General features: G+C 48.7%; 3 protein-coding genes and 1 non-coding gene across 8 annotated transcripts; 2 read left to right on the top strand and 2 right to left on the bottom strand.

Annotated features, from left to right (window-relative positions):
• Positions 1–14,622: 14,622 nt before the first annotated feature.
• LOC129081723 (U6atac minor spliceosomal RNA) lies at positions 14,623–14,742 on the top strand. The gene has a single exon (XR_008530331.1). It is a non-coding gene; the product is annotated as a U6atac minor spliceosomal RNA (small nuclear RNA).
• Positions 14,743–16,664: 1,922 nt separating this feature from the next.
• On the bottom strand, positions 16,665–34,252 carry MOB3A (MOB kinase activator 3A). 2 transcript variants are annotated; one of them, XM_054587118.1, is made up of 4 exons: positions 34,133–34,252; positions 22,785–23,325; positions 18,713–18,915; positions 16,665–18,081 (listed from the first exon to the last, which is right to left on the bottom strand). In XM_054587118.1, the coding sequence occupies exons 2-4, from the start codon at positions 23,203–23,205 to the stop codon at positions 18,052–18,054; spliced, it is 654 nt and encodes a 217-aa protein (XP_054443093.1). In that variant the 5' UTR covers positions 23,206–23,325; positions 34,133–34,252; the 3' UTR covers positions 16,665–18,051. The 2 variants fall into 2 exon arrangements, with proteins under 2 accessions (XP_054443093.1, XP_054443084.1); XM_054587109.1 differs by having other exon boundaries at positions 34,167–34,246.
• On the top strand, positions 24,455–36,778 carry IZUMO4 (IZUMO family member 4). Its single transcript, XM_054586791.1, is given in 6 exon segments — positions 24,455–24,557; positions 34,849–34,992; positions 35,084–35,117; positions 35,119–35,158; positions 35,622–35,698; positions 36,631–36,778. Coding segments are annotated over 6 exon segments (546 nt in total).
• Positions 36,779–38,350: 1,572 nt separating this feature from the next.
• AP3D1 (adaptor related protein complex 3 subunit delta 1) lies at positions 38,351–103,573 on the bottom strand. 4 transcript variants are annotated; one of them, XM_054587074.1, is made up of 32 exons: positions 103,553–103,573; positions 66,899–66,994; positions 65,996–66,076; positions 64,443–64,523; positions 62,083–62,190; positions 60,177–60,306; positions 59,057–59,196; positions 58,808–58,881; positions 57,104–57,153; positions 55,467–55,516; positions 54,658–54,706; positions 53,553–53,698; positions 53,324–53,472; positions 53,016–53,246; positions 52,296–52,527; positions 51,652–51,797; positions 51,073–51,214; positions 50,247–50,318; positions 49,408–49,483; positions 48,943–49,139; positions 48,480–48,553; positions 48,068–48,242; positions 47,759–47,824; positions 47,023–47,157; positions 45,879–46,019; positions 45,443–45,490; positions 44,831–45,020; positions 44,530–44,618; positions 44,048–44,133; positions 43,207–43,328; positions 43,018–43,097; positions 38,351–39,608 (listed from the first exon to the last, which is right to left on the bottom strand). In XM_054587074.1, the coding sequence occupies exons 3-32, from the start codon at positions 66,068–66,070 to the stop codon at positions 39,513–39,515; spliced, it is 3,450 nt and encodes a 1,149-aa protein (XP_054443049.1). In that variant the 5' UTR covers positions 66,071–66,076; positions 66,899–66,994; positions 103,553–103,573; the 3' UTR covers positions 38,351–39,512. The 4 variants fall into 4 exon arrangements, with proteins under 4 accessions (XP_054443049.1, XP_054443059.1, XP_054443070.1 ...); XM_054587084.1 differs by having other exon boundaries at positions 66,903–66,994; positions 103,553–103,571; XM_054587095.1 differs by lacking the exon at positions 103,553–103,573 and adding an exon at positions 78,249–78,553.
• Between the last annotated feature and the right edge of the window lie 392 nt (positions 103,574–103,965).

The raw sequence follows: 103,965 nt of genomic DNA, 5'->3' as shown, positions 1-103,965 counted from the left end.
CCTGGTGGTGCCAGCCATCCTTGGAGTCCATGGACTTGTAGATGCATGAGGGCTAAGTACTGGGACTGGCTTGGTTGTAGCTATCTGTGCTGGCAGCCAGGCATAGCCCAAGCCCAGCCTGCACTGGGGGCAAGGGGGGCCTGTTAGTGGGAGCCAGAGAAGGGACAGGACCTCTGTGCCCTGCCTGCTGGCTCTCAGGCCTCTGCCCTGTCCTGATGCAGGCTGGCCACCAGCCCCAGACAGCCAATACCTGCCATCTTCCTGGAGGATGGCTCTCTTTACGGGCCCAGCTCCCACAGGTGCTGGGTTCCCAGGGTCTGGGAAGGGAGGGAGGGTTAGAAGGTACACCTGGGGGCACAGCTGGTCCTTCCCACTCTGTCTACTTTTCTGGGGGCCCCAGGAGTCTCCCCTGCTTCCGAGAGGTAGATCCAACCTGCCCCTGGAGGGAAGGGACCTGCCAGCCAGGTGAGGCAGGAAGCCTGGCTCCTAGTTCTCAAGTCTTCTGGCTTTTGGGCAGCAGATTTCCTCCATCCAAGCTGGGGCAGTGATGGTCAGCAAGAGGCATATCCAGACTGATAGGCAGGACAGGAAGGACCCAGGACAAAGCTACTTCCCACCAGAGGATCCCAGGGAAAACGGACAGCCTGGGAGGGGGACTCAGGATTGCCCTCGGGGGCCAGGGTTCAGCCTGAGGCTCCCAGAGCAGGAAGAAGTTCCTGGGAGGTGATGGCCAGAAAAAGGAGAAACTGGCAGTAAATGCCTTCCCCCACCCCTGCCCCCCTCCCCCAGTCATAGAGGGGACTTGGCAAACCTTGAGCCAAAGGTGTAGGGAGCTGGATCTCTAGGAGGTACTCTGTCCACCTCCGGTCAGCCCTTGAGAAGACCCTCACTTCTGCGGGGTGACTCTCAGCCTATGTCACACGTAGGATCATCCCAAAATCCCAGAGGAGACTCAAGGCGAGTCCTGATTGCCAGCCCTGGGGCCTCTGCTTCCCCTTGCCTCCTCTGAGCCAGGAAGAGACGGGATGGCTGGGAGGTGTCTGCTTTGACCTAGTCAGGTGGCTGGAGCCCTGGCATCCTGGGGGCTCAGTCGGTGCAGAGTTCATCTCCTGGGTATTGTCCAGGGAACCCTAGGGCAGCTCAGTGCCTCTACAACCAGCAGGTGGGGGTCCCAGAGTTAGCACATAAAAACAGAGCATACCAGTAAAATTTGAATTTCAGATAAACAATGAATAACTTTTCAGTATGAGTCTCATGCACAAATATGTCTCAAGCAATTATTCATTGTTTATCTGAAATTCAAATTTAACTGGCACCCTGTATTTTTTCTGGCAACCCTACCAGGGAGTGACAGTAAAGACCTTCGACCCCAACAATAAAAAAAATGGTACCAGTTTGATGTGTGCGCAAGTGTGAGCAGGCTGGGGTGTGTGTGTGTGTCTGTGCATGTTCATAGAGGCACTGAGCCTGTGCATCTATGAGAGTGGAATGGACGTGTGGGGAACGTGCATGCACCTGCTTGGTGTGCACATACATGAGAGCAGGGAGTGCCCATGCATGGGGCTGGGTGCTATGGGGCTGGTATTGGGACCATTGCAGTGGTCCTCACAAGCCTGTGTCATTGAGGGGATGGTCACTCTCTCTTCTGCTCAGAGCCAGAATCCTGAGGCTCAGAGGGTCACAGGGCTGGCCCTTAAGCACTGAGCTGCCATGGTAAGAGCAAGGAGCCCAGATTCCAGCCCAGCTTCTAAGCTAGAATCAGGGTCAGCACTAGAGTCTGGAGTGGCTATGGGTATGCAGGGCAGGTGGAGTCAGAGTCTTGGGCTGGCACCCAGCCCAGCCTGCATCCCCTCTCCATGTTCTCACCTGTCTGACCGCCCCACCCCAGGGACAGGAACTACAAGCCCCAGGAGATCCCCAGATAAGTGAGGGTCATGGACCAGGGCCTCTGGCAACGGGACCACGAGGCAGAAACATCTGATGCAAGTGGCTGTAAGTGTCTCTTCCTGCTGGCTGACTCACAGCTCACTCCATTCCAGTGGCTCAGCAGTCCTGGGGACTGAGCCAGGGCCCCGGTCCTCCTTGAGGGTGTAGGGGGTAGGGCAGGGAGCAAGGAAAGCAGGGGCGGGTGTGGCCAGGAGCTCCAGGCTGTGCAGCCTGCCAGACTGTGGCTGTCTCTGCAGGCTTGGGGCCCACCCCACAGTGAAAGGGGATAGCACTACCCAAGTCCTGCCACCCAGGGGCCAGTCACTAGAAGTCCCAAGGGCCAGGGGGTGGTCAGCAATGGTTCAGCAGATGGCCGAGGGCCACCATCCTGCCCAGTGACTGAGGATGGGGCACTTGGCTTGTCATCACTTCTCCACCATGTCCAAGGCATTGGGCACCCAGGTCTTTCGAGGCAGCCAGGTTTCCTGTTCCCAGCCAACCTGCTCCCTGACAGTGACCTGGAGCATCGTGTTTTGAGGAGAGAAGAGGCTATCACGACTGGTGTTCAGGCCCTAGAAGGCACACAACCAGAGGAAGACAGAGAGAAGGGCCAGAGTGTGGCTGGATGGGTGTTGGCCAGGAGAAAAAGGCAGGCGAACGTGGAGGAAGCCCTGTGCCTGGCCAAGCCACACCACTCAACTCACCTGCTCCCAAATCGTATTATCTCACAGCCAAGGGCCTCTCCCTGCTGGCTGACTTGAGGTGTGGTTCAGGGGCCATCTCCTTCCTCCTTCCGTCAGCTCTCTGCCAGGCCAGGCACTAGGCCTGGAGTGCCTCTGAGTTCTACTTGTGCTAATGACACTCCACTTAGGGCCAGGCAGAGGGCAGAGCTGGCTCCATGCTTCAGGAAGCTCAGTCATGCCCTGCGATTAGCAGAATAACATCCTCCAAAACATCCCCTTTTCAGCCTCTGTACCTGTGGATGCGAGATAGAGGGACTTAAGTAGTTGGCATTAAGTCAAGGACCCTAAGATGTGGATGACCCTGGATTCCCTGGGAGCCCAGTGTCTTTACGGGGTTCTCATCAGAGGGAGGCAGGAGGCTCAGAGTCAGAGGTGGAAGAAGTGGTGCTGCTGACTGTGAAGACAGAGGAAGGGGCCATGAGCCTGGGATGCAGCACCTCTAGAAGCTGGAAAAGGCCTGAAATGGTTCTCCCTGGAGCTCCAGGAAAGATCAGCCCTGCCCACACTTGGGTTTAGCCCCGTGAGGCCCATTTTGTATTTCTGGCCTCCAGAACTGAATAAATGTCAAAGAAAGTCCCTAGCCCTGGCAGGACAGCTTAGTTGATTGGCATGTCATCCCTTACACCAAAAGGTCAAAAGGTTATGGGTTTCATTCCCATTTGATCCAGGCACATACCTATGTTGCGGGTTCAATCCCTGGTCAGGGCACATATTGGAAGCAACCGATCAGTGATATTCTTTCTCTCTCTCTCTCTCTCTCTCTCTCTCTCTCTCTCTCTCTCCAATAAACATACCCTTGAGTGAAGATTTAAAAAAAAAAAAGAAGAAGAAAAGAAAGTTGCTAAATCTGTGATAATTTGTTACAGTTGTCCTAGAAGGCTCAGACTGGCACTAACTCCAGCGCACCCCAGAATTGTCACTTTGCAGATGAGCAAAATGAGGCGAGTCCGTCCAGGCCTGGAAGCAAACCTGGCTTCATGGCCAGGGTCCCTTGATGGGATAGAAGACAAGGGTACGGTGTCTAAGGGACAGGAGAGGCTTGGAAGCCTGGACTGCTGGACCTGCCAAGGGCCACGGAGACCCCTTTGAGCGTAGGCGGCAGGTTCCTCCTGACCACTGCCAGTGAAGGAACCAGCCTCCAGGAATGTCCTCCCCCGGGGTTGAATTTGCTTGTGCTGCTAAAAGCTAGAACCGATCTGCTGTCCTGCATGTGACCCGGCACCTCTGAACCCTCCCCGCCCTCTGCAGTGCCCTCCACAGCCTGTTCCCACGCCGTGACCCTCTCCAGGCACGCCATCCCCAAGGCGCCCCCTCTTTACCCGCGTAGCGGGGTCTCTTGTCTGGCTACCCTCGGGTAACAGGGGACGAGGGGCGCCAGGTGGGTCACCGTGGACTCCGCGGTCCGGGCTACTAGCCCTACGGACCCCTAGCGGCCGAGCTTGCGACCCTACTCTGGCGCTGGGCCAACTCTGTGCAGCAAGAGCGGTTGCTGGGGCAACGTGTTTGCGTCAACGAATGTGGCGCCGGGCCCAGGCTCCCGGGAGTGGGAGGAGGGACCGGCCCTAGACCAATGGGATTCCAGGGACTGGGCAAAAGCAGCCTCGCTTTGGTCTGCGCTCTAGCCAATGGGATTGTTATTGCTTGGGCGTTGCGCGTAGGGCCGCGCCCCTTTTAAAGGAGCCGCGCAGACTTTTTGCGCTCTGATTGCTCCCTGGTTCAGTGCGGAAGGCGCTGCCCAGGGTTGGGAGTAAGCGTGCCGGTCCATAGCTCTCTCTGAGACTCAGTTTCCCCAGGTGCCCATAGCAGGGGCGTGGGGACGGTGTATTCAGAGCCCGCGGCTTCCCCGAAGGGTGCCTCTGTGTTAATGAGGCTCCACAGTGTGCAACTGGACCCCTTGCAGCGCCCTCCATCCCCTGGGGATCACCACGCCCCGCCCCTTTAGCACGAGCGCGCATCTCAGAAGGCGTCATGGCAGGTGGGGGTCCGGATTTGTTTCCAGGCCTGGACCCCGGCGCTCACCCCTTTTCCCCCGCGCCAGGAAATACCCTTTACAAGGATCCTTACCCACCTGGAGGGGTGGGGAGTTTGGGTCTATGGGGTCTCAGGTTTCAATGCCCGGCACTATTCCCAAGGGCTTTCTGTCCTGACAGTGGAAAGGGGTAGTGGTAATGAGGACCTTGTGGATTCCAGGGGGCAGTGGCCATAGCCACAACATCCCCCACTATGGACCCGTCTTCTTCTCTGCTCTTTTCCACCCTCCATGTTCCAAGTCTGGACTGTCTCTCAGGGTGTGGTCTGTAGAGAATGGACGGTTCCAGAGTCTGAGACCCCTGCCAAGGCTGGCCTCAAGGAATAGGGCTGGCATCTGGAGGGTTGGCAAGGCCCAGAGATTTGGGGAAGAGGGGAGCAATTAGCCGGGTAGCGTTCCTGGTCCATAGCAGGCTTTAGAATGAGGAACTGCTGACCAGAGAGACCTGGTTCTTGCTGATGCATGTAAAGAATTACATATCAGCAAATCTATTAGCATGCAATCAGAGTTTATTAGTCATCTGCTCCCATGGAAGAGAATGGGCCTAGCTGAGATGGGTGGGGGGCGGGTGAAAGGCAGAGGTTCGGGCAAAGCAGAGTGGCAAAACTAAGAATAGCTGAAGGCCGAGGTGGCAAGCCCCGGGGAGGCCTGAGGCGGGGTGGCCAGCATGCCAAGAGCTCCCAGTGCACCAAGAACACGGAGAGCACTAAGAGAGCAAGTCCTTTGTTCTGAGGACTTACATAGTTGGTGGAATGGGAGTAAAATGTTACATATTGATTCATGGGTAAGTGTGGTGCCAACTTTCCTGAGGAGATGTGACTACCCAAATTTAGGTATGTGTGGGGGTCTGTCAGCCCGAATCCTTATCTTGCTCCAGACTCCACTTGTTCATGTTGTTGTAAAACAGATACCTGACAAGGGGCAGTTAATTAAAGTTGGGGGCGTTACCCAAAGTTATTTATGGGCCTGTGGACCCTCTCCTGCCTTTCAGGCCTTGGGATGAAAGCACAGTTTCAAGGCCTTCTTTCCCAGATAGTGGAAACGCTGCATAGAATTTCAAGGACTTCCCTCCTCCCTTGCTTACATAGTGTTTCTTGTGATATTGGAACACCTGGCAATATTATTGGACCAGGCTCAGGACAGCTGAGTTAGTGGGTGAGACATGTCTTCCTCCTCCTCCCTGCCTTGGTTTACTATTCATTCTACATAAGTGATAAAAGGTGTTTCCTGGAACCAGGATGCCGGACGCTGGCCAGTAACAGCAGTGCAGTCTCAGAGTCCTTCCTATGCTGTCTCCTGCCTCAGAACCAGCTTCCCTCTTGTGGTCCTCCTTCCTGACCCTTCATCGACACCCACCCCAGTAACCTTTGACTCCACTAACCTGGGGTGTCCTGCTTTGATCCTTGTGTCTTATATCCATGATGTAAGACGTTAGCTTTAGGGAAACTGGGTGGGGGTATACAGGAACCCTCAGTATAATTTTGCAACTTTTCTGTAAGCCTAAAACTAGTTCAAAATAAAGTGAAAGAGAAAGCACACCATTAATGTTATTTCTCCACGCCTGCTGACCCACAAAAGATGACCTTCGTCACAGCCCTGCAATGCACACAGCTGGCCATACCTCCGAGGTGCCATGGCCTCCAGCTGTTCTAGAAGCAGTCCTTCTGCTTCCCAGCAGGTATACTGGGAAGGGCTGGCTTTGGGCTGGGTAGGCTGCGGGCCGTGAGTAGTCTTCTCGCTTCCCTGGGGCCCAGGGCCAGTGAGAAGCTTGCCCACATGTCCAGGATTCTCTGGGGTTTGTGGAGATACCACTGGGATGGACTGTAAAGATGGAGGAAGGGGCTACTTCCTCTTCTAGAGGCACCTCTAGAAGCTGGAACAGGCAGGAAATGGATTCTCCCCTGGAACTTCCAGAAACAACCAGCCCTGCCCACACCTGGATGTTAGCCCTGTGAGGACACCTGGCCTCCAGATATGAAGTGATAAATATGTGTGGTTTTAAGCCACTACATTTTGGTGATTTGTAACAACAGCCCCAGGAAAACACCGTGTCATCTCTCCAGGGTGATTCTAAGGGATGAGGGTGCATAGGTATTCTGTTGCTGCTATGACATATAGGCATGGCTCCTTGGCAGCTTTTGGAAACTGGACAGGTGGACAAGGATGGTCATTTGATAGAGGGTGAAATGGGTTCATTTGCTCTGCACCTTTCCTGCAGGACTCCTAGTGGGATGCTTGTCCTTCCTAGGCCTGGCTGTGTGGTCAGAACTCATGATGGGCCCCAGAGCTGAGCCAGAGGAACAGGTCGAAAGATCTGCTCAAACACGTGGGTCATATGGAGGGAGAAGGACAGAAGAACCAAGAGATGCAGGGTGTCTGCAGGAACCCTGGGCTCGGGGCCACCTTCCTACAACATGACTGACCAGGGACCTTGCTGTGGGGTCCCAGCCAGTCTCGGAGCCCATCTGTCACTGAGGGCGAGACGGGCCAAGAGAAGAAGTTCCCAGCAACGTTGTCAGTAGGCACTGGAAGGTTGGGCTGGAGGCTCAGGAGTGAGTATGCCTGACTCCATCACCCTTTTCCAACTAAGTTGGTGCAGGGGGCCCAGTGCCACCAGTGTGAAACTCAGGTCAATGCTGCCATCTGATAGAGACGCAGACCCCCGAGGCCTGGCAACAAAGTGACAGTGACCTGCTGGCCTGGGTGTGGGGACCTCATCTTGGGGTGGACATAGCTGTTTCTGGCTATTTTCCAGTACGGTAGGCCTTCCTGGGAGCAGAGTCCCCACCCAGTTGGGCGGGGTAGAGTGTGGCAGCTGATTTTGTTTTTCTTCTGCTTTCTGTGGTTTGGAAAGAAGGGCACACAACTCCAGAGGTATCTAGGATCACACCCCTCCTCCCCAGGTGGTGACTGGTGGTAGCATCAGAAGGTGAACAGAAGTGCCCTGTAAACAGAGGCTGCAAAAGACAGCAGCTCTGGGCACAAAGACACAAAACTCTGCATTGCCAGAGGTGGCGATGGGCTATCAGGTGAATGGACGAACACAATGGGACCATCCACACGCTGGAATGTTGCTCAGCCATGAACAGTGAAGCTCTGACATTCGCTACAACGTGGGTGGACCTTGAACCCAGGATGCTCAGTGAGAGAAACCAGACAGAAAAGGCCCCGCAGTGTGTGATTCCGTTTATGTGAAATGTCCAGAACAGGAGAACCCACGGAGACAAGAAGCGGGTTCGTGGTTGTCAGGTTGTCAGGTGCTTGGAGGGGGGCGACTACTGATAGGAACAGGTCTTCTTTTAGGGTGATGAGAACATTCTGGAACTAGGTGGAGGTGATGGTCACACAACACCGAATGCACCAGATGTCGCTGCATTGTGTACTGTAAATGGATGGACTGTGTAGCTTGTCAGTGATATCTCAACAAGATCTTTAATGAAAGTCCAGCACAGTGGAGGCTCATGATTGTGCGTGGTGTTGGAGGAGCTTACTGGTGCCGCGGGGGCACAAGGAGAGACTTCTGTCCTGTTGACCAAAACTGGACACAAAGCAAATAGCCACACCCTACAGGACATGGCACATTTCCGGGTCTGGACAGGCTATGAAGGAGAGCATCTCTGTGTGGATAAACAGGGATTGGGGTTCACTAAGAGTCTGCAAGTTGCAGACCAAAAGCTGCATGCCAAGGCTGTGCATGCTGAGACTGCACTTTCAAGAAAGACCAACACCAGGAAACAAGGAATTTAAAGAAACGCCTGCTCCTTACTCACAAGAAGTTTCAGGAGAATGATCTGTGCATGACAGAACATGTGCTCACAGGCAGCCCAAACTCCTCCCAGTGGCAAATTAGCAAGGTACCAAGCTCCTGTGCTAGGAATAGACCCGGAGCCTTTGCACCTGGAGACATGTCTGGTGACGTCTGTGACTATCACACTGGGATAACTCCTGGAACTGAGTGGGTTGGTCCAGGGATGCTGCTCAGCACCCTGTGGTACCCAGAACAGCCCCGCAGAGAGTCAGCCGGCCCCTGGCAGCAGGGCCCAGGGCAGGAACTGGTCTAGACAGGCTTTCCTGAAGCAGGGCGGGAGGAGTCATCAAGGACGTTCCAGCGGCACAGTCTCCAGAGCTGAATAACTCCAACCACCTTCACGTCTTCAAATAGCCACCAATAGGTATTCCTGTCACTTAATGGAGCTGAATGTGCGATTCAGGGAGTGTCAGTTCCACTTAGTGAGAAAAAGCTGGACAGCTCTCAGGTGACTGCCGTGACTCGCCTCCTGGTGGTCATGTCCTTTTGCAGTCTCCTCCCTCGACTCGCTCCTGACCAATGAGTGGGTCAAAGGTCACATCAGCTTGTGATGCCCCTCTGGCTTATTCTCTGTTGCTGGCTCTGATGAAGCATCTGGCCATATTTTGGCGGTTCGTGTACCAGCCGACAAGAAACTGAGGCCCTCAGTCCTGCACCTGCAGGGAGCTGAATTCTGCCAACAACGTCAAGGGCTTGCAGGTGGACCCGTCTCTAGTTGAGCCTCTGGGTGAGACCCCAGCACTGCTGATGCCTTTACTGCAGCCTGAGCAGGGGGTTCCTGGCCCACGGAAACTGTGAGATAGCGGAAGTGTGTTGTCTCAGCCCCGCCGGCAGGATCTCTGGCTGGACAATACCCTGGGTGATGGCATCTTTGATTTTTTTCTGTTCAGCTCACTGATGACCTTGTTGAATTGTTGTTGTCCACCTGGATGCCCATGCTGTCCAGGATCTTCTTGATGTATTTGGCACTGGGGGAGGAATTGCCCTTGAGAGTGGCCAGCAGGTAGAAGGCAACTTATGCCACCTTGGTGGCAGCGGCCAGTGTGTTGCCGTAAGTATTGACCACGGCATCATTGTCTGCGGTCATTTGTTACATAACAGTAACCCATGAATATAGCTGCTTCCTAATTAATAACTGACGTAGTTAATACAGCTTCTCTTCAAGTCACAGATGTGCAACCTCCGTGTTACACACAGGAAGCTGATGTTCAGAGTTTACTTTTCTTGTTAGGTTTTCTGACCCCCCTGCCAGGACTCTTCCCGGGCTGTTTTCTCTCTCCAGAGGGATTCAGGAGAAGGCTTTGAACATGCCATGGCCAAGAGTTATTTAACCCCGGCTGTGGATGTCTAGTTGTCCTTCATTCTGCTTAGAGGCAATGACCTGTACAACGTTGGTTTAATGTTTTTTTTTTAGTTTGATGTTTTGACATGGAGCCGAATATACAATCAATTAAAAAAGGAAACCTTTTTTCCTTTTTCCTGGCTGGTGTGGCTCAATGGATTGAGTGCCGGCTTGTGAACCAAAAAGTCTCAAGTTCGATTCCCAGTCAGGGCACATGTCTGGGTTGTGGGTTAGGTCCTCAGCTGGAGGCGTGTGACAGGCAACGGCACACTGATGCTTCTCTCCCTCTTTCTCCCTGACTTCCTCTCTCTCTAAAAATAAGTAAAATCTTTTAAAAATATATTTAGAAAAAGAAAACCAATTTTCACAAATGTTTTTATGGTAAAGAAGGTCCTAAGTTGTTGAATAAGAAATTTTTTAAATAGCCAGTAAATAAACTTTAATGAATTACTTATATATAAAAATTATTTTAATTTTAATTACATATTAAAGTAATATATACATGAATTACATGATATAAATTGATATACTAATAAATCTATAAAGAACTTTATAATTAACAATCAATAAACTTAGATATTAATATATTAGTATATTAATATATATTTTTAACCTCCCTGAAGTTACTTTAAATGTTTATGAAATAATTTTACCATGTTTTCCTTGTCTTTGTATCTCATTAATATATTTTAGTACCACGGTTTTCTGACTAATTTTTTTCCCTACAGATATATTAATTAGGAAACTTTACATAAGTGTACTCTGTCCCATCTATATTAACCTTGAGATTCCTCCTTTCTCATGGTTGGTTTGGCATTGATATAACTTTGCCTGCTCAACGTTGAACTCCTTAAGCCTTTTTCATAACATCTTTGTCAGCATATATTGCATTTATAACGCACATGTAAGATTCTCCTATTGGAAGTATGCAGCTCAGGGGTTTTAGCAGAGTTGTGCGCCTATCACCACGATCCTTGTCTATTGGAAAAAAATAAAGTGTTAAGATTTTGTTTTTTCTTCTTTGTGAGGCCCTCACATTTTGAGGAGTATCAACCACTACTTCTGTAACAGGGGTGGCAAATTTTTTTTTCCTGTAAAGGTGGGATAGTGGCTATTTCAGCTGTGAGGGGTGGGGCTGGAGCCTTTGCCAGCTGCTCAGCTCTGCTTTGTAGAGCAAGTGCCATAGATAATATGCAAATGAGAGAGCAAGGCCATATGCCAATAAAATTTTATTGACAAAAGCAGGCGGGTACGCTGCCTTTAGCCATCCTTGATCCACAACTGCTGTGTTTGGTTTTGCTTGAGCCGGTCTTGTGTCATGCTTTATAATAATCACCCTTAAAAAAAAAATTCATCCGTGCTGTTTTCTGGGCTTTCTATCTCTTGCAGGTGTTGTTTTCCTGTCCTGGTCTCTCCAGTTAATCTAAAAGTATACAGGCATACAGACTGTTTGACATTTTACTAGTGGTTATGTGTGTGTGTGTGTGTGTGTGTGTGTGTGATATATATTATACATGTATTTTGCCGTGTATAATGCGCATTTTTTTGCCCAAATTTTTGATGGAGAAATAAGAATGTACATTATACATGGATAGTACTAATTCCATATCTATATATAAATGTTTTTAATTCTTTTATTTATGCTTATGCATTAAAAGTTTAACTCTAGGAAGCAATAATGATATCCGTATGCAAAATAACACCCTGGAATACAATAATTGGTTTTGCTTCTAAATATAAATAAATAATTGGATTAAAAAATAAAACAAAAGATTTTTTCCCTGAAAGTTATACACAGCAAAATATGATAGAGAGAGAGTGATTCTTTTAAAAAACATATTGATCTTAATTTTGCCAATTATCATCATCTATGAAACTGCATCTAACACTGACTGGTGTGGGTCAGAGGACTGAGTCCCGGCCTGTGAACCCAAAGTTTGCCAGTTCAGTTCCCAGTCAGGGCACATCCCTGGGTTGTGGGCAGATCCCCAGCTGGGGGTGTGTGAGAGGCAACTGATTGATGTATCTCTCACACATCAGATGTTTCTCTCCCTCTCTTTCTCCCTCCTTTCCCCTCTCTCTAAAAATAAATAAATAAAAGCTTAAAAAAAATAAACAGTACCTATTGATTCTGGCAATAAAAGTTGAACATACTGAATTAATGTCACCTGCAGGGGTGAGTCTCAGCCTCGACAATGCAGGAAGGGCAACTTAAATTTCAGAAAAGAAGCCAGTTACAAAATCCATGGTGAAATCAAGAGATTTCCTGTATGTTCCAGACATAATCATCTAGAAAATTTAATGGAAAAAAAGGCATCATGGTCACAACCAAAAATAACTAAAAATTAATTTTAAAAGAAATGTGCAGATATGAAATGTCCAGAAGAGGCAAGTCCTCAGAGACAGGAATGATTCCCTGTTGCCAGAGGGAGGGAGTAGAAAGTGACTATTGATGGGGACTGGGCTTTTTTGGGGGAACTGAAAATGTTCTAGAATTTGATGGTGATGGTTGCACAACTCAGGCAATGTCCTAAAATTCACTCAGTTGTGCACTTTATGTATGTATGTATGTATGTATGTATGTATGTATTTGTAGAGAGAGAGAGAGAAAGGAAGGCAGAGAAAGAGATAAAAGACCGGTTGTATTGTTCTACTTATTAATACATTCACTGGTTGATTCTTGTATGTGCCCTGACCAGGGATTGAACCCACAATCTATGTCCAGAAAATGCTCTAACCAACTTAGCTACCTGGCCAGGGCCTCAATTGTGCACTTTAAAATGGTGAATTTTATGGCATCTGATTTATAGCTCAATTTAAAAAAATTATATGAGCAAGAAAAAGAAAGAAAAACAAAATGTGCAGAACCCCGCAGGATGGAAACGGCAAAAGCATACGCACAGCTGGAATAAATGGAGAGGTACGTGAGGCTCCTGGGGACAAATCTATGTCCCAGAGTGAGAACCTGGGCCTATATTATTTCCCAAATTTACTATTTTCACCAAAAGTCCAGAGGCAATTTTTTCATTTTTAAAAAATTTTATGTATTTTTAGAGAGAGGGGAAGGGAGGTAGAAAGGGGAAACATCGATGTGTGGTTGCCTCTCATGCGCCCCCTACTGGGGAGCTAGCCTGCAACCCAGCCATGTGCCCTGACTGGACATTGAACTGGTGACTCTTTGGTTCTCAGACCAGCACTCAGTCCCCTGAGTCACACCAGCCAGGGCCTAGAGGCGATTTTTAAAAACCTTAAAGTAACTCTAAATTTCACTTGGACTATGAATAAGATGCTATTCTAAGTATAATAATATTATTACAATCCCATGTACAATATTACTATGCCAATTATTTAAAATAGTTGAGAAAATATAAAAACAATAATAATAATGAGGAACTTATATTGCCAGATATTAAAATTAACTCTGTAAGGTACATTAAAACTGGAGGTGGGATAGGCATACTCCTACAAAACCCAGAAACAGACGTCTGTGTAAATAAGTAGCCTTCTGATCTCTGTAGAAACATCGCATGGTGCTGAAATGGGGATTCACTTGTTACTGAACAAATAAAGATTTCTAGAGAGTCTTCCCCCAAACCATACATGGAAATTAAACTCTCTAATTTAACCAGTGTTTAATGTAAATAGAAATAAAACCATGGAGAACCAGAAGAAAATGGAGGTGAATATATTTACATTAAGGGCTTCCCCAACCCAAGTCTATAAATTTATCACCAAGGGTAGAAACCATTAAGGAAAAGAGTGACCAAATATAAGAATGTAAAAAAAAAAAAAAAAAATGGAGGAGAGAGTATGTCCAAGTGATTATAAACAAAGTTAAAGACAAACAAGAAACCAGGAGAAGTTTGTGTAACGTATATGATAAATTATATATAGAAAAGATTTTATAAGTAAGTATATAAAAATATAAGCCCTTATGTAAAGAATTTTGATAAACGAATAAGAAAAAAACACACCCCAATGGAAAATTACAAAGGATGTGAATTGGCAATGTAAGAGATCAACAACGCATTATTATAGTGAGGATTTGTCCTATCAAACTGATAAATGACACAAGGCCTAATGTCCAGCATTGGGAGGAAGATGCGGGAAAATAGAAACCAAGAAACATGTTGATAGAGGTGTAAATTGGTACCACTTAGGTGGAGGGTCCTGTACAATCTATCAAAAACACCCTCTAAGGTAATTCCTCTGGACACCAATTTTGGTGGTTTATCTCTGGCAATAATTAGGGATATTTATAAAGATTTGACTGGAGGAATATTTATTTTCTCTAACATAATGGCTACAATTGAGAGAGGATTCGTGCCCTGGCAGGTGTGACTCAGGTGGTTGGAGCACTGTTCCTTACACCGAAATGTTGCAGGTTCGATTCTTGGGCAGGGCGCATACCTTAGGTTGTGGGTTTGGTCCCAGTTAGGGCGTGTGTGCAAGGCAATCGATCGATGTTTCTCTCATATGGATGTTTCTCTCATATGGATGTTTCTCTCTCTCCCTTCCTCTCTCAGTTAATATATCCTTGGGTGAGGATTTAAAAAATATATTAAAAGAGAGAGAGAGAGAGAAAGGAAATTCATTAAGCTATGGGGCACCCATAAAATGCATGGTTCTCAACAGAGAGGCAAGTGTATGTGTACCCGGGCGTGTCCAAATGGCCTAGGCTTCCCCAGTGCTGACTGGCCCATGTCACCCAAGTTTGCCCCCCTTTCATTCTATGCTCCCTTTCTTGTTGGAAGTCATGATGAGGACCTGCCTAGTGTTATATGAAAGAAGTTTAGCCCTTCCCTTGACGAGGATGGAAGAGGTGCTCTGGACTTAAAAAAGAAAAAAAGAAAAAAAAAAAAGAGGAACCAGTCTCTACCTTGACTTTCATTGTGACTCAGGAACTGCTTTTAGAAGCTTTGCTGAGGTAAAAGTTTCCTGCCGTGGTGGAAATGGGAGACTATCAAGACCCACTGATGGGCTGAACAGACACATGTAACCGGTGGCTGCCCTATTGAACACCGTGGTTCCAGGACAATGCCTGCCCCAGTGTGGAAACTTCCAGTAACAGGGGGTACCTGATCTTCTAGGATGCCCCCACTGAGTTCTTGAGTTTCTGGAAGAACATCTCTGTCACATACATCAGAGGTTGCCCTCTGCCTGGTTCTACCTTTCTTTGTCCCATTTATTGGCTGTGATGCTCCAAACCCATAGCCACTCCTAAATGACAGCCCCTTGGGGACTGGCCAGGTGGGACGATGGCCAGCTAGTCTTGTCCAAGCTGAACACTACTGGTCCTTCTATCAACACCTGTCTGACTAGATGTCTAGGAACCAGTACCTGCCCCTCATTACCTCTCCTGGTAGGACAAATTTTGGGGTGAACTGTCCTGTTAGGATGAGTGACTCTCAGGGAGGAGTCTTTCAGAAGCTCACCTCTAATTCTTGTGTTCCAGGAGCCCCAGTTAATGGGTCCCAGGGTGTTCTGTGTGCAAAGCATTTCTTTCTAAAGGGTGTATGGCTTCCCTATGGCTGCTGTAACCAATGACCACAAATTTAGTGGCTTAAACAATATAAGTGTATTTCCTTAGAGTTCTAGGGTCAGGAGTCCGACGTGGGTCTCATGGGGCTAACCCAGGTGTGGGCAGGGCTGGTCCTTCCTACAGCTCCAGGGAGGACCATTTCCAGACTTTTCCAGCTTCTACAGGGGCCGCATCCCTGGCCCGTGGCCCCTTCCTCCATCGTCACAGCCAGCAGCGCAGCCTCTTTCATCTCTGACTCGGACCCTCCTGCCTCCCTCTTGTGAGGCCCCTGTGAGGACATTCTCCCACCTCTCTCCTGGCAATTCCAGCGTCATCTTCACCTCAGGGGCTTTACTCAACTTAATCTGTAAAGTCACTTTACCATGGGGGGGTGACATGTCCACGGGTCCCCAGACTAGGATGAGGACATCTTTGGGGGATGTTATTCCAAATGACAATAACAGCTCCCCAGTTCTTAAACTGGTCCTGGAAATCATTGTGATATATTTGCAAATCAAAGGGTAAGGAGACAATGGCTTCTTTAGAAAGTATTTCCAAGTTAACGGGGAATTAATTCACTTTGAAGAAAGGCCTCTCCCTTCCCACGGAGTCAGCACGCCCCCTGGGGGCCAGAAGCCACACTGGGCTCACAGGTTCCTGGCCGTCCGTTCACCCTGCAGCTCCCTGTGGCCCTTGGCTTCCAGCAGGCGCCTCTTCCTCACCTGCTCCTGTGCCAGAAGCATGGCCTGTAACCCGCCTTCGTGAAAGACCAGATCCGGCTGGCTCTGGAACAGTGACATTTTACAAATGAAAGGAGCCCCTGAGAGTAAGGTGTCTGCTCCCATTTTTCACATGAAAGCAAAGTTTGAGGGTCACTTTGTCTTGTGTTCCAGGTTGCAGGGCTAATTAGTAAGGGCTGGAACAGAAACACTCCTCTGTTCCCTCTCAATTAATTCTTCTGTATTCAGTCCAATATCTTCTGGAAACTTCTCTCATGTGGCAAAAAGGCAAAGACAATGGGAGAGTGAAGTCTACCTTTTCTGTGGTGTTTCTTGACCTATTTTTGACACTTTTGACCTAATTGTCCCCACCCGGCACCCCATGAAATTCTAACTCACCCCCATTCTGCATATCTGATTATCGATTGGGGGTGCTCTGGCGGACTACGAGCCATTGTGACATCTATTTCCTCACCATTTGGGCGTGGATGACAGCACCCCAGTGACAATGACAGTGATGTGTCCTGACACCAGGCCCTCCTGCTAGAAGACAAATGACAGCCAGCAGCAGCGGGTACAAAAATGGCACAATTTATTCTGATGTTCACATGCGAACACCTGCAGGCACATGAGGGGAGGGAGGGGCCCTTCTCGCCCTACAGTCCCCGCCACCTTCCCCAACCTGGCCTGGCTGAGGGAAAAGAGCTGGTGGTGACCGGGGTGGGAATATAGTGGTTTTGGTGTTTGGCTGTGGTTTTGTATTTAAAAGGAGGAGCTATATTTGATCGGACGGTTTTCTGTAGTCCTGTGGGGTCTGTGTGCCCAGGGATCTGAGGGCTGGACCTGGTGGTGTCCGCTGCACTCCTTGGTGTTGGGTGATGGAGCCCCTCTATTCTGCGGGAATCCCAGGCGCCGAGGTCCTCAGAGGCAGGTGGGTAGGAAGAGCTGCCAGTCTGGTGCCCCAAGGGCAGGGGGCCTGGAGCAGCATGTGGCTTCCTCATGTCACTTCCATGCAGCCGCATGTGGGTTCCTGGTCATATGCCCCAATGTTTTGTGGAAAGACAGTGCTAGGACTCTGGTCCCCTGGCCACAGAGGGTCACATCAAGGGTTTCATGTAAATTGGGCAGGCACATTAAGAAAGGCCAGGTTCAAAGACCCCAAACCCGAGAGACGCTCTATGGGAGGGTCATCCTGGGTTATTCATCATGGAGGGGTATTTGTCTAGAGGGGAGGTGAGTTCACTATTTACAGATAAAAAGCTGTTTTCTCTTAACATCTCAAGGTGGTTGTCAGTGAAATTGTATAAAAACTCAATCATTATGATATGTGAAGGGGCCCCAGGAAATCTGGGGTGCAGATGTGGAGTCTGGGAAACCCTGACAGATGAGCCGAGTATCTTGGAGGAACTGAAGGAACAGAAGGAGACTGAGGAAGGGAGGAGGGAGGGGAAGGGAGTCAGGGCTACGTTGTACCTCTTATGACACGGACATGGGGCTACAGGAAGCAGGCTGTGGGGAAACTGAGGCTTGAAGGCACAGCAGAGGCGGGCTCCTGTCTTGCTGACCCAGAGCCTGTGTAGTCTGTTCTCTCCCAGGCCAAGCACGCTGGGGGCATTATGGGACAGGCTCATGAAGGGAAGGTAGAGCTCCAGCCTCCAGGCAGACCCAAGTGCTTTATAGATAAAGTGGATTTTCCTAGTTGTTTGCAGCGCACAGAATCAGAGTTCAAGTTCAATCTTCCCCTGTGGGACTCTCGGAGGCTGGGCCTGCTGTCACCTCAGAATCAGAAAAAGGGCTCAACCCCAGTGTCCAGTGCAGCATTGGGGGCACAGAGGTTACCATCTGACCACTGCGGAGGTCAATGACCTGCTGGGGCAGAAACACAGTCCACGTTCCAGGGAGGTGGCCCTCAAGTCAGAGTGTCCCCTGGGACTGCCTTGGTGACAGTGAGGCCAAGGGGCTCTCAGTGGCACATCCGTGCAGTCATTTCTTTCTGTTAAAAACAAGCAGGATATCAGATATTGACACAAAAGGTGAAGAAATACCCCCCAACCCCCCAAAAAAACAACAGGAGATGCAATCTCAATAGATTCACGGACCTCATTTAAGGCCAAACATTACAGTAAAGGGAACAAGGCCCTGGCTGGTGTGGCTCAGTAGATTGAGCGCCAGCCTGCTAACTTAAAGGTTGCTGGTTCAAATCTCAGTCAGGACATATGCCTGAGATGTGGGCTAAGTCTGCAATTGGGGGTGTGCAAGAGGCAACCAACCTATCGATGTTTCTTTTGAACATCAATGTTTCTCTCACTCTCTCCCTCCCTCCACCTTGCTCTAAAAATAAATAAATAAAATAAAATAAAATAAAAAAAAAAAGGAAATAGCAGCACACCTAGGGCTGGGGTGACAAGCTCTGTGAAGGGCCTGAGAGGTCACTTTCTCAGCTCTGGAAGCCAGAATGGTGTCTGTCTGGCTGCTCAACTCTGCCCTGAGGCTGAAAGCAGCACCAGCAGTAAGTGAACAGCTGAGTATGCTAATGAAACTATTCACCAAACCAGTTTTTTGGCCCCGTCTTTGGGTGCCCCAGTGGCCTGCTCTCTGGCCCCCTCAGTCCTTGCCCCACTCACCAGCGGCTCCAGCTCCTTGGTGTCTATGAGGCCAAACTCCTTGACAAAATAGTAGAAGTGCTTGTAGCAGGTGTTGACGTGCGCCTCGGAGCCCATCTGCGCGATGCGGTCAAAGTGGTGGATGTAGACATGCACAAACACGCGGAACAGCCGGGACAGGATCTTCTTCACCACCTGCAAGAAGTTCTTGGGGAACGGCGTGCCTGTGAACAGTGAGAGGGGCCAGGGTAGTCAGGATGCAGCCTCAGGGGTCCAGCTTGGCCCTGACACCACACTGACCTTGGACTGCCAGTGTACTAGACTGTGAACTAGTGAGGCTCAGAGAGGCTGAGACGCCTGCCCAAATTCACACAGCCCATATCCTGGTTTCCTCCTGCAGCCAAGTGTGGACTGACTGGGCGGGAGGTGTCTATCCCTGTGACGGAGCCCTTTTCTTCATGATCCGTAGCCTCCTGACCCCCACCCAGGTCTCTCATCTCCAGGGAGCCCAATGAAATGCTGTGAGAAACCCACTGCTATGATTCTTAACAACGCCCAGGGAAGGGATGAAGACAGGCCTGCGGGTAAGGCCCGCCCTCAGGGCACTGGACATCGGCCACTCTGGCCCTGCTGGTTCAGCCCTCGCTGGGAAAGTGCTGGGAGTCACACGTTCCCTCTGCCTTTGCCCAGTTCCCTTCACAGAACCCAGAACATTCCCAACCCATATCTGCCAGCTGTGGATCTGCTATGTCTACTTTGGGATCTGGCCATGTGTGTATAATTCTAGTAATATTTATTTTTCTTAACAGGATGGGAAAACCCCCAAAAACATTTCTAAAGTTTATTGATTTTTAAAAATAGTTTATTTATTTTTTAGAGAGACAGGAAGGGAGGGAGAAAAAGAAGGAGAGAAACATCAATGTGTAAGAGATGCATCTATCAGTTGCCTCTCTCAGCCCCCAAGCAGGGACCTGGCCCGCAACCAAGGCATGTGCCCTGACCGGGAACCTAACCAGTGACCTTTCGGTCCACAGGCCGGTGCTCAATCCACTGAGCCACATCAGCCAGGGCTAAATTTATTTATTTAAAAATAAATTTAAAATATTATTTTTATAATATTAAATTTGATGTATTTGTCAGAGCTTCATTGAATGCACACGCTACGTTGCACTTTCTTTTCCCGTTAACATATTTTTTAACTTTTTAAAATTGTGGTAAAATACACCCACAATGAGATTCCTTATCTGAGCCATTTTAGGCGATAGTTTGGTGGCATTAGGCTTATTCACATTGCTGTTAGCCCCCATGGGCTTCTTCCTGCTTTCCCAACCAAGACTTCGAGTCCCCTTCAACCCACAGGCAAGACAGAAGCCATGTGTTAACGAGATCCAACCAGGGCTACCAGGTAGGTGCCTGGGACCAGGACTGACAAACTAGGCCATCATTGAAGGGGGGGTGCTCAAGGGGCTGATGGATCAGGGGAGGGCACATAGATGTCGCTAACAGTGGGAAAGCCACAATGCACCAGGCACACATTCTCAGGAGATGGGACCTCAGCAGCTGGATAGCTCTGTGCTTATAAGGCCTGTGGTTGGCTGAGTAGTGGCCCAAAGAGGTCCAGGTGATCCATGTGCAGAGGCTCAAGATGTGGCATCTGCAGCAAGACCTGGACCCGTGGCCCTGACACAGGGAGCTGACAAGGCTGCTCACCACTGAGAAAGGTCCCAGATGTGTCCAGTTAAAAGGCAACTGGGAAAAGAACAGACTCTCTGTGCATGACAGGTTCAGCCTGGCCCTGCTCCCTCCTCCATATCTGGGCCCAGATGCCCCACAATATGAGAACTGATGGCTCTTTTATTCCTTCGGCTGTATTTTCTGGCAAAGGGGGTACTGGGGATCAGTAAGGGTGATGCTCGGAAAAGGGAGTGCTTTAGAGCGGCACAGCCTAGAGAAGGGCTTAGAAATGGAATCTCCAGGACTGCACTGCCCATGGTTGCAATGGTTTTCTCATGCAGGGGTTGAAATTGGGCCCACCATCTGCTTTTGTAAATAAAGTTATATTAGAATACAGACTCACCTGTTTGTTTATATAGTGTCTATGGCAGCTTTTGGGCTACATGACCGGTTTGAGTAGTTTCGAGACAAAGACCTTCTGGCTCATAAAGCCGGAAAGATATACTCTGCAGTCCTTTTTTCTTTTCCCTTAGAATTTTGTAGTTTTATTAACACAAATAGTGTGTACACAATCTGTCTATTCATTTTCTTTGCTACACAGATTGGGCCTGGGATTGGTGACTCTGCTGGCCAGCTGGGCTGCTCTTTCCACAATGACTTTGTGGTTCTTTGGGGAGACACTGTGAGCAGTCTCAGCACAGTAAGGTTTGTTGTACATCAGCCGCACTTCAAGCTCCTTGATATTGTCCGCCAGGAACTTCCAAAAGCCACCAGGCAGCATGTGCTTTCTTTTCATGTTGCTCCCATAACCAATGTTGGGCATCAAGATCTGGCCCTTGACTCTTCTGTGCACCCTGTTATCAGCGCCTCTGGGTTTCCACCAGTTGCGTTTAATTTTGACATATCAGTCTGACTGGTGCCGGATAAACTTTAACAAAATATTTTTTTTTATCCTCACCCAAGCACATTTTTTCCCCATTGTTTTTTCACAGACAGAGAGGAATGGAGAGAGAGAAACATCTATGCGAGAGAGAGAGAAGCATCGACTGGTTGCTTCCTGTATGTGCCTGGACCAGGGATTGTATGCATATTCAGACCAGAGGATAGAAACTGCAACCTAGGTATGTGCTCTGACCAGGAACCGAACACTCAGTTACCAGTTACAGGACATCACTCCAACTGAGCGACAAGGGCTAGGGTCAGATGAACTTCTTGGTCCTCTTCTTCACAATCTTGCGTCCATCTTTAAGCACATGTGGGAGTGCTTAACAACAACTCCCACGTCTTCCCTCACAGTCCTGGAGGCCAGAAGACCCATGTCAGTTTCATGGGGCTGTGGGCAGGGCTGCTTCCTTCTAGAGGGTCCAGGGAAGATCCATTTCCTGCTTTTTCTGGAAGTTGTTGGCATTCCTGGGCTATGGTCCCTCCTTCTTTCTTCTGTTGTCACATCACCTTCTCGTGTATGTGTCGAATGTCCCTCTGCCTCCCTTTTACAAAGACTCTTCTGATGAAATTTGGGGCCAACCTGGATAATCCAGAATAATCTCGCCATTTTAAGGACCTTAACATGAAGGTCCTTAACACACTGGAATACTACTTAGTCATTCACACACTGGAATACTACTTAGCCATGAAAAGGAGCGAAGCTTTGATCCTTGGTACGTGGATGAACTTTGAACACATGTGGCCAGAAACAGAAGGCCACAGACTGTGATTCCATTTATGTGAAATGTCCAGGCAAATCCAAAGGTACAGGAAGTGAATAAGGGGTTATCAGGGGCTGGGGAGGGGGATGGGGGTGACTGCTGATGGTGATAGGGATCTTTTGAGGGTACTAAAATGTTCTGGAATTAGAGGAGATGGTTATATAACCCTGGGGATCCACTAAATGCCACTAAACTTACAATTTAAATGGGTGGATTTCACAGTTTGTGAATTCTATTTCAGTATAGCTGTTATTAAAAACATGACCACTGCCCTGGCTGGTGTGGCTGGGTGGATTGAGTGCCAGCCTGTGAACCAAATGTTCGCCGGTTTGATTCCCAGTCAGGGCACATGCCTGGGTTGGGGCCAGGTCCCCAGTTGGGGGCGTATGAGAGGCAACCACACATTGATGTTTCTCTCCCGCTCTTTCTCCCTCCCTTCCCCTCTCTCTAAAAATAAATAAATAAAATCTTTAAAAACATGACCATCACCCCTAGCACACCCACGCCCCTTCCCTCCCCCTGTCCTTCCCCCGAGATGGGTTACCTCACCTTTCTCTCTCCTAAACTCCAAGGGCCCTTCTTTCGCTTCTGTAACTTGTTTCCTGAGCCCGTTCCTTTTATAGTTCACTTCTACCTCTGTTACTTTCTAAGTAAACTTTCTCTTACAGTTTGAAAAAAAGAAACATGCCCCAGCCCCAGGCTGCCCGACTCACCAACGTTGGTGGGGAAGACGTCTTCATTGTTGATCTGCACCTCGATCCAATCCATGAGCAGGTCCATGTACTGTGGGGCCGACAGTGCTGTGGGCTTGCGGAACTTGTGCTCATCCTGCCAGCGGTACTCGTACTTGGGGCCGCCTGACATGACAGGGCAAGACTGCTCAGTGCAGTCATCGCTGATGGTGCCGTAGATGAGGTTGACGCGATTGAAGAAGTCCACCACGTGCACGGCCACCCAGTCGTTGAGCTCCTCACCGGCAGGCAGCTGCACGGCCAGCTTCAGGTCCAGCCCTGCATTCAATGATGCCTGTGCCTTCTTGTGTAGCTCAAACCGCTGGGTGCCTGGCTCAAACTTGCGCTTGGGGCGGAAGGTCTTGTCCTTGTTGAAGACCTGCTTCAGGAAGGGGTTGGACATCGTGGTCCTCACTGCACGCTCCTTGATGAGGCTTTCGTGGATGGGGCTGGGCAGGACACTGGTGTCGGCCACCAACCCAGGCGACCAGAAATTCACTGGCCCCCAGGTCTTCCCTGAGATCTGGAATACAGAAAGAGGGAGAATTGTCACCCACTTCCAGAGGCCCTCTTCTGGAAGCAAGAATGGGCCACACTGGGGGGTTTTCCTAGGACTTCTGGTTTTGAGTTTTATCAAAAGGGTGCCAGCTCCTCAGTAAAAAAAACTGCCCCGAGGCATGTCCCGACTGCCTCAGAGCAGGACCCTGAGTCAGGACCTGCAAGCCCAGGCCTGCCAGCATCCTACGCCTGCCTCCAGTGCCTGGAGGCTTTCCATAAATCGGGAGAGAGTGTGCTAAAATATGCACGGTGGCTCAGGGTGACTGCTGCGGGCCACGTAGCGGCCTCCGTACAGAGATACCCCCATCCCTAGGACATGTGAATGGACCTGACTTGGAAGAAGGGTCTTCGCAGATGTGATTAAGGATCAGGGGACGCGCTTGTCCTGGAGGATCTGGGTGGGCTGTAGATGATGACGGCCCTTATAAGAGGGAACACACACAGACACACGGGGAAGGTCCCTGCGACAAAGCAGACAGAGATGGGGTGACATGTCTACAGGCCAAGGGACGGCAGTAATCAGCAACACCGCCAGAGCCAGGAGAGGGGCCTGGAACAGTTGCCCCCAATGAGCCTCAGAGGGGACCAGGCTTGCTGACAGCCCCCAGGGCTGGGAGGGAAGAAGTTCCTTCTGCTTCTTTGTCTGTCTAAATCTCATTATTTGATTAGGTCCCGCCTTAATACAGTGGGACCTCATTGTATCATTTTGATGACATCTGCAAAGACCCCATTTCCAAAGGGTGGACAAGAATTTGGGGAGACACTAATCCCCAGAACACTTGCTAAAAAGCTTGGATGAGCTTGTCCAGGTCTTATCTGCATCTACATGGGAACGTGCCAGACACCCACCCGTTCCAGGGCCGAGGCCTTGATGTGGGGGCTGCAGCCGCCGTTCCCTGCCGTGAAGACCCCAGTCTCCCTCCCACTCCACCTTCTCCTGCCCAGGCTCAGTCTCCTCCTCTTACGATGGGAGACCAACAAGCTCCATCGCAAAGGCGAGAGGATGAAATGAACACACGAAGCCACAAGCCCTGCTCACACGCAGGCTGCAGTCACTCCATCGACCCCAACATCACTGTCACTCTGCCACGATGATGGCGCCCGCCGACCTCCAGCCTCCGTGTCTCCATCTGCAGGCCCAGACCAATGCACCCTCCTGGGAGTGTGCTCGCTGTGGAAACAGGGAGGGCGGGGCTGGTGGGGCAGGGGCCTCTTGGGACTTCACCAGAAAGAGGAAGCGGAAGAAGTGCCTCTGTTTCACCCCAGGCCCAGCTCCACAACACACACCCATGGGTTATAAATAACCATTTACGATATTATAGTAAATTTCCCTCTTCTTTTTCCTTTGCTTCAACTGTGGTGTGAACAAAAAAGGCGCAGAAGAGTAGACCTGACAAACTCCAGGGCCACATGGCAGGCCTGGTAAGCTCAGTGACCAAGAGTAACCACACTGGATAATGCGATCACCTCCCAGGACAGGCTGTGGAGAGCAGTCACATCCCAGGCCTAAGGCTTCCTTAGCAAAAGGTCAGTCTTTACCTTAAGCGAGCCCTACCCACTGTTTTTGTGCATCTAGGTTAACACTTGAAATGTCAGAGCGATCTTCTTTTCCAGACCCCTCGGAGGGTAAACTCCTCACTAGCTAGCGCACGCCCCAGTTTTATCTGGTTGCCCACACCATCCCTGTTTACGGCAAATGCTAAATGTTAACTACCCTGCACCTCCAATGTAAAAAAAGTATGTATCTCTCCATTTTACTTTTTACCCAATCCTAGGATTTCCTACTTTCCTTTCTCCTTAACCTCCCACCAATAACCTTCCTTATTGTCTCTCCTTTGATTCCAAATTCATAAAAAGAACTTCAAACTGCCATTCTGGAGCATTTTCTCTATCCCCTGAGAGCTAGCTTCTAGGCATGTCCTCAGTTTGGCTAAAAAAAATCCCACCTAATATATTCTTATAAGATCTTTCTATAGGTTTAGATGTATTTTTGTCAAAAGTGGGAGCTTGTTTCCATGATGTGCGGCCAGCTGGGCTTATCTGGTGGCCCACCCTCCAGACTCAGCACACCATATAGCAAAGGACCACAAACTAAGGGGACTGCGCCTCAGATCTTCTGCAGAGATGCCACCCAACCCCCAAGGCCCAGGGCAACCCTGGCGGAGTAAGGTCCACTGAAGCCAGCACTGCCAAGGCCAGGCTCAGACAAAGGGAAGCACACGTCCACTCTGACCACAGCACCCAGCTCAGTGCAGCGGGTGTAGGCCAGGGTCAAGTCTAGTCCTTCTTGGGCCCAGAGAGTGAGCCATCACATACACACTGTGTCCTGGGGCCAAGGTGAAGTGACTCAGAAGACAAGATGGCCTGAGGGTGCTGAGGATTTCAGCAGTTTTAGAAAAAGCTTAGTCATCACTTGGGCCACATCCTAGAGCCCAAGAGCCTCCTTCTGGGTTGGCCCTGCCCATCTCTGGGCACAGGAAGAGTCTCCGAGCGTGGAGGGCTCCCGGGCCTTGGTCTTTTAGGTTCCTCTAGAACCATGGCCACCTTCAGTCTCATTGCTGGGGTCAGAGGGAACATGGCAGAGTCTGCCCGTGCCATCCTTGTGTACTCAACGAAGACTTCATGGCTGAAGACCAGTCTCTGTCTTCCAGAAGCCTTCGGTTTAACTCCAGAGACTAGATACATAATAAAAAAATGTCTAAACCAGTGTTCTCACTGGGGTGATCCTGCCCCTAGGGGACTCTTGGCAATATCTGGGGACACCTGCAGTTGTCACAACTAGGGGTGCTCCTGGCATCAAGTGGGTGGTGGCCAAGGGTGCTGCTCAACACCCCCACAGTGCCCAGGTATCCCCCAACAGACAGTGATCTGGCCCCAGTGTCAGCAGTGCGGGGTGGCAGTGGGGAGCAGTAGGGGTAGGAGACCCTGATTTAATAAGTCATTTCACACAACTGATGAAATCGGGCAGAGGTGCTCTTCCATGAGGCCTAAACCACGTAAAACACAGAAACTGAGCCTGGGGATCGAGGAGTCAACCAAAGATAACCAATCCAGAGGACGAGAGAAACTCCTGTGCCAAGGGCAGCAAGCTGCCCCCCTACACGAGGAGGGCTGTGGTCAAAAAGGACAACCAGCGGTGCTGGCAAGGACCAGGAAAAGGAGGACGCTTGTGCCCAGCTGGTGAAAATGCGAAAGGGGTCAGCACTGTGGCAAATGGTCTGGCAGACAAGCAAGCAGAGTTACCATCTGACCCAGCAACCCACTCCTAGGTATCCACTCGAGAGAAGCAACAACACGTGTCCACGCAAGGCCTGTACCCAGACATCCACAATTCATAATAATCACTGAAGGGTGGGAACAACCCAAGTGTCCACCCACAGGTGATGGACAAACAGAACACGGTCTATCCATACACACTGGAATGTTACTCAGCCAGGAAAAGGAGTGAAGCTCTGACACTCGCTATAATGTGGGTGGACCTTGAACACATAGTGCTCAGTGAGGGAAGCCAGACACAAGAGGCCACAGAATGTGTGATTCCATCCCTGTGAAATGTCCAGAACAGGCACATCCACAGGGACAGACTGGGGGAGGAGATGGGGGTAACTGATGACAGGGACGGTTTCTTTTTGGGGAAGTGAGAATATTTTGGAACTAGATAGAGGTGGTGGTTGCACAACTCTGAATGCACCAGATGCCAGTGCACGTGCACTTTAATGGGTGGAGTGGGCAGTATGAGAATGACAGCTAACAACGCTGTTACTTTTTAATAGAACTTTTATACTCATAAATACATAATTTAAAAGCTGTTATTTTTTAAAGGTGGGTGAGGAACAAGCAGAGTACGTGCTGGCTGAGACTGCCCCAGGGACCTTGAAGAACTCAAGATGCTCCCACCTGTAAATTTTATAGGTGCTGCCTTTAAATTGTTTAATGCTGTGAGATGTAACACAACTACAGAAAACTATCCAAACTATAAGGTGCAGTGAGTGACCTGCCCCAGGGTGAACAAGGCCTGTGTAAAGAATGACCACTCAGTGATGCCGCTTGAGGGAACCTGTGCTCTGCAGCAAAAAGGACCTGGTGCCACCTGCCAGACCAGAAGCGCCTTCATTTCCTTCCCCAGGTCAGCACTGGGGCCCTGGCTGCTGTCATCACTTTCTGCCACCTTGGTTACCCCCCAGCTAGGCACTTCACAGTAATCTGAGAGGGAAACGGCATCCCACGTTACATATGGGTAGGGTTAGGCCCAGCCTGGTCCCCCCCACCCCCCATAGCAGTGCTGACACTGGGGCTAGGTCACCCTCTGTGGGGGGCTGTCTTGGGCACTGTGGGGTGGCCCCCCATCCACTTAAAGACAGGAGCACCCAGCTGTGACAACCACAGATGTCCCCAGACATCACCCAACCCAGGTGAGAACCACTGGGTCAGATACTGACTCAGTACTGAATAATTACTGATTACTGAGTCAGTGTTTCAGGCCATGCAGCTGGTAGAAGGAGGAGGCTGAACTCAAACCCTGAACCATGAGGGTGAAGCCTGCACTTCTTTCAGCTAGGCCGCTCACCACCTGTCCATTATTCCAGCATTCACCTGTTTTATTCCAAACCCAGTGCCAGGTGCCCTCCAGGCTGGTCTCTTCCCCACCAGAAATGTCTGCAATGCCAGCACAGAGTCTGGACCAGTGCCCTTCCCTGGCTTTGGTGAGTGGGCATAGCCCTGGGCGCCCGTGGCCTGTGCAGTGGGGAGGGGGTGTCTCCAAGAAGGGAAAGGGGCAGCCACAAATGCTCCACCTACCCGCTTCTCTCCTCCCTGCAAGGGGCGTGTGCACAGGACATAATGGGTGGGGACTGCAGCCCCATCTGTGACTGCTGACTGTCCAAGTGGCCCATACACCTGCCCAGGTGATGAATCTGCAAACTTAGCTGTTCTCATGCTAATCTGGGGGCAGGTCAAGGGACAGAAACCCATGAGGGCCAAAAAAGCCAGGCACCTTCCCCGTGCCCCTTGCCAGCTGGCACCATGGAGATATTTTCTCATCCTTGGTCTTATTTCAGCCTCCAAACACCCTTCACATGAGGCGAGGGCAGCCCCACTTGGCAATGAGAAGGCGAAGCGGGGGCACTACATCGCTCGTCCTGCAGGGAGGGGCCGGCCGGCAGGGCCACAGAGCCCCACGGTTGCCTCTATTCCAGATTCCTATTTGTCCTGTAGCAAAACTTCTACCCTAATAACACAAAGAAATCTGCACCCACCAGCACCTGGCTGCTGCATTCTATTTCTTTTGGGGCTTCTCTGGTGATGGCTTTGGGAGTTTAACCTCTGGCAGCATCAACTGGGGACAGGAGACCTAGGAAGACAGAAGCCTCAAAGGCAGTGACAGGGCCCTTGGAAGGAGCCCTTGCCTGGCCAAGCCTCAGGGAGGCGGTGGCCCCACTTCCGCCCCCCCCCCCACCCCGGGGCAGGCTACCTTATCTTTGTCCACATCCTCTCCTGTCGTTGCTGCTGCGATGGTTCTGGAAGATGGGACAGGGCAGCAGAAGGGGCTTGCAAGGCTTCTGCTTGCCTTTCTGATTCTTCTCCGAAGGTGGGAGATTTTTTTTTTAAGCAGAAGCAATGATTTTCTTAAAAACTTCCTGGAGGGGCAGAGTTCCCGTCAAAGGCAAACAACTTTGTATCAGAAACACGCACACACCCCATGGCTGAAGGGTGGCCAGCTATGACCCAGGTCATATGGTTGCCCCATTACTGCCTCCAGGGGCCTTTCCCCTTGATATTCTTAAAATGCCTCCCAGGGCACCAGCGTGGGCAAGGGCTGGGACAGCCGTGCGGCGACTCAGTGCTAAGGACTCTCCTGGCTCCCTGGCTTTTTTTTTTTTTTTTAATACTTTATTTTTTATTGTATTTTTATTCCATTACCATTTACCCCCATATACTCTCTTCTACCTCCCCCCATGCACCTCCCTGGTTCTTTCCACAGATGAGATATGTGTGGCACCTAGGAGCTTCTACAGCGACAAAAGATAGGATGACAAAATTCCCAACCCAATAGATGCCCACCCTTCCTTTTTTCCCTGAAAACAAAACAAAACAAAACATAGTTCCTTTAAGCAATGGCAGCAGCAAAGCCCAGCCCATCACCACTTCCTTCCGGTGCTTTCACATCCTGCCTCTTGCTGCTAACACAGCCACTACCTTGGGGACACTGCCCCAACCTGGTGGTGGGGGTGGGGCTGGAGGGGCAGGCCCCAATCTGTGAGATCAGTCCCTGGATTAGGACAGCAACCCCAGTGTTTGGCTGGAAGGTGCCCACGGCCGAGGGCCTGTCCTAATATTCATTTTTATTTATTTATTTTTAGGGAGGGAGGAAGAGAGGGAGAGAAACATCAATGTGAGAAACATCAGTTGGTTGCCTCTCCTAAGCGCCTTGACCAGGGACTGAATCTGCAACCCAGGCATGTGGTCTGACCGAAAATCGAACTGGCGACCTTTTACTTTGCGGGATGACGCCCAACCAAATGAGCCACACCAGTCGGGGCCATAATGTTCATTTTAAAATTTCATTGCAGTTCCCCGTACAGGAAAGCCCCACCATTCTGCAGGCTACTCGTGAGGTTGGCTTTGGGCCTTCCCCTGATTAGGATGGGGATTTGCATTTAGTTGGCCTTTTGCACTCACATCTTGGTTTTGTGGCTGATATTCTCCAACATGTGTTGTACAAAGGCAGGGAGAAAGGTTTGTAGGGGCTGCTCCAGGCCAGGTGCTACTGAGGGGTTCCATAGACTCCAGCCCAAATGATAAATTCATATCCTGTAAATTCCACCCTTTTAAAGTGTACCCCAATTCCACAGCGTTCCCATCACCCCAAAAGACACTGTGCCCATCAGCAGTCACTCCCCTCCCTCCCGTTAAGGGTTGACTAGTGTCCCCCAGAAAGATATGTTCAAATCCTGGCCCCCCAGTAACTGTGAATGAAACCTTGTTTGGAAATGGGGCTTGTTAAAGTGAGGTCACACTGGAGTAGGGAGGCCCTAATGCAAGCACACATGTTCTTCTAACAGGATGATTTGGACACAGCCAAACAGAGAAGATGGTCATGTGACAATAGAGGCAGACAAGCATGGAGACACCAAGAACTGTCAGTAAGTCACCAGCAGCTGGGAGAGGCAGAAAGGACCCTACCCAGGGCTGAGAGCAAAGAGCTCATAGCACATGGAGGAGTGTGGGGATCCAAACTGGGTGTCCCCACATATCCCCGCCTCTGTTCCACTAAAGCAGAGAGGAGTGCAGGGTGTGCATGGACCAGCGTGAGGATCCTGTACCTGATAAAGAACTCTCTTTGTCTCAGTCTCCCAGAGAGGCAAATACAGATATTATTCTTTGGCAAAACTGTGTCATCTGGGGGTCAGAGAGGAACGTGTGAGAGGTCATGGGTTGTTGATGTGTCTACTCAGAAGCCATGCCTCCTTCTTCTGAGGCCACAGCCCAGGGTTTCAGGAGATGCCACCGCATCTTCACTGACCAGAGGCATGTCAGGAGGGGCAGGATACATGAAATAGTGCCTTCTGAACTCCCATCCAAACATATACCCCTCGCTGGCTGCCCATGCTTCCTTTTCACATTGGGAACCTTGGATATGAACTTGACTGTGCACTGACCTTGGAAGCAGGGGATAATGGAGGAAAGGAGTCACAATGAGCCATCCACTGAGGGCCAGGCCCATCCACTCAAAGGCTACATTCTTTCCTGGGTGATGTGAAGAACTCTCAGCAAATCAGCTACATCTGTGGGTCTCATCTTGGGGTGGTCCTACCCCTAGGGGATCCAGGCGATGTCTGGGGACATGTGTGTTTGTCACACCATGGCTGTTTCTGGCATCAAGTGGGTGGAAGCCTTGTCCTTCCCAGAATCCAGTTTCTTAAGTCAGATTCCCCTTTTCTGCTTAAGATATCTGAACTTCAAAATTCCAGGAAATCAGAAATACAGCTCACCAGCTGGGGCACGTCTGGAACTTCCCAGAGTGAAAACCCAACTTCTCGGCCAATGCTGGGGGATTTTGTTAAACCTCCATTTTATGAGGCTCTGATGATGTGAGAACAACTCCCAAAGATGATTAATGGCTGACTTTTCCATGAACTTAATTTAAGAGCTCAGCCTCGGAGCACTTCCCCATTAGAAAGAGCTTGCCCTAAACTTGCTAGAATATGAATCATCTAAAGAGTTCAGAAACTGGGCCCTGGCTGGAGAGCTCAGTTGGTTGGAGTATTGACACAATACGCCAAGGTTATAGGTTCGATTCCCAGTCAGGATGCATACAAGAATCAACTAATGATTGCATAATTAAATGGAACAACGAATTGATGTTTCTCTCTTCTCTCTCTAAAAATCAATAAAAATTTAAAAAATAATAATAAAGTAAAAAGTTCAGGAACGGAATTAGCTTCCCAAGAACCCCTGAGGAACTAAAATACTGCTTTTGCTGAGAAGGGGGAAGGGGAGAAGAGGGGGACTGGAGAGAGACAAAGAGAGGACTTAGACTTGAGCACACGGAGAACACCGAGCTCAGCTTTGTAGGAGATGCAAAGATGATAATGACACACTTTCTCCTGTAGGGATGTTCCAATAAAGAGTAAGCTGTCAGCCATGAAAAGTCAGGAGGAACTATAAATGCATACATCTAAGAGAAAGAAGTCAGTATGAGAAGGTTGCACTGTGATTCCAACTCTAGAATATTTTGGAAAAGGCGGAACAATGCAGACATTAAAAGGTTCAGTGGGTGCCGGGGGTTGGGGAGGGAGGGATGAATAGGCAGAGTGCAGAGGATTTTTAGGGCAGTGACACTACTCTGCATGACACTGTCATGGTGGATACATGTCACTACACATTTGTCCCAACCCATAAAACGCACAACACAAAGAGTGTCAACCGTGGACCTGAGGTAATAGTGATGTGTCAGCGTAGGTTCATTCTTGTAACAAATGTCCTGCTCTGGTTGGTGAGGTGGACAGTGGGAGAGGCTGTGCGTATGGGGAGGGAGGAGGGAAGGTAGAGAGTAATGGGAAATCTCTATGCCTTCTGTTCAGTCATGCAATGAGCCTGAAACTACTTTAAAAAATAAAGTCTATTAAAAAAATTATAGCTAACACTAATTCACCAATTATGACACATCAAGCATTTGGCTAAAACCTTGAAGTAGTTCAACCTTTTGAAGAAATTACTAAAGCCACAAACAGGAAGCAGAACACCATGAAGCCTAGCAGAACAAGAACTGAACATATATTTGCAGAAAGAATAAATACCATGGCAGGCACTAGAAATATAATGTGCACCCAAACTTAATTTCAAATTGTCCAGTGGCTCCACTGAAAACTAAGAAAATGAAAAGAAACAGGTGAAATCAATATTCATAACACATTCTACTTAACCCAAGGGCAAGGAAATATCATTTCAACAACTAAGGAATATAGAATATTAAGGAGATAGTCTGCCTTTTTTAAACCTATGAGTCTCTGTGATCTGGAGTGCATTTTGCATGTACAGTAGGTCCTAATTTAACTCAGCTATATTTCAAGGGCTCATTAGCCACGTGTGGCAGGTAGCTGCAGCCCTGGACAGCTCAGCCACAGAGGGGAAAACCCACCTGTCAGAAAAGAGGAGCAATGGGACAGGTGTTGTGTGAGGTGGGTGTACATTTGGACCCCAGGGAGAAGAAAGCAAGCCATCAGAGCAGGATCTGGGGTGAAGAAACAAAGGATGCCTTCTGGGATGGAGCAGGGGTGGGGAGGGGGCAGGGCAGCCAGGACTTTCACTTGCTGTCTTCTCACTCCACACTCAGTACATTCCTTCAGTGTTCTGATAACAGACTGGCACAGGCTACAGACAAACACGTGGGGCAAAAAGTCACTCATTCCTTAAGACATCAAGCAGGAAGCGGGGCTCAGTGGGGCTCAGGGCTTCCGGGAGTCAGCAGCACCCTGGCATCACTCAGCACTGAGAGGTAAAATGGGCTAAGAGCCCCCTTTATGTTGGATGAAGGGAGGGAAGAGAAAGCAATTGCCTAGAGGCCACGTGTGTGTAACACGAGCTAGTCCAAAACCAGATAGTAGGGGCAGGCCCCTGGACTGTGAAATATGCAAAAGTACACATGCATAATATTCAAAATTTACCCGACTATGTGCTTTGAATAGGTGCAGTGAATTGAATGCCAATTAAACCTCTATAAAAGTTTGGAAAACCGAAGACTCTTACCCCAAAATTAACACTGGCTCTCTGGGTGGTAGGTCACCCAAGATTTATTTTCTGCTTTGTGACTTTCCAACCAGCCCCCTTCCTCTTTCAGTGACATTTTATAAAATACATGGTCATTTAAAACCAATGCCAGCCCATCAGCCTCAGAGATTGAGTTGCGAAGTCCTCCCAATGGGCAGTGCGGACACCACCAACACCTCGCGCCCAGCCCTTGTCCAGTGTTCAGTTGACTCTGGGGACATAGGAAGCAAGAAGCAAGCTCCTAAAACGCCGATTCCCCGTTTGGGAGCCCTGAAATCCTGCGGACTTGATTCAAACCAGAGATGAAGGCCTAGCGATAGTTAGTGACAGAGCCCGGGGTTGATCCAAAAGTGACATTTATAGCTACGAATTCGATCGAGAGTCCACAACTCCCTTCCCGCCGCCCGCGTTCGCTCCTGAAGACCAAAACCCCCGCCGCCCGCGTTTTCCCCTCCGAGGCTTTCGGCCGCCAGCGGCCCGCGTTCGCCCATCCAAGGACCCACCTGCTGCTTCACGCAGACGGCCGGCCACTCTCACCTCCGTTCTCCGTCTACCGTCTCCGGCCCACCGTCCCAGTCCCGCTGATTTCCGCTGATTTCCGCTGATGTCCGCTGATCTCCGCTACTCCAAGCCTCTCCTCCCGCCGCGGAGGAACACCGCACAGGGCCCGCCCCGGCCCCGCCCGGCCGGATCTACTTTCGCTACAGGCTGTGGCCTCCTCAAAGCGGAGCTAGAGGGAGGAGGTCTAAACCGACTAGGGGAGCTTCCGTAACTTGCGCTCTGAGTTGCTTGGCAACCGGGGACGGGCCGTGATGCCATTGGTTAGTGGACGGAGCTTCCTCTTTGCTGGGAATGTGGGGCGGGGCTTCGAGCAGGGGCCGGCCTGGAAGGAGGGGCTTGCGCGGGCCTTAGGGCACGCAAGGGGCGGGTCGTGGGCGGAGTCTGGAGGCTGAGCGTGGAGGCTGAGCCTGCTACTACCTCTGTCTGTTGCGGGGCGGGCCCTGAACCTGGGGTGGGTCTGCGCTGGACGCGATAGTGGGGCGTGGCCTGGGGCCGGAAGAGCGCCGTTGGTTGGTGCGCTGTGGAGAGGTGTGGCGCGGGAGGTGCCTTAGATTGACGGGTGGTGCTCTTGCAGGCGACTGGCGGGGACGTGCCAGGACCCTGCGGACTGCCTCTGCCTGACGAGCGCGCTGGTCCGCTGCTTGCGTGCGTTGCCAAGGCATTTTCTCAGAGTTCTCCTTCCACTCCCATCACGTGAACCCCAAGCCTGGTGGGTAGCGCGACATCCTCGTGTCGAGCACGCTGCTCACAGACTGGAGCCAGAACACGATGAAGGAGCTGCACCTGGCCATCCCCGCGGAGATGAGTGAGTACGGGGGCCTCGCCTGGGCGCTTTCTTGGTCCAACCAGAAGACCACGGCGCAGGCTGCTTACTCGCCTTCTCCTCCTGCCCCTAACCCGGGAAAAGCTGGACCAAGTGGCAAACGCCGTACCAGAAGATGGATCAGCTGTACCAGTGGAAGATGTATCCAGGACACCCCCATCCACCCACCTCTTGAACCTGCTTTCCTCCTGCCTCCCCCATCAGAATATTTCCCTAATGGGTTTCGAGCCATCTTCCAATAAGAGACCATTTCCTGCAGCAACTGCGAGTAGGGCTCAGGCTTGGCGATGTGCTTGGTGTGCGTATACGTGGGTGTGCTGCAGCTTATGTCCTGAAACCATGGACCGTTATGCCCCCTTAGGAGAGAACGGCCCCGGGAACAAGGATTTCAATCAAATGCTATCGGTATATCCCGTACCATTGACATTATGTGCTGCTTCCTCATTATGTAGGCAGGGGCCCGCTGTGCATGGGGTCCAATACTCTTCCCAAGGGGCCCCTCCTTCACCTCATTCCTGCTTTTCACCACCTGGGTAGGATGGGGTGTTCATGGCTGGCCCTTCTCTGAACTTGGGGCCACACCGCCTCCACCCCCTGTGTCTCTGCAGGTCATGTGTACAGAGGAAGATAGCTGTGTAAGGCCTCCTGCTTTACATGTAAGTCTTTGTAGAAATAATTGGCACAAGTACCTTCTCCCCAAACCCAACGTGAGTTTTATCAAAGGTTGTAAATTGAGTATGTGTGGGGACAGCCACTAGAAGGCAGGACTTGGTGCCTGTACTCAGGGCCCCAGCCCCTTTCCCTAAAGGGTCTCTGAGTTCAGCTGGCACAAAGCGGGCAGATCATCATAATTAAAGGGTTCCTCCCCGACAGAGTCTGGTCTGACTCCTGCCCCAAGTGGGTGTCAGGGCTGTGGTTAGAACCTAGGAAGGGTACCCTACAATGGATGTGTCCCAGTGGAGTGGCCTGGGCAGCCACAGACACTGCCTAGGCACCAAAATTGGGGCTAACCAGGGCCCTCTTGTGTCTTTCAGACAGAATATCAACACGAGCTGAATGAAGCCCACCCCCCTCCTCTCCATAGCCCTGGCCTGGCAGTGGAGTGGGGGGAAACAATAGGTTGGTGTGGGGTCCTCCAGGTCAATGGTGGCAGATGAATGAGGATGTTGGACAGGGCAGGCACAGCCAGGCGGGGCTCTCTGCAGCTGGGATATGCCAGCATCACCTGTGCAACCACATCCATATAATCACTTCATGAACATGTCCTCCTCACCGTTTGGATGCACAAAACCACTCCAGCCTTCTGAATTATCTAGAAGGAAGAATCTGCATGGACAGGGAGCTGGGGAAGGTGGCCCAGGCAGCAGCACAACCTAAAGCACAGATCAAGACCCAGAAGCTCATTTACCACAGACTCACCCAGGAACTTTGCAGCCCACTTTGGGACTTGGGTGAGGACAAGAAAACAGGGCCTCCCGAATTCAGCTTTGAATATCTGTTTGCAACGCCGTCACATGCCCCAGCTGGGAGAAGAGGCACAGGCCCCTAGCAAATACTCACCAGTTAGATGGAAGCTAGGAGGGGAGAGGAGATACTGAGGCACCTGTGTCTCTGCAGCCTGGTATCACCAACCTTCACATGTCTAGAGCCCAATCACCTGGCCAGCCTGACCCTGGAAAATGCTTCTGAGTGCCTGAGCAGCACCGATGGCTGCCAGCCCATGGAACCCGCCCCAGCTGCAACGTGGAGCCAGGTCTCAGTTTGACTGTCCCAGCCTGACCCTGTGGAGCAGGCTTGTTGCTCTTGGGGGTCCCTGCACCCGCATCAGAGCCCAGGCAGGGCCAGGGCTAGGAGGAGGGTATGGAATGGGTTGTATATAGCAGATGCCAGGTGGGATTTCAGAGCTATATGAAGAATGATTGAATGTCCCTAACATTTCTCATGATGGAGCACTCCCTGTGAAGGCAGGGAGGATGGTGTGAGGGAATGGACTGAGCCCCCAAGGCAAGGCACATCTGGTCACGGGTCCAGGGTCCAGGCATTTCCATGTTGATATGACTGCGTGCAATTTGCCTGAGTGTACCTGGTTGGGCCCACCTGGAAGCAAGCCTGGAAGCAAGTGAGTTCCCCTGATGACGCAAAGTGAGGCTAGAGTCTGGTAAAACAAGGCCATCTTCAGTGTGTCCTAGGGCTCAGGTCACCAGGTCACATAGGGCTGAACCTCAGCCCAAGAAAACCTACAGCACTGCTTCTGAAAACACTACATGGGTTCTGATTCAGGCTGGACAGCTGTTCAAGGCAAGAGGGAGGCTTGGGAGTGCTCTCAGTCACTCCTTTCTCAGTCTGAGTCTGGCACTCCTCTCTCAGCCTGGGTGCACCTCCCCTGACTTCTCCAGCTCCCTCTTGCTCTTGCATGGGGCTGGGTATGTGTGTTTGGGGAGGCGGGGCAGTGAATTACAGGACAGCTGATGAACCCCGCAGGGCTGATTTCCTACTGAGGTTTCACTGACCTAGTGTTTATTTGGCAGGGTTTAGACAAAACAGCAGGAGAAAGATTCAGGGGACATTTGGATAAACTAACACAGTAGTCATGAAGTCTGCAACAAGCACCTTTCACAGGGGTCTGTGCTGGAAGCAGGGCTGGCTGCTCACCAGAATCCTGGTCACTGTCTTTGTTCCTGCCACCTCGGCCTCTGCCTTTTCCAGCCTGAGTGGCTGGCAAGCAGTTTGTCTTGCATGAACCACCTTTTCCCACTGAGAACAGGGGAATACGCCTGCTGGCAAATGGTGGTAGTTGGCAGGGCTGCTTTTCTCCCTATTGGTGCCCCAAGCAGGGTTTAGTGGAGCTGGTTTGTGCCTGTGCTCCTCACCCTCCCACACTTGGGGTTTCAAGGTGGAGTTGATTTGGGCTTTCTACTGACCCAGACTGACCAGGTTTGAACTATCCCTGTGCATGCAATGTCAAAAAAGGCAGTGGAAATGTGATGAATTAACATCACCAGCAGGGCCCTCCCTCCAGCATCTGTTCCCACAACCCCCTCACCAGTGCAGTTCTCAGGGATGGGATGGCCAGTGTGTGGGGGCCTCATTATTCATTCTATGAGCCTAGGAACCTAGATGGCATGTGGGCATCGTTATCACCTCCAAGAGGACGCTGAACGGGCAGTGGGGGGACAGGGCTTTCCAGCACACTGCAACCTCCATGAGGGCTGCCCCATCTGACCCCAAGTAGCTCAGGGATGTCCAGAGACATCAGCTGTGTGGTCACCCCACCTTGGGCTATGGTGTAATGCCCCTGGCCAGGATGCACACTGCCACTGGCAGGAGACCCGACAGGTAAATGTGTTTTGCAAGTTTATTGGATCATCTTGACACAAAATCATGACAGCAGCGTGATATGTCTCTCCTTTACACGGGAATGTTGATAGCAAATTCTTATATAACACATCATACAATTTTGAGATTCTAGAATCACTGCACAGGATTCTGTAATAGATTACATGCTAAAGTGACAGTTTTCATCAAAAGGAAAGTTAAAACATCATTGAGGACCATCATTTCTGAGGAAAATTTCACTGGGGTGGGCTGAAGTCCCCTTGCCCTGCCCATGAGACACATTAAGGGACCTGGCCTCCCCAAGACACATGTGCTTCACCACCAGGGCCATGGGACTCAGGACCGGGCCCTGCCAGCAGCTGCGGGCATGCTGTGAGGACAAGCCCTGTGGAGCTCTCAGTGATGAGAGAGAACCTGGAACCCTCGCACTCCACCACTCACCTCAAACGTCAACTGAGACGTACACTACCGAACAGAAAACCGAGAACACCAGCAAGGTCCAGCCTCTGCTCTGTTGGGCTCCTGAATGAATCCCCTCCCTTGCTGTAGCCCCCTACCCCTGAGCCTTGGAGTCTACCACCATTCTCCACCTGGCACACAAACATGGCAATGGGACACAGAATCCAATGGACAATGGCCTGCACAACCCTTTTCCCACCATGTGTCCTGGAGAGAACTGACTGTGGCTGTGAAGGGTAAAGGGAACGTTACTGTGGTGAGCAGGCAGCCTGTTTCTCACCCCTCAGGTACCAGTGTGCAGGGGACTTGGGGACTTGTGGGACTGGATGACTTCACAGAAGCAGGACACGCCCCCTCGTCTTGTCCACTGAACGCCCCCCACCTGGGCCCACAGGTCCTGGCCTGGATGGTGGTCATGCCCACTTCTTGGGCAGCTCCTGCAGCCATGTGCTGTTGGCCCTCGCTACAGGAGTCACTGATGGTTTGGGGACTGGAATGGGTTTCTCCCCAAAGAGAGACGGAAGAGTCAAAGTAAAAAATATGACAAGAGAAATTAATGAACATATGACCTCAATGTCTAACCGGTGACGACAGCGGACTTAAATTAACGCCAGGTTGGATAAGTACATGCGACAGAGGAGAAACTAGCACTTGGAATCCGTCTCTCCTTCATGTCCTCTCTGTGGTGGCCTCAGCGATAACACTCAGCACTTTGCCAGCGTCGCCTTCACCTCCTCTAGCAGGTTGCTGAGCAGAGTGGCGTTGTTGCACTTCCCATCTACTGATACAGACTTCTCACCCTGAAAAAGGGAAACCACTGCTCAGTATGTTGAAAACTACAAGAAGATCTTGCCTTACAACTACACATCTTGTACTTTTGGTTTTCCAAATACTATCCAATATGTGGGTGCTTTCAAAATCGGAACAAAGGAGGGGGTCCCAGGTTGATGGCAAAATGAATGTGGACTGAGGCCAGCAGTGGTGGCTGGGGGCGAGGACTGGAATTAGAAGAATCTAGAAGTGGCTGGAAGAGCTTGACAGAGCGGGATGATCACTTTATGGCTGGGAACCCCAGGAGGAACACAGAGTCTGAATGATTCTGGGGAGGAGCTCAGGCAAAGCGATCTGAAATACTGTTCATGAACCAAGGGTCTGACTGGAGCTGAGCACCCAGGGCCCTTGCCCTCAAGAGCCAGTGTACCAGATGCTGAGGACAGAGTACTGCCCAGTCCTGGCCCCACATGTGGGGCACTCTGTGGAACAAAGACTATGAAAAGTGATGAACATTGGAAGTACGAATCCTGAAGGTGGGGCCTATGCATTAACATTCTTCCCATGAGTAAAACAAGGCCCAGAGTCTTAGCATATTCAAAATACCCAGAATACAGTCCCAAGTTACTCAGCAAAAAAGGCCAGGGCATCTCAGCTGCCCGGGAAAGACAATCAATAAACATCCATGCTCATATAAGGCAGATAGCAGACTGATGTGACAAAGACAATGAAGCAGCTGTTATGACAATCTCTCAGAAGCTATCACAACACTCTTGAAAAAGAAAAAACAGATCATCTCAGCAAACAAATGAAAGCTTTAAAGAAACACCTAATGAAAACTTAAGACCAAAATAGGATAATCAAAATAAAAGGCCCACTGAATGGGCTCAACAGCAGAATGGACACAACAAAGGAAAGAAGTCAGTGAACTTGACGGCAGGTTATAAGAAATACTTCTCCAGTCTGAGCAGACAGCACAAGGGGCTGGGGGGAGGGGATCGATGGGGTGGGCAGAGCCTCAGAGACTTGAAGAACAGCAACAGAAGTTCTGGGTTCAGGTCCTCAGGCTCCCAGAACAGGATAAAGAATGCAGTGCTGAAAGAGTAGTTAATAATAGTTGAAATGCACCAAATTTTGCAAAAGTAGTACATGTAAAGATTCACCAAATTCACCACACTTCAAATAGATAAACCTAAAAATGTCCATGCCCAGAAACAACATAAACTGCTGGAGACTGGAGACAAAGAAAAACCCGGAGAAGAGCCAGAGAAAAAGTTGCACTCCCTATCCAAAGAATAAGCAAAGGTGCAGAGGAGTGCAGATGTCTCATCAGAAACCATGGATGCCAAGTGGAAATGGCATATTTTTAAAGTACAGCCCATCTCTGACTTAGGATTTTTGGACTTTAAGATGGTGCATAAGCAATTTGCATGCAGTAGAAACTGAACTCCGAATTCTGAATTGGGATCTTTTCCTAGCTAGTGATATGCAGTACAACCTCTCTCGTGATGCTGGGCTCCTGTAAGCCTGTTGATCACAATGGTGAACACCATATAATCCACAGTGTGCTATGCTGTGCTGGTTGTAGTGTTTTCTCGATCTTATGTTTTGTGCACCTTTAAGGCAGGCTGGGAGAAGTTCTGATGTTTGGTGGGTTAAGTGTATCAAAAACATTTTTTATTTATAATGGCTTTTCTAGGATGTAAATCATTATAAATCAAGAAACACTGTACTAAGAAAAAAAAGACTATCAAAGCCAGAATTGTAAATACAGCCAAAGTAGCCCTGAGGAATGATGAAATAAAGATTAACTTTGCCCCAGCTGGTGTGGCTCAGTGGATTGAGTGCCAGCCTGCAAACCAAAGGGTTGCCAGTTTGATTCCCAGGCAGAGCATATGCTTGGGTTGCAGGCCAGGTCCCCAGTGGGGCGCACACTAGGGGCAACCACACATTGATGCTTCTCTCCTTTCTCCCTCCCTTCTCCCCTAAAAAAAATAAATGGAAAAACAAAACCTTTAAAAAAAATGAGATGAAGGACAATGGAAACAACCTGTAGCCAACAGACGTGTCATAAAAGAATTACTAAATAAAGTTCTTCAAACAGAAGGGACTGAGCCAGATGATGTGAATATTAGGAATAAAAAAACAACAGAAATAGTAGATGTAGGCGAGCACAACAGATACTCTGCTCTTGAGTTCCCTGAAATTTGTTGAGGATTAAAAACAAAGTGTTAACGATGATGTGATGGCATCTTTGATGTTTTTAAGTACACTACAAAACTGCTCATACAAGAGGGAGGGTCAAGGGATTGACAGGGTGGTGAGCTGTCCGTGTTCCACCTGAAATTTTTTTTAAAAAAGATTTTCTTTATTTTTAGCCCTGGCTGGTGTGGCTCAGTGGACTGAGTGTTGGCCTGCGAACCAAAAGGGTCACCAGCTGGATTCCCTTTAGTGCACAAGCCTGGGTGGCGAGCCAGGTCCCCAGTAGGGGGCGCGCGAGAGGCAACCACACATTGATATTTTCCCCCTTCCCCCTCTCTAAAAATAAATAAAATCTTAGAAAAAGATGAAAATTCTCAATATTTCTAAATATTAAAAAAGTTTTTACTTTTAGAGGAAAAGGGAGGGAGGAAGAGAGGGAGAGAAACACCAATGTGTGAGAGATATATCAATTGATTGCCCCTCGCATGACCCCACAACCCAGCCATGTGCCCTTGCTGGGAATCGAATCAGCGACTGTTGGGTTCACAGGCTGGCACTCAAGCCACTGAGCCACACCAACCAGGGCCCACCCAAAATTTTTAAATTATTCTTTCAGAAGATTAATAAAATTGATAAACTCTAGGATAACCAAGAAAAATGAGAAAAGACACAAACTACTAACATCAGGAATGATGGTAGGTTACCATTACTGACCACTTAAACATCCCAAGAACAAGAGAAACACAAATAACTCTGCCACATCAATTATTTCAGTAACTTGAGTGAAACAAACTAATTCTTTGAAAACCACGAACTACCAACACTCTCCTGAGGGGAAACAGAGAAATCGAGGATCCTAACTATTAAAGAAAGTGAACTTGTACGTAAAAACTTCTCAAAAAGAAACCATAAGGCCTGGACAGTTTCCCTGGTAGAGTACGCAAAACATAAGGAACAAATAAATGAATTACACAGACGCTCTCCCAGGAAATGCAGGAGGTGGGGAATAGCCCCCTGCCTTATGTGATGAAGCAATGAGTGCCCTGATGCCCAAACCAGACAGAAAATCCAAGGCTGATCGTTCTCACAAACGTGGCCTCCACGGACCTCAGTATGGTACTCACAGACTGAACTCAGCCATACAGTACACAGGAGAACCTCCAAGGACAGAGGGAGGAGACACAGTGCAAGGGGCATGGTGGCAGAGGGCGAGAAGGATGCCTTCATGCGGCTCACCTTCTTCACCAGGAGGCAGATGTGGTGGCCCTGGATGGATCGGCTGTACAAGGAGGCGCAGGAGTCCACTCGCTCCACAACTGCAACAAAGCAGGCAGGGGTGAGGCCCATGTGGCCCCAAAGAGAGCAGAGGGAGAACCAAGTGTGACCAAAGGCTATGCTGCCAACCAGTCCCATCAAATCCCTTACCAGAAAAATGGTGATAAAAACAGATCTTTGTCAGAAGGTTCTGGAAGGACATATTAATGCCATCAACCTTGATTGAACTCATGCTTAGGTCCCCAGACTCCAGCAACTCGGCAAAGGCATCGCTGTAGGAAAGACACAGGTCAGGGAGGCTGATAACAAGGCAGGCTCCCAAGCATCACGGCAGACAAAGTCCCCAGTCCTGGGGGTAGGATCCATCCTGTGTGCCTGCAACCTGGGATGTCTCCAAGGGTCTTTTAAGATGTCACAGGCTGAACTCTGCCCCCCCACCCAAATTCCTATGTTGAAGCCCTGAACCGAAGTACCTCAGAATATGACTGTATTGGGAGATGGGGGTCTTTAAAGCAGTGGTTAAGTTAAAAGAAGTCAGTAGAATGAACCCTGATCCAACATGACTGGGTCCTAATAAAAGGAGATCAGGTCTGAGGGACATATAGAACAATGACCATGGGAGGACACGGAGGAGTGTGTGTCTACATGCCAAGGACAGGTTTCAGGAGAAACCAGCCCTGCCAACACCATGATCTCAAGATTCCAGCCCCCAAGGCTGTGAGGGAGAACCAGTATCTGTTGATTGAGCTGCTTGCCTGTGTTGTTTGCTATGTGGCCTGAGCTGCCAACATGGCAGAGAAGCTGGACTTTCTACACCACCTATAAGCTAGTCACCCAACACTTGTGCCCTTTCACACCTTAGGTCAGAGGACTTCCTAAAATGACGGCACAGAGCACCTCACACAGCGGTAAAGTAGGGGAGGCCCACTGTGGCTTCCCCAGGGAACCCAGGAGGCAAAGGCGGAAAGGGAAGGCAGGCGAGCTTGTGCACCTGTAGCATGGAGTCGTGATCAAGTATGAGGTGCAGCTGAAGTGCAGCTTGAAGTCCAGCTTCTCATGGGTGGAGCCCTCGTCGTTCTGTGGAAGTAGGGGTACAGGGTGAGTGGGAGGAGGGGCTGGACCTTGAGCTTGGGCACACAATGAGTTGGGATGGGGTCCAGGCCTGTGAACGTGGGCACAGGGTGAGGGAGTGCGGGAAGCAGGCCTGAGGGCTCTGAAGTAGAGTGACTGGGGAGCACGGCCGTGCCTTGAGCTTGGGTCCATGATGAGTGAAAAGTGGGGGGTCGAACCTCGAGCTTAGAAGCAGGGTTGACTGGGGTTTGGGGCAGGGTGCATCCAGGTGCTCTGGGAGCAGCTCCCATCCAGGGCCCCACTAGCTCTCTGGACACCCAGCCCTGGGTTTTGGGTATGCTCAGAGAGGCGGGGCGGTGGAGGTTAGTGCAGGTCCCTCCAACTGCCTCAGGCCCCACATACCTTAGCAATAAAGGACAGGGTCCCCTTGAGTTTCTGGGCCATGACAATGCTCCGAATGGTGAACACAAACTGAGCTTCATTGGAGATGCCTAGTGAGGGGAGGAGAGAGTGGGAGAGGGAAAGAGAGGGCAGGCTGGCCTGAGAAGCAGCACGAAGCAGGCCAAGACGGGGCCCAGCCTGCCTCCTGAAAGCAGGCAAGTGGGCACCCCTATGACTGAAAGAAAGAGGTGTGACAAGAAGGAACTCAAACCAGAGGAAATGCCGGGGCTCCACTGAGCCCTGGACATCAGCTGCTACTCACCTGGGGGCAGCTGGAAAGGCACAGGGACACCATCATGGACAGAGGAGCCCTCTGGCCGGGCCAGTTTGGTGTTGAGTGAGTCCAGCACGTTGAGCTCCATGCTCTTCAGGAAACTGCTGCTCTGGTTTTCCAGTACAATAAACACGGTGACCTGGCTGTCCTTCTGCAGGCTGCCCTGGATATCATACGTCTGCAGGCAAGGTCTGGGTCAGTGGTCATGGTAGGAGCCCGTGGGACCCATTCTGGGCCAGCACAGGCGCCCAAGGGAGCACAACAATCATTTTGAAAGCATAGAAAAGTGTGAAGAAACGAATGCTTCCCTGTCCTCCTTGAAAACCTTGCCTCCCTTTTCTCTGCAGTATTTAACTCTTCTTCCTGTCCTTTCTCGAAAATATGCTGTCTGTCAACCCATCTGCCCTTGGCCTTGCTCACAGTGAGTAGGCCTTGCTGTCATACATGTGGTTTAGGGGTCTTTCCCAGAGAGGCTGCTGACAGGGGACGCATAGTCAGAGCCGCTCATATCGCCATGGAGTAGCCACTACCCTCTTCCATACACAGGGACACCAAGCCGCCCACCAGCACCTCTGCAACACCTGCTTTTTTTTTGCTCACCATTTTAACATAGGAATTCTCAGCCAGGAGGCAGTAGCTGGACATGGGCTGGGAACAGAGAAAAAAGATTTAGCTTTTAGTTGTGAGAGCCTCAGAGCACCTGCTCACAGGTCTGTCTGAAGCTGCCAAGTGCTCCGAGTTGAAATACTGAGGCTAGGGGGTTGGGGTGCGGGCAGGGGCGCGGGCAACAAGGAGTCCCCCCAACAACTCAAGTTTACACTCAGGGGCTTCTAACACCAGCATGGCCAGAGAGATGCCCTCTCCCTGAAACATACAGTAAAGACCCAGAGGCCACCAGCCTACCACCCAAGGCCCCACAGCCTGCCACAGCTAGCTCTTAGACTGCTTGGTATCCCCTACAGCTGGCCCCTAGACTTGGCTCAGTCTTCCCACGTCGAGACCATGGCCAACGGGAGGCAAGTGAAGTACCCCTCACCGGGAGAGGCTCCTCATTGACTGCGCCGTTCTCCAGGGGCTCCTCTATCCCATCATTCACAGGCGGCTTCTTCTTGGATTTCTTCTTGTCTTTCAGTTTCTCCTCCTTCTTATGCTTCTTTTTCTTATGCTTGGCAGGTTTCTGAAGGAAGAGAAGTTAGGGTCAACTCCAGACTTCCCTGGTGATGTCTCCCCACCACACACATGTATCCTGTGACTGAAGACACAGGGACTGGGTACACCCAGGTTAAGGGTCATACATTAGGGTTGACAGGCCAGCAGTCCCCCAGGGCCCACGGGGAATGGACAAGGACCAGTCTGGCTAAGATAGGAACCTTGGAACTCAGTGATGGTCAGTTGCTGCTGACTTGGGTAAAAATACTCAGGGGAACAGAATGAGAATTCACACATGATGGCCCAGCAAACGGGAAATTCCTCAGAACACATCTGAGAGATGAAAACCTATGTCCACAAAGAAACCTGCATACACCTGTTCACAGAAGCAGGATTCACAACAGCCAAGAAGTGGTGGCAACCCAGAAGTTAATTTAGCAGATGAAAGGATAAACCAATGTGACCCATCCACATGCTGGACTACTGTTACCCAGCCACGAAAAGGAGTGAAGCACTGACACTCACAATGTGGGTGGACCTTGAAAACATAGTGCCCATGAGAAAAGCCAGATACAAAAGGCCACACAGTGTGTGATTCCATTTACATCCAGAACAGGCAAATCCAGAGACAGGAGGTGGATTTGTGGCAGTCAGGAGTTGGGGGGCAGGGGTGACTGCTGAGTGAAAACAGTTTTGGGTTTTCCCCCAGCCCTTGGAGGGGGGTGGGGAAATGATGAAATCTTCCAGAATTAGTCAGATGGTTGCACAACTCTGGGAATGTACTACCAATGAGTGAGCCTTAAAAGGGTAAACTTTGTGGTATAAATTATAACTCAATAAAGCTGTCATAAAAACTAGAACCCCATAAGCACAGTGACAGGAGACCACCATCAGGAAGTCGAGAGTCCCCCACTGGAGGGATTTGGGCAGTGGGTAACCATCCTCCTCCCTGGACCTGGGCTCCCTCCCCATAGACCTCACTGTATGTACTCAGCCCACCCCTACGATGATGACCAGGCGGGATCCCTCACCTTCTCGGGGTCTCGCTCCTCCTGCTCCTCCTGCTCCTCCTGTTCTTGCCTCTTGGGTTCCTCATGCTCTTCCTCAGGAGCAGTAACGACTGCATCCACCCTTGGCTCTTCCTGCAGGGAACCCAGTGGTGGAGGCTCCAGAAGGTGAAAGGACGGGGGTAAGGGTATAGCCAGAGCCCGGAACAGAGTGTTCTCCACCCTGGTGCCCTGATCTGCCCTTGTGCTGGCATACGCTGCAAGTGACAAACTCTGGGCCTCCTCCTGCATGCCAGATGTTCTGTCAAGCACACAGGTGTGTGGCCACCAGGAAGTGCAAGTGGCTGACAGCTGGAAGAGGAGGACTGGTCGGAGACCAGCTGGCACTGACTAAGGTCACTGCACAAGACACCAGAGCTGCCAGGTCTCATCTACTTTCACAAACTGCTCAAGGCTGCTTCTTGGCTCTGTGTGGAGGACTAGATGCCCAGCCACCCCCATATTGCAAGGGCCAGTGCCTGGGCAAGACATGGGGCATGGGAGCTGACCCAAATCTGGCTCACCTGTGTGAGGGCCCCCACTGGGGCCTCAGTGGTCAGGAGGGTCCAATGGGTGACAGAGGGGAAGGGTTGGTGTGGGCCTAGAAGGGGTGTCCCTGCGCTTCTTGGGGAGACAGCTCTGCCACTGCCAGGGCCATGAAATGCACCCGATCAGCTGGGGATCTTGTGGGGTTAGCACGGTGCACCCGTCAGGGCCTTACCATGGATGGGGCTGGGGCAGCAGCAGGTGGCGGTGTGGTGGACAGCCAGAAATCTAAGTCCTCACTCTGAAACCACAGGAAAACAAGTTTTGGGCCAAAGCAGCAGGATGGGCCCCACCAGGCACACGGCCATAGAGAGAAACAGACACAACCACAAAAATGTCTTGAGTGTTCCACCTATGACAGCTAGCAAGAGTTCACTTTCCCCTAAATCGTGACAGGCTGTGACAAGTCTCAGTGCTGTCAAATGCTCGGGTGCCTGCCCTGAGGGAGAGAGGAAGGGGGACGAGATCTGCAGGCAAGCCTCACCTTCCGCTCTTTCTCCTTCCTTTTCTCCCGGTCTCTTTCTTTGTGTTTCTTCTCTTTCTTTCTGGGTTTCTTGCTTTTCTTTTCTGTGACAGGCACGTCCTCTTTCTCAGGAGACTTCGAAGTCTCAGCATTTCTATGTTTCTGAACAGGCAGCTTCTCGCTGTCAGCTAAGGGTCTGGTTGTGCCAGGACGGGGGGAGGTCACAGGAGGTGCCAGGCCTGTCCTCCCACACTTGACACCTGCCACCAGGCATACTCGTGGCCTGGAGGATGAACCCTCTGCCTCCCCTTTTGCCCACACATTATATAAAAAAAGGCAAAGGATGGAGAGGAACAGATAAACGCCAGGAAAACCTAGGCCTGAGTCCAGCCTTGCAGGGCAGTTACCCGACCCCAGCCCCAGCCGCACTTACTTATCCAAGTCGATGTCTAGGGCTCTATAAGGATCATTGGGATCTTTGTCGTCCTCATCACTGGGCAGAGCATTCTGAAGGAAGACAGAAACTCGGTGTCCAGTTCACCCAGCCTGTGAGACCCTAAGCTTGAGCCTAAGAGGAGCCCTCCAAGCCCTTTCTCAGAAATGAATGCCCAGTCCACACCCATGAGTGTATCTGATCGGCGTGAAAGGTCGGGATGTGCCAGCGCCTCTAGGCCACAGGGAACAGAGTGGAAGTTCCAGGATGGGAAGGTGAAAGAGATGACACACATGTCCACTCACGCCCTAACATTCCCTGGCCCGCTGACTTGGTCATGACAGCAATGGCTTTCAGCCTTCCCAGACCAGAGTGGCAATGACAAATCCCACTCAAGTGTGGCCCTCTTATCAGCTGGGTCACACGGAGAAGGAAGAGAGCCATGTCGGGCGAAAAGACTGACCTCGGGCATCTCCTCAGTGATGATGTCCACCTGCTGGGCGGGGGCAATGTCCTCATCGCTCTCTGTGTGCAGTGAGCTATGGCGCCGTGGCTTGCCCTTCTTCTCCTTCCTCTTCTTCTTCCGCCTGTCCTTCTCCAGCCTCTGCTGGTGCCGCCGCTCCTCCTCCAGCTTCACATACTGCTCTGAGGTGGGCAGCCCTGCAGGCATGGACAAAACACGCAGCCCTACCTGACTCTGGCCCCAAAGCCATGCGCAGGCAGCCTGGGGATCCAGGGGACAACACTCTACACCCCACTTACACTAGAGGATAAAGGGACACATGGCACTGCCCCTTGAACCACCTAGCCGAGCGTGAGGGCTTTCTGAATGATGGTCAGGGACTGGGCTCCGGGTTTCCTCGCCACCCGTCACCAAGGGACTCCCTGTCCCTATGCCACCTACTGTCCCTAAATTGCAGACACTTGCCTGGCACCTTTAGGGGCACTGAGAGGTCAATCTGTACCACAGGTATGTGCTCCACACCTGGTGCATCCTGGTACCGCTGCAGAAGCAAATAGCAAACCATTATTGAGCAAGATATACAGTAACACCTGAAGAGGGGGCACTGCCCAGCAATAAGGCGTGTTGACACCACAGGGGAGCAAGGATCCTCCTGGGAGATAGTCTTTAGCATGAACAAGTATAGAACAAGACACAAAACTTCCATTAACTTATCCCCTCTGAATTTTTTTTTTTCAAGTCAGAAAAGTAAAGTAGGTTAGAAACCTCAGTGACATGGCAGACATGTCCCTGAAGGCAGATCAAAAAGGCAGACACCACAAGTGCCTGGTGGGGAAGGGTCTCTGGGTCCCTCAGGAAGCCAACCAGTCACCAAGAGACCCAGCAATCCCAAGGGATGCACTCAAGTGTCTGCCACATCTCCTGTGGGATGTCCTAAGTGTCCTCTGTCAGGGGTCCACTGGGTGAAGGCTGCCACCAATGAGGGTGGGGAGCACCACCCCAAACTAAGTTGCAGAATGTTCTTGCCAGGTGGAGCGTTCCCCCATGTGCAGTCCCCACCTGCCTAGAGATGCCACCTTTGCAGCTTCTCTGCCTGTTGGTCAGAGTAGCCTGACTTACAGTATCATGTGTGTGACTTTCTTCCAGGTCCCAGTGCTTGGAAACCCCCCCAGTCCTGCCACATGGCTCTATGAAGATAGCCCATTGGTGTCCTGCAGATGATGGCTCCTGGTCCAACCGAAAATGGACTGGATCCCTGCAGGGCTGGTAGGATATCCCTGTAGGATGTTCCGGGCAGGCCTCACCTTTTGGGGGGATGGGGAACTTTTGATGTAGAAGGGGTTGTTGGCCTGTTCCTGCTTCCGGGCTTCTCGACGCTATAGGGACAAAACTCAAGGTCAGTGAACATGTGGAGTATAAGCCCTCATTCCTTTCCAGGTGTAGGCCACCTCCATGCTCTAAGCCCCATGAAGAGGCTGGGGCTTCCCAGTATTTTCACTATGGGCATTTGACTGGCAGGAATACTGAGGTGGGCAGTGGGAAACAGCAGGTGTGGGGCTAGGCACACGGTGACAACAATCCCAGGAGGCAGGGACCAACTTCTCCACTTCAAGGATGGGGTCTCACGGGAGGCACAGCCAAGACAAAAGCCAGTTCACACTACCCGAAGTCTTGGCCTGGAAGATCCAGGACAGTCCAAAAGTGCGGTAGAGAAGCTCCCGGGGCGAAGGAGCATCCCTAACCTCGGAAAGAGAAGCCAGACATGGTGGGGTGGGAAGCCAACGGAATAAAGCATCTCTGTACTTTTCAGGGCTGTGTACACCCTACATGTTGTTATAAAGTCCTGTCCCCTGGAGACCATGGAGCTGCTAGAAGTGTGCGGAGTGCACCTACAGGGTTCTGGGCGCCAGATCAGCCCCATATGGGTCTCTCCAGGGAGTTCAGAGGTCAAGAGAAGCTTCTCCTCATTTCAACAAAATTCAACTCTGGTGTCAAGGACTGCTGACCCAGCACTTCATGGAGGTCAGTGGGACTCAGCCTGAATCCAGCAGGACCATGCACAGCTTCCATTAGCTCAAGGTTCAGAGCCTACTCTGAATGGACCAACTGCCCTGGAGCTGTGGTGCTCACCCGGGCCAGCTCCTCCTCATCAGCCTTGGGCGGCGGCTGCTTGGCGTGGCGTTGATCCTCGTCATGGAAGATGGCCTTGGGTATCTCATCCTCAGATTCGCTGTCTGACGGTGGCTCGTTGATCCAGGCGTCCAGATCCAGGCTGCAAGGCACAGCAAGGTCACATAGTGGCTCCAGACTATGTGCCCAATGCTGGAACACTTTAAAGCAGGAGTCATAGAAGATGAGGCAAACTCCAAGGGTCCCTGGGGTCTGGGCTACCCCTTATGGCCCTTCCCATATTCTGGGGCCCCCACGCAGGCTCTCATTGCTCCCGAGGTTTGTTGGTGAGGGGTGCCATCAGACCCACTTCCTGGGAGTGGCACCAAAGATGGGGTCAACAAGGCCCCACAAGAACTGGTGAGCACCCGGTATGGTCTATGTGATGGGGGTCCATCCAGCCCATGGGGGGCTCAGGCACAGGAGACCCTTCCTCCTTCCCAGACTCAGGTCTAGGGTGCAGTACTGCTCCCACCGCCCCTCTTGGGGCCACAAACCCTATCCCTGGCTCTGTGTCCTCTGATGGGCTGCATGGCTCACCCTTCGGGGACTGGAACCTTCTTCTGGGCCTTGGGAGCCACTGGGTTCAGCTCCCCAGCAAAGAGGGCGCTCACTTCTTCTGCTACTGGCACATCCTTGGCCTGAAGCTTTTGGATGTGCTTAACCAGCTGTAAGATGCAGGATGCCTGTGGGGGCCGTGGAGGAGCCATAAATGAGTCAAGGACCACAGGGTTCTGAAGGCCACCTGGCAACCGCAAGGCATCACTCAGACCCCCCGGGAACCCAGCCCAGGGAAGGACACTCCACTGATTTTTGGCTAGAGTCCTGCAGAGGACATCTGCAAGGCTTTACAAGCCTTTGGCTGTGGAGGGACCCAGCCAGAGAGGAACTAGCCCTGGCTCCCAACTCCTCCAGCAGAGAGAAGCAGGAGACAAAAACAGGCCCACAAGCAAGATACAAGGGTCATGACGAGAGCACCATCCCCCAAGACAACTGCGCAGAGGAGGCTGTGCCCAGCAGCACTGTGTGTTTCAGACTCAGGGTTCAGAAGTACAGCCCACTGACCCCACATCTGCTGATCATACACTTAAATCTGCTTCTATTTGTCTACAAGCTCCTCACAGCCCTCGCTGGGCTTCAGCTGTGCACTCCCACCCCCAAAGGTTCTGCTGGCTGGTGCATACCCGTTCCTGGACCTCCAAATCTGCACTCTGCACAAACTGTGGCAGCCGCTCGACCATGAACCGGGTGAGCTCTTGGGCTGCCTCAGCATCTGAGTCCCGCTCCTTCTGCTGCAGGATGGATGCATACAGCTTCACCACATTCTGCACATACACAGCCTGGATGTGACCAGGCAGGGTGGTAACTTTGGGCCGCAGCATGGCCTCCAGGGTCTGGTGGGGCTCCTGTAGGTGCCTAAAGTAAGGAAGCCCAGTGAGCCAAGGAGAGGGGTCTTGCACTCAGCCAAAGAGGCAGGCCACTCCCAACCCCACCCAGGATCAGGGGTTGGGAGAGGGGATTTAAGGGGAAAAAACATGGCAACAACGTGACTATCACAGAGTAGCTGAATGGAAAAGATCTGAGGACAGAAAAGGGAAGGACAGAGTTTAGTAAGAATCTGATGGACCACTTGTAATGAACAAGGACAGGAAGGAAATCTGGGAAAAGACCCTGTGCCTGTGACGGGTGGTACATGGGTCACAGGACTTAAAAGGGTATTTCCCAGTGAGAAAGCAGCAGATACTGCCAGTCCAGAGCTGGAGTGCTCTGTGATGGGGAAACTGTGTTCTCAGAACAGGCTTTAGTATAGCGGGTGTCAGGGAGGGGACAAGTCTGCCAAGCACACTCCCTCATCCTTTTCTCTTGGAAGCACAGGCCCCGGGAACCCCTTTGAGCCTACTCACTCAGAGAACTCCCCACAGATCCAGGCAGCAGCGTAGAGCACCTCGCAGATCCCATTGCGCTGGGTGCTACTGGCCACAAGGTGAGCGCTGTCCAGCAGCACAGACATCTGCGACACAGCGAACCTGCGGATGGCCTTTACTCGGATGGCCACGTCCAGCATCTGTGCAGCAATGAGGTGTCCATGGCGGGTGCCTTCCAGCCGGGTCAGCTCCACCAGGATGCTGATATACCTGTGGGAGGGAGCCACTGAGATGTGCCCACCATGAAGCTGGTCCCTGAGTCCCCTGGGCTAAGCGTGGGGACGCACCACTCAAAGTTGGTGATGTGTTGGTAGTTGGACTGGCTACAGATGTCAATGATCTTTGTGAGCAGCTCATCCCGGTAAGTCGTGCCTTCAGCTTTATCCACGTGGGTCATCAGCTTCTTGACAATCTCCATCAGGTTCTTCTTGGACACCTATGGGAGGGCCTGATGTGAGAGGGTCCAGGCGTGGGAACTGGGGACAGTGACAGACACGACCCAGAAAGGGCACACACCATTCCATACAGGAGGTCGAGGGCTCGCAGCCGGATGGACTCGTCCTTGTCATCCAGACACTGAAGAACAAGGTCTTTGTGGGCCTGCACAGACTTGGGGTGCGTTCTCAGGATCTTGGACATGGCCAGCAGCCCCAGGTACTTCACTAAGGAGACAGCGAAACATGGTTCAACTCACACACATCATAAAAGGCTTTGGGCCCAACACAGAGAAAGAGGCTCAATCTGAAGACAACCTGCAGCCTGGCCCTGACCACCTAGGCACCCTGGCAATGTGTCTCACTGCTGGCCTTCATTCTGGATGGCACTATAGACTCCAAGGGTGCTCTGAAGGGTGCAGTGGAAGAGCCAGGACTCAAGACAGGACAGCAAGAAGGTAGGTCTCCCCACCCACTAAATACTGTTAGCCTCTGGAAGAGCCAGGACTCAAGACAGGACAGCAAGAAGGAAGGTCTCCCCACCCACTAAATACTGTTAGTCTCTGCTGTCATCCAAAGTGGTCACCAACACTTTGTAAGAGTGGCAACGAGCATGACACCCACCTTCTTGCCCAGCCCATACCAAGCGGTGACAGAGAATTCCCAGGCTCCAAAGGCCCGGCGAAGACCTCACACATACCAAGGATCACAGTACACCCCTGAGGCAGCCCCAGTACAAGACCCTCCAAACCAGGCATGGCCCCTAGTCCGTGTCCAGTCCAAAGCCTGTTCTGTAAATGAGGTTTAACTAGCACATGGCCATGCCTGTTACTTACACGTCGACTAGCTGGCTTTCAAGCTACACAGCAGAAACTATGTGACCGCACACCTTAAGACTTAATGGCTAGTCCTGCTCTAAAAAAAAAACCTGAACTGAAAATGAGCAGTCAGGCCTTAGAAGCTCTGGCCCACTGCAGTCTGGCACCAGGTGGTGTTACTGACTGGAACCTCTGAACAGGACACATTTACAACAGAAGAGTGTGTATAGGCATGTAAGACCAGCAGGGTTGCTCTATGCCCGTCGATAAAGACATCAAGGAGCCTTGAGCTACCCTGATTACTGACAAGAAAGTCCTATGCATCTCAGTAGGAACATGTGCACAGCTCTACGGAGGGGAGTGACTTACAGTTTTGGTCGGAGTCTTCTATTAATATTCTTAACTTCTGAACACAGAGCTGCAAACAAGATGACATTGGTTACATCTCTTAAAGCAATGGTGAATGCAGTGACCTTCTCACGAACGGGGCGAACCTGTGTCACCAGGGCTTCCATGCTGTGGAACACTCAATGCTCAGGAGGGCTGTCTTTAAGTGCCACTGAGGACAAACACCTGCCACAGATGCATGAGAAGCACCCACAGGAACATTCACGTGACAACCTGGAGCTTTTCATGGGTGCCCACATGTGTGAGAACACAAGACAGCATGGTAGCATCTTCTCGGGAGAGACTGAGATCTGAGGACTTACTTTTATGTTACTTATGTAATAAAAATAAACGCAAACCCCCAGAATAATAGTGACAATTCCAATGATTCCCAGGCCACTTAGGGAACCCATAGGGCTTCAGGATGGACACAGCATTTACAGAGATCACAGACAAAGAGGCTAAAGATCCAAGATGGTGGGGGACCCTGACAGAGGGAATAAGACACAGACACAGACTCAAGCTGCAGGGGAAGACAGGAGCTGCTGGAGAACTCAGAGCTGTACCATGGCAGTCTAAGAGATGCGGTAGAGCCACTGGTTTGCTCCCTCCCAGGCATAGTGCAGGGCACAGGGCACAGGACATGAATGATGGGGGCCTATGAGGAGTGGGCCAGTATCTCTAACATTACAAGGGCAAAAGGCTTACAGGTCGGGGACACTGACAGGAGAAGAGGCCCAGCCTGTTGGCAGAGCCTCTGGACCCTGTGCCATGTCTGGCCCAGGACATACCTGGATGCTGGCACTGTGGTTAGGCATGCCCGAGGACAGCGAGATGAGAACTGAAACAGACAACCTTGCGTTAGACAGATGTCCACTCAACATGTCCAGTGTGTGCCCGGTGGGAGGGACCCAAGATTGAAATTGTACCACATTGGGAACTGCCTGGCCAAACTGACATTTGTGCAGGAAAGGTTTAACATAGCAGCCTGACCACTCTTCCTGGGAAGGCAGACTTGCAAGGCTATGAAGGCTGGCCCTCAGAAAAAGAGTCCAGGAGCTGAACTGGTGGCGGGGGCTCCCTGTCCCTAAACTGTACAAACATGTAATGTACGCAGACCTACTCTTCTTGCGGAGTCTGGAATCTTGCACATGCTGGGCAGAGGCACCTGCATGACCGGCCCCCAGTCAGAACTCTGGATGCTGGGTTCCCATGTCAAAAGAGCAAATCAAATGCCCAAGAATACCAGGTGTCTCTGTCCAGGGCAATTCCAAAGAGTGCAGGCCACACTGTCCTGCCCAGCAGGAGACCTGCTGCCCCTGCAGTATGCCACCCCCTGGACAGCCTCACCCAGGCTCACTGCCCTCTGCTGCATCCCCAACTGTTCTACCCATCTCGAAGGCAATCTCTGATCCTGCCATGCCCCAGTCCTCCCCATCAACTTTTCAAATGTAGAAGCCTATTCTCTGGGATCTGCGGCCACTACCTCCAGGCAGTGGCCTGTCCCAAATGCCCACCCTTTCTTCTTTACTGTCATTCATCAATCCTCAGAGACACTCATGGCCCAGGCCATTCAACTACAGGCATGGAGCACAGACCTTAGGCCAGTTTCCTGTGGGTCACTGAATTTAAGGCCTCCTATGGGTCCATGAAACTGCTTCCCAACAGCTTTGGCAAGGGATGGGCGAAGGGACAAGCAGGGACAGGCAGACAGCTAGTAGTTGAGCCCCTTGAGCCTCCAGTTCTCACTGCTAGTAAGACACCCAGCTGTAGGGACACATGGCCCAGACAGCAAACCAGGAGACAGCCAGCCAGTCAGGCCCAGAAGCAACAACTTGAATTCCATCAGACACAGTGGGGAGAGACTACAATTCCTCAATGGTGTGGACATGCATTATCAGCATTCTATGTGGGCCTGGGCCAAATCCTGACCGCAAGAAAGGCCTGTCAGAAGAGCTATTGAGGAGCACCTATGATTTCATCTCCTAAGACTGTGTTGTGGATTCCTACACCTAAGTGCCTACAAGGGAAATGGTTTGCTTTAACATACTCAGGGAAAACAAGGGTCTGTTGACAGGCATGATGGATGGGACAATGGAATTTGACACTGGAGGCCAGTGGTCTCTGGCTGTGATAGCTCCCACAAGGCTGGGAGTGGCTGAGAGATGGAAATGCTCAGAGACAGAAATAAACATCCAGCACTGAAGGCAGGTGGGAATTTGGTGGAGAAGGCTGGGAACCTGATTCCAGGTGACCTTGCACCACACTGGCAGGGCCTAGGAATAGCCATCAGGGACAACCTGTCGCAGGCCCTGCCACCAGGACAAGCACCCTCTTGTTCCCACCTGAGATCCTCCGCCAAGGTGGGAGCAGGGGAGGGCCTCCCACTGACAGCCACCTGTTTCAGAACGAGGTAACTGGTTCTCACCTGCGATGACAGTGTTCACACATTCGTAGAGAAGGGACATGGCAGACGTGCTAGAAAAGGAAAACAGAGATGTGAGGACTGCGATGTGCTGCTCTGAGAGACACAAAAAGACCCAAGTGCACTGTGTCTGAAAAAACATGTTCGTGTCAGTAATTGGTCTATGACATTTAACATCTGCAAAGCCACCTTGGGGATGTTCTCACCCATTGACCTGGCCCCTCTACTACCCCGATCTAACGTGGGACAAGGGTTGGCATCCTGGCTCCTGCTCGTGCTCCAGGCATCCAGTATTTCTGCTTGGTCAGTGAGGCCCAGAGGCTGCTGTCTCACCTGAGTCTTCAGAATGCTCTGAAGGGCAAGAGCAGCCCATCTACTCACCACATGCAACCTGAAACACTCCCTTCCTTAGAAGCCTATTCCCTTAACCTTTTAATTGTGTGACACTCATGAGGAAAAGCCAAATTCTCCACTTACTTTGGCAGCATTAAGACGATTTTACCAGCCCCAAACACCACTGCCAGATTCTATTCCACTGGGGAAGCCAGACATGGCCACATACAGGCAGGCAGATCACAGAAGTCTGTGGCCCTAATACCCTCGCAGGGCATCTAGGGGTCATGGGGAGCACAGCCCAGGCTGACAACCAAGGTGGGAATGCTCTTGAGCCCAATCACCCGAACCCCGGAGTGTGGAGGCTGTATGTTCCAGAAAGCAGGGGCAGTCAGAGCCAGTCCATGTCCCTGGCCACACAACCGACAGCCTCTTGTTAATCTTCTCTGAAAACCGTAACTACAATGTAAACTCTGTGACCTGCTACTTATATAAAACCTAAAATGTCCCATGCTCAGACACCTGTTGTACCTAATAACCCTGTAACATCTAACTGGTTTATGAGCCAGGAGCTTGAAGCTCAGGAGACAGTGGAAACCTGTCTAAGGCATGGATTTCACGTGGAGGAGTACGTGGCTCTGATGAGCACGGGGACCCTGACAGCTACCAACTGGACCCCGGTGAGATCAGGGGTACTCATCAATAAGGGGTGGGGGATTATAACAAGCAATAAAAGGGGTCCTCATCATGCTGGCTATTCCATGTGCAGCACCCCTGCTTGTGCCTGCCACTGTGTCCATCACCTGTGGGCACAGCTCAAACCCCCAACTGCTTGGGGCCCTGACCACTACTGCTCCCTAAAGATGGCCTCATGGCTTCAGTCCCTCCTGTTGTCTGTGTCTGCACCACGAGGGGACTCTGGGAGTAGATCTACTAAACCACCTGCCACTCAGCCTCCATGAGTCAACTGTAGGCATCTTAAATGGCATGTCAGCTCTTAGAGCCTCCCAGAACTAACAACACATTCATCTAAGGTCTTCACTGGGACAACTGAAGTCTGCTGGGTGCCTTTCTTTCTTTTGTTTGTGGTGTTTCAAAAACTGAATGAAGAAAAGCCAGCCCAGCCCATGTCCCAGGAGGGCCAGCAGGTGCCAAGGCACAGCTTCTCATCTGCAGCAAAGTAAAAAAGCGTGTGTTTGCTTCTCTATCCCAAGAGACTTTCCTTGGGCTCACCCCTCCCATACACAAGCAGCCTCCCAGGAAGCACAGGCCTGTCCACGGCGGGCATGCCAAGGACTGCTGTTGTGTGGCACATGCGCATGCATGTGCACTTGTGTGTATGGCACTGGAGACAGAGAGGGCCCTGAGACTCACCTGTGAATCAGGTTGGTGAGAGGCTCAATCAGCTTCTTGCCCAACCTTGGCTCCAGGGGGGTCAGAGCACCAAACTAGGGGACAAGAAGCCCGGGTCACAGCCAGCAGGAGCAGGACAGCACATCTGGAGTTCCTCATGACCACGCCGACCAACTCCAATCCCCACTCCCTCCTAGCACTGAGAGTTCCCAGGATGCCCCCATGGCCTTTCCACACATGAAAAGGAGAAGGAAGGTTGGGGACACTCGCCAATTTGATGATTTTAATGAGGACCCAGTTGTTGGTTGAGGAGGTCATCAGCTTGAAGAACAGTGGGGCCAGAGACAGGTAGTTTTTGGGGTTGCGCCTGGCCAGCTCACAGATGACATTGACTGCCGCCGACTGTACACCTGTGAAATCGGAGAGGTCCTTATCAATAAGCAAGGGTGGCATCCTGATCAGTAAGAAGGGGGTCCCTCAGTAGGCTGCCTATTCTGTGTGCAGGGACCCTGCTTGTGCCTAGCACTATACCCATTACCTTTAGGCACAGCTCAAACCCTCAACCCTTTGGGGTCCTGACCCCAATCACTCTCCAGAGAAGATGGCTTCATGATTCCGGCTCCTCCCACTGTCCACATCCACCTCACCACAGAAGAGGACCCAAGGCTATGAGGCAGGTCCCTGAAGGATCAAAGTAACCCCAGAAGCATGATGCCCCCCACATGAAGTGACTGCACCCCTCTCCACCCAGGATGGCAACCACTCCCACCCCTAGCTCACCACATCTGCTGCCTCGGCTGTTACTTTTCCAGCCAGGACTATGTGCACCCTGTACTTCTCTGTGACCCATAGCAGAGTTCCTGAGACACATCGAAACTTGCAGTAGATTTAGAGAAGCTAGTGTACACCTGCTCAGCCCAGGTTTCCACAGAGGAGAAAGGAGTGACAGAAAATGACGGGCAAATGGAGGGCTGGAATGAGCCCTGTGGTGTGGGATGGCAGTTGAAGCATCAGAAGAAACTCGTGACTGCTAAGTTGCAGGCAGGCAGACACCGCCCTCCCCAGGGTATGGGCATGTGCTGAGGGCCTAGAAGATCACCACTGCAGCAGCATGAGCACACCCAGTGCCCCAGTGTCGGTTTCTAAATCCCGCATCAATATAGGAGACCAGCACTGCTTAGAGAAATGGCAGGTCCCAGGGCTGAACCTGCTTCCTGTGGTGCAAGGAAGTAAAGAGGTGCAAAGAAGGGAGCAGTCTGTACCCAAAGAAGGTAGGGGTCCTGGGCGTAGTGCCCTCAACGCCTTCCTCACAACACCCTCTACCACGTTCTAGATGCTGGTGGAGCCCTGCAGCCCAGCATGATCCCCATCTTAACTCAAATTAACAAACCGGGGTCAGGGTCCTCCAGCTTCTCTTTCAGGCGGGGAAAGGCGGGACGAAGCGACTCGGGGTACTTCAGGAACACCTTGTACATGATCAGCACGGCCTTCTTCCGGATGTACGGTTTCGTGTGTGACATCTATGGGAAGAGAAGACCATCAGGCTTCCTTCAGCACTGCACTCCATGCACCTACCTTACGCGCCTGCATGCTCACCTTCCACACCACCTCCATGTCTGACCTGCGCTGCCCACCTGCTGTGCATACCTTCATCCTCACCCTCCTACACTGCCCTCCTCAACTCCTACACCTGCCCGTGTCTCACCATCATTTCCCAGAGAAAAACCCTCTTTCCAGCTTTCAGTCCCACATGCATATCTGCTGTGCAGCCCCACCAAGCCCAGGTTATCATACAACAGTGTCTTGGGCAGGGTCGACACCTGCCTCCCTGTGCCCAGGACACTAGGCTTGTCCTCCAGAGGCCAAGACCCTCCTCCTGGGCTCACTAGGGTGCACCAAGGGGCGGCGAGGGATGGTGAAAAGAAGTTCACAATAGAAAGAGAACCTCTGCCTATCAACGTTAGCTGCAGGTTGTCCAGGCTGCCAAGGCCTGTACCTAACCCAGTATGCTGAAGGGTATCCCAGACTCCCCTCACCTGGGCCTCGGTCTGCTCTGCACCTCCACACTGCACAGCTCCAGAGCTGTCCTCCTGGGACTGTGCTCCATTGCTGAAGGCTTCTCACCCCCAGATTGGGCACACTCTTTACCTGTCAGAGGCCCAGGGAGCTGCCCCCTAAGAAAGCTGTCCCAGACCCCTGTGACCTGGCACCAACACACACGGTGAGCAAGTCTCTCATGCCCCGCTGTGGACTCATACTGCTGTCAACTAGTCCGTGTCTGCACACTCTCTTTTAAAATTGATTTGAGAGAGAGAAAAAAAACATTGATTTGTTGTTCCACTTACTTATGCATTCACTGGTTGCTTCTTGTATGTGCCTTGACCAGAGACCTTGGTGTAATAGGACGAGCTCTAACCACCTGAGCTATCTGGCCAGGGCCTCAGCACACTTTCTGAAAGCACCTGATGGTCAATATTTTTGGCCTGATGGGCCATAAGGTCTCTGTCCAAATACCTGGCACTGCCTTTGAGCTCTGAAGCCACCAGAGACATCAAGTGAACAAATGGATTTACAACAGATGGCTGTGGTGTGCTGGCCCTTGACCTAGAAGCTGATTGCACTGACAGTCCTTAAGGCCATGGGCTGACTGGTAAGGACAGGAGCACCCTCCACATGACTTCAATATGACCAACCAGGAAAGCAGCACCTCCTTCATCCCACTGTAAAAAGGCTGAAGACCTGGCACACGGTCATCATCTTCAATAGCCATGATTTCTAGAAGGATGTCTGTATTTAGAATGACATTCCAGAACTGGCTGGGGTTATGCCTTTCACATCAACTGGATTGTGAGAAGTCAAATTGTGACCAGACATAAATAAATGGCATCAGGAATGCAGAAGACAAAAGATCACCCTAATGACACTGCCTGTTGAGACAACTGAAACTGTCACCTAAACCTCAGTAAGAGAGTAACTGATGACAGGTCACATGCCTAACCTCAAGGGTGATTGCCCTCAGCCAGACCGTATCTGCCAGGGAAACACGCCCCTTCCCCAAGCGGGACTATTTCAAAGGAGGTGAAGAATTGGAGAATGACAATGGCCTGAGGTCAGGTCCTACAGGTGATGGAGAGGAAAACAGTCCCCCCTGCCTCCAATCCCAGGGATCACGGCCCATTTCTGAATGCCTGAGTGTTCTTGGCGTGAAGTTTTAGCCTCGGTTTCCCGGGCACCCATGCATTCCAAATCACTCATAGAGCAAAGGCCCAGTGGTGGCAGCACGCTCACAAACTCACCAGTGTCATGATATCATTGGCCAAGTCTCTGGCAAGATCTGGGGTAACAAAACAGGACAGTCCAGTCAGTGCAACACCAGTGTCGTACTGGCTGGGGCTGCTCAGGTCCTGGAAAAAGAGGGAGAAGGGTTAGGGGGCAGGCGGCAACCGTGCATTGCCCAGGTCCCTGATGTGCCCCTGCTGGCCTGAGGGCAGCCAGTTCCTCACTGTCACCGAGAGAAGAGCCAGGGTGGGTATAAGAGGAGGGCTGCACCTCAGTCCCAGCAGAGCCCATGTCCCAGGCATGTGACTGCGGCTGACCTCTATGCCTGTAAACCCAGGGCTGAGGAGACAGTGTGGCCAGGGAGCCCCACCGCAAAGCGGGAGACCTGACACCTCTAACTCTATTGGGATGTCTCCCTTACAAGAGCCAGGGACCACTCCTCTGGGCCCCTCCTCAAAGCAAAAAGACAGACCTACGCCTTATCCTCCAGGTGAACAGGAAAACCAGCTATGAGGAGGGGCACACGCCTGCCTCTGCATGCCCCCCATCAAAGTCACTCACCTGCAGCCCTCAATGTCTAGTTCTAACACCAACCACAGGAGCACCTCATCTTAAAACTAAGAAAGTATTTGTTTTATATCACAAACTTGTTTTTATGGAGACATTTTCTGAGGAACCTCCTAAAACTTTTTATATGTGAGTGTATGGTAAAAACAAAAACAAAACAAAAAAACCCCTAAAAACCCTGATGTATAGTAACAGTTAAGCTTCTAGATTATGCTAGTAATATTGAAAATGTTGGCTTTTAAAATCCACTCCAGCCAAGGCTGAGAAGACAAAAACACATCAGAACCCACAGCATAGAACTCGGTCCCTGACCGGCAAACTTTCCACCTCCAAGTGATTCGTAAAGGCCTGAGCAAAACATGACCATCACGGGGAGCTGCAATGGGGGCTTCTCAGAAATGGTGGTGCGTGGAGAGGACGCTCAGTCATCATCAAGAGGGAGAGCCCCAGCCCTGGTGGGGATGTCTGTGGCAGCTGTGTTCCTTTAGTCTCAGGTTCATTTAAAATGGCACACACAGGGACTGCCAACACTGGGGATGTGAATGGAAAGGAATGGCAGAGGCACACAGGGCCGTGGCCGTGAGTGAGGCTGAGATGGACACAGGTGAGGCAGCAACAGAGGTCCAAGTCCCCTGCCTAGATCTTCCTATAATAGGGTGTATTGTTGGCTTATTATGAGGACATTCTCAGGTTTGGGTCATCTCCCCAGCAGAACAGATCTAAGTGACCCGACTCTAACACATCTCAATCTAAACCGGTGACAAATCTCTGTCTAAACCAAGGGGATAATGCTGTGCAGAGATAGCCAGCAGGAAAAGCAAAGCTGGGCTTCAGCAGGCAGGCTGGAGTCTGGGTACCAAGGTGGCCAGAGCCCCTCCACCCGTCCCCTCCCATTTACTGCTCACCCTACAGTGCTTGCCCAGTCCTCCCCCTCCTCCTCTCCAAGGCCACTGTTGGTCAAGCTCTCCCCCTGCGGCCCCATGGCATCTATAACACCCTGCAATACTGCGCAACCTGGCCTCCTACCCCCAACCCAAACTGTGAACATGGCAGAGTTAAGTTCGCAGACCCACATCTTGCCCCATGCCAGCAACAGTACCTGGCCAACGCCAGCACAGTCAGCCTGCCTGACCACAGTGTCCACCCAAGAGCTCATTCCCAGATCACTATATGGGGTGACCAGAGCTCATTGAGATCTGGCCCTGGCACCCATCCACTGAGAACCTGGGGCTACTGCCTCCAACATGTGGTATGGGGTCAGGAAAGGGTGGGTCTCTGATTCTCGCTGACACCCTCTCCGACCACAGGAAACAAAAAGATGCTCAGAGTACTGGGGCCAAGAAAGAAATTTATTACTCAGCAGTCTTCAAAGCCCACTTTAAAACATAAACTTACACATAACTGAAATATACATGTGGTATGATGGAAGACCCAGTGGGCAAAAAACCGGCACACTGGGAAGGGTATGTAACGTCAACAGGCACTCCTTTAAGAGGGGCAGGACTAGAGAGGACCCATGCAGGCAGCTCTCCAATGCCAAGAAATGAAAAGGAGAAGAGGGCAGGTTCAGTGAGCCTCCACTTCTCCCACCTACCCAGGCAAAAGGGAGACCTGCTTTCCACATGAGGGTGTGTCTTGGGAATGACGTGACCAAGAGCAGAAGACTGCTCAGTAAGAGAATTGTGATAGTAAGATCTTGTTGGCCTTAGTGCTTTCTATTCATACACGAGCAACAGAAAAGCCAGTGGGAAGAACAGATATTCACATGGGGGCCTAGGAGACTGCAGGGCCTATGGGAAACGTAGCTTACCTTGCGAATCTGGTTTGTTGTCAGCATGATGACATCAGTCCCTTCATGAAAGCACTGGGAAGCAGCGAGGTAGCCAATGCGCTGTCAAGTTGAAACAAAGTTGTCCAAGGTAAGACAAGGAGATCACGCAGTATTCGTGGACATACCCAGCCTTTCTCCTGAGCTTGGCACCAAGCAGCCCCAGCCCTTGGGTCGGAATGGGGATGTCATTCAGAATCCAAGCTGAGGGTCTTTAAAACTCCAGAAGTGTATGATCTTTGAAATAAGATGTTCCTTTAAGGTCTGCCAAACCATGGGGTCCTGTTACCAATGTTGTCTTTTCACTTGTCAACCAGGGACTGCATTTATGATCTAATGCAGTACGTCATGCTGAGTACTGTTTGTTTTTTAGGACTCTAAGCTCTCCGCCAGGCTGACACGGCTATCTAGTCACACTCACACAGGTGTACGATGCTTTAATACACATGCGGAGCACTGTCCCAATTTTGGCAAGTGTGGCATTTCATTTCTAGAAGAGTAATCAGCAGGAAGGACGACCGTGTCCTTTAGAGGGAGCCTGGGCTTGACCACAGCAGAGACCCATAGGTAGGTGCTCAAGGCCCTCAGGGCTTGAACAGTCTCAACAGCCTGGCTGGTGTATAGTCTCATTGAAAACCAAACTAACCCAGGAGAATTCCAGAACACCCACAAATGGATGAGGGAGTACAAACCAGTTTTTGAGAATATGTACTAAAACAGGAGACATACTTATAATATGAAATGAGAAAGAGTGTCCCAAATTGCTCACAAGTAGGATCCCTCAGAACATGACCAAGTGGCCACAGGACAATGTGCCAAGTGGTGGCTTCTGGGTGAGATAATCAGTGTCTGGTTTTTTATTTTGAGGAGTTACAAATTCATTTTGAGTTTAAAAATATATAACCAATCCTATAAACCCATAATTTTGGATAATACTTAAAATTGAAAGAAAAATACATAAGTAGTGGTAATAAATAATTTGACAAAAAATGGAGGTGCAATGTTCGAGTGGCTAGTTTCACCACATGAATTTGCCTCAGCAGGTTCTGGTGCCTGGAGATGTCCCTGCAGATATGCTGCTTGTGAAGCTAATTGGATCCTGCTCTGATATTATCTGAAGCTGGCCACTGGGCGTGTTGGTTCTGGGCCTAGGGACTCTCTGGTGCAGACCAATGTCTGACGCTGCCTATGACTGACCCGGGGCAAACTACTTGGAGCTACAAAGCAATCCACCATTTCTGGCTGCTTCTGCTGGGCCAGGGTGTGTGCAAAGGACCAAACTGCAGGCCAAAGATGGCTTTTACCAGCACTGGGTTTGGAGGCAGGTCAGCAAGTCCTAAGGCCTCTCTGCCTGCCTGCTGCCTATTAGGCTCAGTCACTGAATGTCACTAGTTTCTTGTTACTGTTTTTTCCCAGTGTGGCCTCTGGCCATAGGATGAACTGCAAGGATGCCGAGGGGGCTCCCTCCTCCACCAGGGACTCGCCCTGCCCCCAGTCCCCATCACCACAGGGTTTAGGCCCTAAAGCAAACTCACCTTAAACGTAAACTTGGAGGCACTCATCACTTCTATTATGTTGAAAGCAGCCCAGCTGATGTCGTATCCCAACATTTGCAACTGTTGGGAGGGAGAAACAGTGACTCACAAGCCAAAGCCTAAGCCCTAACATTCAGCATCCCAGCTCCCAGAAGGAAGGACACATGCCACTCGCACTCTCAACACACAGGCTTCACCCAACACACAACCCTGGACATTTCATTTCCTTTGACCAGTTAGTCTTTGTGATGAGGACTACAAGGACAGCAACAAAGTTACCTAATTTGTTATAAGGTCAGTAACAGGAAGGATAAATGTCTGCACCTGAAATCCTAGCATCCTGTGTACTGGTTAAAATTCTCTGTAACAATATTCATGAAACCTACAATGTGATGGGATCCCCACCCTGGCAAACCCCAAGTCTTCCTTCTCTGACTAAGAAAGAGGCCAGGAGAGGGGTGCCTGGCTCAGGCCCCAACACCAACCAGGGGCTGCAAACGGAACACTGCAGAGAAAAGTGCTCAGGGTGGTTCAGAGCTCGCCCACCAGGCTCCTCAGCACAGCCCAAAGGGGAACTGAGGGCAAGGGCTGCACTGGACTCTGGGTCAGCTGGGTCAGGGTCTCCACCATGCCCTGTGCCATCTGATAATAGTTGCTCACCTCTCCCTCAACTGTTAAGAATTTGCCCTGTGTGCCCAAGGCCAGCGCCTTGAGCTGACGGAATCAATTAGTATTTGGCAGGCGGACAAATGGGAGACCAATGGATGGAGAGATGGATGGACAGATAGTCAAATGGATGGTAGGCAGGTGGAGGTTGGATTGATGCTGGAGTTGATAACCAGCCTGACAGCACCAGGGGTGCAGGAGAAGGGCAATGCATGGAAGCGCCGCCTGAGCACTCACATACGTCAGCTTGCAGACGGCATTTGCTTTGACTGCGATGTTGTCCTGCTTCAGTTCCTGCTTGATTTCATCAATGCACTGAGAGATATACTTTGCCTATAAGGGAAAAAAGAGAGAGGGAAATTAGGAGTGCCTGACTAAAACAGTTATGAGTAATTATTTCAGAAAGAAGCCAGACCCAAAACAAAAAGTCACACAGTATTATTTGATTCCATTTATGTGAAAAGTCCAGAACGATAAAATCCAGAGACAGGAAGTGGATTTGGGGTTATCAGGGGCTGGGGAGTAGGATGAGGGTGACCACTGATGGGGAGTGGTTGCTTTCTGGGGTGAATATTCTAAAACTAATTGTGTGCTAGTCACACAGCTGTAAACATACTAAAAGCCACTGAATTCCACATCTAAGAAAGCTGTGATTTAAAAAGCCATTTCAATGTGATGTAAGGGACATGGTATGGGGGCACCAATGGTTAAAGACAGCAACCAAGCGCCAGGGTCCAGCCTTGCTCCTACGGAAGAGGGCCAGCAGCCCAACCAAGTCACTTGGTGAGGACTGCAGAGTGCTCATTCCATTCTATTTCATTGCAATGTACAAAATTGTGTTTGTATATAGAATAAACTCTGTTGACAGAACTGGCTTCACCATCTTCCTCCTGAGGGCAGGAACAAGAGTGAGGCTGGAACAAGAGTGGTTGGTGAGGGGAAGGAAGGGCCAGGCCCCGTGGCTTCCCAGAAGTGTCAAGGTGTACAAAGCACAACCAGGCCAGAGTGGGTTGGCAATGGGATCGCCTGCCTGTGAGGGTACACAGAAGGAGCCAGGCTGGGTGAGGGCTAGGAGAAGATTGGCTATGAGAAGCCCCTCCTGCCCGTAGGGCCCCAGGCATCCAGTTGCTCCCAGGGTACCAAGCACACCCAGCTGTCTGCACACTCAGCCTACTCCTCTGCACCAAGGTCCCGGGTCCCCTTTTTCTGAACTTGCAGCCTCTCCTGAAGCAGCAGCGAGCTTGACTAGGCATCTCTGTCTGTGGCTCCCTTGCCTTTCTGAGCGTGATGTCAAGGCTCATCCAAGCTGCAGCAAGCATCAGTGCTTCATTCTGGTTCCACCATGTGCACACAGACGCCATTGTGCCTGTCCTGTGGATGGACACTGTATGCAAATAGATGACACAGTGTGCATATAGACCACACTATGTCTATCCATTCCTCTGTGGACAGTTGGATCTTTCCCACTTTTTGGCTCCTGTGAATAGTGCTGCTATTGTCATTTGGGTACAGGGATTTGTGTGTACATGTTTTCAATTCCCTTGGGCTTCCCTGTTAACTCAAAACATCTTCTAAAACACCATTCAAAAAAGATTTCACCTGCAGCAGTACTAGTCCACAAAGTTCAGAGCAAGTGATGTACCTACTGGGAGCAGGGAACAGTAAGGTGCAAGGCTCCTATTATGCACCCTGGGAGACACACCATGGAAGCCCCAAAGAGAACTGAAACCTGCTGCGAGGCAAGAAGTGGTCATCATGGGGTCCAGAATGAGTCTGTCCAGCACTCCATGAAGCATGAGGAGCTCCCCTCAGTTATTTGGTCAAGACCGACAATAACTGTCCAGCTGGAGGCAGGATTTGTTTCCCTGCTGTGCCATCGAGAGAACCTGCCTCCTAGCGCCCAGGGCAGCAAGCACACAAAGCAACAGCAGACAGCGGGCTCCTACTCCAAGTGCGCCACATGCTACCTCTCATACTCCAGGCTTGGTTCTTGGAGGGAGGTCCCAGCAGTACCCGCCATTCACACGGTACCCTGGACCATACCCTGAGACCCTCAGCTGCCCCAGCAGTCTCAAAGAGAAAAGAACTGCCTGAGTGCCCGGGGCTACAGAATGGCTTATGAATATTTTATAATCAAGAGATGGTACAATGGAACAAGTGTCACCATATCCTTTCAACAGGCCTCAGATTACTAAATCCCACTCAGGGGACCTCAGCTTCTGTCCCTGTGCACGAATGACCCCTTCCTGTCCCCTGGATCGCAGCTATTAATGATTTAAAAGGGAAAGAACAAGACAATCACAAGTGTTGGAGAAATCAGCCAAACACAGCAAATGGGGGGGGGGGGTGAATGGTACAGCCACTATGAAAGACATTGTGGCTCCTCAAAAGGGTGAACACAGCACCCACTCCCAGGTGGACCCAGAAAACACTGACATCAGGTGCTCAAACACAATGGCACTTGAATGTATAACTTGTGACAGCTCCAAAGCAGAAACATCCCAAATAAATATTCACTGGCTGATGACAGACACACGATGTGATCCACCTACCCATGTTAGCTTTCAGAAGCACCAGGCAGGGTCGGTCCACTTCCACTAATGCTGAGCAGCTCCCTTCAGGCCAAGCCCCTACAGATATTAACAACTATCCAGACAAACTGGAGAACAAGCAAAAGCACTAGGGAATGTCCTGTTCTTTTTAGCTTTTATCTAGAGTGTCAGGCAGAGAAGTTAAGACCGAGAGGGGAAACCTGTGTCTAACTGGCTTCAAGAATCATAGCAGAGTTTGGGGTGAATATGGCCACTGGAAAGTGAGGAGGGAAATCCCAGAGGAGAGAGAGATGGTGACGGTTCCCACATTCTGCATATAAATTCCTCCCAAATCTCTGGCCAAAACCTGTTGGCTCTACAAGAACTATGCACACATAAGCACATTCCACACAACACAGCCAAAGCTAAAAAATAAAAAAAGTTAAAAACTTCATAGGCCTTGTGCCCTTGTAAGAGAGGCAGAGCTGGAATTTCAGCCCAAATGAATTAACTGGCCGATAAACCAACCCCCCTCTCCACAGAATCAATGCTCCTCAGAGAACACAACAGAATCCAGAGTCTCTACAATGTCCCATTTGCAATGTCGAGGGTGCAATCCAAAATTATTTAAAAGAAGAAACATGAGAATTCAAGAAGACAACCAATGAAGATGGCCCCGAGAGAACCCAGATGTTGAAATTAAAATATGAAGATTTCAAATTCAGCAACTGTAACCATGCTCTCATGGAACACAAAGAAAATGTACTCACAATGAATAAAAAGGGGGGGACATGTAAGCAGAGAAAGTGACAAAACCTCCAAAGGACTGGCCATTTGAACCCAAGGCACTGCTGTTGGCATGGGACGTATCCCCGTAGGCCCATGTGGCCATGGTGCTTCTAAGCCTCCTCCAGGTGTCAGCCTTTACCTAAGAACCCAGAAGGCAGGGAAGGAACTGTGGCGCTGAGATCCTCTGTCTCTGCCATGGACCCGCACCAAAACCAGGTGTAAGCCCAAAACCCCTTCCATTGAGCTGGTCACCAGAGACAGACACCTGGTTCTGAAGGAGATCCGAAATCTTCAGAAGAGCATACACCTATTGTTAAGGAAGAACCTCGTCAGCCACCTGGCAAGAAAAAAAATGTGTTAAATTCACTCATGGTATAGACTTCGGTTGGCAAGCCTGGGCCCTGTTGGCCCTTTAAGTGGTGGCAGAAGCGTTTCTAATACATCTCTTTCAGGACGCCAGTCTCCTCTCCCTACATACTGGCCATGCTACTCTCTTCCTGAAGGATGTGCAGCTGGCCAAGAGGATCCTATGCATTCAGGAAGGGCTTGGCTGAGCTGCCACCTGCCCCTGGATGATACCAGGGACTGTCTAGAGCCGGGACCAGATCCATGGAGTCCAAGGTGCTGCCTGGACTTGCTGTCTGTGAATAGAGTGTGCATGTTGCTTTTGTAATTGTTTTTTTTTTTTTTTAAAGAAGCAGACTGCAATAGCTTTCCTCTGCAACAATCACCATAGTTCCAGAGGGCAAAGAACTGTTTTCACATAAAGAGACTCCAATTTGTAAAATTATTCATGACTACTTTAGCAACTTTGAAGATATCAGATTTGTTGATATTTGCAGTCAGTTGCATGGAAGAGCCTGCCACATCTAACATACAAAGCTCTTTCCTTCAGCTTAACCTCATCAGTGGCAGCAGCAAGTGCCAATTGGGACTGTGCCTGTCAATCAATTGTAGCTTGTTTTCAAAAGCTTGTTTGGGGTGAAATTTGAAAACCTTTCGAGGTTTGATGTTCTGGTTCTTCTTAGTAAGTTTCTATCAAAATCATAGAAAGAAATTTTAACTTGTAGAATTTTATAAATTCAGAGGATGTAGCAGTTTACATTTTAGAATTTTTCATTGCAGGATTTTAAAGTGTTTTTTCAGGGCCAGGATTTAAACTAAGTGTGGCAGCCATTCTCTCTCTCTTGGTCATGCGGGTTGAAAGGGTGCAGAAGGACCCCTACCTGCCCGCCATGAGGAGGTGCCACATGGTTTGGATTAAGAGCTGGAGAACCCAGCAACATGGCTGATGGTGCTGGGGAACTCCGGGACCTGTCTAGCCAAGCACAGATTAATGGGAGATGTCTGAGATGCTAAACTGAGACCAGGGGAACGCTGAGCTGCAGATTTCTGGGGGGGTTTTTCCCTCCTGAGAGATGGTACCTCTAACTGGCCTGATGTAGCAAAAGGGAGGCAGGAGTGTGTGGGCGTGCGCTCATGGATATTTTAAAGGGAGTGGGACTTAACAGTAGAATTCCGCCATTATTCTAAATTGATGTAACTTTTAAATAAACTACTCCTTTCCTTTTTACCAAATTCTGGCACTGGGAGTTTTGGCAGCAGGCAATCAGGTCCAGGCGCATCTGTTTCAGAATTGCATAGAAGCTGGCATTCTGTTACAAAGAGACTCTGGAAAGTTGTGTGTTCAGAAGCTACCTCTGCTCTGCTGAGACTCATCTCCTCCAGCCTTCATCTGCTGGGGCCAGCCTCTTCTTCCCATCCAGGCAGGGCCTGCCTTTGCACTCAGTTCTACCTTTGTACTTTATGTCAGTGAACCGGCAGGTCACCGGTTTGATCCCCAGTCAGACACGTGCCTGGGTTGCAGGTTCAGTCTTCAGGGCATATATGAGAGGCAACTGATTGATTCTTTCCCTCTCTCTAAAAATAAACAGATAAAATCTTAAAAAGAAAAAACACACTGCCAACCCAGAATTCTTTACCCAAAATAATATCCCTCAGGAGTGAAGAAAGAACAGAGTCAGATGATATCTGCCTTTGAACCTCAAAGCACTCACAGAGAAAACAAATGAGACCCACAGAAAGTGTCTGACCTTCAGGAAGTACCTGCCTGAACCTTACTTTAGGTGTAAAACAGGCATTCAGGACTGTGGATCCTCCACACAGGAAAATGGAAGAAAGGGTTCTAAAATATGGAAAATGTTTTATACTTATTTAAGTGTGCTAAACATTGACCTAAACAGTTATGTGAAGTTAAGTTAATGTGGGAAGTGATTATATTTTATTTTTATTTCTACGTGGCATTGCTAACAAAAAGAATATTATTCCCCCTTTTACAAGACAAAAAAGAAATTGGCCAGGGTATGCAGACATGATCTAGATCCAGAAAACTATGTTAAAAACATAAATTAGAAATGTTTTAAGGTATAAAGTATAAATGGCTATATATCATTGACATAGTTTTTAGAAGAAACCAAATGTGGTGCAAGTATGCTTACAGTTCTCCAACACCTTAGCCTGCCCCATGCCAATTCACACTTCGCCTTGGGGCAAGTGGAGTCCTGAAACACCACAGCCCATTTCAGTATTGTTTTCACTGTGGCAGAATTCAATTTGGAACAGAGGGTACACACACTCTTCACAGATGAACCCCTTAGGGCTGCAATAAAATAGCCATATCAACCCTGGCTGCTCAGGAAGAACTATCTGCGGCACTTTTTAAAAGTTCCAGGCTCCCTGACCTGCCATGGAATAGTGGTCAGTATAGCTCAGGGAGAGGTCCAGAGAGTCTTTGTTTTCACAAAGCCCTGCAGTGGATTTCAAGGTGCTGACAAGCCACACTCCCAACATCGCCCAGTGTCCCCAGGAGCCAAAGGACTCAGTGAGAACCACTGCCCTAGAACCAGAACACAAAGTGGAAGGACACAGGGACTCACAGGTTTGGGGGAGAAGCAGCAAAATGAAGAGCCCCAAAAGGCTGATGTGGTCTCAGTAAAAACCAGAAAATTGTACCCGTAAGAGGGGGTGGGTAGTTTGAGGAGCGTGTGGAAGGCTGAGGGGGCCCTTGTGTGGAAGAGAGGACCACCAGAAAGGCCCCCAGTGGTGCCCATGCCCAGTTCTGGAGGACATCTCTGCAAAGAGGCCCAATGTGCACAACAGACTTTATTTTTAATTTGGAATTATCTTGGGTTTTTTTCTGTTATTATTCTGATTTTTAATTATAATTGACATACAGTGTTACATTAGTTTCAGGTGCACTAGATAGTGATTCAACATTAATATACCTTACAAAGTGATCATAAGTATAGCAACCATCTGTCACCATACATAATCATTACGATATTACTGACTCTATTCCCTATGCTGTAATTACATCTCTTATGACTTACGCCGTAACGGGCAAGATGGACTTCTCCAGCACAATGGGCCAACCCAGGGTTGGTGTTGTTCAAGGTGCATAGTGAGCAAGATGGTGACAAAAGAGCATCTGGAGGTTGATGTGATTTGGAAGGACAAGGGGGTGTGGTATGGGGCACTGCAACACTTCAGGGGCTTAGGCCCAGGGAGCAGTGGTTGAGGGAGGTGACTGGAGGAAGCAGGCGATACTCAAAGGCATGCGGGCTGGTCGGTGTCCTGAAACTGTTGTAACATGACATCACACATTCAGTACATTAAAATCAGGCACATTTATTCTCTGACGGTTCTGGGATCACGAGTCTGACATGCATCTTCCAGAGCTGAACCCAGGTTTGGGCAGGGCTGGGCCTTCCAGAGGCTCCAGGAGAACTGCTTCTGGTATTTTCCAGCCTGTAAAGGAGCCACATACTTGGCTCATGGCCCCTTCTTCCATCTTCACAGCCAGCAGTGCAGCCTCGTATATCTCTCTCTGACTTTGACCCTCCTATCTCCTGCTTATAAGGACCCTTATGATCATCCTGAGCCCTGCAGGGAATCCAGGGTCCTCCCTTGTCTCAGGAGCCTTGACTTAATTCCACCTACAAAGTCTCTGGCATGTGAGGCAACATGTCCACAGGTCCTGGGACTAGGATGGGGACATCTCTGGGGGCCATTATTTAGCTGACCAGTCAGGTCACGCAGGGCCAGCGGGGAGACAAAGACCAGGAAGCAGGAGGCCATAGACTCCATGACCACAGCAGAGAGACCAGGGGATGGAGAGGCCAGGCCCTCACAGAGTCAGAAGAGCAGCAGCAGCATAGATGCCTGGGCCTCAGAAGGAGGCAGCCCATCCTCATCCCCATGAGCACGGAAACCCACCTAGAGGACTAAGCTGGTCCAGAGTGCCAGTTCCAACCTTGGGTTCTTGAATAACAGGCAACGTCAGCTCCAGAGGGCAAAAGGAGAGGCATTTCTCAGGGGACGCTCCAGTGTCAGTGTGGGCCTTTGTAGGCTGGTGATAAGGAGCCAGGCCAATAAATATGAGTAGAAATCCAGGGCCCCCCAGTCATAGCTGACCCCGAGATGGGGTTAATGTGCCTGGATATTGTTAAGGACAACTCCTGTGAGAGGAAACAAGAGGGAGCTGGGATAAGGCTGTATGGATTTGGCCAAGTGAAGGACCGGGGGGAAAGGCTGGATGGGAGTGCCCAAGGAAAGGTCAGCAAGGCCAGTTACCTGCCTAGGCTGCCCTAAATGCAGTCATCACCTGGGAGCAGCAGCATGGCCTTTGGAGGACAAGGTGATGGACTTCAAAATTGAGCAGCTTGGCTCCTCCTGGTCAATTACACCCAGGAGCTGAGGTCTGGGGCTACCGAAGGGCACAAAGGCGGGCCTTAGGAAGTGCAGATAGTTTCCAGGAGAGAGGTCTAAATTACATACAAAAGCAAAGGCAAAGGGGGAACGGCCAGTCATCAGGTACTCAGCACCAGGCAATGAAGCAGCAGTTGCCAACACAATGCTTCCCAGAACCTATTCTACCCAGGTAATGAAAGGTACATGCAGAGCTTGTGCCCAACAGAGTGAACCGCAGCCCCAAACAACAAACTGGAACAACTTAAATGCCCAATCAAGGGAGACTAGCTATATAAAACGACGGGAGAGTCTTCCTATGCTGACACAGAAAGCTGTCAGTGAGGCTGCTACACTCACAGTCAAGTCACAACAGAATCTTAACTTGTACTCAGAATCACCCATGATTTCTGTGCAGAGAAAAATCTCAAAGTACAGACACCAAACTGATTTACAGGGAGAGGTGTTGTCCCTTTACTTAATAAATGCTGAGCTTATTACAGAAAGTTATGGGTATAGTTTTATAAAGATTAATAGAAAAAGTTTCGAGAGCCCTGGCCAGTTAGGTCAGAGAGCACTGTCTGACATGCCAAGGTTGCAGGTTCAATCTCAGCTCAGGCACACATAGTAAGCAAAACAACAAATTGATATTTCTCCCCCCTATCCTTTCTCTCTCTCTCAAACTGATTTTAAAAAGTTTTCCCCAAAACATTAGAAGTGCCCATGAGAATAAAATATTAAGCCAATTCAGTTTTTTCCCTAGTCATATCCAACCTTTTATAAGCAAGAACAGGCAGGTAGCTCAGTTGGCTGGAGCATTGTCCCAATACACCCAGGTTACAGGTTTGATCCCCAGTGAGGGCACATACAAGAAGCAACCAAAGAAGCATAAATAAGTGAAACAACAAAGCAATGTTTCTGCCTCTTTCTCTCAAAAAAAAAAAAAATATATATATATATATATATATATATTAGAAACAAGAATATTCACAAGTGGATTTCCCCCTACCTGCCAACATTATCCTTGCTGTATGTATTTTAAGGATAATGAATTCAAGCACTCCGGAAACGTGTAAATTAGACCACTATTTTTCAAACTTCTGGGACTCATTTTAAGAAATGTTTTCCATGGTAACCCAATACACAGACGCATGTACACACTTAGTATCATGAATGGAAATAAAAGTTTCAAGAAATGAGTTATTCTATGTGCATGCAGTCTGGAGTTTTCTAGTTTCTTTCTTTTTTTTTTTTTTAACATAACCCATTAAATTGAATTCACAGCCCACTAAGGGGTCAAAGGAAACGTTGAACCGACTGGAAACAGTGAGGGAGACAACTTCATGGGGTGCTCTAGCACTCACGGAAGCTTGCGTTATGTTACTCACTGCATATCCTCATAAGCACCTGCAAGAAGGGAAGGTGGTGGTAGCCCCCATTCAACAAATGAGAAACAAATCAGGAGCTCTCCCCAGGTTACCCACTTAAACAAGCCCAAGAACTTGGACTCCAATCTCCTAAACTTCATACAAGCTCCAATAAGTCACCCTGCCTTTACACACAGCTTTTAAAGTTCCTGATAAGCCTCCTTTCCATGATACTGCACAGAAATTTTAAGTTAAAATCTATTTTAAAAAGTAAACTTTGGGGGGGAACTATACTGCTGCAGAAAAAGCACATTTTCAGAAGTCTCAGTTGGTGTGTGGTGGGGTGGGAGGGAAGAGCCTATTTGAGAGAGTGGGGGAACCAGGAGTCATGGCTGAGCTCCTACAGGGAAAAAGATAAATGGCTGGAGTCAGAAGTTACACTTCTGGCACCATGATGACCTTCTGATTATAAAACCACAGCACGGGGATGCCATGTCCTGTCAGCAGTCATCAACAGGCCGAGGGCCAAGGGCAGAGCATACTCAAACCTGTGACTTTCAGCACCAGCCTGGACCTGTGCTATTTAAAAAATGCTTCTACCATCAACACCTCTGTTTAATGTGTTCCGAAGCATGCAGGGAAGGCACCATCAATTCCCACCAATTCCAAATGAAGGAACCAAGGGTCAGGGTACTGCCCAGTGATGACGGACACACCCTCCTAAAACATACAGATGCCCTAACTGGAGTGTGTGTTTCTCTTCCAGAAAGACACTATGCCCTGTCCTTAGAATCCCAAATAGGCTGCTCAGTGACATTCAGTGAATAGAGGTGGAACCAGTTTAAAAAAAAAAAAAAAAAAAAAGGGAAATCTAAGGGAGCAAACCAAATTTGCCTAACCGCTGCTCAGTTATAAAGGACAATCAACTACTCTTTCAACTCCAAATGAAAGATCAGGGTAAGAGTTTGCTACACACTTGTAATCATTGCCATCAGGGAGAGCTTCCAAAATGATGCAAATCCCAGGGAAGGGTTATGGAAACGAGAGAAAATAACCTCATCACATTTCAGTGAGATCACACCTATTCTGAAAAAGTGCTACAGAGGCAGAAACACAGCCTCCCAGCAAATTCAACTTCCTTGCACCTTCTAATCTGTAATTCCTGACTTCCCTGGGCACCACTCTGAGGAAGGCTGGTTAGCACCTGATACTGGGACCTGCAAAGTATCAAACAGCTGCTCTACTCAGGGCAGTTTCTCTCTAGGCAGAGAAGCAGGGACTTTCTTTAATGTAAGAAAGTCCCTGCTTTCATCATGTAAGGGCCTGGCTTGGGCCTCTTCCACGAAGCCAGAGGCCGGTGGCCACTAACTGTCCTCATTCCTCTTAAATTTAGGTCACAGGTTGGGGGTGGGGAGGGAAAAAAGAAAGGCAATGGTGCCCACAGTTACAATTTTACTTCAGGAGATCTTTCTTTTCTCCTGGTTTTTGGTTTTCTAGCTGAAGAAGGCTTCGCCCATCCCAGGACCTCTCAGCAGCTTCCTTATTCTGGCCTGGGATGCCTGCTGCCTTCGCCCCTCCTAAGAGGGGAGGACCTATCTTCCCGGGAAGAACCGGTTCCGGGCCAGGCCAGAAAGCGACTGGACACGCACTAATCCCAGAAAAGGTTCCTTCGTCAGTGACTCGCGGCCAGGACGGTATCCCCGGAGTCCAGAGACCAGGGGCGGGGCCAGAGGCCTTGTATTTTAAACAGGTGATCCAGGCACACATTCAAGGTTGGAGAACCCCCAACTCGGGGCGACCTGCAAAGTCTCTTCCGGGGTCACCGCGGCAAGGGGGAAGAGGGTCCCGTCGCCGAAAGGGTAAACTGAGGCTCCGAGACAGAGGCCATCCAGTGGCAGGTACCCCCACAGGCGAGTGGATACCCGGTCGGGTGGGGGAGGGGTGTCCGAGAACCGCGACTTGGGGGGCCTGCGGGGTCCCGTCTGGAGCTGCCTTTGGCCCTCGGGGGTAAACTGAGGCTCAAAGTGGAAGCGGGTGTGTGGCGCTCAGGCGCGGGAAGGCAAGGATCGAGACAGGAGCGGAGCCTCATGGGCGAGCCGCAAGTCGGGGTCTCGGGCAGGGCCAGGCCTGCCCCTCGCGGTGCGCCCGGCTCACCTCATCCTCCTTGTGGTTGCGGATGCCGCGCACCAGGTCCTGCAGGTTCTTGTCGAACATGCGGTCAATGCTGCCCTTGACCATTTTGAGGGCCATCACGGCGGCCGCCGGCAGGCAGCAGCCCCGAGAGGCCGGAGGCCGGGTGCCTTGCGGGGGTCCGGGGGCCGCGCTTTTTGCCCGCGGAGCGCTGCGCTGCCGGCCGCCGCTGCGGGGCGGGCTCCCAGGACAGGCTGGCGACGGTCCGTGGGGCGGCAGCGGCGGCCGCGGCGGCGGAATGCGCTGGGCAGGCCGCGCTGCACTCCCCTCCCCTCACGCTCCGCGGCACTTGCAAATGGCGGACGAGATGGCGGGCGGTCAGCTGACCGCGGGACTCCGCGGGCGAGGGTCCACCCCCGGAAGTCCCGCCTCCCACGAAGCCCTGTCCCACCTCAGGGATAACCACGTTTCCCTGACGACACCATGCCGCCCTAGGGAAACGAGGACAACGCCCTCTGAGCCCACAGGCCCCGCCTGCCCCGGATCAGGGATCTTTCCCCTCATTGGTTAGTGTCCTCTGGAACTCCACCTACTTCCTCCTTCGGCTTGTAACCACGCCCCCTAATTGAGACCTCCCAGTCCCTCGGATAAGTGACAGCTGTGGGCGGGGCGCCCACGTGGAGCTTCTCTGGCTAGTTCCTAGAGAAGAATCCAGCTCCGCCTTTTTTGATTCTAAAAGCTGGCGCTACCTGAGAATCTGCAAACCAGTCGCTGCGGTGAACGGATCCTGTGTCTCCTGCCCATCTCACTAAATCTTGTGAGATGGGTAGGACAGGCCATAACCATGGCTCAGAACTAGGATCCCCGCTAAAGCAGTCACTCATTCAACATTTATTGAGGGCCTTCTATGTGCCAGGAATGGGAACGAGCGCTGGACACACAACAGTTAATGAGGTACACTCAGTGCCAGCCCTCCGGATAAACCATTCAGAAAGTAAAAATGCAAGCCACAGACTGAGATAAGACATTTGCAATAGATATATCTGACAATGGACTTGTAGCCACAACGTGGTTCAACAAACAGAACTCAAGCAGAACAATACAAAAATTCTTAGAAATCATGAGAAAAAGACAACCCTATTAAAACATGGCAAAACAAGAGCATGCATTTCACAAAAGAAGACATCCAAATAAGCCAATGGGTGAATGTAAAAGATGCTCCATCTCATTAATAATCAGGGAAACACAAATTTAAACTATAATGAGATACCTCTGTACCCCAGTGAGAATGGCTAAAACTAGAAAGACTGATGACATCAAGTGTTGAAAAGATGTGGGGCAACTGGAGCTCTCCTCTTTTACACTTCTGGTAGGAATGCAAAACTACACAGCTACATTGGACACCTGTCTGGCTGTATCATTTAAAGCTAATGTATGGCCCAGGCCCAGTGTGGCTCAGTTGGGTTGAGCATCACCCTGTAAACTGAATATCGCAGGGCACATACCTAGGTTGTAGGTTCAGTCACTGGTCGGGGTGCATACTAGAAGCAACCAATTGATGTTTCTCTCTCTGTCTCCTTCCCTTCCCCTCTCTCTTAAACCAATAAGCATGTCCTTGGGTGAGGATAAAAAATTAAAAAAAAAAAAAGCTAATGTATGCAGGCCTGGAGGGGTAGCTCAGTTGGTTAGAACACTGTCCTCATATGCCAAGGCTGTGGGTTCTATCAAGGTCAGGGCACTTACAAGAATCAACCAATGAATGCGTAAGTGGAACAATAAACCGATGATTTTTTTTCTCTCTCTCCCTTCCTCTCTCTAAAAATTAATAAATAAAAATAAAGCTAACATATGCATAACCCTGTGAGCCAGCAATTCCACTACTGGATGCAACAAGTATGCAGTGATATAGGCCTTGACTGGTGTGGCTCAGTTGGTTGGGTGTTGTCCCACAAAGGGCACAGTCTTACATTACAGTTCAGTCCCAGTCAGGGCGCAAGCGAGAGGAAGCCGGATAGATGTTTCTCTTTCACATCGATGTTTCTCTCCCTCTCTGTCTCCCTTCCTTCCCCTATCTTGGGAAAAAAAAAAGAATGCAGTGATATATCCACCGAAGACTTAGACAAGAATGTTTACAATAGCTGTATTAGGCAAAAATCCATAATAACCCAAATGTCCAACAACAGAATTGGATAACTTGTGATATATTCACACAATGGGATACTATACAGCAACTAAAAAGAGCAAATAACTCACAGAACAAAATAGATAAATTACACCACACCATATTGAACATGAGCCAGGCACAAAAGAGTGTGTATATGATTCTATTTGTGCGAAGTTCAATTACAGGCTAATTGAACTAATAATGGTAGAATTAAGTTTTAAGAGTAAGATTTTTTTTTATCAGAAACAATTCACACCAGAATACAGTGGAATAATATTTTTAAAGTACCAAAATAAAGAAAGGAAAAAAAACCCTTAGGATTCTATACCCAGCAACAATATCTTTCAAAAGTGAAGGCAATACATATTTTCAGACAAAAAAAAAAGCTGAGTAAATTTATGGCCAATAGAACTACATAAAGAGAACCTGGGGAAGGGGCAACAGGTCATGAAGGTGGCAAAGAGCCCCTGAAGCAGCACAAGAAGCAGGCCAAGGAGATGGACAAGGCATTCAAGCAGAAGCAAAAAGAGGAGCAGAAGACATTTGAGGAGCTAAAAGCGAAGGCTACAGAGAAGGGCCCCTAGCCACAGGTGGAATTAAGAAATCTTGCAAAATGTGAGTTGTTCCTTGTGCCTGGGTCAATGGTGATCCTTAATTGCATTCCTGTTTTAACATCTGGATTCTCTGTCATAACATCTCTTGCCACCTATAGCTAGAACGAAGTGTTCTCTCGGAGCCTGTTCTACATTTAAGAATAAACTTTTGTAAAAAAAAAAAAAGAAAAAAAGTAGTCATGCAGTGGGTCATCCTTTAGTTCTTCTCATTTTTCCATTTCAACCTTAGCTGTGAGGTCAGAGTAAACCCAGCCCAGAATTCTGTCCAAGTGTGTTCTTCAATCTTTGCTCCATCCAGAATTCTGTACCGCCTGGAATTAAAGCAACTTGTTTGAAAGAAAAACAACAACTACATTAAGAGGAATGTTAAAAGATATTCTTTGGGAAGTGAAGAAAATGATACCAGACATTTGGATCTATGCAAAAGAAAGAAGAGCACAAGAAATATTTAACATGTGGAAAATATAATTATTTCTTAATTATTAAAAGTGACAGTTGGCTTTGGCCCGGACTGGTGTGGCTCAGTGGGTTGAGCGTTGACCCACAAACCAAAAGGTTGCCAATTTGATTCCTGGTCAGGGCACATGCCAGGGTTGTGGGTCAGGTCCCCAGTTGGGGGATGCAAGAGGCAACTGATCGCTGTATCTCTGGCACCTCAATATTTCCCTCTCTTTCTCCCTCCCTTCCCCTCTCTAAAAATAAAAATAAATAAATCTTTTTTAAAAAAGTATTTCCACACTTATATAGTCAATTGATTTGCTACAAACGTTCCAAATAACTCAACTGAGGACAGAAATGGTCTTTTCAACAGAAACAACTGAATAAAGAAATGGAAAAATATTCGATAGTTGTCCCTGACTCTTAGTGTGTATCATATACAAATTTAACTCATAATAGATCATAGACTTAAATGTAAGAGCTAAAAGTATAAAACTTCTAGAAGAAAACATAGGAGAACATCTTTATGACTTTGCTTACACACAGATCTTTTTTGATAGGACACAAAAAGCACAAACAATTTTTGAAAGGAATAAGACTTTTTCAAAAATTTTTAAAATTTCTCTTCAAAAATGTTAAGTGATAAGGCAGGCACCAACTGGGAAAAAATTTATAATACATATATCTGACAAATAATAAGAAATAATAAAAAATGCAAACCAATTTTAAAAGTGGGTAATAGGTTTGAAGAGTAGATACTTCACTAAAGAAGGTTATCAATGACCAATAAGCACATGAAATGGTGCTCAAAATAATGTCATTAAGGAAATGATGCTCCCCCATGGGATGCCAAAGTGTATCTATTAGAAAGATTAAACTAAAAAGTCTATTAACAGCAAGTACTGATGAAGTGACAGCTCAATTAGAACTTCCTTCCACTGCTGGAGGAAACACAAAAGACACAACCACTTTGGAAAATGATTTGGAAAATTGTACCTAATTTAAAGATACATCTACCATATGACCTAGCAATTCTGACTGGGAAATAGGTTTTCATTTCTAATTGCTAAGTCAATTAGAACACAAACTCGTATGCAAATTATTATAGTATCTTTATTCATAATAGCCCAAAAGTGGAAACAATTCAAGTATCCATCAACAGATGAATGGTATATCCATCCAATGGAATAATACTCAGCAATAAAAAAAGAGATGAATTACTGATATACACGATAACTTGGATGCATCTTAAAAGCATTATACTAAGTGAAAGAAGTCAAACCCAAATACTACATACTGTGTGACGCTGATCTTTGAAAGTCTAGGAAAAGGAAAACAATTTTGACAGAACCCATGTCACTAATAGTCTGCAAGCAGTGGGGAGGGAAGGGAGACTGCAAAGGAAGAAAAAATTTTGGGCTGATGAAAGTGTTCTATATTGTGATCGTGATATAGTTATACAACCATAAACAATTGCCAAAACTTATCAAACTGTAATCTCACTATGAGTGAATTTAATTGTATGCAAACTACGTTCAATGAAGCTGTGCAGAAAATACTACAAGCGGTGGGGAAAAAACTTTATATCGGCAAAAATGAGTAAAATATGGAAAAAGATATATCATCCAAACACTAATCATATGAAAGCCGGACTATTTCTGTTTCTATCAGAAAAAAATATGTACAATTCAAAACAAGAAACATTACCAGGATAAAGAAGGGCACTAAAATCAGAAGGGCAAATAATTGACCCAATGTCACAGGGGCCAATTCATCAAGAGGACATAATAATCCCAAACATGTATGGCCTTAATAATTAGGTTCGAAACATGCAAAGGAAAAATGGACAGAACTGATTGTTCCACCTCAATGCTCTAACCTTTTTTTTTTTTCCTACCTACTAAGTAACCTCTACAGACATTTATCAGCTTCACAGGATAAATATATTTTTAACTTTGGTCCTGGGAGAGTCTTCTGAGAGGACTATAAAAGGGAATTAGAAATCATGGACTCTATCCAATTTAAACTCTTGGATAAAAAAATAGTAATTAACAAAAAAAATAGACAGAACTGAAAATAAAGTCAAATCCATAATGTGGCTGGAGATGTCAATGTCTGTCTCTTAATAATTAGTAAAATGAGACAGTCAGTAAGGCTATAGAAGACTTGAACAACACTATAACCAATTTGATATTTACAGAACACCAAAAAAACAGCAGTATGTCTATTCTCTTCAAACACACATGGAATATTAATTAAGATGGATGGATAATATGCTGGTTCATGAAATCAGTTTCAATACATTTAAAAGAATTGAAATTATACAGAATATGTTCCCTGACAACAGTGGAATTATACTAGAAATAAACAACAGAAAAAAGATAATTGAAAACCCCCAAAATGTGCCTTTGTAATTAATAAATATCTTAGGGGAGATACTTGGAGACTATGTATTACCTTGCTTTTCATTTTCCCCCTGAGATTTTAATGTCTACTGTGTTTGTTGATTTAAGACTTGCTGGGACACTGGACATCTCCTGACTTTTCTGTGTCAGGACCCTCTCTACAACCCCTCCACGCCGTGCCCCAAGATTCCCTCCCCAGAGAAAACCACCATTTGTAGTTTGGGATAGCTCCTTCCAGACCCTTCCCTCTGCATTTATACACTTTGTTCTCTACTTGTCCCATTAATGGATGAATGCCTTTTCATATAAGTGAAATCACACTGTTCTGTCCCTCGCTGTCACTTAAAATATGTCTTGGATGCTGTGGTTGGTAGAATAACTGCCCCAAAAGACATCACCATTCTGGCCCCAGGACCTGTGAATGTGCCACCTCACATGGCAAAGGGACATTGCATATGGGATTAAGGCCCCTGAGATGGGATGACCCTGGATTCCCCAGGGGCCCAGTGTCATCACAAGGTCCTCATAACAGAGAAGCAGGGGTGTCAGTCAGAAAGACCGAAGAGGCTGCACTGCTGGCTGTGACGATGGAGGAAAGGATGCGCTGCCTCTAGAAGCTGAAAATGTCTGGAAACGGTTCTCCCTGGAGCCTCCAGGAGGACCAGCCCTGGGTTTAGCCCCGTAAGGCCCTTGTCAGACTCCTGCTCTCCAGCACTGTACAAGCATATTATTATAAGCTGTTTTAAACCACTGCTTTTGTGGTAGTTAATTGCAGTAGCCATAGGAAACTCTTACAGAGAAGTTTTCTGCAACAGAGTATGAAGCTCCATCTTGTTTTCTGTTTTAATTGCTGTTTGTCATTTTCTCATTTAACCTGTTAGAAAGATACATTGTTGCCATATTTTGCCCTTAAAACCATTGCAGCTACCATTATACAAGGGTGAGGAGCAAGGAAAATAAAGGCAGGAAGGTGATATGCATCATGGCAGACTTGGGGCCTGCTCTGTGTGTAGAAGGAGGCAAAAGGTGGGGCTTGGGAGAGCAGCAGGGAAGGGATTTGGGGTCCTCCGAAAAAGAGGGTGTTTGGGACGGAGCTCTCATTTCCCTTACCCTGAGCACTGACAAGGCAGAACTTGGTCTCCTTCCTTTCATTCCTGACCCTAAGGATTTAGCACACAATCAAGTTTATGAGGGTTGGGTGGGTGCCTAGATGAGGGACTGGGATATTCATTCCTAGCTCAGCAGTCTAGAGCAGCATGGTCCCATTGAGCTTTCTGCCATGAAGAACACATCCTTTCCCTGTGTTCTCCAGTGTGGCCGCCACCAGCCACGCATGGCTACCAAGCACTTTGAAATGTGGCCAGTGGGGTGCAGACACTGTATTTGAAATCTTACTCAAAATTGAACATATCAACAAACAAGAAATTAATAAGACTTGGCAAGGATGTGAAGAAATCGGACCCTTCATGTGCACTGCTGGTGGGAATGGAAAATAGTGCAGTCACTGTGGAAAACAGTCTGGTGGTTCTTGAAAGAATTAAACACAGAATTACCATATGATCTAACAATCCTCTGCTGGATGCATATGCAAAAGAATTGAAAGCAGGAACTCAAACAGATCTTTGCACACTTGTGTGTTCACAATGGCTTGATTCACAATAGTCAAAAGGTGGAAGCAACACAAGTGTTCATGGATGAACCTCAAAGACAGTGCAATAAGACAGACACCTAGGGACAGGTGCTATATGGTTCTACTTAATGAGGTCCCTAAGGGGGTCAAGTTTATAGAGACAGAAAGTAGATGGTGGGTGCCCGGGCTGGGGAAGAAGGGTTAGGGGTTTAGTATTTAATGGGGACAGAGTTCCAGAGTGGGAAGGTGAGATAGTTCTGGAGACGGATGGTGGTGATGGTTGCACAACAATGTGAATGTGCTTAATGCCACTGAGCTGTGCAGGGAAAATGGTAAATTTAATGTCATGTGTATTTTACTACAATAAAACATTGAATATGGTGGCTAGAGAGGGCCATGTTGGAGAGCAGAGATTTCGAGGCTGGTCAAGTGGGGAGCGAGGAGGTGTAGCAAAGGGGTCTGCAGTCAGAAAGACCCTGGTTATGCTCCAAATTCTGTTGGGGACTCAGGCAAGTCATTATTGGAGCCTCAGTTTTCTCATCTGTACTGGGGTCACAATTAAACAAAAGTCTCAATTCATGGGGCAGTGCTAGGATTAATCCAGGATTTCTCACCTGTGGGTGATCTTGCTCCCAGGGGACACTGGGCTGTGTCTGGGGACATCAGTGGTTGTCACAACTGAGGGTGCTCCTGGCACCTAGTGGATGGGAGCCAGAGACGCTGATTAAACCCCCTCAGTAGCCAGGATGTCCCCCCTCACAGGAAGTGACCTGACCCAATGTTAGCAACACTGTGGCAGGAGACTCTGCTCTAGAAAATGCTAACTATAGTGACAGAAAGCAGATGAGTGATTACCTGGGGACAAGTGATGGGGAGGGCCACAGCCTGGCATGAGGGAACTTTGAGGGTAATGGAGACCTTCTCTATCTTGATTATGCTGATAATTTTACAGGGTATGTATATATACAAACTTATCAAATTCTATAATTTAAATATGTGCATTTCTATCATACCTGTCCATTATACCTGAATAAAGCTGTTTGGTTTTTTTTAAAGTGAAGCCCCCGCCCTGGCTGGTGTGGCTCAGTGGATTGAGTGCTGACCTGAGAACCAAGAATTCACCAGTCTGATTCCCAGTCAGGGCACATGCCTGGGTTGTGGGCCAGGTCCCCAGTAGTGGGCGCTCGAAAGGCAAACACACATTAGTGTTTCCCTCCCTGCCCCTCACTCTTAAAATACATGAATAAAGTCTTTTTTTTTTTTAAAGTGAAGCTCCCATAATACTCTATTTCTTTTCCTGTTGAGTATTTCTCTTTAAAATGTATCACTTTCTAGCAAACCATATTGTTTCCCCTGTCATTTTGTTTATTATCAGCCTCCACCAACTCCTCCACCCCTAACACAAATTATCCGATCTAGGGATCTCTCTCATTTTGTTTGCTATAGGTGCTTAATAAATGTTACATTGATGAAGACGAAAAGTTTCGACAGAAGTGGATTTTTACAGTACTGGGAGCTAGTGGGCTGCCTGCAATCCCCAGTACAGCCAGCAGAGGACAGTGCTAGCCAGGCTCAAAGAGGCAGATCTTTGGCAGGTTCTTGGTCTGGAGCCCTGAGCTTGGGGACTTGGCCTGAGACTTAGACATGTGTGATCAGTTCCAGCTCTACCCTGAATCTACAAACGACCCATCCACCCACCCACTCATCCATCCATCCATCCACCCACCCATCATGTGTCCATCGATTCACTCAATAAAATACTGAGTGTCTACTGTGTGCCAGCTGTGGAAATAAACAGAGATGGAGGACCAAATTTTAGCAAGGAGAAGGTTTGGGGGGAGTGGCCCAGGCAGATGTCAGGACGAAGCAAAAGGCTAGAATAAACAGCATGGTGGAAGAACAGAGACGGGGCTGGTGTCGTTGGAGTACAGTGAGCAAGGAGGGGAGGGAACAGAGGTGGGATTGGTGAGTTCGAGAGGGGCCAGATCAGGCATCACCGCACAGGAGCATTCATTGAATGCTTATGATGTAGCCCACATTTGTTCTATTTTGACGGTTGAGACAGTGGCCGAGGATCATCTCTTTTTCCTCTTGACACAACAGACTCAGTGAAGTAAGGTCAATTAACCAAAACCCTACAGCTGGTAAGTTGCCATGTTCACACCCATTTCTCAAGTTTTTCTCCTATTCAGGTACCTTTGCATACAACTCAGACACCATTAACAGGTTCTTTCACCTGCACTTGGGTTCACTGCTTTGAAGCTCTCTCAGTCTGATGAGGGGGACACCTAGTATTTTAGCCAGCAAGTGTTGTGATAATGCTGTGTAACAAAGTATACCAAAGCTAGGGGCTTCCACTATCATCGTGTATTCTCAGCTACAGGTCAGCTGGGCGCCTGCAGATCTAACCTTGGCTCAGCTGGTATTGGTTCCAAGCTTTGGGTTGGCCTATGTGTGTTCCATGCAGGGTGCAATGGAAAATGTTTAACAGCTGGATAGTGGGAGGGGGACATTAATTTGTCATCTTTGCCAGTGTCTATGGTGTGCCGATTTCTACTCCCACTGGCTGATTTCAGCTACCACTGTGACGTCACTGAATGCAGGGTTGGGAAGAGGTGTGCAGTAGTGGGTCATTATAGACTGTCTCACTGTATTCAGGCTGCTATAACAAAAATACTACAGATTGGGTGGTTTATAAATACAGGTGTTAATTTTTCACTGTTTTGGAAGCTGCAGGTCCAAGTTCAAGGTGCCAGTCGGTTCAGTGTCTGGTGAGAGCCAATTCCTGGTTCACAGGAGGTACCTTCTCTCTGTGCCCTCACATGGTAGAAGGGGAGGAGCTCTCTGGGGTCTCTTTTATAAGGGCAGTAATCCAATTCACAAGGGCTTTGCCATCATGACCTAATCACCTCCCAAGGCCCCACCTCTTAACACCATCACATTGGGGGTTAGGCTTCAAGATATGAATTTAGGGGGATGTGTTCAGTCCATACCATATACTATTTCCACCATATTGACAATACATATAAATAACATCAAAAGAATGGTACAATAGTAAAACAAATGGGAATAGTGAGTTTGAGTATTAATAACTTTGGCTTTAATTACAATTTATTTTATTGTATGATTCCATAATTTGAATTTTATTTCTGACTGTGTTTAAAAACCAAATCACAAAATTCTTAAATATTTAACAAGTGAGTGTGAGCCAGCTTCAGCACACCATCGGTTCCACGTCTGTGCTCATTTTCCTGGGCTAGCCTGGGACCAGGTACAACTTTTGAGCACCTGCCATCATTTGATTGGTCAGAACAAGTCACGGCCACCCACTCACACACACACACCCGTAGGTCAGGGATAGACTATTCCTAAGGCTGGAAGAATTCAACCTCACCTGACAAAGTGTGCTGACACAGGGAGGGATAAAGAATCTGAAGGAATAAAACAAGGACCTACATGTGCCATTGTGGCCATCCCTTTAAAAAAAAAACTATTGAGCTATGCCTAGGAAAAACTCACTTCTGTGTGTGTTTCTTTCACTCACACTAATGCCATGCTCACAACACTTCTAAAACCAGATATGTGGTCTTTTCCCCTATATAAAAGCAATTCTCCACAACATCACGTGGGAATCCTACAATTCAACTTACTTCTGACACCATCTACCTGGAGATGGCATCCGACCCTGCAGGTTAAGAGTTCAGTCTCATTAGACTATCCCTGCTTCTGACACCAATCACAAGTCCAGGTTGTCATCTGTGCTTCTGTCAGGCTATAGATTGTAGGTTACCACAACTTCTTCCTTGGGTTCAATTAAATTGTTAGAGCAGCTCACAGAACTCAAGGAAACAGTTTACTGTTTATTGATTATAAAAGAATATGATAGCCCTGACTGGTGTGGCTCAGTTGGTTGGATGTTGTCCAGCATAGTAAAAGGCTGCTGGTTCGATTCCTGGTTAGGGAACATACTTGGGTTGTGGGTTCAGTCCCCGGTCGGGGTGCATATGAGAGGCAATAGTTGTTTCTCTCTCATATTGGTATTTCTTTCTCTCCCTTTTCCCCTCCTTTCCCCTCTCTCTAAAATAAAAAAAAAAAACAAGACCAAACCTGTATTAAAAGGATACAATAAAGGACACAGATCAACAGGTGGAAGAAATGCATAAGACTAGGTATGTGAGAAGGGACGCAGAGCTTCCATGGCCTCTCCAAGCCCACAACGCTCCCCAAACCTCCACGTGTTCACAAACCCGGAAGCTCCCAAAGCCCTATAACTTCGGGATATTTATGAAGATTTCATCATGTAGGCATGATCAATTATTAACTCAATCTACACTTCCTCTCCCATCCCTGGAGGATGAGGGTGGAGCTGAAAGTTTCAAGCTTCTAACCATGGCTTGTTCTTTCTGCCCCATCCAGAGTCACCTTAGAACAAAAGACACTCCTCTCATCCAGGAAATTCCCAGGGATTTAGGGGCTCAGTGTCAGGAACCAGGGGTAGACATAAAATATTAGAACAAAAGATGCTCCTAAGTGCTCTTATCACTTAGAAAATTACAAGGGTTTTAGGAGTTTACAAGGTATAATTTACATACCATAGAATTCACCCTTTTCAATGTCTAACTCAGTGGTTTTTACTATACTCACAAAGTTGTGTGACCATCACTACTATCTAATTCTAGGACAGTTTCATCACCAAAAAAAAAACAACAAAAAAACCCATAACAATCAGTGGTCATTTCTCATCCCCTCCCCAGCCCCTGCCAATCACTGACCCACTTCCTGTCTCTCTGGGATTTGCCTGTTGTGGACACTCCACATAAATGGAATCACATACTATGTGGCCTTTTGTGGACATTTCACATAAATGGAATCACATACTATGTGGCCTTTTGTGTGCAGCTTCTCTCACTGAGAGTCATGTTTTCAAGGTCCATCCATGTTGTAGCGAGTGTCAGAGCTTCATTCTTTTTCATGGCCAAGTAGTATTCCATTACCTACTGATGGATGTTTGAGTTATTTCCACTTTTGGCAATTATAAATAATGCTGTTGTGAACATCCATGTACAAGTGTTTGTGTGAACATATACTTTCATGTCTTCATATGTAGTGGTGGAATTGCTGGGTCATATGATGCCTCTATGTTTAGCCTATAAGAAACTTTCAGACTGTTTTCCACAGTAGCTTCCTCCTTATACAGTTCCATCAGCAATGTACGTGTTCCAATTTCTGCACATCCTCTCCAACACTTAACTGTCTTTTTGATTTTAGCCATACTAGTGGGTATGAAGTGATATATCATTGTTGTATTGATTTGCATTTCCCTGAGGGTTAATGACGTTGAGCATCTTTTCATGAGCTCATTGCCATTTGTGCAACCTTCTTTGGAGCAACTCAGATTTTTTTGCCTCTTTAAATTGGGTTTTTTATTAAGTTGTAAGAGTTCTTTATATATTCTAGATACGTGTCTCTTCTCAGATATCTGATATGCAAATATTTTCTGTGATTCTGTATATTGTCTTTTCGTTTTCTCAGTGGTGTCCTTTGAAGCACAAAAGTTTTCATTCTGATGATATGTAATTTACCTATATTATGTACATTCTTCTGAATATCTTTCGGTGAACAAGTGCTCTCATTTCTTAGTTATATATCCAAGACTGGAATCTCTGGGTCATGGGTATAAGAATGTTAGTTTTAACAGTTGGCACAAGAGTTGGAACAGTTTTCCAAAGAATTGACAATTCCAGCAGCAGTGGACATTATTCCGGTGCTATTTGTTCTCACCAACACTTGGTTTTGTCAACAATTTTGTTGAATGAATATACTCACATAAGGTGATTGTTAAGGTGCCCATCTGGCAGATTAAGAAGCTGGGTCTTAGAGAGGAAGGTGGCTTGCCCTGGTGACCCAGAAGGTCAATGACTTGAGCCATTTGGCTCAAAGTCAAAAAACACCTTCTGCTTCTGCCTTTGAAGGGCAGAGTGCTTAGGGCTATGCTTGGTGAGTGGGTGAGTGAGTGTGCACCTCCTGCCCTAGAGATACCAATTAAGCTGCTTCAGGCCCCTGGTGCCTGGGGAAGGGGTCCCAGCAATTAAGCCATCATCTTGCATCACCTGTGGTCCTCGTAACCGCAAACAGGTCTGCAGGGAGGACATAGAGAGGATGGCAACTTCTGTCAAGACAGCAGTACCAGTCAGGCCACCAGGGAGGTGACTAAGGAGATGGAGGGGTCAGGTCTGGGCCAGTGCTCCACCAGGAGCTTAACCTGACAGCATAATCCTGGGCACCGCTTTCCCCAGTTGTAAAGTCGGGTTATGATATTCCCTGTTGGCCTAATCTCATGGGAATAAGGAAGGGCGAAGGTGTTAATTATGCTAACATTGATGATAATGAGCATATATATTGATCATTTAAAACAAGTTTTGTTCCCTGGCTGGTGTGGCTCAGTGGATTGAGTGCTGGCCTGCAAATTGAAAGGTCACTGGTTCGATTCTCAGTAAGGGCACATGTCTGGGCTGGGCCCAGGTCCCCAGCTGGGGGCACGTGAGGGGCAACAGATTGATGCATCTCTTGCATGCTTCTCTCCCTCTCTTTCTCACTGCCTTCCCCTGTAAAAGTAAATACATTTAAAAAAATAAATAAGATAAAATAAGCTTTGTTTTATTTAATGCCCATATATGGTTCATATAAAAATCTCAGGATCAGGATCCTTGTCCAAAACATAATCATCAAAAAGGCAGAATGGGAATTTGAACTCACTTCTATTTCTACCTGGTAGTCTCACCTTTGATATACACCCCCACGCCACCTGCCGTGGGAAGAAGGCTCTAATTGGACCTCAGCTGGCTAGAGCTGTAGGCCCCTGATAGGCTACTTCCCAACCTATGGCTGGCTGCTATGGTCAGGCAGCCAATCTCTGTCAAGGAACTATGGTCACATGACAGCATCACATTATAACAAATACGGCTACCCAGGCTCCAGGAAGTACCTGGGACCAATTTTCCAAAAGGCTGCTATGGGTTTTGCAGGTGCTTGGACTTCTGGGTAGGAATGCCACCTAAAATACAGTACTGCTCAGTTAAATTTGAATTTCAGATAAACGATAAATTTTATTTAGTGAAGCATGTTCCATTTGGGACCTACTTACAATAAAAAAAATTGTCTGTTGTTATCTGAAATTCAATTCTAACAGAATCCTGTGTATATAAATATGATGATCCTAATTCCAGGCACTCTCTACTGCAGACAGTTCATGGGGAGGAAAGGGAAAAAGGACAGAAGGAAGAAGCTAATGAGGAAATTTGTCCCTGCATGGGGAATAAATCTGTGGGTTGTTGACCCTGGCCCCACCTGCTTCAGTCATATTGCAGCCCCAGCCTCTCCCAACACCTTTCTCTTCTTTCCTCCTATGAAGAGGACAGTTGAAACATGCCTTATTTCTCTCTCTTCTGATGCTCACAACATCCACTGGAACGTCATCGGAACAAATTTACTGACCCCATTATACTAATAATGGTTCTAGCAAAAGTTCTGGCTAGTCCAACATTACATAGAAAAACTAAATCTGAAGATCTGGGATTAACAGCAGCCAATTCCAGCTTCCTTCTCTGTTTCAGAAACAGCCCATTTCCCACCACTGTCCCCTTCACTGGTAAATGCATCTGACCAAGACCTCTAAGGACACAATTAGGGTCCCAGAAAGTTAGATTTATGAATTTTGTGAAGCAAGAGAGACCACATGTAGAAGTATGGGGTGCCTCACCAAAGAGCAAGAGCGAGAGAGAGAGAGACTGATCATGGAATTTGTGGGGAGAAATAAAGTTTAGGTAATATTTACACGAAACATAGTTTGATAGACTGAAAGCTAGGCAGAGCTATGTGTAGAGGTTGGCACTAAGCTTAGGATAAGAAGCAGATGCAGGGCCCTGTTTCCTTGGAAACTACCAAGTAGAGTGTTGTGTCTAGACATCCTTTATTTTGAAGTTCTGCACCTGGGTTGGAAATTCAGGCTACTTCTTTGGATCGAAGTGAGCTTGCCAGGGTTCAGACACTCCCGGCAAGAGTAAGATATTGTCTGCTCATCACTGGGACTGAAAACAGCAAAGATTCTGACAGTCTATGACTTTAGAGAACAATGTATCCTTAATACATTAATATCCTTAATGTAATTAACAAAAGCCGATTGCAAAAACTCACATGACATATCCCTGACAGATTACTTTGGACACTAAAAAGGCTACAACATCCAGAACCCAGAACTTGGTTTCTAACCATCCGCCAGTAAGAGGAACCAGAGCTCCATGGAGAAATGGCTGATTTTAGATTGAGACAAGAAATATACAAGATGAGCCTGGAGCAGCTTGTAATACCAAAAAGTAAGTGTTTAAAAAATTTACCACAATGATGGAGGTACGTCAAAGGGACACAGGAACCAATTGAAAGAGCTTCCAATACCCAAAGATAAAACAATTTTTGTGACAAGATAAAATAGTATTGGATTATAACCCAAAATATAACATAAATATCCATGTCTCCATATTGATATAAACAAATGATTAATAAACAATAGACAGATCTCCCAGGCAGAAGGATTCATAATAAATTACATGAATATTCAGCTTTCTAGGAGAAGAAGTATAACTTCTCCTCACAAGTGTGGGCTGTGCATGGTGACTTCCTTCCAAATAGTACACAGTGGAAAAGGGGGAGTAAATTTATAGTGGAGAACTGACAAACATACCTCATCCAGGGAAGGTCAACATTAATAGTGATAAGTCATGGTGACCCATGACTCTTAATATGATGGGCTGAGAAGAGCCCTTTACCTCTGAGGTCTTCCTCTGAGAACCTTCAGTCTAGCCATGAGAAAAACACTTAACAAACCACAATTTAGGGACACTTTCTGCCTCTGAATTGGTGTTTAGACCATTTACATTTAATAAGTATCAATATGGTTGGTCGGGTTTAAATCTACCATCTTGCTATTTGCTATTTGTCCCTTCTGTTCTTTGTAATCTTTTCTTCATTTGCCTTATTTTATTTTTAAAAATATTTTATTTATTTATTTATATAGAGAGGAAGGGAGGGAGAAAGAGAGAGAGAGAGAGAAAAACATTGATGTGTGAGAGATACACTGATTGGTTGCCTCTCATACACCCCCAACTGGGTACGTGGCTGGCAACCCAGGCATGTGCTGTGACTGGGTATTGAACCGGTGACCTTTAGGTTCACAGGCCAGCACTCAAAACACTGAGCCACACCAGCCAGGGCAATACACAAATCTTTTAAAAATAAAATAAAATACCCTAAAATAGCCCTACCTACTTAATGAGGGAGCAGGTCCCCACTTTTGTAAACCCTATGTTTGGCCCTCTATTGCTTTCTTCCTGCTCACAGACACTTGGGGCCCTGCCTATCACAGCACAGGCTAACAGCTTGAGCTCTGGAGCTAGACCAACCCAGCTCAACCACTGACTAATCACTTGTGACTCAGGCAAGTTACTGAACCCATCCAAACCTCAGTTTTTTTCATCTGCAAAATGTGATATTTATAAATTATGGTTGGGGGACAAATGACCCCCCTTTGAACGATGTCCACATCCTAATCCCTGGAAACTGTGAATGTTAGGTTATGTGGGAAAGGGGAATTAAGGTTATAGACAGAATTAAAGTTGTGAATTAGCTGACCCTAAATTGAGTTTATCCATAACCAGCTGGGTAGACCCAAAGCAATCACAAGGCACCTTAAAAGTGGAAGAAGGTCAGAGAGATGGCAGCTTGAGAAAGAGCCTGATGCTGCTGGCCTTAAAGATGCAGGAAGGGACCACAATCCAAGGAATGCAGGCAGATTCTAGAGGCTGGAAAAGGCAAGGGAATGGATCCTCCACTAGGCCCTCCAGAAGAGAATGCAGCCCTGCAGACACCTTGATTTTAGCGGTCAGTGTTCTCCAGAGAAATAATATGTGTGATAATAAATTTGTGTTATTTTAAGCTACTAAATTTGCAGTTCTTTGTTACAGCAGCCATAGGAAATGGATACAAGAAGAACGTCCTTCAAGGGATCCTTGTAGGATCAAGTGAGATTATATGCAAGGTGCATGGCCCAATCCAGGCATGCAATCAGTGCTTAATAATTGGAAGTGGTTTAATTGCCAAAATCCCCCAATACAGGGAACTTGGAAGCCCTGTACTTCAGAGAGATCAGTGGGCTGGATCTCAGAGTAGAAGAAATTGGCAGCAATTCTTCCATTCTGTGCAGTCATGCTGTCACTTCTGAGACTTTACTGTGGGCTGTGAAGGGCCATCAGCTCTGCCATTTCCCTTCTCAGCAAAATTTGCTGAAATCACTGAGAATTCCCAGAGGAGCTGGCGACAGACGTTATTTCATCCTATGGATGCCTGTCTTTACCATGAAAAGACTCCCTGCTCATGGTCCTGGGGGTTCTTGGGTATCATAAAGGCCATCAGCATAGTAAGAATGGTCACAAGCTAAATTTCCACTGGAAGGAAATGCTGTGTAATGGGGAGTTGAGGTGTCTGGGATTCTGTGTGGCATGAAAGAGGGCAGATAAATAATTCACTGCTTCTTGTGCTTTGAACCCCAGTAATCAAGGGCTCAACTAACCACAATACCGAGGGCCAAGTATAGCGGGAGAACGTTGGCGAGGTTCATGCTACATTTGGGGATATGCAAGAGGAAATTGCAAGAGGCGAGTGTTCTGCTGCCTTACATTAGGGGCTGGCACATTCTCTGCAGAGGACTTTGGAGTAAATACCTTTGGCTTTGCAGCCCAGGTGGTCTCTGTCACAACAGTCAACTATGCAGTTGTAGGGGGAAAGGTGCCACAGATGATGTGTAAACAAATGCGCGTGGTTGTGATCCAATAAAACTTTATTTATGAAAACAAGGGGTAGACTGGATTAGATCCTGTCTTACACCAATCCTCCTTAGGGGAGAAGGAATGGGCCCTTACAGCCTCCCAAAAGGGTCTCGAGATCTGGAAGCTTCCATTCTTGTCCTCTTGCTGTCATTAGAACATCACGATGTACAAAAGCCTGGCTCTCCTACTGTGGGATGAGACCACAAACAGCAGGACTGAGCCCTCTAGGTGGGTCAGCCTGCAACTGACCCACTACACGACCCCACACATGTGAGTGGCAAGGCCAGCAGAACTGTCCAGATGGGCCCAGTCCAGATTGCTGACATACAGAACAAAGAGCAAACTGAACAATGGTCGTTTTAATCCTAGTCAGGAGGACAGGGATATCTGCTCTGACAGCTCTCCCAGGAAGCCCTGCAAATGCACATGGCAAAGGGTGCGGATGTGCACAGTCCTACTGCAGGGAGACCCAAACAGTCGGGAGAGGCAATTTCTTCCTCCCTTCCAGTGCTGACGGCTGTACTGTGTTTCTTACAAGTCAAGAAGAGCTGCATACATGCAAGCATATCTTAAGTATGTGTATACGTATATTTAAATATAATTATCAGCTTGTTCAGCACCTTGCTTTTTTCACCTAACGTCATTATGTCATATACACCTTTCTCCACGTGGACATCTTTCGGACATCGTTCCAAAGTTATGTCTGCTGGATGAGCTTAAACTCGGCATACAGATTTATGCTTCTTCCCTGCTGACACAGAGGCATCTGTGCCTCCAGTCCTGCCAAGAATGATCTCACTGACCCCAGGACAAAGCAAATGAGGCAGCCCACAGGGTTCTAGATTCCTATGGCACAAGCCTACCTTTGTCTGCAAAGCTGGTTAGGTCAGTGTGATTCTATGTGCTGCCATTGTTGTTTTTTAAATTAAATTATATAGGTTTCAGGTAGGTGTACAATTGTATAATACATCATCTGTATCTTTTTAAAATTGCAACAGAATGTAAATAAAATTTACCATTTTAATCATTTTTCAGTGCACTGCTCAGTGGCATTAAGTACCTTCATATTGTTGTGCAACCATCCCCACTCTCTGTCTCCAGAACTTTCTCATCTTCCCAAATCGACACTGTCCCTGTCAAACACGGACTCTCCCTCCCAAGCCCCTGGCACTGGCTATCCACTGTCTGCCTATAGGTTTGACTCCTCTAGCGGCCTCCTATGAGTGGAATCCCACAGCATCTATCCTTTGTGTCTGGCTATGTCGCTGAGCTTAACATTCTCAAGGTTCATCCACGTCGTAGCATGGGTCAGAATTTCCTTCTTCCTTTTTATGGCTGAATAATATTCTAGTGTGTGGATGGACCGCATTTTATTTATCCATTCATCTGTTGATGGAAATTGGAGGTGTTCCTGCCTTTTGAGTATTGTGAATGATGCTTCTACAAACATTGGTTTACAGTATTGAGTCCCTGTTTTCAATTCTTTTGGATATATACCTAGGCATAGAATCAGTGGATCATATGGTTTAACTATGTTTAACTGTTCCAGGAACTGTCAGACTGTTTTCCGCAATAGCAAACCATTTCACACTCCCACCAACATAGACCTAGTTTTATGTTATTCTTTTTTTTAAATTATTATTTGAGGGGTGACATACAAACAAAAAGGACACAAATGCACTGATGTCAAGTGAATACTTAATAAATTTTATCCCTTTCTCTCCAAGTAACTGCCACTTGGACCATAATGTGGAACACACCTGTCCCCCAAGAAGTCCCATATGGCCCTTCCCAGTCAACACCCCCCAGCGATGACAACCTCTGTCTAACTTAACATCACTAATTAGTTTTTCCTGTTTTTGAACTTTGTATACACGGAGTTATAAAGTAAGTATTGTTTTTTTGTGTGTTTGACTGCCTCTTCATCTAACCACTATGGTTGAGACTCATCCAATCTGGTGCATGTGTCAGTAATTCTCTCCTTAAATGCTGTGTGATGTCCCTTTGTATGAAGATACAATTTATTCACCCATTCTGATTTGGAAGAACATTGAAATTGTTTCTGGTTGCCAGCTATCATGAATAAAGCCATGGAGAACATTCTAATGAACCTCTTTCAGTGGTGACTTAGACACTCATTTCTCTCGGATGTTCCCCCCAACAAGGGGAACTGCTTCAACACAGAGTGCATGTAATTAGCTCCTGTGGGTCCTGCCAAACAGTTGTCCAACATGGCTGCTCCATTTGCATTCCTACCAGTAAAGCATTGGAGTTCTAGTAACTTTCCATCCTGACCGATACCAGATATTGTCAGTCTCTTTACTTTTGGCTCTTTGGAGGAGGGGAATGTCCCCCATGCTTTCATAGGTAATAGTGGTGCTCTGGCTGGTGTGGCTCAGTGGATTCAGTGCTGATCTGTGGACCAAAAGGTTGCTGGTTTGATTTCCTAGCTTGGGGCGGATGAGAGGCAACCAACTGATATTTCTCTTGCACATTGATGTTTCTCTCCCTCTCCTTCTCTCGCCCTTCTCCTCTCTCTAAAAGTAAGTAAAATCTTAAAAAATAGACAATAGTGGCCAGGTGATCAAGGTTAACACCATCAGTCACAGGTCCTGTTGATGGCGTATACCCTTCGTGCGATCCGATGAGAAGAGCACTTTATCTGTTTGGGTCTTCCTCCTCATATCCCATAACTCTAGTCTAACCATAAGAGAAACACCAGAAGAAAAAAAATCACAAAAAAATTAAGGGACAAAATGTCTGAGCAGTACTCCTCAAAACTTTCAAGGTATCAAAACCCAGGGAAGTCTGAGAAACTGTCATAGCTCAGAGGAGACTAGGACAGAAAAGGATGTTAGGGGAAAACTAAGAAAATTCAAATAAAGTCTGGACTTTAGTTGATAATAATGTATCAGGATTGGTCCTTTAGTATCCACGAATGTATCATACTAATGTGATATGCTACAAATAAAGGGAACTGGGTGCAGGGTTTGTAGGCATAGGAACACTCAGTCCAATATTTATTACTTCTTTGGTAAAGTGTATTGAACAAAGATAATACTGTTATTTCCTTGATTTGAACATGCCTGGGATTCTTTTCATCTTCACATTATTTATATCTGGATGTATGCATCTTAAAAGCAATAACAATGGAATGTTCCCAGCCCCTGGGCGGGTGTGGGCTGTGAGCAGGGGGTCTGCTCTGGAGCTGGAGAATAAAACCATGGGGGAAGTGTGACACCTCTGTAAGTCCTTAGAGCCACAGGACAGGATGAGCCAGGTTACTTAGGGATTGATTCTGACATGGCCAGTGCCCTGGCCTTTTCTGTTGGACATGACTGTTTTGAGAGTCCAATAGCCAGCATCAGTGTCTTGTACCTGAGGACACGTCCAGGACTGTGCCGGCCGGAAGTGCCTGGGAATTCATGCTTCCATTCAACCCACCCTCCAAAATTGATAGGTTTTGGTGTAGTACCCTAGTCCCCTTGCCTCTAGGGTGGGCTAATTCCGAGATGTGTGCACCCAGCCCCACTAATGGTGAAGATCCAACTGCCCCCTGTGGCAGCTGGCAGGAGAAGCAGTCTTTTTCGGTGCCTTCTCTTCCTCTTCCCCACCTGCCGCACCATGCCGTTGTTGTCTGCACCTCTCAAATCAACAACCTGCACTCAAGCCCTCATTCTCAGAGTCTCGGGGAGCTCAACCTGTGATGGGACAGTGACAATGATGAGAGGAAGTACTTGGGAAAGAGATGAGTCGAGGGCCGCAGAGACCATCGCAGCGGGGGGCCAGTCCCAGAACTCCAGCTCTGAGTGGTAGGCGGGATCTGCATGGTGTTTGTCGCTTTGTCCACAAAGCTTGTCTGAATCCCACCCCGCTGCCCCTTTCCAGGACATCTCAGGACGCAGAGGGGAACAGGATAGAGTCCCTGCCCTCATGGATTCTGAAGGAACCAACAGGTCAGAAAAATGACAGCGGGGCCTCCCTTGGCACTGCTGACGCTGGGGCTGAGTCATTCCCTGTGGGGGTGTCCTGAGCACTGTGGGGTGTTGAGCACCACCCCTGACCCACACCCAGTGGATGCCAGGAGTACCCTCATTTGTGACAATTACAGATGTCTCCAGTCATTGCATAGTATCCCCCAGGGAGCAGAGTCATCCTGGTGAAAACAGCTGTGTTGAAGCTGCCAGCATGGCCCTGGGCAATGTCAGTCCCTTTAAGGTCAGTGCCTGCACTGAAAGCTGTCCCTCCCTCCACCCCTTCCCCTGCTTTAAGGCTCCCTGTAACGTTAGAGGCTCCCTGTAATCGCCTCCATGGAACAAGTTACATCTTGCCAGTTCATTGTTCACTGCCCTCTCTTAGAACAGGAGTGAGGACAGGGATTCTCAACTGCTCTCTTGGCTGTTATGTCCCCAACACCAGGATGAGTGTCTACTATGTTGTAGGTGCTTAATAAACATTAGCTGAATAAAGAGTTGAACAAAGGTGTGAATGGATGAACGAATAAAGGGTTAGAAAGAAGGAAGGAAGGAAGGAGGAGATGTCCTTTCCAGCTGTGTGGGAAGATCAAGCAAAGGGTTAATCTTAAATGGACTGACTGACCATCCAGTTTGCCTGGGACCAAGAGGTTCCCTGGATTACTGGGATGGTTGGTCGCCCTACCTAACAGTAATAACAACTGCAACAGCAAGAGTGACAGTAAATAACCTCTACTGACCGGACACTGTTTTAGCACTTTCTACATTATCTCACTCAACCCTCACAAACATCCTGATATCAGGACTGAGCTGCGGCTGTTTGTCAGAGCTTAAGTGATTTACCCAAGGACCCAGGCAAGGAAGGGTAGGCCAGCGCTGGAATTCTGGTGGTACAGGGGGTACAAGGTATTTCCTGGGGGATCGCCTTGTTTGGGGGAGGTACAGGAAGGTTCTGGAGAAACTGAGGGGAGAGTGAAAGTGACACCAGAGGGCGGAGTCTGAGGAAGAATGTTCTGTACAGGGGAACAGCACATGTAGATAGTACTGGGCCCAAAGTCCCACCAGGCCAGGGCTTGCTTTGATATCCCTCATATGGGGGGTAGGAGTGCACATGGGGAGGGTTTGGACAGCAGTGGCTGCTGTGAGCCACTCTCTGGTTGGCTGCCTGAACTAGGGTCTGAGAGGACCCTGGGGGTCTCTCTGCAGAAAGTGGGGGAAAGGAGACATAGAGGAGGAGGGAGGAATGGGGGAGAGATGAAAGAGGAAAGGGGGAGAAAGAGATATGGATGGGGACAGAGAGATCTGGGAGGAGGACGGAAGAAAGTCGGGGGAGAGAGAGAGAAGAGAGAGGAGAGAAGGAGGAAGGGAGAGAAGTAAAGGAAGAGGAGAGGGAGTTTCCTGAGCTACTGGCTCCAGCTGCTGCTGTGTCTTATGGGATGAAAGCTTAAAATAGCTCCTAGTGTGGGGAGCCTGTGAGCCTGGGAGCCTAGGAGCCCGGGAACCTGGGAGTCCAAACGACTGACTCTCCTCCCTGGTAGGAAGAGGGGTGGCTACGAGTTTTGGGTGTCTCAGGCTGGAAAAGAGGGTACTGAGAATGGACAGGGCACGAGCCCCTCCCTCCAGGACCTCCCAGGCCGTTCTTGACTCACAAAGCTGAACCACTCCTGGCTGTGAACATCTCTGCGTAACCACCCACCCCCGCTTGGTATCCACCATCCAGACTTCTAACCTCTCAGTCAGTGGACCTTGGTTGGGGCTTCCCACAAATGGAAACGACCACATCTCCTCTTTCAGATCTGGTCCCTTTCCCTCAGCAATGTGTGAGAATCACCCACAGGAGTGTGTGTGCTGCTGTCAGAACTCCTCAAGGCTCCACTCTCCGCCTTCCCACCTTAAGTCTGTGTGAACTTGGGTAATTTGCTGAACATTTCTGGCCCTCAGGCACCTTCCCCTAGGAAGAACAACATCGCCTGTCCTCCTGGGCAATTGTGACACTTAGGTGAGATACTGAAAAGACAAGTGGTTGGCTCCCTAGCTACACAGAGCCAACATACATATATAACATATATAATATAGTCACATACACGTACATGTATACAATGTATATACATAGATATATAAATATATAGCTGGCACAGAGCTGTGCTCAATTGTCAGTCAGATGGCTGTGTTAGTTAGGCTGTCCAAACAGAAACCATGGAATGTGTGTGTGTGTGTACACACTTATGTACATACATACAATACACATACACACCTATATATAAGTATGGCTGTATAATATACAATATGTATACACATATATAATACACATATAATATGTACACGTACATATATACTATACATATATCTATATATGTTTATGTAGATGTGTATAAAGTACATATATACTTTATATATACTATAGTATATATACAGTACATATAAATATATGGGTGTGGATATATACATTTATGTGTATAATATACACACATATAGCTATGTATTATATACACACACATATAAATATATGTATAGGTGTGTATATATAGTATTTTTATTGCGTTGGCCAAAAAGTCTGTTACATTTTTTCCATACAATGGCTCTAGTATTGCTTAGTTGTCTTTATTCAAAATAATTTTGTTAGATTACATTGTGACAGCTGTCATTCAGCGTGCATTAAAAAAAGTTATAAAAATTGGTGAATTTTATTCAGCAGCCATTTTAATATTGAAGATGGAAGAAAATATGCAATATTTTTAGTGTATCGTGCTTTATTCAGAAAAGGTAAAAACGCAACTGAAACACAAAGATTTGCGCAGTGTATGGAAAAGGTGCTGTGAATGACTGACCGACCACGTTAAAAGTGGTTTGCAAAGTTTCTTGGTACTACTGACACTTTGGTCAAATAATTCTTTGCTGTGGGGCTGTCTTATGCATTGGAAGATGTTTCCAGTCCCCGGCCCCTACCCACTAGAAACCAATAGTGGGAGATAGCTGACACACTCAAAATACCCAAATCAATAAAATTATTGGTGACAATTAAAAATATATCTTTTACGGAAAAAATGCAACGGACTTTTGGGACAATGCAATATGTGCATGACACACACACACACATACTGTATACACACGTTTACATATACACTATATATGCGCACTCATAAACGTGTGCATATTTGCTATGTATACACGTGTAAACTATTAAACACATACATTTATAGAGTTTTATGTCAAGGTTTTGGCTCACCTTACGGTGCTGCCATCATGTCAGAAATCTCCAGTGCGCGCCCGCAGCTGGGAACCCGGGGAAGAGCTGATGTTGCAGCTGGAGTCCTCAGGCTGTTAGAAGCTGAGTTCCCTCTTTCTAGGAAACTTAATTTTCTCGTAAGTTCCACCCACATTACGGCAGCACAATCTCCTTTGCACGAAGCCGGCTGGTTTCAGTGTTAATCTCATCTGAAAAATACCTAGGGGCTACATCTGAGATAAAGTTTGGGGGCTTGAAGCCTGGCCCAGCAAACAAAAAGATTAACTATCCCTTGGCATTTGTGACATTTATCTTTCCCCATGACTACTGTCAGTTAAACCGGCAGCCATGGGGTAGGTAGGTTACTTCTCCCTTGCTAGCATTGAGTGCCTACGGTCTGGGCCTAGCAGATG

Source organism: Pteronotus mesoamericanus, unplaced genomic scaffold (genome assembly GCF_021234165.1).
Source record: "Pteronotus mesoamericanus isolate MK-2021 breed Mesoamerican mustached bat unplaced genomic scaffold, CSHL_Meso_final contig_1210, whole genome shotgun sequence".
Taxonomy (NCBI): domain Eukaryota; kingdom Metazoa; phylum Chordata; class Mammalia; order Chiroptera; family Mormoopidae; genus Pteronotus; species Pteronotus mesoamericanus.
The sequence above is the reverse complement of the archived record's forward strand: the minus strand, read 5'-3'. Positions and strand labels throughout refer to the sequence as shown.

Bases quoted from the DNA above. Each gene is read 5' to 3' on its own strand.
- MOB3A (XM_054587118.1), bottom strand. From the start codon at position 23,205: ATGTCCAACCCCTTCCTGAAGCAGGTCTTCAACAAGGACAAGACCTTC. The intron at 18,916-22,784 runs GTGAGTCGGGCA...CACTGTTCACAG, and splicing joins CGTCTTCCCCACCAACGTTG to GCACGCCGTTCCCCAAGAAC. The intron at 18,082-18,712 runs GTGAGTGGGGCA...TGTTTTTAACAG, and splicing joins CCAAGGAGCTGGAGCCGCTG to AAAGAAATGACTGCACGGAT.
- AP3D1 (XM_054587095.1), bottom strand. From the start codon at position 78,344: ATGGCCCTCAAAATGGTCAAGGGCAGCATTGACCGCATGTTCGACAAG. The intron at 59,197-60,176 runs GTTTGTTAATTT...CCGATTTCACAG, and splicing joins GCTGGAGGACCCTGACCCCG to GTGTACAGTCGGCGGCAGTC. The intron at 47,158-47,758 runs GTAAGGCCCTGA...CACCTTCTGGAG, and splicing joins CTGCCCCAGCCCCATCCATG to CCTCCACCACTGGGTTCCCT.